This window comes from Crassostrea angulata, chromosome 10, assembly GCF_025612915.1.
Source record: "Crassostrea angulata isolate pt1a10 chromosome 10, ASM2561291v2, whole genome shotgun sequence".
Lineage (NCBI taxonomy): Eukaryota > Metazoa > Mollusca > Bivalvia > Ostreida > Ostreidae > Magallana > Magallana angulata.
Window position 1 is genome coordinate 37,061,922 of NC_069120.1, and position 144,179 is coordinate 37,206,100.

General features: G+C 34.2%; 6 protein-coding genes and 2 pseudogenes across 19 annotated transcripts; 4 read left to right on the forward strand and 4 right to left on the reverse strand.

Annotated features, from left to right (window-relative positions):
- LOC128166963 (dehydrogenase/reductase SDR family member 11-like) overlaps positions 1-1,398 on the reverse strand; it is a 4,256-nt pseudogene extending 2,858 nt beyond the window's left edge.
- A 2,885-nt stretch (positions 1,399-4,283) lies between these two features.
- On the reverse strand, positions 4,284-8,168 carry LOC128166960 (dehydrogenase/reductase SDR family member 11-like). 3 transcript variants are annotated; one of them, XM_052832437.1, is made up of 8 exons: positions 8,009-8,168; positions 6,793-6,996; positions 6,380-6,474; positions 6,044-6,173; positions 5,666-5,755; positions 5,540-5,629; positions 4,971-5,036; positions 4,284-4,505 (listed from the first exon to the last, which is right to left on the reverse strand). In XM_052832437.1, exons 1-8 carry the CDS (start codon positions 8,138-8,140, stop codon positions 4,464-4,466), a joined length of 849 nt encoding a protein of 282 aa, XP_052688397.1. In that variant the 5' UTR covers positions 8,141-8,168; the 3' UTR covers positions 4,284-4,463. The 3 variants fall into 3 exon arrangements, with proteins under 3 accessions (XP_052688397.1, XP_052688395.1, XP_052688396.1); XM_052832435.1 differs by lacking the exon at positions 5,666-5,755; XM_052832436.1 differs by lacking the exon at positions 5,540-5,629.
- A 4,574-nt stretch (positions 8,169-12,742) lies between these two features.
- Positions 12,743-44,154, forward strand: LOC128165428 (glutamine-rich protein 2-like). Of its 6 annotated transcripts, XM_052829949.1 has the most exons (22): positions 12,743-13,347; positions 13,505-13,588; positions 15,078-15,128; positions 15,576-15,740; positions 18,025-18,060; positions 18,655-18,690; positions 24,860-25,006; positions 25,496-25,541; positions 25,675-25,751; positions 26,336-27,115; positions 28,532-28,654; positions 30,885-30,959; positions 31,658-31,768; positions 32,351-32,532; positions 33,003-33,065; positions 36,833-36,934; positions 38,248-38,400; positions 39,718-39,828; positions 40,243-40,287; positions 40,453-40,543; positions 41,384-41,416; positions 42,366-44,154. In XM_052829949.1, the coding sequence occupies exons 1-22, from the start codon at positions 12,868-12,870 to the stop codon at positions 42,645-42,647; spliced, it is 3,273 nt and encodes a 1,090-aa protein (XP_052685909.1). In that variant the 5' UTR covers positions 12,743-12,867; the 3' UTR covers positions 42,648-44,154. The 6 variants fall into 6 exon arrangements, with proteins under 6 accessions (XP_052685909.1, XP_052685907.1, XP_052685903.1 ...); XM_052829947.1 differs by lacking the exons at positions 26,336-27,115; positions 38,248-38,400 and adding an exon at positions 37,477-37,509 and having other exon boundaries at positions 12,744-13,347; XM_052829943.1 differs by lacking the exon at positions 26,336-27,115 and having other exon boundaries at positions 12,744-13,347.
- Positions 44,155-49,023: 4,869 nt separating this feature from the next.
- On the reverse strand, positions 49,024-104,116 carry LOC128165141 (WD repeat-containing protein on Y chromosome-like). 7 transcript variants are annotated; one of them, XM_052829379.1, is made up of 24 exons: positions 103,676-104,116; positions 103,293-103,503; positions 81,081-81,142; positions 61,652-61,901; positions 60,704-60,850; positions 60,338-60,400; positions 59,932-60,160; positions 59,618-59,664; positions 58,852-58,989; positions 58,266-58,484; positions 57,752-57,943; positions 57,378-57,641; positions 56,978-57,142; positions 56,691-56,843; positions 56,225-56,409; positions 55,956-56,111; positions 55,534-55,670; positions 55,048-55,193; positions 52,909-53,079; positions 52,263-52,341; positions 51,210-51,388; positions 50,808-50,924; positions 50,266-50,415; positions 49,024-49,995 (listed from the first exon to the last, which is right to left on the reverse strand). In XM_052829379.1, the coding sequence occupies exons 1-24, from the start codon at positions 103,681-103,683 to the stop codon at positions 49,738-49,740; spliced, it is 3,726 nt and encodes a 1,241-aa protein (XP_052685339.1). In that variant the 5' UTR covers positions 103,684-104,116; the 3' UTR covers positions 49,024-49,737. The 7 variants fall into 7 exon arrangements, with proteins under 7 accessions (XP_052685339.1, XP_052685341.1, XP_052685337.1 ...); XM_052829381.1 differs by lacking the exons at positions 103,293-103,503; positions 103,676-104,116 and adding an exon at positions 98,887-99,860; XM_052829377.1 differs by lacking the exons at positions 81,081-81,142; positions 103,293-103,503; positions 103,676-104,116 and adding an exon at positions 77,576-79,168.
- Positions 84,668-95,601, reverse strand: LOC128165158 (uncharacterized). Its single transcript, XM_052829401.1, has 9 exons — positions 95,152-95,601; positions 93,567-93,742; positions 93,196-93,292; positions 92,919-93,099; positions 91,895-91,980; positions 90,391-91,175; positions 89,815-89,954; positions 89,411-89,604; positions 84,668-88,847 (listed from the first exon to the last, which is right to left on the reverse strand). The coding sequence occupies exons 1-9, from the start codon at positions 95,336-95,338 to the stop codon at positions 88,039-88,041; spliced, it is 2,655 nt and encodes an 884-aa protein (XP_052685361.1). The 5' UTR covers positions 95,339-95,601; the 3' UTR covers positions 84,668-88,038.
- A 6,073-nt stretch (positions 104,117-110,189) lies between the features above and the next one.
- LOC128165155 (uncharacterized) lies at positions 110,190-112,227 on the forward strand. Its single transcript, XM_052829399.1, has 2 exons — positions 110,190-110,754; positions 110,893-112,227. The coding sequence occupies exons 1-2, from the start codon at positions 110,205-110,207 to the stop codon at positions 111,321-111,323; spliced, it is 981 nt and encodes a 326-aa protein (XP_052685359.1). The 5' UTR covers positions 110,190-110,204; the 3' UTR covers positions 111,324-112,227.
- A 1,009-nt stretch (positions 112,228-113,236) lies between these two features.
- On the forward strand, positions 113,237-114,410 carry LOC128165149 (uncharacterized; annotated as a pseudogene).
- A 4,883-nt stretch (positions 114,411-119,293) lies between these two features.
- LOC128165154 (uncharacterized) lies at positions 119,294-121,080 on the forward strand. Its single transcript, XM_052829398.1, has 2 exons — positions 119,294-119,870; positions 120,508-121,080. Exons 1-2 carry the CDS (start codon positions 119,321-119,323, stop codon positions 120,942-120,944), a joined length of 987 nt encoding a protein of 328 aa, XP_052685358.1. The 5' UTR covers positions 119,294-119,320; the 3' UTR covers positions 120,945-121,080.
- The last annotated feature ends 23,099 nt before the right edge of the window (positions 121,081-144,179 follow it).

Sequence of the window (144,179 nt, forward strand, 5' to 3'; positions counted from 1 at the left end):
CTCTCTTCCTCTCTCTCTCTCTCTCTCTCTAAAAAGGAAACAAATCCTGATAAAATTTAACACCCAAGAGCTAATTACTTTAAATAAATTTAAACAGAAGCAGAAAAATCATAAAAAATTTAAAAATTGAAATTTACATCTAACATGTTTTTCCAGTCAGCAGTGCTGCCAGACAGTAAGGGTGCACAGTGTGCTAGTCCAGCGTTGTTAATGCACACATCTACACCCCCTAGATCTTTCTGGATCTGCTTAAACATTGCCAGGATCTCCTCTTCTTTGGTGAGATCACATTTGATTGGAATCAGTTGACCCTTTTCAGCCTTCAGTTCATCACGTATTGACTGAAAATTAAGTAATATACATTAATTGATTGTTTCATTGATTGTGTGAAATACATGTCGTTTAGATTCATTTTTTTTAAACTTTAAAACAATTCTTCAATAGATTTGCAGGCCCTTAAATCACATTATATGCAGCAAATATAAACCAGAAGCCTGAGTATTACCATAGGGTCTAAACCTGAATACCTCATTTTTTAAATAAATTTTAGATGTGATCTTAATGGAAAATGTATGAGTTCAATTTACATGTACATCACGTACTTCAACTTAGGATAATTAAGAGAAACTATATCCAAGCAGGCACGTAGCATCGTTTTTGAAAGTGGGGGGGGGGGGCAGACTCATCCAAAAATTCTTGACAAGCAAAAAAAAATAAATAAATAAAAAATTAAATTTTCCCAAAATCTTCAAATCCTAAACCGGGGGGGGGGGGGGGGGGGAGGGGGGGGGGGGGTAGTATATAACTTCAATTTCACTACTCATTTCCTTATTTTCATATCAATTTTTTACACAGTCCCAAAAAAGTGGGGGGGGGGGGCAACTCCATGATAATTCAATTTTTTATATGTAATTTTTTTAAAAATTTGAAGTCGAATTTGAAGTCGCAGATATGTTGTCTTTTGTACAATGAAAGCCATTAAATTTGAAATGTCTTCAAGTTTATTCTAATGCATTTATATCAGAAAAAGGCTTCGGGTTGTTGCTGACGATCAGATTCTGTGTTAAAACTGCATCCTTTTCTGCCCCCATGTACATTGTATTTGATATTATATTTGATATTCAATACAAACTGGTTACACCGGGTGCACATTGGTGTACACCCATTTATGGTAAATCAAGCGCGCCCATGGGTCAACATGCCCTTTAGACACATAATTTAATAACAGTGTCGACTCCAGTTTGCATGAAATACTAGATATGTTACCTCAATCTGTTGCACGTTTCTTGCACAGCCCACGACTTTCATTCCATGTTTGACCAGAGCCCTTGTGATGGCCGCTCCTATCCCCACCGAGGCTCCGGTAACAAGCCCAACCCGACCGACCCACCTCTCCATGTTGACAATAATTATTGTTTAATAATTATTAACGTACTTTATCTTAAGGCTCAAAGCTACTTGGTATAGTAATACTATCGCCCTCAAGTTGTCACAGGTCGAGAGAAAATTGAATTTTATTATTAATATGACTAGTGTAATGCAAGCATGCATGCATACTTCCCGAATTCGTGGAAAATATGCACCACCAACAGAACATTTCGTTATACTTGGCAAAATTTATATAACAGTAAATATGTTGTTGTTTTGTTCTTTTTTCAGCTTGTCAGCATATTTTGGGGGAAGTCTCGTCCCTGCACTTTCAAAAACAATAGATATATGCATGTTACGATACATGCATTTTTGTTTTTCATAGTAGTATATAAAAATACATGTTTATCTTGCGTTGCAAACAGATACCCTTTAAATTGGTGGCGCCTTGCTACATTTTTAAATTGCACTGAAAATCGGGAATATGAAGGTTAACTGAGAGCCATATAAATTGAGCTGTAGAGTATAATTGATGATGTTGAAAGAGGATACCATGAAATTAATCATTTCTATCAGTATCTCTTGTATCTGTGACGCCTTACCCTGAGAAAGACGCGATACCAATCGTTTATGTATTTCCAATTGGCGATTTAAAAAAAAATAGCGTTGTCAACCCATATTAATTCTTTGGTAGCTGGAGTTTGCACCCATCATTGGATCTTATATAGTACCAAGGCGGCTTGGAGCGGAAACAGTGGTGCTCGAATTGACGTCAGGAAATTTTGAAACGTATACACTTAGATGTAATCTGGTGAATTTGACGGCGGTATGCAATAAATTGTGGGTATATTATTGAATATCATATATATTTGAGTTGAAATTGAAATCTAGACCTGGGTTTTAAGAAACAATTGATAAAAACTGACACACTGGAGAATTATGCAGGTTTTAATGCTATTCGTGTATTTAAGGTGATGCGATATAAAATGAGTTAAATTGACAGTTTCCTATGAATTCGCCATTTATACACAACAGAATATTAAAACTGGACTTAATTAAAGTTACAGAAAAAATTTATGTTTGCATGAAAGCTCTGCCTTGTATAAATTTGGCTTTGCTTTTAAAGAAACCAAATTGCACCAGGAATAAATCAATTTCTACCTTTTCTGGTTTGATAGAATCAGTAACTTGGCATCTTTTTTTAAGGTTGAGGGGGGGGGGGGGGCGCTAATCCTAAAAAAACCAAAAAAACCAAAAAAACTACAAGTTATATCTGAAGCTAATTTCGATCTATTGATCTGCTCTTTAAAAGTGGGGAGGTGAGGGGGAAGTCTTCCAAAGCTTATTTTTCTGTATTTAAATTGGTTGTTGCGAGTAAAAGTTAACTTTGAACTTGAATAGACATAAGAACATATGCATTTTTTTCCTCACATACAACACCTGTACGCGAAGATTTCTCTTGATGCGTCACAAATGCATTTTTTTTTGGGGGGGGGGGGGTTCGGTTATTTTAAATTCGTTCATGTGTACAAGCAATGCAATTATGAATGCTTTAGTGACATTTTTTAGACAATTGACGGTGTATCCATTATCATTATAGTGCATTGAATTATCGTTTGTAATTTTCGTTAATATTCCCATTAAAAATAAACCGAAAGTATCTTGTTCCTCGTAGAATATAGACACACTTATATTCGATTGAAATACAATGATTAAGAGACACAACTCCTTCTTACTTATAAGGGTTTTAAATTGTGGTTGAAATTATTTATGGTTTAATTATATGAAAACTGTTGACAAAAACTTTAGACTTGGCCACATCAACTTTAAATGTCGATTTTATGAATATTCTTGCATTGTCATTTTGTTTGATAATTTGCATACTTGCTGAGAAATGTCACTGCAACTCCAGATTTCTCCCCACTTTGATACTGAGAGAAAGAGAGAGAGAGAGAGAGAGAGAGAGAGAGAGAGAGAGAGAGAGAGAGAGAGGGGGAGAGAGAGAGAGAGTTCATCTAGTATGTTCAACAACTGAAGTACATCAACTATTTATTACATAAATTTATTTTTGGTATTATATTATAACTGAACACAAAGATCTTCCGCCAGACTGATATAAAGATTTTATCCCTTCGAGAATTTCAAACAAAGGATGATGCTAAATACGGTCCTAAGTAAATTGGCCAAAAAAAAATTTACGAATTACACTATTTTAAATTTGACAAGTTTACATACAATCTCCATAGACTTTTACCTCCGCTTCACATTTGAAAGCCTCGCTGTACTAGTACCTCACTGTGATCATTATATGTCAATTCTGAAATAAATGACTCGTCTGTGACACGCGTGTTACGTGACATAGATTTTGATAGGCGTACTCGACGTGACTTTACATACTATCTACCTTCATTTATGAGAATACGTTATTTATGAGTTGTATTGTTAACGGATGTCGTCTCTGGCTGCTAGGTTTCCCACTGGTTGGTAAGAATTTGGGGACAAATTAAGTCACGTGATATGTACACGTGTTGGGCCCGATCAGCTTAATTTATTCATGTACACATTGCCTATTGTACCAAGGCCCACCCCTATTCTGTTCATTTTTATTCATTTAAACTAAAACAAAAATTACTGTTACATGGTGTATAAAATCATCGATAATACGTCAATCATTACAATAGAAAAACGGTCTAAAGCTAACAACCGTAATCAGGATGTGTCATGTTTATTCACTCTTGTTTTATCAAAAGCATGGTACATTTTCCACAGTTCTTTGCATAAAAAGGGGCTGTTTTCATATGTTTATGGATATCATCTTTCACTTCTCTGAGATTCAGAATCGGGGAATAAGAAAATACTACTGACAGAGGATACTATTAAAACACTCCTCTCAGCAATGGGGAATAACAAAACAGTTACTGCTCTATTATTTATTAGTTCATACATGTACTATACTAAATAAATATGCGTATTCAGTAAGTAAAGCTGATGCTCATGTATATTCAAAAATATTCAAAACCAACAATTTATTAATGAAATTGACAGTATATTGTTAACAATCAAATAATTGTTCGTCGCTTTTTTTCAGTTTTGATTTATGATTTCTGTTCAGTTGGTCTCATCAAGATGTCATGCACCTGTAAATAGAAATTTACATAACATTTTACATGGAATATGCCATGCGTATTCATATTTTTTTGTTGTACACAAGCCATGAGAAAATGTGCCATTATTCATTTTGATCACATCTTAAAAATATGACAAAATATTGAAGTCAGTTTTCTTCTTTAGTAACAGGATATATGTGTATAACTTTATACAGCTGCTATACACAGGCATGTTCAAGATACTATCTGTGTATTTTCATGTGAATTAAACAACATTTAAACTGTAGGACATACATTGACATAAGCTGTACCTTCTTCCGTTACATAATACACATGCAAAAATGTATATCTAATGTTTTTAAACAGTAATATCATTCGAATATTAATATTATGCATATTTTGCACGATATATATGCAAAAACTGATATAAATTCATTAGTTATGTGGTTCTTGAAATAAAAGAATATACTTGAATGTCGAAATTACGACACTAACCTGTACATGTGCTGGTGCACTTAATGCATATATGACAGCATCAGCCAAATCTTCTGCTTCCAAGCACTGTAAAAAAATTACTTTAACCTGGGATTTATAAATTTTCACACTTACATTTCACATTTACATTTACAAGGGAGGGAGGGAGGGAAGGAGGTAGGTTGTGAAAATTGTGTTGAAAAGGGGATGCATGTGTAATATGTTTACAATTCATTCAAAAGCAGATTAAGACATCTAAGATAATTTATATCAGCCAAATCTTCTGCTTCCAAGCACTGTAAAAAAATTACTTTAACCTGGGATTTATAAATTTTCACACTTACACTTCACATTTTCATTTACAAGGGAGGGAGGGAGGGAGGGAGGTGGTAGGTAGGTAGTGAAAATTGTGTTGAAAAGGGGATGCATGTGTAATATGTTTACAATTCATTCAAAAGCAGATTAAGACATCTAAGATAATTTATCTTCTTCTTTTTTTTTTACATAAATGTAAAATGGGAGATTCTTACATTTCATTTAAACCTGTAAATGCCATTACATCAGACACTGTTTATTTTACTAGTACTTACCTTAAAGTGACTACAAATTTTCTTCCCAATTTCTGGACTTTTATGCATTCTTTGCTGGAATTCTGTAGCCACTAACCCTGGACTGACAGACTGTTAAAAAAATCAAGGAGAAATTGATTTATCTACCTTATATTCTGCATAGATTCTCTCCCCTTCTTCTTTACTTTTCATATTGCGTATTTCAAATTCTGTTTTTGCCATCCCTGGGCTTATAGCCTGCATGTGCAGAAATATACTCAATATGATTGATTAAATGATAACGCAGCTAATAAACAGATGAGAATTTCTTAAATCCTTGTGAATTAAAATTCAAAATTTAAACAAACGGAAACGTATTTGAGAGTTCAGTCTTTCATTAGTTTTAGAATCCATGGAATGTATATGCATACTAATTTACATTTTATCATAAAGAGAACAAAATGTGTATATTTCTCTGTATATGCAGATGTAGATACACATGTAATCTCAATTCGAATGTATATAATTCAAATGTTAATATCTCACCGTAACCCGTATGTGAGAATTCAGCTCTTGAAGTTCATTCCTAATGCCCTCCAAAATTCCAGATACAGCAAACTTTGTAGCAGAGTAGAAATGACCCGCTGCATTTGGAATTACACGGTGCCCCGACATGCTAAAAATAAATATCATTCATATACATATTAACCTAACAACAAAGTCACTTTTTACGTGTTTTAAATGGTTAGAGCAAAATGTTAACTTTCCCCCCTGTGATTAAAGTGCAGTGGTGTAGTGTAGTTTTATCTAATATTTTATGTACAATACAACGCAAAATTAATCTTCACCCTCTCCATATTGGATGAATATAAAATCAATTACCTGTTTATGAGAATTATGTGACCATCATCAACTTTGTTTTTCTGCATTTGTTGGAAGGCTTCCCTGGTACATATGCAAAGACCCAGAACATTGACCTACAATAATGGATTGTTTAAATTCTTGATACTTGAATAGAGTCATGCATTTCTGTGAAAAAAATTCTTCTATCAAACACTTTTTAATTTGATACATATCACACAAGACTAACATGATATCATCATCCATTTTTTGTTGAGGAGATCTTGATAACTTATTTAGTTATATTTTTTAGAAATGATCTCTCTCTCTCTCTCTCTCTCTCTCTCTCTCTCTCTCTCTCTCTCAAGGAAACAAATCCTGATAAAATTCAACACCCAAGAGCTAATTACTTTTCATAAATTTAAATAGAAGCAGAAAAATAAGTTGTACTTTACATCTAACATGTTTTTCCAGTCAGCAGTGCTACCAGACAGCAAGGGCGCACAGTGTGATAGTCCAGCGTTGTTAATGCACACATCTACACCCCCTAGATCTTTCTGGATCTGCTTAAACATTGCCAGGATCTCCTCTTCTTTGGTGAGATCACATTTGATTGGAATCAGTTGACCCTTTTCAGCCTTCAGTTCATCACGTATTGACTGAAAATTAATTAATATACTATTGATTTTTTCATTGACTGTATGAAATACGTGTCGTTTAGATTCGGTTTTTTTAACTTAAAAACAATTCTTAAATAGATTTGCAGGCCCTTACATCACATTATATGCAGCAAATATAAAACACAAGCCTGTGCATTACCATAGGGGTCTAAACTTGAATACCTCATTTTTAAAATAAATTTTAGATGTGATCTTAATGGAAAATGTATGAGTTCAATTTACATGTACATCACGTACTTCAACTTAGGATAACTAAGAGAAACTATCTCCAAGGTTTCCTAATCCAAGTGAGCGTAATGGCCCATGGGCATGGTCCTTCTAATGGTACTGCATGAGCAGTTGACTTGTAGTGCTCAGCCGATAGGCAATACATGTATTATTGTTCGTATGTCCGGAATTTCTCTACACGTATTCACTGATATTACTAAAACCCTACAGTGGTGCAGGTGCAATTAATAAAAAAAATTAGAGCTTATCTGTCCAGGCGTGCTTGATTTTCCATTAAGGTGTACACCGTGTTGTTCTGCATTGATGTAGCGTTTCTAAAGGTGTACATCGGAAGAACACTTTTCTACACCGAGCCAGGGGCATGTGTGTTTGGGTGTAGCACTTAACACCAAAATGGCGGACGAATGTTATGATTGTAAACTTGACAAATGATTTAAATTATATAACGAATTAAAAGTCGCGTATGTTGTCTTTTGTACAGTGAAAGCCGTTAAATTTGAAATGTCTTCATTCCAATGCATTTATATCAGAAAAAGGCATCGGATTGTCGCTGATGAGCAGATTCTCTGTTAAAACTCCATCCTTTTCTGCCACCATGTACATTGCACCTGATATACAATACAAAATGTTTACACCGGGTGCACACTGGTGTACACCTAGTTAAGCTAAATCAAGCGCGCCCATGGGTCAACATGCCCTTTAATAGCCACAGGATTTAATAACATTGCCGACTCCAGCTTGCATGAAATACTCGATATGTTACCTCAATCTGTTGCACGTTTCTTGCACAGCCCACGACTTTCATTCCATGTTTGACCAGAGCCCTTGTGATGGCCGCTCCTATCCCCACTGAGGCTCCGGTAACAAGCGCAACCCGACCGACCCACCTCTCCATGTTGACAATAATTAACGTACTTTATCTTAAACTCAAAGTTACCTGGTAGTAACACTATCGCCCTCAAGTTGTCACAGGTCGAGAGAATTGATTTTTGTTACTAAATTTCAAATTTATTTACAATGTAAAAATATAAACTATAACCTATACCATTTTACTAATAAATTTAAAATCGATCTATTTAGACTAGTGTAATGCAAGCATGCATGCATGCTTCCCGAATTCGTGAAAAATAATTCACCACCAACAGAATATCTCGTTATGCTTGGCAAAATTTATATTACAGACGTCGCGCATGGTGTTGGTGTTAAAATATACTTTTAGAGTGCGCGCACAGTATTAGACTATTTTTTTTAAACAGGAAATCGGGAAATATGTAATTTTATATACCGATCTGTTCGAATGTATGCGGACTTCAACAAAACATGTAATAAAATGTAGGAATTTTTTTATATTTCATAAATCGGTGTTAAAAACTGAAATTTTACTAGAAATGGCATGTAGATAGGTTACACTTTTTAGGTACATATCTCCAATAAACTACATGATCTCGGTGAACTTTCATTTTTGGAGGGAAAATTTGGTGGGCAAATTATTTTGATAATGTAACAGATATACGTCATAACGTTTTTGACGTATTTAATGCCAGGAATCAACGCGGGATCAAAGAGTTCTCAGAAAGAAGTTGTCGATGCGTAAAAAATCCTCGAAAATGGCCAGAGCAAGATGATTTAATTACCAAAATATAAATTGTGATTCAGGAACTTGCAATGATCTATTGAAGTTTTTTTTTAAATACATGACTTTTTAAGAAAAAAATTTGATGAAGAGAAATTGACTCTGTGTAAAATTTTCGTAGTATATATTTTATAATAATTTAATTTTCTATGATAAAAAAAAATCGTTATGCTGAAGTTTATTCAAGACACGTACGTGTCACAAGAGATATATTTCACAGTCGAACGTTATGCGTAGCATGGCGATCACAAGTATATCATGCCCATTAAAAAAAATGTTGGCTATATTTCATAATAATAGATATCATTTTAGAATGTGCATTTTCATAGGTTGTATAGCCATTAAACAGAAGCAAATATGCCCGCAAATTTTCTTATTAGAAACATTTTAAAATGTCAACATGAAATGTCACACTTTCTTAAAAACACATTAAACTACATAAACAATGAAAAGAGAAAGCAACTTAGACACTTCTTCAAAAAAGTCGCGCAATAAATTCACAAAAATGAATCGCAGTTACAAATGTGCTTTTTCTCCCAAACAATTTGATGCCAAATAAACAAGCATTGCGAATAAAAATAATTGATTTTTAGAAATAAAATGATGTCAACAATATATGTCACGAGTACGTAGTAAATTTGTTGTTGTTTTGTTCCTTTTTTCAGCTTGTCAACATATTTTGGGGTGTCTCGTCCCTGCACTTTCAAAAACAATAGATACATGTATGTTACGATACATGCATTTTTGGTTTTCATAGTAGTATATAAAAATACATGTTAAAATTTATCCTGCGTTGCAAACAGATACCCTTTAAACTGGTGGCGCCTTGCTACATTTTTGCACTGAAAATCGGGAATATGCAGGTGAACTGAGAGCCATATAAATTGAGCTGTAGAGTATATAATTGATGATGTTGAAAGAGGAAGCCATGAAATTAATCATAAAAGTATTTCTATCAGTATCTTTTGTATCTGTGACACCTTCTCCTGAGAAAGACGCGATACCAATCGTTTAGGTATTTCCAATCGGCGATTAAAAAAAATAGCGTTGTCAACCCATATTAATTCTTTGGTAGCTGGAGTTTGCACCCATTATTGGATCTTATATAGTACCAAGCTGGGAGCGGAAACAATGGTGCTCGAATTGACGTCAGGAAATTTTGAAACGTATACACTTAGATGTAATCTGGTGAATTTGACGGCCGTATGCAATAAATTGTGGGTATATAATTGAATATCATATATATATTTGAGTTGAAATTGAAATCCAGATCTGGGTTTTAAGAAACAATTGATAAAAATTGACACACAGGAGAATAATGTAGGTTTTAATGCTGTTCATGTATTTAAGGTGATGAGTTGGCAGTTTCCTATGAATTCGTCATTTATACACAACAGAAAATTTGGACTAAATTAAAGTTACAGAAACATTTAATGTTTGCATGAAAGCTCTGCCTTTATGTATAAATTTGGCTTTTTAAAGAAACCAAATTGTACCAGGAATAAATCAATTTCTACCTTTTCTGGCTTGATAGAATCAGAAACTTGACATCTTTTTTTTTTTTTTTAAGTTGAGGTTGGGGGGGGGGGGCTAATCCTAAAAATCTTAACAAACAAAAAAACCTACAAGTTTTATCTGAAGCTTATTTCGATCAATTGATCTGCTCTATAAAAGTTGGGAGGTTAGGGGCAAGTCCCCCAAACCTTAATTCTCTGTATTTAAATTGGTTGTTGTGAGTAAAAGTTAACTTTGAACTTGAATAGACATAAGAACATATGCAATTTGTTTTTCTCACATACAACACCTGTACGCGAAGATTTCTCTTGATGTGTCACAAATGCATTTTTTGGGGGGTGGGGTTTGTTTTGTTTCGGTTATTTTAAATTCGTTCATGTGTACAAGCAATGCGAGTGTAATTTGTATTTGTAACTTTCAAGTTAAACTGGGTTTTTCCTAACTTTTACGATTGATTTTTTGTTTGGGGGGGGGGGGGCTTTTATATATTCGGTTAAAATAAATCCGAATTCTTTCTATTTTACAAAGTATCTTGAAATTTAACCTAAAATTAAAACGAAATTGTATATCGTATGAATGACCTATTTTCAATCAATTATTTTAATTCTGGTTATATATTTAAGAGTGCGTGGAAAAAAATGTATTGGTGTAGAAATATTTATAAAGGTCACTTTTAATACTTGATTAAAAAATAAAGTTAAACTTCAATGATGGAGCATTTCAACTGTAGTTTTTAGAAATAAGGGTAAAATCAAATGTAACGAAAAATGGTTTATTGGCAATGACGTATTAGAATTAATCGTGGAACAATTTACTTATTTGGGAATAATATTCCAATACAATACTAAATTTACAAAAGCTGAAAAGCAATTATCTGACCGGGTAGAAAGGCAATGTTTGCACTTAGAAAAAATATTAGAGGCATGATACTTAATCATGAAACATTATTATCGCCTTTTGATTGTTATGTTGGTGGTATATTATTAATAATGCATCAGAAATTTGAGGCTCTCATAAAGGTAACAATGTTGAAAAACTGCATCTTGATTTTTGTAAGCAAACCCTGGGTGTGAAAAGATCTGCATTTAATGCTGCTGTGTATGCAGAGTTAGGTACAATGTAGATTACCTCTTATTACAAGAAGGTTTTTTTTTTTCAATTTTAAAATTTTGGAAGTATGTGTTATGGGTATATCGATGTTCAAGCTGTTGCAATTGTTTAATAACGAAAATTTTAAAGATATGTGTAACCTCGGCAAATACATTTACTATAGTATGAAATTAAGAAACGATATATGTAATTAACTTTAGATGTTGTTCTTTTGATTCTTTTCCCCTTTACTTATGTCATTTTTCATATTTATGTATGTAATAGAGTCTCCTGTAAAATACCCACTTCTGTACTTTACTATGTTTAATTTATTTAATCTGATGAGCTGCAAAGCTTAAAGAAATAAAGAATGAACTCAACGAGTTTTCATATTATTCTATAAACAAAAATTGTAATTAAGAATGCTTTAGTGACATCTTTTTGAACAATAGACGGTGTATCCAATATCATTATAGTGCATTAAATTATAATTTGTATTTTTCGTTGATATTCCCATTAAAATCAAATTGAAAGAAACTTGTTCCTCTTAGAATATAGAGTAGACACACGTATATGCTATTGAAATACAATGATTAAGAGACACAACTCCTTCTTACTTAATTATAAGGATTTTAAATTGTGGTTGAAATAATTAGTTATGGGTTAGTTATACAGTTAGATCACATCAGCTTTAAATGCCGATTTTATGAATATTCTTGCATTGTCATTTTGTTTGATAATTTGCATACTTGCTGAGAAATATCACCGCAACTCCCGATTTTCCCCCACTTTAACATGTTTATTATTGATACTATAATATCAAGCAGAGAGAGAGAGAGAGAGGAGAGAGAGAGAGAGAGAGAGAGAGAGAGAGAGAGAGAGAGAGAGAGAGAGAGAGAGAGAGAGAGAGAGAGAGAGAATTTTTTTGCATTCGTTTGATGTCTCTTATTTGTCTCATTGTAAAAAAAAATCGATTATCAGGGAGTAGCAACTAATCGTCTTCACCGTGGTTGCTCGTATCAGGGTTTGAAAGTATTTTGTCGCTTCTTGTTGTCAAGAGCGACCAAATTACAATGTTGTGGAAAATATGGCGCAAACAATATAGTTCAATTGATCTAAAAGGAAGAATTAATCAGTTGGTGATATATCATCGATTTTAGCTTTCTTGTTTTTAAGAATTAAAAATATTGAATGATTTTATTTCATATTGATTTTTCAACGGTACAAAAACTGCATTTTCTTGTAGATACCGGAAGTTTACGCGTATGAATATTCGCCAAATCTCCAGTTAACATCATGGTCATGGGGTTCATGAGTGAATATAATTTGTAGTGTAATTTTTCTAATTTCAAGTTTGTCAGTCGGGAATTAACAAAAAATTCAAAATGCCGACTCAAGTGAAACTGGCCCAGATGGTTGATCTGGCTCTAGGGACCCCAGAAGTTGGTGCTGTCAATTTCAATGTTTTGCATAGTTTGTTGCATGCTATGTTAAAAAGGTTAAATATTCTGGATGTACAAGCAGAAATAGATGAATTTGATCGCGATTTCCTTTCATCCTCAAAGCAAAGGCAGATTTCAAGCTTGAGTGATATAGATAGTGGTAGGGGCGAGGATTCTGAAGATGCTCTTAGTGAAAAATCAGCATCCATCAAAACTCGTCACAAAACGCCGTATCATAATTTGGAAGTTAAAGTTGCAAAAATGTCAGAACAGTTGGAGAAATTTGGCAATGAATTACCAACATACAAGGAGTTATTTGAAAGGGGAAATATGGATCCATCAGCAAATACTCCAGTTGCTGATGTTTGGAAATATATTAAAATTCAAAAGAAAGTTGATGCTAATTCTGATGGACTTGATGAGGTAATAAGATAAAAGTTCATCACTTTTCTTTTGAAATCTTACAATGATAATTATTATTGTGTTTGTCAACAAATTCTATCAGTGTGATTGTGATTATATGTAAATTATTGTAATTCTGTGAAAAGAATAATTTATATTTGTTTGCATATATTTCTAGTTGCATAATCTTGTTGATGGATTAATGAAAAATATCAAGAAACTGGAACAGGAAAATAAAAGACTGAATGAGAAAATTGGAGGGGTAAGTAAAATTATCATGAACGTAAGATATCAAGTGTCACAATTGTGTCTCTACAATTAATATTCTGTGAATAAGGTTTATAATTGATTGGCATTAATTTACAGCTAAATTACTTTTATATTTTTTTCATATCATACATCATACTTGCATTACGAATCATTCTATATATCTAAAATTTTGATAAAAATAATTTGCATATATTTGGTCTTTCGGCATGTTGAATAGTGAATACATGTAGGAAAAGTCAGTTTGGAGTCCTTATAGGGGATACCTTTAATATTAACAGATGAATTTAATGAGTATAACTACAACTGTCTACAAGTCAAAAATTAAAGTTTATTAAGTGGTCTTACAAATTGTACATGATAAACCTGGTAAATATAAGTAAGTTATACAAGTGTGTATATAAATATAAAGAGGAAGAAAAAAAAATTAAATTCAAAGAATACTGTATATCGGGTAATTTTCGCAATGATCTAATTTTAGCTTTTTCGCAATCTCTATTAAATCGCAAATAATTTAATATGCAGAAGTTATATCCTGTATCACTTTCTTTAAGAAACTTTTGAAATCGCAAAAAATGACGCAAATAAAGAATGTTAAGAAAAGAATATTTTCCCCATTTTCACAAATTTTGTGACACACGAAAAAAACCTGGATATATACAGTAACTTGCTCTCTCTCTCCTCCTAACTCTCCCCTCTCTTCATCCCAAGCTTTTTCTATCTCCCACACATCCATCTTGGATTTCCACAAAGTGGCATAATCTTCTTCCATAGTGTTTTCTTTTCTCTGAAACTATATATCTTTGTTAAGATTACAAAATTTAGATGAAATTAGATATCTGATATTGGGATCTTAGGAATCATGCTTGAGAGATCTCTCTCTCACTTTGAAATACAATATGTAGTATATGTACAGACATCTCGCATAGTTCCTCAAAGAGTTTCTGGCGTATCAAATTAGTTTTTGTCGAATCATGGATCAATTATTCAAGAATCAAGACCAAGTAAATATTGACTTGTAATGCTGATCAAAGTCTGAAGCAGCCAGAATTTTAAATCCACTTTCTAAAAGTACTTGTACAGTTTAAATTAGCTGGCTTTAATGTTACAATCCTAGATCTACACTAACAGCTAGGACACCAAGGTTATACACATATAATCCCTCAAATTCTGGTCAGCATTATATGTACTATAATTAGGCACAGACTGCACAGGGCTTAATTGTATAATTCTTTATCAAATCCTAATATTCATATAACTCATAGGCTACATAAAACGCAACTCCATAAAGATAATCATTGAACTAAATTAAAATTTATTCATTTATATGTTCCACGTACTTAATATGCACGTGAAGAGATCTTTAATTTGAACAAGTTCAAACATTATGACTTGTATATATGGAAAAAAATACATACATTCTATAAATATATCCTTACCTGTAATGAATTAAAATTGAATATTTATTGAATATTGTGTTTCAGCTTAACATCGATGACCTCTTGAAAAGACTGGCGGAGTTGGAGAAGAAAACAGTAAGTTAAACAAGATGCATTCAGAATACACACAGCTAGCGTTGTTTTAAAACAAAAAACACCATTGCATATAAACCTAATTAATTGATTAAAGAATTTTTGCCATCATATAAAGCACACTGATATTAATAACTTGATCAACATATACAAAACCTTTAAATATTTAAGGAATTTCATCACAAAGTACAAAACAGGTACTATAATAATTTTCTCCCTTTTTCTGACATTAATTCAGCATCAATTTTTTTTTACCATGCAGTGATTAGTTTTTGAAATAGAAATGAAACCTGCTTAGGTGTAGCAAATGCACTAATTAATATCCAATGCAGTCATCAATGGTTTTTACACACAATTTATTCCTATTTTTAATTTTTTGTAATTTGGCTGTCATTGGTTTTTCATATTAATTGATATACCTAAAAAATATTTCTTATTAATTTTTCACAGGATGAAATGAATGAGAAGTTCTCCCTGCTCCCCACCCCTGAGGAGCTGGCGCAGTTTGTGACCTGGCCCGCCCTAGAGGACGCCCTCCTGGGCATCAAGAGGGACTGGGAGAACATGCAGCCAGCAGAGAGGGTTGTGGTCGAAATTTCCAGCCAGACAGACCCTGTAAGTATCTTAAATACTTAAAACTCTTCTCTAGAGTAATAAGTTAAATTTAAGTGTATTATTGTTTAAGTTTTCCCTGCTATTATGAATTTTGCTCTACCTGTTGTGTAACTTTTTGAATTATCTATGGGTACTTGTCATTGTGGAATGGATGTGTGTGTGTGTTGGGTGGGGGGGGGGGGGGAGGGGTAAGTTAAAGGATGACAGATCAGTATTGAATTTTCATCGAAAATTGCTGGCATGGTAAAGGAAATTGGGTGATTTATCATATATATTTACACAGACCATTAGCGAATAATTCAGGCGAGTTCACTGTTTGATTTCTTGAACGAAGTCTATGCACAATACTTGTCAAAGTGTTAAGGGCAGACAGATTTAAAATATTGAAATCGCAGACAATGTTGGCTATGTATCTGGTTCTGGTCATTTAAGTATTCATTGTCTATTAAGACCGCGACTGAAAGATTAGTGCCAGATACAAGGCTCAAGTTTACAGGGCTAATGAATATAGATCATCGACGGGGCCAATCAATACATATCTGACTTACTCGAGTCACTCAATGCAGATAAGATTAAGCAGCTCGAAATATTTGCCTAGTGTCTCTATTTGAAAAGCTCAAGTATCAGAGGAGTATCCTATGGCGAGCTACCCAGGACCTCGTATGATGAATGTTGAATTGCTGTGATAAAGTTTTTTCTAGACTCGCTCGGACAATAAGGGTTTCAGATAATACTTTCAAGTGTTTTTGAGAATCAATTGTCCATAGTTCCTATGTTTGTTTTCATGGCATTCATAAGTACGTTAACAAAAAGACTTTTTTCCTCCAAACACATTGTGATGCATTAATTCCATGTTCGCTGTTAGAGCATTTTATTATTTGTCAAACATAAACCTATGTAAATTATGTGAAAAATACACCTTTTGAAACATTACACTGCATTAAAGGAATGAAATTTTAGCCCTTAAATAGAAATGATATAACGCATTAAATCTCTCTTGTAAGTTTTATTAAAAAACATTACATTTCCAATTTGTTCTCTGATTCCAAGTAGTATATAAGACTATTTTTACATGGATTCATTTCACTACTGCTTGAAATATTTTTCTCACTTTTATTTTTTCATTTAGTTTTTGTATTATCATTGTAAATTATTTTTTCCTTTCAAGAATAGATTAAAGGTATTGTATTCTGTGCTCTGTGTGAACGTTAAGCTTCAATTGTGTCGAGCTGCGCTATGTCTTCGCTGTGAATTTTATAGTGTTCCGTCCAGTGCATTGTGGGTCTTTGACGATTGTACCCTTACTGAGGTACATTCCTGGGTTCATCTTTTGTGTAGGGGATGTGAATATAATTAACAAAGGAACTCTAATTTGTGTATCAAACATTGGGGGAAAAAAATCAATATTGTTGTTTGTGCACAATATTTAAAAAAAGTAAAGTTCTCAATGGAAAAATTAAGCTTTGGGATAATAAAAAAAACATCAAAAACCTATTCAGACCTTTGAAATCCTTTAAATGCAATTATAATACACTTGCATATATGTACAACGTAGATAATAGGGTAATCATTAGGTATCACCAATAGTTACCAGAAGTCTTTGATAACAGATCCCCTAAGGTTGTCGTGCACATAATTCAGCGAAAAATGTTGTTTCTGCACTGTCGGATTTTGATGTTGAGATCTATATGTAGAGAAGGTTTCTTGATGAAGCTGTACTCAGATTTTATCTGAATTGTAGATATGAGTTTTAAAGCTTTTATAAAATGTTTGTACAGGACTTGAAGTGTGCGATCATGTTTGTGCCTATTATTGATACTGTTGCTACTTCAATTTGAATGACGATCAATATGTGTAATAGTTTTTTGGCTGCCAAATTTTTTTATGACAATCAATATATCTATGTATTAATTTTTTGGCTGCCTAATTTTTTTTTTATGTCCTAAAGTCTTTTAATAACTATACTGTTCCCTGATTTAAAAAAAAAATTCATTGAAATTTGTTCATCCCAACATTCATTATGTAGCAGTGTATTATACAGTATAGTGATATTTATAGTAGATTAAAAATTTTAGAGTACAAAGTCACAATATCAATTAATGTTAAAAAAAAGATGAAAAATAAAACTTCAAGGTTGCAAGTAAACTACTGAAAAAAGTATGCCCATGCATTCATTTTAAGTGCTATATAGATTTATAACATTTACTTGTCAATGAAATCATATAAACCGAATACACTTCGCTGGTACATCTGTTTTATAGTGTGATATATTTTTGCTCTGTAGTTCTCAGATTCTGTTTTGAAGCCAGATTCGCTGCCAGTAAGTAAAAATGGAGTTTGATTAAATGAGTTCAGATTCAATATCAACAAAACCAAAAACACCCCCCCAAAAAACCTTCGAAACCAAACTCATAAATTTCCTGTGATTCATTAATCTTGGTATTAAACTATTAATTGAATTTATGAATTAATTATAATTATTATATCTATTTGGTGAGCCAAATGTTTTACTCTCTGTGAAAACAATGTTTGTCAATTTAGCCCTCTTCCTATGTTGGTTTGAAGAAAATTAACCATGTATATAAGTCCAATTTAGTTACCATGTGTATCTCAGCCCCTTTGTGTTTTTTTTCTCAAAATTCAGAATCAAATGTTGAAAATAGCAAACGTTTTCTTTGCATGTATTGGAATTTTTAATTTGATGATTTCATGTTTTCAGTTGATTAAACACACAAACATCTCGAATTAAGAAATAAAAGACAATCAAGTAAAGTTCCTTTGAAAAACAAACTGTCTTCAAAGTTTTCCAGCAATTAACCCAATTGTTTTTTAGTATTTGCCTAATTCTTTTCCCCATCAAATTATTGTTTGATTCTTATTGCTATCTGGTAAATTTGTAATTCTTGCTCTGTAGTTCTCAGACTTGCATCTTAAACCAGAGTCTGCACCAGTAAGTACCGATGTTTGAACCAGTTTCGGAATCCTCATTTACCCCTCACAACTCCCAAAATTCAAATGATTGATTAATTAATACTTAAAATAATTTTTTTTTAATTATTCACTCAAAGTCGTGCATATTTATGTACCATTATATGTGTAAATGGTCATAAATGTATCTTTGAATCACAGATTTTATTTTATGTCAATTCCTTTAATTTTATGTTTAACATGTTTAATGTCAGCTTTATATGTCAGTGTTGAAACATAATTTTACCCACATAAAGTCTTGCATTGATCCACTTACCGTAATACTTAGTAAATTTTCTGGATTTCATGAATACAAATTTCAGTCCCAAACAATATCTCATGCAATTGGTAAAATTTCTACTGTAAACTTATGATGAAGCCAATTCCCATACCAAAAAATGTTACAAAAAAGTCATGACTTGAGAAGGCTTAAATAGTTACAAAAAAGTCATAACTAAGTCATGCAACTTTGGAACCACTACTTCTAATCGGTTCCAAAGTTGCATCATTTAGTTATGACTTTTTTGTAACTCTGTAGTTAGGTACAAAAAAGTCATGACTAAAATATAACTATCAACAATTTATTTCATAAAAGAAATCAAGATCAGGCACAAAATAGTTATAAAAAAAGTTACAAAATAGTTATGGTTTTAAATAAGAACATATACAGGTATACTTAAGTTATACATTTAGGCACATATTAGTTATATTTTTAGGTACATCAGAGTTATACAATGAGTTACATTTAAGTTATAGATATAGGCACATTTGAGTTACATTTTTAGGTACATCAAAGTTATACTTTGAGTTACATTTAAGTTATAGATTTAGGCACATTTGAGTTACATTTTAAGGTACATCAGAGTTATACTTTGAGTTACATTTAAGTTATAGATATAGGCACATTTGAGTTACATTTTAAGGTACATTAGAGTTATACTTTGAGTTACATTATAGTTATAGATTTAGGCACATTTGAGTTACATTTTTAGGTACATCATAGTTATACTTTGAGTTACATTATAGTTACAGTTTTATATATTTTTAAGGTAAACTAAAAATACCATTATACTACATCTATAGGTAAAAAATGCATTATTTCAGGTATAAATAAGGTATCACTTTTATTTAAGCATTGAAGTTTTTCATTTACATATTTTAATCTTATAATTATTGCAAATTGATTGATTTTTTATGAAAAATATAGATTTTTAGATAAGAATTAATAGCCATCAAAATATAATAATCCCTTCTTATGCTTTTTGTATTTTGTAACAGCTTATTTAACACTTTTCGAAGGTACATATTTACCAAATTAAGAATTAAAATCAACTGAAAAATAGTGGTTTATGAAAGAAACCCCTTTGAACACTTGTTTGGTTTTAGATAAAATGAAACATAATTTTATCAAATTCTTAATTTTAAAAACATTATCTAAGTGCTGACAGCTAGTTCTATATATCATTTCACCAAGACTGAAAAAAATCTACCATCAATGAATAAAATTCCAGCTAGCTAGGTTCATTCGTTAATCATGGTAGTTAACATGGCTTTGTCTACTATACATCATGTATAAAAATTCAGTTTGTGAAAGAAAAACTACAAAATGCAAAACTAGTGTGATATTGATACATGAATTTAAAAAAAAAAAAATGGTATAAGATAAGTCATTGTTCCCAGCTCTGGTCCTGAATTGGTGCTAAAGTTTGTGGGATAATCTATGGATAAGTTGGGTGTTGATTGTTCTGTGCATGCATGGCTTCATCACAAAACAACGGAAAGGTAATAAAGTAAACTATCAGAATGCTTATTGCACAAAAGTGTTTCTCCATGGAAAACAATATATCCTTTGGATAGTGTAGGGATCATCACACATGGACTGAGTATATGACTATATATTGAATATGCCCTGGTGTTGCTATGCCCTGGTGTTGCTGGTAGAAATGAGTCCAGAGATTTTTTTCCAGGGATGGGGCCAGGGTGGTATCAGTAGATCAAAGCAGGTGATGACGAGAAGTTAACAGGATGTGTAGTCAAGTTGCTGCATATGCCACTGCATGTCTTTCTTGTCTTCTTTGAAAAATGGACAGTCTGTAATTATATCAAAAATATATAACAGTCATCACAGCAGTTTATATTTTGTTATAAAGATCATTAAGTTCTGAATTTTTAATCTGTGTAAAACAAAATGATCTAATTACTTTAGTTAAACTGATAGCTGCATGAGCAGTGCTTCACCTTTATCATTGATGTATATTTATAATCTTGTCAGTATAAATAGTTTACATACAAAAAAAGAAGACAGTCTTGAGACATTGAACATTCTCCTAACACTTATCACACTATGCCCAGTAAGTTCCGCCATTTTGTTTGTTGTCATCTTGGGCAATTTAAATTTACTGGTAAAAATCCTTGTGTTACAGTTGATTTACTAAAATATTTATATCAGCTGATAGCAATCCAATTAAATAATCTTGTTCCTATAGTTATATATTCTGTAAATTATCGAAATCTTACCATGGTATTCCTCACAATGATTTCCTCCTTTCCTCCAGCAAATCTGGGCAGCCATCATTTAAAAATACGAACATATATCCAATCTGATCACTCAGGAATTTCTCTGTATATAATTATCATTGATGCAGATCATTCTTAACATGGAAATCTAACTAAACTTTACACAAAACTCAGATAATCCAGGAATGAAGACCCTCAGTGTTGTTGTCCTTCTTCATGTTTAAAATGAGTGAAAATGATATCAACCAATCAAATTGGGCTATTGATCAAGTTTGAAATCTGACCAATCATATCACAGCTACCAAGTAGAGTGAAAAATACTTTAAAATCTGTATTCAGTAAATACAGGATGAATTTACTAGTGTTTTATCTTGTAAAATACCAATTAAATTAAATAAAGGATATTACTTCACAGATCTTGCAGTATGTAATTAAATATTAGTACTAATAATGATACGAAACTATCACTTTAGGTCGCCATTTTGAATCATGGTGGATTCAAAAACAAGCGGGAATATACATAGTTTCCCTATTAATATCAATTATTTAGCACCATATGCTTTGTACTAAAAACAATGTGATAACTCAAAAGACAAACCAATTACCCTAGTAAATTAAGTTTTATTTATGAAGATTGAATCAACCCAGCCCATCACATTTACTGAGAGGAAATGCATATCACTTATTTTCTTCAATTGAATGTTTATCATGTTTAATTATTAACTGTTCTTAAAATGAAAAAGCAAGCATTTAATCAAGTCCATTGTTTAATTGCATAATAGTAAAAGAGCTTGCTGGACTTTACGCATGATTAAATAGAGACAATTACACAGGTGTGAATTAAGGCTTACACAGCCTGAGGGCTTGGTGGGGTATATACACACCTGATATCACACCAGTCTTTTTATAAATAAGGTCTGCAATTAACTTCACTGATAACTAAACAACATATGAATGGACATACACTTTCCTCAGAGTGTACTACATGTAGCTGGTAAAGAATTAGCTAAAAATTATCAGAAAAACAATAGTTTTTGTTGCTGTAATGTGAATTATAAAAGAAGAGGAGATGAACACAAACTTGCAGGAAACTTCAATAGTTTTCAAAAAGAAGTTATTATTAAAGAAGGGTATTAATAATAGCATTGAAATTCAGGCAGTAAAATTTATAATTACCCGTCAAGTGTGTGAGAGTGTGTCAGACAGACTCACTGTGTGTGCATATATGCATGTTGGCTTTTTTTAAATCTTTAATGTACTCATGTACAAAAAAAGTTTAAATCTGTTGTATTTAAAGTGAAACAAACATTTAAAAATGACAAAGTCCAAATTAGTTACAAAAAAGTTATACTGAAAAATTATAAGTCTGAATTAGGCACAGTTTAGTTATACTAAGAAATGACAAAGTCCAAATAGGTACAAAAAAGTTATAGTGAAAATTTTCTAAGTGTGATATAGGTACATTTTAGTTATACTTTAAATTGACTAAGTTCAAATTAGGCACAGAAAAGTTATAGTGAAAATTGTCTAAGTGTGATATAGGTACATTTTAGTTATACTTCAAAATGACAAAGACAAATATAGTTACAAATCAGTCATAACTTTTTTGTACCTCAAATTTGAGGCACTAAAAAGTTACCAGTTTAGTTACAAAATAGTTATGACTCTGTATAACTTTTTTTGGTATGGGAATCAACTTTGGGAATGAAATATTCATAAAACCAAGAAAAATTCATTGAATTGGTCTACAGTCAGTACTTTCAGCTTATGTGAGGCTGGCTATGGGTTAATTTCCAGTGATGATTTTTTTTATGAATTGTTCAGATGTTTTTGTCATGTTCCTGTTCTTATTTTTTTTTCACTCTGTCATTATTTGATGTTTCTATTCAGTAATACTAATACATGTACATGTGTGGCGATTAACAGTTAAATAATTCATCATGTGATATCAGTCAATTTAAGTGTCAATTTCTGCATATGATGTAGCTTTATATTCAAGTGTCAGACATATATATGTACCCTTATGTTAATTCATGTTTGAATTACTGTACGCCTATGGCCATGCAATTACATTTAATCAGTAAATAAGGAAAAAAACGTTGCATGCAGACATGTCTCATCATGATAATCAAATACTGTAAACCAATTTTTATTTGCTTGCGATAAATCTTCATGAGATTTGCAAGAGCCTCTTTGTCACAAATATATATAAATTGTTGCCGCGAACTTGTCTTTACTGTATAGATGTTATATCAAAACAAGTGTGGGTAAAGTGTGGTCGCGAAAAATAGTTGTTGTAAACCAGTTTATCTCCAGTAAATCATTGAATAAAGTTGTCGCGAATAAAAATTATGATGTTAATTAAAATCTGGTGGATTAAAAACTTCCCATAGTACATGTACAATAATTTTATTCATAATGGTTTCCATCATGGATAATTTCGTACAAAATTATACACCATTCACATGAATGGCTTTATCAATAATGTGTCAATTTTATTAGTTTTTGAGATTCTTTACTATAGGTATTTATTATTTCTATGCAATTTGTAGATCAGATACAGGGTTTGTATGCAAATCTCTTAAATGCACTGTTAAAGCATGAAAGAAAAAATATGTGATCAATGAATCAATGAAAAAAACCCATATATGTGCGTTATTTATAAGGTCTCATGCATGATTCAATACATCTCTTTCATTTGTATACATATGTGTACAAGTACTTATTCCCCTCACTCTCTCATTCTCCATTTTATATATTGCTTCAAAATGTCAAGGGGGACTAGCTTATTGTTGACTTGTATTGATCACTTTAATATATAAATTTGCTGATTGTGTAGCTACATTATTCATTTGTGCAAAGATCGAATATTGCTATATATCCAATAATGACGTTGATGCATGACTTTAATATTACAGACCCAAGAGCCTTCATTAAAGCACATGACAAATATGAACACAATATTCTGTTCTATCTACCCACACACAAAGAGCATGCAGCTGTGTGGGTTTTTTTTTAATTAAATAAAATTTATTTGAGCCAACAATGTGAAATTAATTTTTTCAAGATTTTTGCAGGTGTTTTTTTTTTTTTTACATAGTTACCATATAATTATGAAATATTCTTTTGTTATAAATCAAAATCAACCTTAAAAGATTAATCGGAGGCTTTTTTAGTAGTCATTTAATTTTGAATTGTTCACGTTTTTAATAAATTTTGTGACACATATCATTCAATATACACTCTAAAAATATTGATATATATTGTCAGAATATTTTCTTGGCCCAAACCCATCATCACCAGGGCAGTTAGTTTATATATATGCGTTAATAATTTTCAAAGTACTGTATTTCATAATACTGTACCTTTTTATCTTGGGTTTTAGGTATGATTTCTTTTTTTTTAATTTCAAGTCATTATTTCCACATTCCCCCCCCCCCCCAAAAGAAAATCAACACAAATTTATTGAGTGCATATTATGACTTTTGTATACAGAAAAAAATTGCAGATTTACTCAATATTTGCAGAACACATAAAAGTACACTATTTTTTAAAAGTAAAACCCACAAATAAGCATTTTTTATATGTTAATATTACTTGTCTGTGTCTGATATTAAATGTTTACGTTTTTACAGCCGTCTCGTCCTGTGTCGTCCCGTCCCTTGTCACGTGTCAGCACTGCCAGCTCTGGCCCCTCCGCAGAAGTGCTAGATGTTTTGGAGAAACTCGGAAAGTTGAGTGAAAGCCATGACGCATTGACCAAGAGGGTTGAGGCTTTGGAGGTAGGGAAGAAGTTTATCCCTATTTCATGTTCCACACTTTATACATGCACTGTGTACTTTGTGGGTTTGCAGGTAACAAGCTGATGGCCATAATTTGATAAAACTGATCCAAACAAAATTATTTCAAATTAATGTGTTTGCATTTTAATTAGTATGTATATAAAAAATATTTTAGAAATAAAAATATCTAAGCCACAGTATAATATACAAGGAAGGCCTTCAGAGCTTTCTGTACAGAGTGTTTAAAATTGATTGTAGAAGAGTAATTTTGCAAAAGTTTTTGGGTTTTAATCGCAAGGTTTGAATTACATCACAGTAATGGTAACATTCAATTATGTAAAAGTGTCCAATTAGTGATAATTGCTATTTAAATGCAATTGAATTATTCACATAATTGTGCAATTTCATCGTAATCATAACTAGACATGACTAGTTCCCTACTGATCTTTGAATATGTTCTTTTATCACCTTTAAATTACTAATTTTTAGGAGGAAATAAAGAACAAGCTGGACAAGAGTGCTTTGGAAAATCTGAGTAAGTTAAACTCATCAAGCCTATATTCTTCGCATTATTCTTTTTAATTACAACATTTTAAACATTTCAACTTGATGAAGAATAAGATCTTTTACTTTAAAATTCTTAAATTTGCTCATTTTCTCCTTTGTAGATTTGTCTGGAGATCTTCTGGAGCAGCTATCGAAACTAAAGGAAGAACTCGATGCTTTAGCTCAAGCAAGAGAGAAGGTAATATTTCCACAGTCCACCTTGTCTGTAAAACCTACATTGTCTAATCCACCGTATATATTAATAGTAATCCGTTTGTAATCCTCTTTGCTCGTGGAGTGATATTAATCCAATAACATTTAGCTTGTAATATACAGTCTACAGAGTTTTTATATAATATATACTGCTTAGTACATGCTAGCTAGAACTTTCACCTGCCTAATGTAATTAAATGCTGGTTTTGAATGATCATGGCTGTGCATTATTTGCCCAGCAGGTGCCTGATACCTTAGTCAGTCACCTCTGGTTACCTCTAGACGGATCTTTATGGATCACAAGTAGAAAAAATACAATTTAAACTACCATCATTTCTGTATTTCTTGCATTTATAACTTTTTAACATTTTAACATATAGATTGTTTGAATTCTAATCTTTGTAGTAATGTAACCTGTATTGTGTGTTTTAACATATATATATTGTGACTAATCATTTTGTTCTCTAAATTCTCCATAATTTCTTTTCATCTTTCTTTGTATTCTTCTATCTTTTTCTCTCTCTTTCTCTATCTTGTGAACCTCTGTACCTCTGTTCCTGGCGATAAAAGAGATCAATTGGGAGTCTTGAATTAGGAAAAGGAAGTCTTGAGGGATCCCTAACAAAACTCCATGCTCATGAGCTACAGGCCATCGCCATTGATTGCCTGACTCAAAAAGTGTCCAATCTTGAGGATAAACTGAAAGTTTTCCAAGACATGGTGATGGATGACAGTGCCTACCAAAGCCAGGTGTCAGATCTGAACAGCTGGCTGGAGCAACAGAAGAATCGGCCAGATCCACTCGCCGATCTCTACGACACTTCAGACAGTGTCCAGAACATTCACAGTGGTAGCGAATCCAAAGCCGACCAAAGAGACACTAAGATGGAGAAGAAAGAAAGCAAAGCAGAGGTCAAGAAGAAGGAGAGCAAAGTAGAGCAACCAGCCACAACCAAATCCGCAGATGGTAGTGAGAAAGCGAAAAAGAAAGACATCTCTGTAAAAGAAAAGCCAAAGAGAGATGAAGTAGCAAAGCCCGATTCACCTCCCAAGAAGGAAAGGTCTGAAGACAGCAAGGAGAGAAACCATGACTATGAACAAGAGATCATGACCATCTTTGAAGAGGAATACACTGAGATTGTGTCTATCGCAGAAAGTCCTGAACGTCCGTTCTCAAGCGCTGAGCTACAACAGGCCAACAACAAGCTGAAGAACTTGGCATTTGTGCTGAATGATCAATTGGTTTCCGTCAGAGATAAAATTTTCTGCTTGGATCACGAGTTAAAGAGAATGGCCAAAGGTGTAGAATTTGCTCTGATGAGAGCCAAAGTAGCAGGCATGAATGAATTGGTTAGTAAAACTTCCTTCCTTTCTACCCCTATCAAACTGTAATTAAATATGAATTAAATTATTGTTTTAAGGGTTTGAGTACAAAGAGTCACCTGGATGACCAGGAGAGCTTAGTGCATAACACTCGTGTCACAGTGCTCAAGTCAAAATCAGATGTAATTGTACCCACAAGGTCAGATAGTACTGCTCCTGTAGCTGCAAAATTGAGTTCAACTTCTCAGATCTCGCAGAGCACTTCCAGTGTTAGCTTACCAGAGTTAAATAACAGTGTAAGGTTTTAAATTCAAGTTTTCAATTTTTTTTCTTCCTTCACAATTACAGTCTTTGTGGCATGCCCCATTTCTAAGTTATTTAGTCAAATAGACTTCAGTGGAGATTCTGCATGAATTTTGCATGAGGGCATGATTCTTATGTTACCCATGTTGCAATTTGATCCAATCAATATTTCAATACATCATACGATAGATAACATTGTTATATTTTAACTTTTTAAAGGTTGGCGTAAAAGAGGTACATGAATCATTTTACGTTAAAAAAAAATCAATACTTCAAAACAATTTAAAAGTTCAATTGTGTTCTTATTTTCTTCTCTTTGTATTTCATTCTGCCATTAGCGTTGCCAAGAGAAGTGCATTAGATCCTGAAATTTAATTGCATTATGTATGTATGAATACTTTGTTGCTTTCAGTGCAATCCCTGAAACGTACCGCAAAAGAAGTAATAAAAAAATGTAAAGCCCGTTTTTGTAGGCGGTGTTTGCCAAGCATATACAATGTCTCCTACGGGACCAGCCCTAAATATGTCTCATTGTTTACTTTTCATAACACACATAGATGTATTCTTCATGTCAAAATGGTTGCTTAAACCTCTTTTTCATTCCTCTTTTTTTTTAACGCTTTGAATGTGGCTATATGCACCTTTAGCTCAATGCTGTATTTGTTTGTTCTTTAACATAGCACTACTAACATGAATTAACAATTTGTTGATTTCGCCCTTGCATTCTTTTATCAGTGAAGTGTTTCACATAAATCAATCTGTAGTGTGCACTCTGTTGCCCAGCAAATCAGAATAACAAACGAACATTGAAACAGAAAATTAGTTATTCATAGTCAACTGTATTTGTCTTTGTTGTTATTTAAGCTTGAAAACAACATTCTTATGAAAACAATGAATATATTTTGAGAAGAAAATATTTATACCAATAAACAAATTTCATATTTAAAAATTTTTAAAAATCAATTACGGTATGTTCTGATTAAAAACAATATTCACAAGCCAAATTTTATACCGTTGATGAAAAATATCCAGTTGTAACTGTTGTCATAATGAGAATAAAATATAAAATAATTAGGTATTCTTTTATTTGTTAAAATCATCCAATTTTTAAATCATCTAATTTTTAATGTGTGTCCATAGGACAGCGATGCCCTCAGCAGAGCCCAGCAGGCTATTTTACAGCTCCAGGCCGAGGTGGAGAAACTCCATAGCACCACTAAGGACATCATTGAGGAAAACAGCAACAGGGCTCAGCAAATCGAGGTAAGGGTCTGGGATCTTGTTGTTGCTTCAATTTGATTTTGGCTGCATGGTGAAAGAAAGATACAAAAGGCCAAAGTGAGTCTTATTCTGGATACATTTGTTCCCATGCATCTGGACTTATTAGTGGGGGTGGAAGTGTGTTAATATTACAAGTTCGAAAAATTGCACTGAAATGTTTAATAAAGTTATTGAATATCGGTAAGTGATACATGAGGAACATAAAGCTACATCAAGACATGAGTACAATATTATTATCCTCATAACACGTATAAAGAAATAAATTGACAACACTTTACAATGAGGGTTTTCTTTCCACCCAGAAGGCTCTGTAATGGAAAGCAGTAGGAATCATAGATTTAAATGTTCTTTTATTCAATAAACTTTTCAAGAGATGATTAAGCTGTCAAAAATTTTCAAATTTTTTTTTTTTTTTGCCTTCATAAAAAAGCAGACATTAAATTTTTTTCTACATAATACTCTGTCAAATTTCCTAATATCTTTATTCACATTTTATATCATCTGCCAAATGGATCAAGTCTATAAAATTGATCGGGTAGAACATTAGGTGACCTTTCAAGAGAAATCAGCCGTAACCCAGTCACACAAAAACAAAATTTTCAATATAATGTTATTTAATGCTCCCTTGCTTGCAATTTTGATATGAAATGCAATGCGTCAATGGAGTAATAAATACCATTGACAACTATTGAACGGTCACTCTCCCAGTGCTCAGCACTTATTCACAGGTGCCATTTAAGACTGGGTCCATCGCGGAGATTATAGGGTGTTGTTATTAAAGACGCCTTTCATTTTAAAAAACAGTGTAAGCTGATATTAAATAGTTGTCTGGAAAAAAGACACATGCGATTGGTATTACAGATTAAAACTGATCACCTGTGTACCTTAATTATTGGAAGGATAAGTGCATGGTGGAGAAATAGTTGCCAAAAACTACTGTTAGATTGTATGAATTCTTCACCAGAACCTTTTACCCGGCATTACTCCACTTCACCTAAAAGTGAACACATGTTGTTTCACATTATATGACACCTCTCACCTATATGTGGATAAATGTTGTTTTGGCCTCCAATTTAATCCCTTTATTTTGGAATGGACCCCAAAAATAAACGCTGTTATTTAGATAGGTTTTTGAAAAGTTACGCGATAAGCAATATAAAGCCATTAAGATTTTTAAAAGGGAGTAATTTAGATTTTCAATTAAACGTAATTGTAAGTTTGGCTTGGTGTATGCATGATTAATGGATGCCAACGTGAAAAGTTTTGGCCCACGCATTTAAAAGGCTCAGAGAGTGACTGCTGTTTACACAATAGATATATTCTGGTCGAGAAGCATTTAATAGAGGGATTTAGGGAGTATGTATATGTGTATTCCAACCACTTCAATTCCGTCTGTGTATTAATTTCTCCAAATTTCCGTACTGACATGACGAACACAAAATTCCTCTTTATTGATCAACAGTTTAAATATGTAAAAGTTACACCCAAATATTTGATAAGTAAATTTTGCAGACTCGGTTTTTTTTAAAGCAAGCTAATAAAAACAGTTCATGCACCACTATATATAAAACGGTATGAAAAACAATTCTACTATTTAAAATTAGTTTCAATGAAGTGTTGAACTTAGCTAGGTCACCAAGAAGAACGATTAAGTTTTTTTTTTTTAATGAAATGAATACTTCAGCTTTCCTCCAGCTTTTGAACATATGTACAATCATATAATTGTGCGTATTGTTTGACTTCACACTTGTTAAATTTAAAGGTTTAAGGTCATGCAAACCTTATTGAAGGGTAAAGTTCAAGGTCATTTACTCACTTGTCATTGGATGTAAAATTTATCTTTGAATACTACTTGGATAGTAAGTATTTTAAAGTGTTGCCATATTAGCATTATAAGGCAGGCACTGTTACACAAGCATATTTTCCAACAGGAATCATATGTTATAGTCTTACAGATGATTTTTTTTGTGATTTTTGCTTTGCTCAACAAGTATACAGATTTTTTCAATCTTTGTTTGCAGCATAGAAATAAATGTACATGTATATTCCTTTGTTTAGAGTTCATATATCAAAATTAAACTGCAAATCAATGCAGCTTGATAAATAAATGAAAAGTTAAGATAGATATTTACTTATAGTAGAAAAAATATAACTGGGCTTTGAACTTATTTATAGATATATCTAATCAAATGTATTTGATCTTGTTGTTTAGAGTCTGATCCAGCACTGTGACAAGCTCCAGGAAACTAAGGCAGACAAAGAATATGTACAGATGGAGGTTGATGTTGTAAGTATATTTATATATATTCAGGGGCCAGAGGTCATCACCTATATATTATAATGTTAAATAGAAAACTACAAATGAATTCTCTGGCACTAAATTGACTTTGATGTATTACATACAGAGTAATTTTGGCATGGTGTTATTGCAAGTTTGCTATTGTTTTGGTTATTTTGGTATGATTTAATTCTCTTTTTCTTTTGATTAGATGTTTAAAGTTATTTTATCAAGTCTCCTACCATGAATTCACTATACACATGTAGCTATATAAATTGCTTGTTACATATGTAACAAATTAAATTTTAGTTAATTTTTATAGCATGTTTCAACCAAATGACAGTGAAAATCATTGCCTAGTAAGGAGAATATTGACAGTTATGGCAATTTTTCTAGATAAAGGTCGTAATGGTTTTAAAATGAGAATGATCATATATATCAATATCTATCCCTAGCATTCATGTATATTGACCTGAGCTGCTCTGAAATATTAATTGAATGTAAAACCAAATTTGCTTTGACTTGTATAAACAATTTCCCTGATTGTTTCTATCAGTTACCTGAATTGAATACAAATAAAGAATCAATGGTGGGCAAATAACGGGTATATCATTACCACCACCAAGCCTTAAAAATTATAGATCCTAAAGTTTATGCGAATAAATTTTTCTTCAGTCTCTTATTAATTAATTTGTTTCCCGTTATAGAAAGCAGACAAGAAGTCCTTGGACAACAAAGTCAACCATAGCCTGTTCGATTCTACGACCAACGAAATCAACAAAATGATTAAAGATATCCTAGACAAGCTGGCAGGTCATGTAAGTGCTTGCTGTTAATTACACCTACCTTGATATCCGAGGCAATTTGCACAATTGATATAATTGAGGACATAAAAAAAATAACCAAACCTTTGGATAAGGCGATCGAAGCAAGGTTTTTTATGGCAAATTGGGTTCGGGTTTTTGGTTAATATTGTTGATAAGATCTCTTAATTGTCAAGATGCGGATGTGATTTGTAATTGGAAAGTGTATGATGAATTTTTGATTTACTGTTAACAAGCCAGTAGCTTTAACTGAATGTAAGATGTGATTTTCACAAACCATTGGAATGGTTATATAGACATTTAAATTTAAAAGATGTCATTTGATGTTTATCACAGATTACTTGTCTTTTTTCACACAAAATCTGGGTCAGATCGTAGTCTTGTGGACCATAGAACTTTTAATGAATACACATAATGAAAGTGAAATGTCAAAATCATGATAAGGAAAACATATGATATTCACCCATTTAAAGAAGAGAGTTAAATCTGAATAAGTACCATGCATTCCTGAACCCTTAACAAATCAACAGTGGGGATTTCACTATATGTATAGAAATATTTTGTTGTTTTTACCAGGAAGCATCATGGAATAGCACAATTAAGAAGTTTGCTGATGACATCGATGGCAAACTTGATCGGCTAGAGTTAGATCCCCTGAAGGAGTGGCTGGAGAGCCGCCTTAAAGCATTGAACGACAAACTCCGTCGGCAACAGGCACAAGTGGAATGGACCGAAGATGACGCTGCCGGCATCAGAAAGTATGCAGACGAAACAATTTCAATTAATCTTTATTCAAATACACCAGCTGCTCTTCTATATATTACAAATGTTTTTCTTTTCTTTTCTTTTTTTTGGTCTTTTTAAATGCCAAACATTTATGGTAACATGATGTTTACCTACGTTAAACAAACATCTTGCCATGAGGGGGTGAAAACAAACATTTTTGTTGAAGAGTGTAATGATAAAAGTTTCATAAATTGGTTGTTTAAAACATACCCTATAACTTCTTTTTTGAAAATACTGCTTGGGCCTTTTAAAGTGAAATATGGAAATTAATTGTTTTTCTGGCTAATTCATAAAACTTCAATGGCATTCCTTTTTGATGAATATGACATGACACTTTAAAGTTGTTGTTTTTTTTTAAATTTGGTAAATACCTTAAAAACTAATCTTTTTTTTTCTTTTTTAAAAATTACTTAGATTTTAATTTTGATTTTTTTTCTTATAGGCAACTGATTCAGAAGTTCCATTGCATAAGCTGTGATCGTCCGGTTGATCTTGTACCAACTGGGTAGGTTTCTATGGTAATAGATAAATAGAAAGCATGTCAAGGTTGGAATAACTTAACAACAAACCAACAACTAATCCTAGTAAACATTGCAAGTTTGGAAAATATGTCGGAGGTTAAGTTGGATAACAATTAACTGTGTATTTAATGATGATAGTCATGAAAATATGTTCTAACCTCATCTCTTATCGGTATCTTTTCTCCATTTTGTTTCGCAATGCTAGAATAAAAACAAAGTAATCATGGTATCTTTAAGTGATTTTCATGGAACATTTGCTGGTTGGCCAATGTTATGACTGAATATTGAATTTCCATTGTAATTTTATGTTTTTGGGTTGAGGATTGGAATATGGAGGTGTTGCGCCACTTTATATTAATTCTGTTGTTGTTTTTGACTACAGGTATAAACTAGTTGATAACCAATACTTCCTACAATTAATGGTTTAATGAGCGTTTAGGTGTACGGCAATTATTGCACTGTCAATATTACGCTAAGTAGGTGATTTTATTGATAATTTCTATCAGTTTCTTGCCTCTACATTGTACTAACTCTAAATGCCTATAGTTTCAAATCATTTCAAGCAGAACATAGCTCAATAATTTCACATCAGTTTAATTTGGAACATGGCCCAATTATTTCAACATCGCTGCAAATCGTATTGTTCATAACCAACTGCTGCGAGATCTTAGAAGAACCCTGCAGCATATTACACTATAAAAAACCTGCTGCAACCTTTTATGGTAAACTAATTTGCAAGGCTCATGCAGATCAAAGTGCATATATGTACTTAAAATGTACAAGAATAGGGATCATAGATTTGCACATATCTGCTGATAGACATTGAAATTCCAATTTCAGTCAATATCTTTGATGATTCGTCTCGCATAACAATGTTATAAAATTTTAATGGTTTTAGCTGCTTTTGTCAATGTAGCTAAAATATGAGAGAGAGAGAGAGAGAGAGAGAGAGAGAGAGAGAGAGAGAGAGAGAGAGAGAGAGAGAGAGAGAGAGAGCACTAAAATTTGATTTAAATCTTATTTCTAAATACTTGTGTAATAACTCAAAAGTAATACATGTACTTCATGGTAAGCCTTTACCTTTGACTGATAGCTCTGCTAAATATACATCAAACATATTTTAAATCTATCTTTGAATATAAATTTTTACAATGAGAATGAAAGATAATATGTTCACATGTAATTTTCATGGCAAACAATTTTTAGAGATACTGAAGACGACAAAGTAAAATTTCCAAATATAAAGTTCGACACTGAGCTAAGGTAAAATTTGGTTGTCATAGAAACATCAGGTGTAGGTTGTCTGTCCTAGGCTGCCATGACAATAATCAATATTAGAACCAGTAGTCAGAGTATGTGAGTACTCTAATTGGTAGATATACATGTTGTGTTTATAGGTTTTGCTACACTTTGCATATTTGACAGATAGATATGTTTCACTGCTTTTAAATCAATGTTTGCATCTGCATATATAATGTTTGGTAAATTAAAGTAGGATGTCTGTTAAATATATAATAATTGTTTACAGGCATATTTTGGATACAAATTAATGGATACATACATGTGTATAGCTGAAGGAACATACATACTATATTGTCCAGATGTATTGTTTGAATGTTATGATATGTTTGTGCAAGATTTAGCTGTTTTAGATGACAATATTTGGTGAAAGACGCATTCAATTAATCACACTGCTGATTTTGTATATTTTGAACTGCATGATTGCATTTATGGTTACTGATACATGTACAGACCCTGAAACGTACTACTACACCAAAAAAGCGTGCGACTTTCGTGCGAGAAACGTTTCGTGTAAACCGTTTAGCGTTTCGTGTAAACCGTTTAGCGTTTCGTGTGAATCGTGAAGCGTTTCGTGTAAACCGTTTAGCGTTTCGGGCAAAGCGTGCAGCGTTTCGGGCAAAGCGTGTAAATCGTTTCGGGCAAAGCGTGCGAGAACCGTGTGAAACGTTCATCAGATTTCATTCGGAACTCTCTGACAATTTAATTGTTTCAAAATAGCGCTCGTGTTAAACATTACTTTAAACTGATTGGCAAAACTCCTTTGAGATATTCTCATGAAAGAAATCTATAAGAAATGATATACTTATCTTTTTACAAAATTGAATTAATTTTTAACAAACAAAAGAAAAGCACGCGTATTGAAAGAAGACTAGTTACTGAGACTATTCCGCTGTGTACAACCAGTACACATAACATCGGACATCGGGTAAGACCTGCACCTGGCTGTCAATCAAACTCTGTGTATTCGTTTTCATTGGATGGTCACGCGTCTCTTTTTTTGTTAATAGCCAATAGAAATTTAATGACTTCAAGGTAGTCGGAATCAGTATTTGATGATGCACACAATTTCAATGATAGATTATTTAACATTAATTTGAACAAAATTAAACGTAAACATAGAAAGAAAATATTCTGTTCATTTCTATGAAATGCGGGAAGTAACTTCCTTCTGAATCCCGATTAAAAATATTTCTACATGTTATTATTTTAATTATTTAAACACTGATAACGGAAAACAACAAGTAACTAACACACTGAAATTTTCCTAAAATGTACACATGCAATTAATTATTATGGGAATCTATATGCATGGTACTTAATTGAAATAGATTATGATAGATATATTGTACGCCGTTATGCGGGGCGCCGGTTATGTATACGAATATTGAGACAAAAATCTAAATCATTTATTTTTTGTTCTTTCCGAAATCCAAAATAGTAATGACAACTTTCTTTATTGTTTAATCCATTGATTTTTCTCTGTGATGTTATGTACGGAACATTTATTTACGCGAATGATTAGACATAAAAAAAATTAATCGGTTGTTTTATAGCATTTTTCTAACCTATGTGACTAATTTTATTTTACATAACTTTCAAAATTATCAATGTAAATAATTACAGGTTTATTTACAGTTAGTATTTTCACATCGTATTCTCTGAAACCAATAAAAATATTAATGTGAGAACAAAAAACAAATCCCGCCGAATACTGAAAAACCAAATTATCAATGTAAATAATTACAGGTTTATTTACAGTTAGTATTTTTACATCGTATTCTCTGAAACCAATAAAAATATTAATGTGAGAAGAAAAAACAAATCCCGCCAAATACTGAAAAACCGATTTCAGTTTGTAATCATACGGATTTTATTTTTGGTATTGAATATTGTGTTACGGTAACTTTTTTCTCTGGAATTTTTATTATTTACGGGACTAATAATTATAAGAATCATGGATATTTCTTTTGAGCAATAAATATATTTATAGAAGTAATATTTTTGGCTAATTCTGTGAATAAATAATTTTTTGCTTTAAATATAAGTACCAAATTAATCTAATTAATTAATTCAATACTTATGTACATATATGTTTCTAATATCAGTATTTCTATGATATCGTGTTTTCTTAAAATTAATTGTTACTAACAGAGTCAGGGTAAAACTCCGAGAGGACCCGAATCGATCGAATAAAAGCGTGTCCAAAGCGTGTGAAAAGCGAGCAAATCGTTTCGTGCGAGAATCGTTTCGTGTAAACCGTTCAGCGTTTCGTGTAAATCGTTTAGCGTTTCGGGCAAAGCGTGCAGCGTTTCGTGTAAACCGTTCAGCGTTTCGTGTGAACCGTTTAGCGAGCGTGTAGCGAGCGTGCAGCGAGCGTGTGGTGTAGTAGTACGTTTCAGGGTCTGTATTTTCGCAAAATACTTTTGAAATCATTTTTCATCATTTACAGCCCAGTGCCATCTCTTCCCACCACCAATGGATTGCCCCCCACAAGGTCACCGCGACCATACACCACTTTCGAACTGGACCAGATCAGACAGCATGCAAAGAGGTATTTTCTCCTTTCTATAACTAGGCTAGGTTGTGGACAAATCTCATTATACTGTTAATAAAATTAACCGACAGCTTGGCTTCTTGTTGAAAACAAATGTCTCTCGCAATCTCTAGAATTTTGTGGTAGAATTAGCAAGTGTGTTGTAAATTTAGTACCTGGTATGAGTAATTTTGTTTTCATTATTTTTTTTATAAAAGACAGCTAGTAGTCATAGTCAAATTTATTTGTTTTAAAAATTTTGAAAATCACAGCACTTTTGTTTTTTTTTATGAAAAGTTTTCTTTTATTATCGCTATCAGTAAAATAGTGCTTAAATTAAAATAATCTTTGGGTTTTTTTCAATTATAGATATGCTTTTAGAGATAGAAAAATTCTTTATCTCATGAAGTATTTTGATTTCACAAAGATTCAATTAATACATGAGTCTTTGAGAAGAGAGGGTAACCATGTTTCAACAACATGAGAATGATTTTAAAGTAACTCGATCCGTCTATGCATAAAAATTTGAATTTTAACAAGAGTGTAATATTTGAAAACAGAATGTATGTTGGAATAGACAAGCCTGGTGTTCGGTAACTACGTTTTTTTTTTGTTATTTTTGACCAGTCTGCATCTAACGTCACTCTTTTCGTTTGTTGTGTCCCCAATGAACTGATTACCCCATATCGTTTCCCTTTCCTCTTCTTTTATTCCCTGCAATTAATTTCCTCCTGACTGCTTGCTAATTGAAAATGTATATACCCAATGCAGTATGTATAGTCTTGTCGCAGTCTATTCAGTCGTATTTACTTTGTTATCAATTTAAAATGCACTGGAATGGAACAGGTTTTTTTCATTAGGAAATATTTGTTATTTACTCATGCTTGTTAACCAAAAAGGCATCAAGTTTAATGCTCCGTAAGTTTTCACATAACTCAATCAAGTAAAATTTTTTCTCATGGGGAGATGTTAATAGTTGCATTCAAAGCTAAGTCTGAATGTATGTGCTAGATTTATATTGTTATGCCAATCCAAACATTAGCCATTTTCTTGTTTTTTGTTTTTTGGGGGGGAGGGGGGGAGGGCAGATTGTATTGTAAAGTGAAAGCACTTAATTGATGCATCAAATGGGGACCTAAAAATGAAAGAGATTGCTTGCTAATTAAGAAATGTGGCAGCTCATAGTAGCCACTGACTGCATTATTTCAGATTTGAAAGGGGTCATCATTTTCATGTAGTGTACTAACCATATAGCTGTAGAAACTTGCACTAACTTTTCATTTCTTCTAATTTCTCACTCTCTTCACTTTTTCCTTCATCACACACAAAAGGGGACCCAGAAACAACGTCAATTTCGAGCGAGCAATAGCCGAAAAGCAGTTGGCTCGCATGCGCAAGTCCGATCTGAAAGCGTTTCTCGTTCACTTTGGTCGAGACCTAGAGGCGTATCGAGAGCAGCGAGAAGAAGCAGCGCAGGCTGCCTCGTAAGTCCCTTGCCGATTCCAAACTTTTATTACAGTTCTGTGTTGTCAGAAAGTACGGTATATGCATGGGTATTTCATCTGCAGTTCATGATATGAATGAATGTCAGTATTTGACTTCATTTCTCTTTTAATCTTACTGTTGGTGATTCTTCAATAACTGTTATTCCAAAATTAATTCTAATTCATACAGTATATATCATTTTGAAAATCTTCATAAGCTATATCTACATTGTATTCTTCTGTTGGTGGGTATAATTTCTCATTTTACTAGACATGAAAATATTTTAAATCTTTTTATTATGTTTGTTTAGTGTATTTTTATTGATCATTTATTTTAATGTTAACATTTTAACATGTGACTTTGATTTAAGAGAAAAAACTATTATATGGATGTCTTATTTATTATCATACAAGTTGATGCCTCATGTTGAAGAGAAAAAATAGGATAAACACTGCAGGGCAAAGTAAATTTGAGAAAAATTAGACACATCAAAGAAAAACTAATTAAAAAGTTTAAACTTTGAAATCCAAAGCTACATAGCAGATAGAAAATTTGTACTGTAATCTCAGTGCCAGACGCGTGATGTAATTTTCAGTATTTATTCGCCCCACAACCTAGACACAATGGAGTATCGGAAGAATATTTGAATCCACTGTTCTCATAGATTTCCTTTAAGCTCAACGATCGTTGCTTGATTAACTACAGGTTTTATTTGTCATCATTCACGCCTTCAAACATTGATTTGTTTTCTCAAAAATTTGCACGAAAGTGTTCATTTGCATGCATGTTCACAAAGTCCTTTGAGACAGATTTTTTTTACGGCACTTTTTGGCATGATTTTAATTCACAGCCTTATAGAAGTATACTTTTATTATGTGTATGTACAAATTGTAGTCAGACTTGGCATGTTTTGCACAAAGAGGCGATATGAGACTTATTTACAGTACTTAAACTTAAAAACTTAGAATATATTGCAATAGAATAGTTGCTGTCCAAAAATTCAATACACGTGTACACTAGTATATTGATAGTGTCAGTTATATATTGGTAGTTCCAGAACGGCTAGCTTTGTACTGTAAGCTTTAAAGTCATAATAATTTATATATTAATTGTAATGAAATATGATAGAAAATTATTGTTTAAGATGCCAATTATAATCATAACTGTTAAGCATCAATATCATTATCATTAGTCCAAGAGGTGATGCAAAGTATCAGATTATCATTTACAAGTTAATTAAAGTATTAATAATCAAGTATACGACATTACATATAATTTATGTTGTAATGATCTATAATTATTTCCTGTTCACACAGTTTCGCTAACAGCGGGGAGGTGACGGACTACTACGCCACCAGCAGAGCTTGTGGAGGCAGCCACACCACGACCTACCCCAACAAGAGGATCACCCGCCTCTCACATCTCAGGTAAGCTTAGCATCTCAGATATCTCGAGATAATCATTGCACATCTCATGTAATCTCAGGATAACTATTGTACATCTCAGTGCTGACAGATTGTGATTTAAGAGAACTGCAGACCTTTAGGGTATAAAAAACACTTTATTTTAAGGTATCTCAGGATAATTATTGTACATTTCATTGCTGACAGAGGTCAAGTTTAAATACTCACATGTCAGGTAATCACAGCATCTCAAGTAAATTAGGATAATTTTTTATCTTCTGGATTCTGATTTTAACAGAGATCAGTTTAAAGTACTCACTTCTCAGGTGTATGAACACGTACAGCATTTCAGCTGAGACTTTATAGTATATCTAGCTACTTGCATGTCTGATAATTAAAGTGTATGTGGATATTAATATTCAGTACCTTTTGTTTCAGCCACTTGTTCAGAGAGGAAGATGGAAATGTTTACCCTATCTACAAGTAAGTGATACGTACAGCATTCTTCATAGCAAGGAATTTTTTCAAAATGTTCCATATGAACACCAATGGTAGTTCCCAAAATGAATTGTTTTTCTTTCCTTTTTCAGGAAGGTTGAAACCAAAAAGAACTTTATAAAATGATTTTAATTCCTTTCCTTTTTGCAGGGAGGAAGTAGATGTGCAAGGAGCAGATGGACACATCTATAAAGGCAGGATGGGGACCAAGTTAGAGGCTAGGCTGCCATCTGTGACACAGGTAACTGAAGGGGAGACCACTCGGTTTTGGTTTCGGGTTTTCTTGGGTTTTTTCTTGTGCTTATGATTTCAAAGAGGGTTCACATCAATTTCCAAAACATTGTTCCCAGAGCTTCGAAAAAATGCAGGCTGCCTTATGAAAAGCTCAGAATATTTATTTTATAGTGCATGTCAAACTGAAGTCATTTTCTGTTATGTTTTCATTTGCGTTCATTAATCCAGCCACGTCAAGTTAGCTGGGGATACAAGATAGAATATGGACAGGTACACGATTGCAAAAGAACATATTATACAGTATATCAATAACAAAACATGTCAGTTGATAGCCATCATTCACCCTTATAAAATTGCATGACTATAAGTTAGGTAGTCTTAGTGTTGTAGGAAGCAGTAAAGCATAATTTTTCATTCTTTACAAAAACATTTATAGAAAACCCATTGATATACGTTATATGTAATGTACTTTGCAAGGTCTGATATGGAGGAGGAGGAGGAGTATATATGCATGCAATATTTTGCTTGCCCACTGTGCATTTTTACAGATTTTGTACTATTAAAATGCATTATTTCAGTGATCCTTTTAATTTGTATATAAAACTTGTATACAAACTAACAAATTCATAAGCAAAGAAAATTAAACTTAGAGAATTTTTTTTTATATATAACTTAGTACATCTTGTGTTGTAGTAGTGACACATATAATCTTTGCCATCCTTTGAATTTAATGAATTTTTTTTTAAATGTTTAAATCTGACAATTCAATCTGAAATGTGTATAGCTGCATGACTTCTATGATATACCCGGTACATGTACAAGATATATATGATTGTTTATTCCATAGGATTATAAGGACATGCCCCAGGCCTATATGTTGGTAGGTGGTATACCTAGCAGGCATGACCCACAAAATTATACCAAGATTACACATGTGTTAAGAACTTATTAGTTTGCGTGTGTGTGTGTGTGATAGTGAAAGTGTGTGCACTCAAATCACTGTCTTGTGTGTCATTTCTGCATCTGAGCTTGAACTCTTCATACTTGCCCTTTGAACAGGAACATATGAGCTAGATTCTCAAAAATAGAATGTATGCATTGATTGAGTAGTAAAGATGATAAAGAGAGCTTCAGCAGTAATATGCATAGGGGTGTATGGTACAATTAGTACATTGTAGATCTTTTAAAATATGTAAAGTTTTATTATATGTGTATTTCTTTAATTTGCATGGATTAGAATGTGTTAGATAGAATAGCTAGTTCTTGGTTACTGGTACTGGTATTATTGCTCAAACGTGATTGAGAGGTAAAATGAGATCGTGAGTGAGATGCAGAGAGAGAGAGAGAGAGAGAGAGAGAGAGAGAAAGAGAGAGAGAGAGAGAGAGAGAGAGAGAGAGAGAGAGTACCTGTAATCTGTATTCCTTGACAATGTTATTTCATCCTCAAACATTAATTCACAATGCTCTGAACTCAGATTGGAGTGTTCACAGTGTTCATATACTTACTAAAACCATGCAGACACCCCAATATCAGATTGACATTGAACTTGTCTAATACTTAAAAATGTATTGATACACAAATGCATATACACATGTTTTATCATGGCAGGAATACTTAGTACATTATGTGTGATATATTTTACAGCAGCTTTAGATATTTTTGTACTGATTTTATAAAATTTGTGAAAAAATAACAAAATAATCTTGATCAGGCAGGCTGAAAGAGAGTTGCCATTTTTATGGCAGCTGATGAATTAAAATGGCTGTGGTATATCTTAGATGAATAAGTCGAGTACGCTTTGTAAATTCCTTTTTCTATCCTTTACTAGGAGCGATCCCGCTCACCAGTTCCGGTGGCTGTCTCCCACAGGAAAACAACTGTATCCCCACCCCCAGGGCACAGGGTGGTGCACCCTCAAAGGCCAACCTCGGCCAGGGCATCTCCCAGGAGATCGACCAGTCGCTCAGACTCCCGTCCCCAGTCGGCCCACCCTCAGAACTCCAGGGTAGATAATACTGAGGACTCAACCCACACGACCCCCGCCCCTGATGATTCTGTCCAACCAACAGACCAGCAACCCATTGAGGTCCCGATCCCAGGAGATGCTTAAATATTTACAGGCTTCTGGATAGCACAATGAATATTTTTTAATATCAGAGAACAACTATTTCTGTTTAAAAAACAAAGTGCTCCTTACCTTGCACCATTAGTTTACATTGTAATCTTCTTCCTAGAGGTATTTTATGTTGTCGATGAAAAAAAATTCGCCAAGTTTTATTTTTGATTAATTTTGAAATGAAAATGCTGGGATAAATAAAATCAGCTACCGCAAGTGAAATTTTGTTTTTTCAAACCAAAGCCACATATAAACCATGTAATTGATCAAGACACAGAAAAGTTAGCACAGTTGTACATTAAGTGGCCATTTTTATTGTTAGAGAACTGGGGTTTTTTTTATCTATGTGAAATATGTGTATTGGCACCACTTTTTCACAATGTGCAATTTGAACGTGTATGTATATATACTGTTTATTTTAATTTATTGCATGCATGTGTAACAGCATATTGAAAAATCTGGATTCTGCAAGTCTTGACGAATATTATTATAAGGACCAATATATAACATGTACTTAATGTTCATGTGCAGGGTTGATAACTGCAATAAAATATAAACTTATTATTACAGTATTTTTATAACATATATAGATTACATTTGATGTTCACGATAGGTATGTGTTAAATAAGTATTGTTAACTTGCACCATGTAGGTCTATGTGTATGTCATAATATGAAATCCATCTAGTGATTATTACTTTATTTATATTTTATTATGCATGATAAAATTCTTTGATTTTTTTCGTTGTTGATGCAATACATGAAAGTTAATTCAAGTCTTATGATTTTTTTTTTTTCGAGTCAGTAGCATTGTTTTGTATACACACTTTCCAAGGTTGAGAAAAATGACTGTGATATCGTTGTTCGTTATATATTTACACCTAGTTAGATATTTTTGGAGAAATTCTTCTTTTATTGTTTTATGATTTAACTAATTCGTTGTTTTAATTAAGAAATATATATCTTTATAAGCATTCCATATGATTTTGTTCAAGGAAGAATTGTTCTTTTTTTTTCCGCTCAATATTTCATTGGTGCTGTAGATATGAAATATTACTGATGAATTTCTCTGTCAGATGCAAAATCAGCAAGCTCAAAAAAAATTTCTTTTGTTTGAAAACATCTACATGTATAGTGCCAATTTGGAAAAATTGTACATGTTCTATATTAATGTGTCCCTATTTGTTAAAGCAAAATTATTTTCTGAATTTACACATATGATTAATGATAATGCATTATGAAAAACACATGTACTTAATTTTTATAGCAGGAATTGGATATATGAATTTATAAATCAAAATAATAATTCATATTGAATCAAATGATGTAATATGCACCATAGATGTGTGTGTCCCTCTCTTTCAAGCATTGATGTACAATAACATTCCGTCCCACATGTAGACTCATGCACATGCAGTATTGACCAGTATTTATATATAATTATATACATCTTCAGTCTTTGTTGATCTATATTCTGCTATAAATAAAAATCATTTTTCTAAGTCATGATCTTTCATTTTGTTGATATTTTTATTCAATGTAAATAATATTATGTGAAAAAATGGCAAGCTGGTTTTATAGAGAAAGAAAGGGCATATGATATTTAATCTAATTAAATGTATTACATTTTGATTTGAATGTCCAAACAGCAAACAAGAATGTGGACAAACTGGCCTGATCATCTATACTCTTGCTGCAGTATGAGAGACATAATGATCATGTTGACTTTTATTCCAAAATCAACTACATTCCCACTATATCATCCATCAGTATAGTTACCATCTCCAGAGTTATTCCCCTTGTAGTGAAAAAAAATAGAGACGATTGAATCCTTCACCTTGCTATGAGGTGCATAGGGCCCAATGCTCATCCCCAGTTTCCATGATGTACGTAGGTGAATGAGACTCATCCACTCCCTAGGAGGGACACCTTTCCATCACAGGTTAACCCCCCCCCCCCCAAAGCATAAGCTGCTACCCATTTCCGCTATATAGATGGACTAAGATGATTAAGTGTCTGAAAAGTGTATGGACACAACACACCCACCACAATATGACCTTAGAAGGGCTCAAAACAGCAACTGTTGGGGTTACTGAAATTTTAAATTCACATTATTATTGTTTATCAATAAGGTAAATGTATAGTATCAAACCAGAGTCAAAGTTTTGAAAAAATCGAAGTTTATGGAGTGAGAGTAAAATCATGAATTTTTGTTATTAAAGTGACTAATTAATGTTTGATACAGCCATTCTTCAATCATGATTAAATCTGCTCAGAGCTCAGATTTCCCTTCAAACTGATCATATATGACCCCAAGCATGACTTTACCTGTACAGACACAGGGAAATAGGTGAGCACTTCTCGGACACTCTTTGGGTGTACCAACATGTCACAGAGTTCTAATCATCACAGCAAAGCACTCTGCTGAGAAGACCGTAGTTAGCTGTTGGACATTGAGGATGGTCCAGTAACAAATGCCATTCCAGATACATGTACCAGTATATTACCAGTGGGAAGTTCTGCAAAAAGCTAAGTCCTTTAGATTTTATTTTAATTCTGATTAGTTTTAGCCTTAAGATTCCCTAACTTTGTGTAACCCTCAATCCCAATACTCACATAAATTGTGTAAATGTGTTAAATTGTTGCAATACAACTTCATATAACAACTCGTTAGTGTGCTGCATGTTACATAAAATGCTGTTGCCTTGTGCATCCTCACACAACTTGGGGCACTGTGCTAAAATAACCTCGCACAACACACCATCTTGCTCACCCAACCACACAACATATATACCACTATTAACGCATTTAAATACATATACCATGCATTAATTGTTGTGCAAACTTTTTTCCAAATTTTCATGTTGCCTTAATGTTGAATTATCACATGCACATTATACACCATTGTGCTTACACATCGAAATTCTGAATGTGATTATAAAAGCTGTGTGAAGTTATGTTTGCATGGCAGCGTGTTGAGTGACATCGCAACAGGATGTTGTACTAAGTTGTATCAGTGCAACTGTGAATTTGGACAGTACTTTTTTTTCTGAATATGCTGTTGGGTTTTTGCAATGGTCCTGATCAAGACACAATATTTTCCCAATGAAATAAGCTTGCTGTCTAAAAACAAATATTTTTTAAGGAGAATTAACCCAACCGAATACACATGAAACTGTCTTTTGCCAGTCCATCAAAGGGTTCAATGTCTTATCAAATAGCTAAGTCTGTCCGTGAAGTGGCTTGTACCTTACATGCAAACCCTCAGAAATCAAGGTCTACAAGCTTAATTAATTTATAGTTTTTGTAGTCTTCATGGCTTAAATTGCTATATATTCATGCAAAATGAAAACTTTTCAGGTCACCAGAGTCAATCAGGTGACCTATTGCAATTGTTTTTCGTCTGTCATCATCATGAAGCATGTGTTAACAAATGAACGTTTTTAACTTCTTGAAACTACATGCCATTGGCCAATTCTTTGCAAATTTGGTTTGATGCATCTTTGGGGTAAGGGGAACATAAATTGTAAATTTCATGACTTTTGCTCCTCAAAATTGTCAATATTTGACCATTTTTAACCGGGTTTTCCAAAGGAAAAATAGGCATATTGAAATGGTGAAAATGGTAGGTGAGCGGCTGCCAAATTGGTATCCCTATTGTACGGATAACTCCTCCTGCAGTTTTCAAGATAGTAAATTGTTGTTTTGCAGATCAATTGTGCATTTATGAGAGATGTGCAAATTACTTAGATTTTGATTTTTTTTTATTTATAAAAAAACCCCAAAAAACAGTTGTTGAACTTTTGTCCTTTTTGGGGGGCATAATATTGCATATTGGAAACCCTTATTGCATGGATAACTTCTCCTACAATTTTTAAGATTAAAGGAAGTTGTTGTTTTGCAAATCAATTATACATATATCAGAGATGAACTATATAATTATGTATATTACTTAAATTTTGATTTTGATAATGTATGAAAAAATACCTGCTGTTGAACTAAGTCATTTTTTGGCAAAATAATTTGCAAATAGAGTACCCCATTTCTCTGGATAGGTAGTGTTTTTAATTCAGTGTTGAAAAATTCCACAAAAGAAAACCCGGTTTACTGTCATGCACATCAACAGCTTTTCTCTTAATTGTTCAAAAATCTTAAATTCTCTACTTATACATACATCTGAAAGTTAAAACTTGATTCAGTTATATAGACCTTTAGACTCCAGGATGGGGCCAAAATGGTCAAATAGTCCTAAATTAAATGAGCATCTAAACTACTATATCAAAATAATAGACTCTAATTGTCTTTAATACCGATAAATCGAAATAATACTGTCTTTTGTTTTATATATTTTAAACATCATTGGTACTTGAAGATTACCAATTTGTTTTTATTTTTTCTCAGTTAAGCTTCGCTTATTAATAATCAACGAAAATACCTAAAAAATTTTGTTCATATATAATATGTACTAATGATTTCTTATGAGAGAAAGTATAAAATAACAAATATACATTTCAACTAAGTACAAGTACTTACTTTTGTTATCGTGATGACAAAAAAATATTTGATAACATGCAAAAAAACTCGCATTATATTTCTTAGGAGAGTGAAGATAGAATATGTTTTATTGTAAAAATGAATTTTGTCCTACGGACCCAGTTTTATGAAAGAATGCGTTCCGTGTATTGTCTCTGTAGCAAAGAAAATATGTGTACATTGGTGAAAAAGTGTTGAATTCTTCTATTATATAGATTAAAATGTTTAGATGAAAGGTATTTACAGTCTCATAAAAGGTTTATTATGATGAATTGACTATTTTTCTTTTTCAAGGCAACTTAATAAATTTTCTCCAAAATCGTTTCGTAGCGATTTTGCAATTTTCTGCTACATACAGGTATAAGGGAGGCATTCTAACTGTGGTGAGGGCTTTTCCCGAGACACAGATTATTCAAACTAAGGAAAGTATAGGGAAATTAATAGCATTATTTTAGGCTTATAGCTTTGTTATGGAAATGTCAATAATACAGTGTGTCGATGTACCTATTACCTTAATGTCCAATATGCAATATCAACCCGTGCACGGTCGGGTCAAAGTCTAGTAATGTTTAAAAATCTTCTTTACTTTAACTGTTATTTGACAGAAACTGATTATTTATAAAGAAAGATCATAAAGCCCTCTACCAAAATTTGTAAATTTCCCTCTAGGTAAGGGTTCTGATTCTAGGTTGGGGCAAAAATGGTCAAATAGTGTAAATTTTTATGTTTAAAAATCTTCTTAATCTTATTATTTTTACTGCCACTGAATAGAAACTAGCTGCTAATTTAGAAAGACTATAAAGCTCTCTCCTAAATTATAAATTTCATGGCCCCCAGGGTAAGGGTTTTAACTCTAGGGGAGCTGGCATGTAAATCAATTTGTTCTTTTAATATGCTAAGCAATTCTTAAAATATGGTGGCATAAGAATTCAGAGATTTATTTGGAATTATATCCCATTTGTAAACATTTTTAGGATCTTTTTGAGAATGCAATGCTCAACATGTTATTGACTATAAAAGCATCCTGTTGGAAATGGGACTTGATTATAAACATGCGAATATCCAAGGGGGGAAATGGATTTTTCTTTAAACAGGATCTACATGTATTATACTTCATTGTACAGATATTTCATATTATGACTCCATTTGTTAAGATGAGCAATGTGGCCCATGGGCCTCTTGTTGTTATTTTTAAATTATTATTAATAAAAACATACTTTCACTAATTTAAGTTGTACACATGTAAAAAAAAAAAATAACTATTTTAATTATTTAAGAAAACTAAGTTGAAGTAATGAAATGATTGCATGACTTTTAAAACATTTTTCTAGATTATTGTTTACAATCTTAGTTTGACTCCCATTACATAACTAATTTTGAAAGACCTAGAAGGTTGCAAACACTGTATTCAAATGCAGATACTTGTACACTTGTATAAGTATTTTCACTAGAATTTATATTACTAAATGCTTGACTAGTACGACTTGTTCTAGTTGTGAAAAAAGTTTTTATTAACTAAAGGAGTAATGGGATACTTCTATTATTACCGGTCTAGTATTTCCTTAATATGGAACACAACAAATATAATGAAATTCTTTTCTTTCAAACCCCTTTTGATGTTGTTTCCCTGAGATTAAATCATAATAAATGTTTTGACACCTCCGTTTTGACTGCAATTTTAACTTTCAACAGATATTTCAACTACCAAATTGTGGAAGTGACTTCATTGTAGGAATTAAAGGAATCATTCTTTGAGTATTATAAATTTCAAAAAATTCAAGTAAAGTTTAATTAATCTGTATAGTCCAAGATAAATCAAAATAAAACAGTCACACATAACAATTTATAACAATTTTTATTATTTTTAAAAATTTCTAGAGTAGATAATATACTGCAATGCTCAGCAAGTAAAAATTGCTGAAAAGCAGAACAAAAAAAAAATATCACAATATCGTTCTCAATAAAATATTTAAAATGTAACTAATAAATTATAACATCACAATGTGCTACATGAAAGACAATGGGCATTTAAAAAAAATAAAAAATTCTTTTATACCTTACGCACCAGTTTAGTTGGATTTTTAAAAAAAATCTCAGTCATTATCAGCATCATCATTCCCCTAATTGTTTGATTGAAATAAAAAAATTTTTGTCTTGGCTGTCAAAAACCCCCAAAATTTACACGTTTGTATTCAAAATTATTTTTTATCCATATATCAATATGATAAGTTCAATACAATTTTATCAACTAAAATGTAGATGGATTAATGGGAACTGGCAGTGACTAGCACTTAAAACTAACAACAATTCAACCAATGTCAGAAACCACAAGATTGTTGTAGGTAGATATGACAAACTTGTATCCAGCAGTACTTGAAAATTGTCCATCCCTGTTTTTGCAAGTACACGTTACATAAATTCATGCGTAGATTGTGCAGGTATTAAATGTACATGTATATTCACAAACATAGGCGTGTAGCTGGTCAAAAATCTTTCATTGTAATCTAGTAGTCAGCTAGCTTTCTCTCTTATTTGAACTCTCTCTCTCTCTCTCACATGACAGTATTAGTCTTCTTCAGAGGTGCCAGTCTGGCCGGTTTCCTGTGCGTGCCCGCTGTTTGAGACTTAATGGGAGTTCTGTCCTTGCTTCTCTCCCCTGTCTGGTCACCACTAGGGGGCGAGTCAGGGCTACCGTAAGAAAAGTCCATGCTTTTTAGTGTGTCTGTGTTCATGTTCTCTGGATCATAGCCCTTATTCATCATCCTCTGGCTCATTGGTAAAATGGTTGGGATTTTGATTTCTTCAACATCCTAGCAACCAGAATATGTGATTTTAAATAAGTCATTAAAACTGCAGGTTCTACAAATGACGTGATTGTATGTCCATTGATAAACAACGGTGTCTTTGTACAAATTAAGAATTTTAAAACAGTGCTAAGTATGATCAACTGAAATTAAGTTTTGTGTCATATAAAGGATTTAACTTCAGTCAGAAAAGATGTCCATTAAGTTACAATAAACAGACAGTGAAGACAATTAAAGATTACTCGGATGTTATCTCTGTATGAACCTGAAGCTTACTTTTGTATTAAGGGCTCGGTAGGGAGAACAGATCTTGCCAAACTTGTGTATGTCCTTGAAGTTGACATCTTTGCTGAGTCGGATTCTGCGATCTATCCGCGATTCTTTAATGGTCTGCAACTGTTGAGCAACCTTAGCACCAAGGAATGTCTGTAATTGTCAAATGAAATCAATTAATGAACGTCAATGAGAATTTTATCATCATGAGTTTCCAGTTATACGGGTCTGATAAGTACTGTTTGCTATGAAAATCAGAGCATTCTTTCTGCATATATATTCATCTCAAAAGTTTACTAAACAAAAATGGCCTTTTGTTTCTTTCCTTCTTTCCAACATCTATGCATTATATCTCATCAAAACACAGTCAAACCTTAATATAATGAACTCAACAGGACCTAGAAATATTGGTTATGACATATTACTCACTTCCCACATATATCCATGGTAATTGTGATATTGAGTGATGCTCTAGTTGCTGGTACTTACGTTTGACTGTATTGACAAATGTTCACTTACATTAGATTCAGACATAAACAGTGTACCTGAGATCTTTCAACTTTTGGCGGGCCTGTAGCAAAGGACTGGGACCTAATACCCAGACTGAAATCTGAGTCTATTGTATCCTCTCCCTCACCATTTAAACCCTCCTCCTCCTCATCCTGTCAAAATCAACCCAACCAATCACACACTACATACCATCACCATCAAACAATATACACCAATCATAAACAAAGTAACCCATAACCATACATTTGAAAAGTTCCTAAAGGTACAGTGTATTGAAATGATGTATAAGTCAAAGTAAAAGTGCAATTCATATCTTTTTTTTGTATCTCATTACCAGTCAAGTTTCAAAACAGGGTCTAATATATCTCTCAATCACCAAGAGTACCGGTATACAAAACAACAAAATACCCTGATAAATTGTTCAGACTAATACATACATGCAGGCCCTTCCCCTTTTCCCTGCTGGATTTTTCCATTTCCCCATTCTGTGTGGTTTCCCGGGAGATCCCATTGACCACTGGTCCTGAGACTTCCTTTCCTGGCTCGCCGTTGCTCGAGGTTTTCACACTGGACGTGGAGTCTGATTTACTGTGGTTCCTGTTTTTCCTGCTGTCGGCTGTTAAATGACGAGCGCAAAAAGTTCATTAATTCATCAATCTTTTAACTATGCAATTCATTATTGAAAGTTGTTTATTTTGTACGATGTACGATTATTTTATATTTATGTAACTCTATCACAGCCATTTATCTATTTCAACTGATTACAAAAACAAATGGCATGAATCAATCTTTTTGTATATTTTCACTATAATAGCTGGCATAAGGGTTTCCATAGGAAATTCAATAAAACAACTAGTAAGTGTTTACTATAGTTATGAGAATTCAAATTGTATTTCACTATAAAAATTTTATATCAATGTCATCAATCAATATTTCAATATCACAACATATTGAGCAGACTGTAATTTTTGCCTACTGTTGAACCAGAGTAACATTTGCTTTAGGCTCCGAGTTTGGCAGAAAAAAAGACAGCATTTGACTAATGCATGTATCAGAGCAAACATACCCCATAGAGAAAAACTATTTTTCATTGTGTGCAAAAATTTCTAAATCCACGACACTTTAACAACAAGTCAACATGGCGCTAATTTATCAACAGAAATCCAATTCACCTCCCAGCGTCGATAAAACGCTTTCTTCTTGATATTTTTTCTTTATTACTTTTTATGGCATGTGCAATAAATTTAGCCCGCTATCACTTTAATTGTAATTACACATGCCAATCAATAATTCCAATATATGAACAACAATGCAAATACCAATCTTGGCAAATTATGCAACTGGAGTGGGCCTAAAGAGAGACTGCTTCAATATTTACTTTTCATCGCATAACAATAGCAAGGATTGTGGGAAGTGTTTTATTGCCCAAGTTATCTCCCTTTCAATATGATTTATTTTCACTCTCCCGCATATTTAAAAACACGAAATACCTGAGGAGGTAGACTTTGTGGACCAAGGAGTCTTTGGATGAGCCCAAGTTAATTTGTTCTTCAAGTTCCATGATTTTTTCTGTGAGGAAAAAAAAAAAAAAATGATAAGAGAAAACATCATAATGCATCTGTGTCACTTTTCATATTGCTCTCTGAAATCAACTTTCAAATTGACAAACAGCAGATTATTCAAATTTTATCCTTTTTGAATATTCATGTACCGTAACATTATTATTTATGTTCATATAAGGATCACAGACAAAATTTTAACATAAAGTTGTAAGCTTGAAAGCAATAATTAGATTTTTAATGGGATTTAACATTATTGGTGATCAAAATGCTTCTTATGATTAATAATTATAAGAAATTTGGGTTACGGTACATTTAAAGTGTAATAAATACAAAGTATGTGATAATCCAAATGGATCGACATTCCCAACATTCAGTCTTGAGGGGTGTATAATTGAGTCTTCATATTAAACATTATGTCAATTTAGCTAAGTTGTTTGTTAGTGTTTATAGTGAATTTAGTTATAAATTACTGTTAACTGTGAATTTAGCTAAGTTGTTTGTTAGTGTTTATTGTGAATTTAGCTAAGTTGTTTTTTAGACAATGAACTTTTGCTATGCCCCTACAGATACTCACTTGGCCAAATGTTCCCACATAGTGTCCCTCTGTGGACCAGAGTCTGGCTGTTTGGTCGGTGGAGGCACTCACAATGTAGTTTCCATCCTCATGCTCTACAAACTCAAGGCTCACGATACTCGAGTCATGAGCTCGCCAGCTTCTGATTAACTCAGGACTGGTCTTGATTCTCTGTAAAAAAAAAAACTTTCATATTGTAATTTGTAAGTACATTTATTATTTTGATAAGATGTATTAAGCTTGATCTTCACCTATGATGTATTTAGCTTGAACTTCACCTATGATTTCATTTATTTTGACATTTTTCAATTTGACACAATGTAAATTTAAAGGACATATCGCATGTTTCTAAAGTATACGACATTTTACATTTTTTGGCTTCCTTGTGTATCTAATAATTACTCCTAACAGTTTGTTAACGGTATAAAAGCGGTAATTAGCCATAATATCAATTTAAATTATAGCTCCAATCGTTTAAAAACTCGTTAATTAGATAGCGTGTCACGTGGTACAGTGACGTCACATGCGACCTTCTTCGAACAGCTGTTTGTAAACAAATTGTAGGATTAGCATTATCTTCTTTAAATTTTGACATTCATTCACCATGTAAGTTGTTTTTTTTTAACATGCTGACTAAATTCAAAGAATCTTATTATTCAGTCGTACATGTTTGAGCCACTAGTACGGATAAAAAACGATGAAATTGCCGAAAAAGCGACGATGAAGTCGGCAATGACGATCAAACTGATTGACGTGTGAACATTGTAAACACAACTTAGTAAGGATTGTAGCTCAAATAAATCTGTTTAAGGTGTTTATTTATTAAAATCTACAACAGTCTTGGTTTTTGGCGTTCCTAACGAATCAGAATGTTCATTATTGTAAAACTGTGGTGCACAAGAAGTTTGTTTCTTCGGCTGTAACTGATCACAACTTTCTAAGGTTGTTTGCTCTATATTACACTGGGTTAAAAAAGCAGGCAAGAACGTTTTCCTTAATTATTGTTTATTTCTGTAAGATCCCATCTCCGTATTTTTTTTTTATCCATTTAAGTATAAATGTATATCAACAAACTTTGTCTATTTCTCGTGTAAACAATCAATATCGACAACTCTATCCATGACTTCTCCCACAAAAAATCTCACCTACCGTACTAAAATTATGATTTCTGCAGAGGTGAGCTACATGTTTGAATGAAGAAATCATGTATACAAAACCGATGCATACATGAACGTATAGTTTAACAATAAGAAAAAGAAAACAGCTAATGAAGCGAGGCGGTATCCAAAATGGCGTCCTCTCTCGTTATTTTTCTCCGATGAACTTGCGTTTTGTACACAGGCCCCTATGCATAAACTTCTATTTTTCTTTTTGAGAAATGATTACGATTTATTTATGAAACTATAATTACAAAAATGTACCATATAATTAATAATATATGAATTAAGTGTTTATTTATAAATCCTCTCGTCAACAGATAGACCCCTATTTGTCACAAGATTTCTGCATACTTTCGTAAGGGAAACTTAAAAAAACAACAGTCCAAATCCCCATTTTTGGTGGCTAAATCACCCGCAGGAGGCACAGAACACCATCATGTCCCGTTATTGGCAATTTAATAGGTGATAATTAGTTTAATTGTCGTTAAAATCTAATCCAATTACAAAGATGGCTAACAGCACCTTCTCGCTCGAGGTCGCATATGACGTCACACATCATGGCGGGTAGATCGAGAGAGAAAATATGCATATCGCGACATTTGAATTTCATCGCTTTCAAACTCACGAATTAGGCAGAATATTTTATGAAAACGTTAATAAACTTGATTTTTAATGAGTATAGAATGATTTTATTTAAAAAATTCCGAAAATTGAAAAACATGCGATATGTCCTTTAAGAGTTCCTTCCCAGATCAAGTCAGTCCTGATAGACTTTACTGAAATTGGTCTATGAATATTCACTCATTACAACATGGCAGTGATTGTAGATTAATATCTAGTTGGTGACTATTCAAGAAGTCATAGACAATCAGAATTAGACATGACATTACGATATTGTATTGTTCCTAGAATTTCATGACACTATAAATAAAGTTTATGCTTCAAGTAATTTCTTTAAGAGTAGTTATATATGAATTACCCTCTCCTCAGCATGCCTACAGTAGCCACTGATGTCCCAGACCTTGATGTTACCGGTCGTGTCCCCTGAGTACAGATTATCATTGGAAGGGTCCGTACACAGTCCTAGCACCGACTCATCCTTGTTGTCAGGAGCATAGAAATAGCCTGTAATGGAGAAGATTCACAAGATAAATATTAGAGATCTGGTAAAAAATGCAATAGGCACATGTATACTTCAAAATACTGTTACAATGAATTTGCTTATTGCAATCCTACTTATAGCAAAGTCAGTTTCATTCTCCTAATGCCCCCCCCCCCCCCCCATCTATTCTTAAATTTGTCAAATATAACAATCTTTAAAATGAATCAAAATCACTTGTCCCTGGGGTTTTGATATAACCTAGGTTTTTTGTATGGAGAAAATATCGTCATGAATGAATCCAGTTGCTGAAATCGTATTTTTCTTTCCAAGCTTCAGACAGACAAGAATGACTAAGCGACTCACCAACTTCATGTTTAGCACCAAACAAAGCCCACCAATGGAGGTAGCCAGCCTCGCTGGAAATGAGCATGGCAGCGTCGGAGGTTTTGGAGGTGAGGCGGGAGGGAAGGAACAGAAGTTTGTCTACTGGAGAGGGTTGTCTGAAAAAGGAAACATCACAGACTACATTACATGTTCCATGGGTAAGTCTGACTTCAATCCTTGTAAACGAATGGATGGGTTTTCATAGTGACTTTGGAGTGTCCAAAGTACATGGGTAAAGAATGTGTGAAGAAGGTTCATGGTTATACTCTAATCATTTTAAGAGCAAGGAACAAAATATGCCCGATTCATATACTAAATAGGTTGCAATTTCAATGGCCATCAATGATTTTCAGTTATAGACCAAAGTAGTCAATTCAGATATCTGATAAATATGTCCTTACCCTCTGGGGACTCTGTGAGATTTTCTGTGCCGTGAGTTGGGGCGGGGGATTTTGAGGGGAGACAGGGGGTGATCATCAGCACTCATCTGGGACTCGGTGGTAGTACTGTTCTTACTGAGTACACTCATCTCCTTCATGGCTTCAATCTTCTTTAGTCTTTAATGAGAAACCGAGATATCAACAAAATTATCAAACTTGCCTAAAAATACTAAACTTTGAGAAAATAATTCTATATTTTAATGGCTTCAATCTTGGATCCCATTCCTTACATGTCTGCCTGCTGTCCTTTGCGTAGCCTTATTAACATTTTCTCTGTCTCTGTGTCCCACACAGCAATCTCTCCGTCATACCCCCCTGTGGCCAGGTAGTTGGGAGAGGCATAGTCCATGGACAGAATATCATCTTGGTGAATTTGTCCTCCCTTCCACCCTAGATTTGCAGGAATATACATGTTCTGGAGAGAAAAAGATTATAAACATTATTACAAACTTCAGTGTCATATTTTGTAAACTTTGTGTTAAAAAGGTATGCATGACAGAATTTACCCTAAATAATCAAGAAGACAGTCTTTGTTTACACATTCACCAATTATCTAACATAAGGTACATATTGATTGTAAAACAGGTACATTGTATAAACAACACAAAATATGGATTTGCACCAATCCATAAACAGTTTTTGATATATTTCAAGCAGACTAGGTGTTAGTAATTTAATATCCTATTGAAGACTTACATCAGGATCTGAGTCATCATACTCCGCTATCTTCCGGCTCCATCCCACTGAGATGATGATCTTCCTGTCGGCACAAGGGAAGATCCCTGTAACCTCAGCCTCCGACACAGATTCCAGTTTATGAAGATTGTGGCCATTCTGGAAGTTCCATACCTGAAACAAGAGTGAAGCTTCAAGAGACACTGTTTTCTCTCTTTAACAACTTCTAACAGTCATTCTGAATTATATTTTCACAGTTAAGTTTCAAGAGTCAAGGGTAACAAATCATCTTTTGATCCTTTCAGTACCTTGATTGTTCCATTCCTAGCTCCAGTGAGCAGCCTTCTGTAGCTCTCATCAAAGGCCATACAAGTGATTTCTTCATCACCGTGAGCATTGGAGAACACAATGGCCTTGTTCCCACTCTCCAACTCCCAGACTGCAACATTTGAGGAGTCGCATCCTGTTACCACCTTAATGAGAGAAGGATTCCAGAAATCAAAACAATAAAATTGAAATGAGAAACATTTAGATGCAGAGTAAGTGAGAAAACTTGGAATATTGAAGTCACAAAGCTTTCTACTTCCTTCCATTGTATTCCTCCCTACTGAAGATTTTTAAGAGGCTAGCATGAAAAATTGCAAATTCTATACAAGACAAAATAAAACTATTTGTTACAGCCATACTGTAGCCAAACCAAAGATCTACCTGTTTAAAAGTTTTGTTGTAAATTGCCCCACAAAGCTGGGAATCATGGGTAACTGCGTCCAGGTTTTTTGGTTGTGAAGTGTGTCCAAGTTTGAGCATGCCTATGTAGTCATTACAGGTCACCAGCAATGCATTGTGGGGAGCTGGCTGCATGTGCATGGGGAAGGTGCCGTGTTCAGGCATTCTGCCATGGATACTGCTGGGAAATTTGAGCACCACTGTTTGAAGGCAAGAGTGTTCCTTGATGTCCCACACTTTGATCACCTGTTGGATAAAAATATTCATTGTTAAATTCTTTGCAACTTTGTGTCCATAGACTAACAGTGTAGTAATTCTGAATTCTAAAACATGAAACATACATGTAAATTACTTACAGCATCTTTGGAATAACTGAAAACTTGGACCAGTCCCTCATGGATTTTGACCCCCATGACCCCTGTGGCATGACCCTGGAGCACTGCCATTGGTTTGGCTGGAACATATGGATTCCAGATCCGAACCACATGATCCAGACTGCCAGTCACCAGGATATTCAAGTTCTTATTGTGATCGAAAGACTCGATGCCCTTTTGAAAAATGCAAAGGATTTTCTTTACTTAATCAGATATTCAGGAATGTTCACCTTTTGGATGTTATATTTTGGTTCTATTACCAATATAAGTACCAGCTTTGACATCCCAAGACAAATCAGATCGATTTACCAATTAATTACAGCTCAGATTTTGTACCAATATATACCCAGATACACATAGGGTTTACAAGTTATAATCAATATCTCAATCAAGACTTCTCAAAACTGTAAATGCTGATACCTAATGATATCTGAAAAAAGAGGCCCTATTTGCAATATGCACATCGGACCCAAATCTGAGTTTCTGTGGGGCGTACCTTGTCAATGTTGAAGACGTAGGATTTCTTGAAGTCCTTCCTGTCAGCAGGGGAGATAACCAGTGACTGTTGGGCGCTGCTGGTGGAGGAGATGATGTAATCGTTGTCGGGGAGGTACATGACCTGTTTGACAATGTCGGGGAGAACCTGCAGGGTGGGGTCCCCGTGGGAAATCTTCTCGTGGGACACAAACTGGGACTGTTGTCCTTTTTCTATTTCCTGTTACAAATATTTTCATGTCAGTTTCCTGGGTTTTTTTCCTTCTTTAAAGGTGCTAGTGGTATTCAATGTTTTAAAAGCTCTCTTTGTTCCAGCAAGCATTATTTCTTACTTTTACAGACATCGAGTGCAAATCTTCCTCTATGTTAACGTTAGGTAAAATGATTATTGATATTGAAAAAAATTGCAGAATTTTAGTCAGTCCAATAAATGAACACATAATTTCATTTGTTCCAACAGCTACACCCCATTTTTTGTATGTTAATGACAAAAGTGGACCAAAAACATTTTTCTACAGAAATGATTTAGGGCTTAGAACTGATATCTGGAAATATATCTAGAGACCTGAATAAATCTATATACTTACACTCCAGAAAATTTTCTGTACCCCTTCATCATTCTTGAATGGTGTTTCAAACAGCTGAGAAACCGGCTTCTTAAAAGTCATTGTGTGAATATAGCCAGTATCAACCCCAAATATAAGTTTGGACGGGTTACTAGGGTTCTGGAAAATTAAAAGCAAAATGGAATGAATTTGTTATATAACATAAATTGTAAAGATCTGATGCGTCATAGTCCTTATTTTGACAAACACAGTATACATTCTATTAGATGAACTTAATCTGAAATTTTCCAATTCAGTTGAAATATAATGTTGATAATACAAACAAATATCTGTCAATTAACTCTATATTCTATCATCTTGAAAACTTTTGCATGCTTATTTTTTCAATATTGATAAATGAGCCTAAATTTAATTCCAAATCTGGGTTACCCACTTTAAATATAGTTGAAATATGTATGTATTTTACACTTCAGCTAAACAAATATTGGAAGATTTTTTTTAAGTACCTGGTGCTTTAAACCTTTGGTTACCTAGCTGATTTTATAAATCTCCAATATTTTCATATTGAGATAGCAATATGTATTCAAGAATTTGGTACTGAGATACAGCTTATTTTATGGATAAAACCTACATGCTTTATTCTTGTACCCCTATAATAATGTTCCTAATTTAGACTTTGAAAATCTTGTCCAAAAATAGTTTCACTGAATTTTAACAACTTTGAGACCAGATTTGATTTAGATATCAAAGCCTGATTTATGGATATCTCCTTGAGTGTACATATTACCTTTGTATCGTACCAGTAGTCGAAACAGTAGGGGACATCTGACATAGCTGAAAAGACAACAGACAAAGATGTATACACCTCTGAAGTGATGGCTGATGAATTTAACACACAATATCGCAGCTCGACAAACACACAGCACTACCAATAAATCTAGCCATATTTAGCTTAAATCATCCAACAGATTAAAAACTGCTTTTATTCTCTAACAAGAACCCTAAATTTCTACATGGCAGTTTATAAATCAGTCTGATGGGTTGATGTGTCTTTTTAAAAAGTTCATTTGAGGATATGCATATAGAGATGGAAATTCTCACCAAACAGTTGAAACTCCTCGAAATGTTGATTTGTGGAACAGTCGTAGAATCGAATATCTCGACTCGTGGAGCCGATAACCAGTTTATTACAGTTGGGCAAGAAGATGGCGTCTGTTACCCAGGTCTTGAAGCGCCTCTTTTGACCAGACGAGTCACTCTCGTCATTACTGATGGAGTAATATTTCTCTACGTAGTTTAGACTGGGTTGCCATACATTCACCACTCCCTCCTGTTGTATCAAAAGAGGTTAATATATATACTTTTAATTAAGAATTGCATTTAAGACTTCTATTTACCAAAAGCATCAGTAATAAACTATGAATATACTCAATAAAAAAAGAAATCAAAAGAAAAAAAGTCATTAAGCATTTACGGATAATAATTACAGTTAATATTTAAAGCTTACTTTGCTAATGGTGATATATCGTACTGTCCCTGTTGTGGCCACCATCTTTGTTGTTTGTTCTTGCTGAAAAAGAAATAAAATACCTGTATTTCAAATATATACACCCAAGGATTCAGAGGCATTCACCAAATATCAAAACTTTTACATTCAACATCTTATTATCAATAAATTGGGTGGTTTTTTTTTTCAATATACTGTTAGTATCATAGGATTTTGAATTTTGATGTTTTTTTTTTAATAGTTTAGTGGGCTTCTAGTCAACATTTGAGTCACAAAAAAAAGGTTTATTGACTAGTATACACAGATGTTAGTCATTTTAGCAAGTTTCTGTGCAGAAATATACTCTGTAGCCATACAATCCCTCACCCTATTGTGCACTATGTGTCTGAGTTTGGGTTCCACAAGGAAAGGGATTTCTCTCTTGGTCCTCATGTAGTCGTTTTCCCTGTACAACAGAAGCATGTAGGTACAGAACTCATTCCAATCCACATAGCCATCTAGAGAGGTGTCAAGCTGGAAAATATAGCCCAAAAATCATACATAAAGCCACCTGCACTTAAAGTGAAATATAAAATGCCTCGAAGAACATAAGTAGGCTGCAAGATGCAAACTTAAATGATATTTAGTCAATATTTGAGGTTGCAGTTCAACTTGAGAAATAATTTGTTATTTTAATGCACAAATTGCTTTCTTTTATTGCACACCAAATCTGTATATGATTGGTAATGTGTTGCAACATTCAATAAATTCTTTTTGAGGCAACCATTTATCTTTGGGAGATTATTCCAAAATCCCTAAAGGTGAGTTTCTGATACACCCAGGTGCAATTTTGTGGCACCTGCATGTACCTGCTCACACACAAATACTTGAACCGATATTTTTTACCATTAGCAGTAAAGCTTACCTTGAACAAACAGAGAATTTTTATTTGATAATAAATTCTTCAAGAAAATACACTTTTACTTCAAACTCCTACACACACTCAAGGGAACTTATTGGGTGGGGTTTAGGGTTTACCTAGGTTGAACATTTAAATGCTAGAATTTCATACAATGCATCTTACATGAATCAATTGAAGAGCAGAAACTTGTACTGTGTTAATGTTTTTTAGAGGTCATATTTATGACTTACAAAAATCATCACACAAGCTTTACTGCAGGTTTCAATTTGGTTGCAATATATTATTACAAACATTAAATACTCTTATATGTTTAATTCTAATTGATTTAATTTCCTCATATGTTAATATAACATATAACTTAAATGTACATTAAAAAGACTACAGTCAGGTATATGCATGACCCCTGTTGGTACCTTAGTGAATAATTTTTCCAGGTATTCTTCATACTCATTAGTTTTGAGCACTTGAGCCACAGTGGCCTTGAACTCCTCGAGGTTCATGGCCCCTGGTGTCCTCTTCTCAACCTTGGCCGGGAAGTAGGCCGACCCCGCCTGCTTGATGATGTCACCTGGTCTGTGTTCCTGGAAAGCTTTCATCAACAGATGGAGGTGATGAAGTTTGATCTGTTCCTCCAACCTCTGGGTCTTGTCTTTGTCGCTGAAGCTACAACACAGAGTACAAACGATTCAATGGGATGCTGACAGCTATTAATGATACAGTACTGGTAAATAACTCTCCGGTAAAAACATGGAGCCTTGTTGCCGGGCCTGCATGAAAGCTTGATTTTTATACATTATTGCATTCTAATGTATGATCAAATTAAAGACTGTATATGATATATTTCACTTTAATGTTCTTTGTTGCATATCATAGACATGCACATTAACCATAAAACTTCAAAGTTTTCAAATTTCTTACATCCTTTTTTAGAATTTCAGGCAAATGAAACAGAAAAAGAAGATGCATTGATCTAAGCAAGGAATTTAACCAATATATTTGTTTGACAATAGTCAACTCAACATTTACAGACACGTACAGTTTGTTTTCAATAAAGGTGAATCCATATATTCAACAAATTAAACTATCTGCACCACGACCATGCAGAGAGTTTACCCTCTTAATTGGAAATTTGAATCTTATTTAGTAAATTGTTTTGGAAAAATTATTTTTGAGAAATACTTTTTCATGCAGATGTTTTGCTGATTCGTAAATGTACTGTAAGTCGTTTTAATTCCACGCTGTTAAAATTTCATGATTTCCAATAAAGTATCAATCGCAATGGTTTTAATTTCATGCTGCTTGAAAATCAATTGATCAGAAGCATTGAAACGTTTTTGAAAACTAATGATAGTATTCACGATGGGTTTAATTTCGCGGGAAAGTATTAAATATCGAACAAAGTGAAATTAAAACTAATGTGATTATTTGCCAATCTACAGTATGTAGCGTGTACTAATATAGCATTTCTTCCAATCTATAGCGATTACAGAATGAAGGCTTGGTATCACCTGCTCAGGTGCTATATGAATTATGCTTAAGTGTCCTGACCGGATGTCAGATTAAAGTGAAAGAAATACACATGAAACCTGAGCACTCTACAAAATCAGTGTTCTAGCAATCAGGGTGTTAAAAAAATCTTTAATTTTGAAAAGGTCTCAGAAGGGCAAACATTTTTTTCATATTAGGTGACCTGGACGTTGAAATTAATTTCTCCTTTTACAAACATTTCAAAAACTGTTGTTTCAGTTATATAAATACTTGAGCAAGAATATATGTATTTGAATCAGAGCTGAAATGGAAACAACTGAGGTCTGATCCATGAAAGTGAATAGATTTTAAGATTTGCACAATACTAAATTACATTTTAATCACATGTTTAAGTGGAAAACAAACAAGAAGCTCTCATTATATTCATATTTCAAAACAAATTAACTTTGTGGAAGAAAAGGCAATTTTTGATAAACTAATATTAATACAAGAGAAATTGTTAAATGGCATGTTTGTATACTGAGTACGGTATGTATTTCAAAATGGTATGTTAATATGTCATGTTTGTAACACTCTAATCATTGACACGGTGTATTACCCTGAAATATTTGAATTCACCCTTTGATCATTAAAAATCAGACTGTAATTGAAAATGTTGCATTATTGAGTATGCATGCTTATTACTTGTTCTTGAAAAGATGCAAACGTGTGGTGATTAATATTTTCATGTGCATATAACATTTCGAATGTAATATACCAGGTACATGACCCTAATTATTCTATACACCTCAAGCACTCTGTATATCCAGAAAGATTGACACATTTTTGCCCATGGTTTTTGCTTACACCAACTATTTGGTTTGATCCTTGTTTATCTATTTCCGATATTAAAATAATCATCCACCTAAAGCCTTGAACAGGTAGATAAACTCTGAAACTGACCAATACTAATATTGTTTGTCGTACACAAGTGCATTAGGGAGGATACAAATTTCAGCCATTGGACTAGATTAGCCCGATTTGATTCCCCGTGTTTGCAATGTCAATGGTGACCACAAAGCCACATAAATTGTCTCGAGTGCCCTGTGTATATTCGTGTTTATACTGTTTCAATTCTTGATCATACAGCAAACAAAACTCTTCATGTGCTAAAATAGCAGTTTGGCACTAACAACAAGAGTTTCTGTTTGATTATATTTCTGGCCAGATTCCTTAGTCCACTTTATTTTAGGATGTCTGCAAATTCACCAAAAATTTAGAATATCATATTGTACACATTACATTATTTTAATTATGTCAAAGATATTTGTATTGGTTTTCAGGGTACACAATCACAGCTTATGGATAGAATTCTAAAACGCTGCACACGTACTTCATATCCCTCTTGTGATCTGAAGGATAAGTCCTGAAAAATCATTACCATACAAAGTCAACATTACAAAGAGTATAACAGGCCTCTATTTTTGAAAATAATTGGGTATATAAAACTTCACATAAAGAATAAGTTCAAGCATATTTGTAACCAAACTATTAATCTCCCATTTTTGTCCAATCACACGTGTTAGAAAGGTATGTTCTTGCAGGAGTTGACATACATTTCCAAAAATGATGCTAGTTGATTGAACGGTTATAAATATGATATTGTGAGACTAAATCGATCAATCTTTGTGAATCTACCCTTTATCCTTGATTCCAATTCTTCTGGTAATTGGGTATGGATGTATGACAAAATTAATTACATATCATCGATTGAGCAGGCGTGCAATGGCACAAAAATTCTTCACCATTTACAATGTTGACAAAAATATATCCATAATGCTTTATACTAGGTGAATTGAGCATCCAACCATTTGTCATTCAAAATTCCCCTAAAAATTCTTTTAATGACTTTCCCTTAGTTATAGTTAGGTCAACACTCAACTAATTTTCATGTGATATTCATCCATAAAGTCTTGAACACTGGTGCATCTGCATCAATCAAAGTTATATTTCTTCAATGACAGCTATCCAATATTAACCAATTTTTCTGCTTGTGTGACGAACATTAAAACACATAGTTTCAATTTTGGCACAAAAGCAGCTTTAGAAACAAAGAACAATGCATGCATACAGGAGTAGAGAGATACATGTCATGTCCCAGTCCTGCAGAATATAATAAAATCATGCATTGATTTTCCTCTAATATCATGCATTAGTTAATTTGCTTCAAATTACATATGAAAATATACATTTGGTAAAAATAAAGTGCATTGAAAGAACAGATTTTTTTTTTTAAATTTTAATAACACAAGAACAGAATTCCATGCAGGGTCCCCGCCGGTCAAGCAGTATACTAGTATCGAGTCTATCGACCAAGGCTGATTTAGGAACTTGACCAAGGTATTAGTGGTATAAACATTTGGTATAAATTTAAAGGAAAATCTGTCAAAATTTGTAGGCATGAGAGCGCTTACAAGATCAATTTTTGGAAAAAAACGGAGTCATGATTGTGGTCAAAGTCCCAATATCTCCAACAACAAGAGGCCCAGGGGCCACATCGCTCACCTGAGCAACAATTGCCTTAATTCTGATCAAATTAGCATTACAGTATCAAAATATCTTGACAACTGAGTACAGTAGATCTTGCTAAAAAAATTGAAAATCTGCCAATTTTTATCAACCTCTTATTTTTTGGTAAATACCAAGCCCCTTTTGTTGTTGTACCTGTAAGAAGATTTGTCTCTATTCCTATATACCCCCCCCCCCCCTATTTCATGGCCCCATTTTTCTCTAGGGAATCATGGTTTCATCAGACTTAAATCTACATAACCTTTGCTTTCACACTAAGTACTGAGTTTTGAACCGAACACTTTCCCAGAATAGTTTTAAAGATTTTCTCTTTATATTCTTATGTAAAAATTCAAACCGCCATCACGGTCCCGTCCTACCACTAGGGACTGTGATTTTGCAAACTTGAATTTACACTACCCGAGGATGCCTCTACACAAGTTTAAACCCTTTCTGGCCAAAATTCTTTAAAAAGAAGATTTTTAAAGATTTTCTCTATAGATTCCTAAGTAAAAATTCATCCCCCATTGTGGCCTCACCCTACCCCTGGACTATTATTTAAACAAACTTGAATCTATATGATCTGGGGATGCTTCCACTCAAATTTTGGCTTTCCTGGCCTAATAATTTTGAGAAGAAGACTTTTAAAGATTTTCTCTATCTATAAAAATTCATCCCCCATTGTGACCCCGCCCTACCCCCAGGGACCATGATTTGAACAAACTTGAATCTACACTTCCTAAGGATGGTTACATGCCAGTTTGAGATTTCTTGGCAAAATATTTTTGAGAAGAAGATTTTTAAAAGATTTTCTCAATATATTCCTATGTAAAACTTGATCTCCCAATTGTGGCCCCACCCTACCCCCGGGGATCATGATTTGAACAAACTTGAATCTACACTACCTGAGGATGCTTCCATTTCAATTTGAGCTTTTCTGGCCTAATAGTTTTTGAGAAGATTTTTAAAGATTTTCTCTATATATTCTTATGTAAAACATGATCCCCCTATTGTGGCCCCACCCTACCCCCGGGGACCATGATTTGAACAAACTTGAATCTACACTATCTGAGGATGCTTCCACTGAAATTTGAGCTTTCCTGGCCTAATAGTTTTTGAGAAGACTTTGGCTCAGGTGAGCTAAAAAAGGTTAAGTTTACAATACAATAAGTTGTTAAAGTTGGTTTCTGGAAGAAGAGACTTTGAAAATTTTCTTAATAAATATTGAATTTTTTTTTGGTGTTTTTTAATTTTTAGTTTTTAAGATCTGTGTACAAACATAGAATCGTGAGCAAATCTCTGTATCTTGCTTATAATTCGAAGCTTAACACTCAAATATGGTTAGTAAATAGAAATTGTAAACAATTAAAACACAAGAAACATGCACTATAACAAATAAAGAACACAATTTATTTTTTCGAAATGAATCATATATATACATGTATATACCTACATATTTCCGACAGCGATATCAAACTTTATTTAAACTGAATAAACTCGAGAAAATGCCGAGCATCTCAACAAAACCTATTGCATTAATATACCATTACGCAAAATATAATGCCGAATTACCGATAGAATGAATTGTATTTCAGTACTTTTTTGATACATCAGATTTTGCTTAATTTGCGCAGGTAAACAGTTAACTGTTTGATTTACCGAAGTCTCTGTTTGATTTGATACGTAAAAATCACGAAATACAGACGATAGTTCCCAGGTTACAAAGCATAAATAATGAAAACGAAACGAAAATCAGAACAACCTAACACCAACGTCATGTGTGAAAACTGTCAACGCATTGAAATATTTAGCCTCAATTTACTTCACAAAATCGGCACCAATATATTTTGCATGTTTCAAAAATTTCCCTTCATTCGCGAACTGTTCCACAACAAGCAAATTCATCATAGTCAGATCGACTCTTTTTCGTATAATGTCATGGCTGCTTTAAACAAAGAACCTCGTTTTAGATGTATGGAATACGAGTCTTGGTAAAATGGGTACGCAAACCCGGGCCGTGGCAAAATAAAAGCCGGGGCAGATCGGCAATCGTCAATTCCAAATACGCATTATTTTGCAGCAATATTTACAGCAAATATAAATATACTGGTCCATCAAATATCCTGAAATTTTAATGAGATTGGCAGATTAATAACTGCCAATCTTTTGTTTTGCCCAGGCAAAGTCTTGTCTACCCATTTTACCGGATGCCGAATCCGAAGCTATTAAACTGATTGAAACACGCCTTTCCTTTATTATTATTTTCGTAATAACTCAGATTTGAAACAGAATTAGACCTTAATTTTTGCAATTTATATTTTCCTTCCCATAAGGATAATTTATGCTAAACTACGTTGAATTGGAATCAGTAGTTCTTGAGAAGAAGATTTTTTAAAATGCACCCCCCTTTTTCTACAGTTTCAAGGTTTTCTCCGCTTTGAATACAGATCGGACTTTTATTTCTGCAATTTATATTCGCCCTCCCATAAGGATGCTTTGTGCCAAATTTGGTTGAAATTGGATAAGCGGTTTTAGAGAAGAAGTTCAAAATGTAAAAAGTTTACAGACGGACAGACAGACGGACGGACAGACGGACGGACGGACGGACGGACAAAAAGTGATCAGAATAGCTCACTTGAGCTTTCAGCTCAGGTGAGCTAAAAAGTAACGACTAACGTTGATTTTCGAACTTGACCAAGGTAATAGTGGTATAAACATTTGGTGTAAAGTTAATGAAAATCTGTCAAAATTTGTAGGCATGAGAGCGCTTACAAAAAAGTGGGACGGACGGACGCACGGAAGCACGGACACATGGACGCCCAGCATTTCTATGTCCCCGCTCCGCGTTGCGGCGGGGGACAAAAATGTATTCTAAATGCTGCTTGTAAGATAATTAAGCACAGTTGTAATCTACTATTACATTTAAGTAAAGGTGTTGAGATCATTGAAATACTGTATAAAGCAAATCACTTTACATTACAAAATTTCTATTGATGGCTTTTATTTAAAATTGCTTAAAACTTAAATAATTACCTTGTCAAAACCTTAAGTAAACTTCTATAATTTCAAGTCTTACAACAATACTGATAAGGTATTTTGACAATCCTATATATGCTTTTATAATTGTCAGATCAACTTACCTACAGTTCTTTTTCAACATCCTTCAAACTTAAAAGCGAAGATTTATCAATGAAATCCAAATCAAGTCTCTGCAGTTATTCAACCATTTAGGGTATCTATAATTTCCAGGATTAATGTCACCAATCGTAGAGTTTCGCTATCTTTATCATACCGAATAACTTTTTCACAGCATAACGTGAAAATTGCTTCAATATTACGGCAATACAAGTAGCGATGGTCGAAGCAATCAGAAGCGCTTTAATAGGACATCCCTTGAAATTGATTATTTGATCCAAAAATTTATACAACACTTCTGGAGTCAGAACAAAAGTGGTTTTTCTCCAACCTTGTTCAGATTCTTTCAACTTGAACTGTTATGGAGATATGTTCCACAATAATGGGCTTTTATGAAAATTCACTAGATGCTGTCATTAATATCCCATTTAAATCTTCTATTGCAAACGTGTTCACTGGCCGATGATTGGAAATTATTTTATTTTTCTGTGGAGCATCCACTAAGAGATCTCATTATATTTGCAGACTAAATCGTTCACTATTATTTGACAAAAAACAAATCAACAATGAATTTTTTTTATTTTTTTAACCTGCAAAAATTCGAGTTTGCATTGAAAAAATGTCAATTGGAAGCTACTTTATAAATCCGCCCAAAAATGTCAAACCTTGGACTCATTTCTCACCTCATTTTTATTTTAACGTTTTAAATTGTTCAAAAAAGTCATCATTCCTTCAAGTGTACATCTTTCTTCCAGCTGTTTGTCAAGCAAATATAATCTGCATTGAAATGTCAACAGAGCTGTCATAATTTGGTCTCTCCTAATTATTTAAGTCAATCAGCCAGCAAATTACCCGGGAGGTGTCTCGAAAACAAACTTTTATAGTAATCTTGTGATCATGTCTATCAAAAAAACTCTCATCCCGCTAATAACTTTTGCACTTTTTTCTTTACTGTGTATGTATTGCTTGGGAAATTGGATGGAAAGCAATCAACTTGTGTATGAAAAATATTTTGTACCCTTACATATTTACTTTTCTTAACACATATTATATGCGCCAGAAATAGCTGAAGTACATATTTGATTCTCCAAGCTTTTGATTTCAAACAAGAATTTTTAGCAATATCATAAAATTCCTTCTTTGTAGAACAGAAAATTTCAGCACAAAATCTGACTTGACTTTAATTTTATTTTTGTAAGTAATGGTTTTATTGTTCTGGGAGTAATCAAGCTCTGTTAGCTTAAAATTTATGGTACAAAAGTTACATCTGTGAACAAAATCTCTAAAATTAATTTCAAAATTTAACAAGATATCTGTGAGCCAATGCTCACTAGTGATACCCCCGCTCTGATGTGAATATGCAAAATAAGCAAAATCAACATTTAACAGAAAGCTGGCATCTGATTGGTACAGAAATATATCCCATAATATGGCATGCCTAAACAAATAGTGTGTTAAAATTTCAAGCATCTGCGATAAATAGCTCTAAGAAATCTTTGAGGAAAATTTGTTTGAAAATTTTGGCTAAAATAAACAAAGTACTCATTTAACAGGAAGTTGACATCCGATTGATACAAAAATATATCCTATGATATGGCATGCCTTAACAAACACTGTGTAAAAAATTCAAGCATCTGCGATAAACAGTTGCTGAGAAATCTTTGACTGAAATTTGTTTGAAAATTTTGGCTAAAATAAACAAAGTCATCATTTAACAGGAAGTTGACTCCCGATTGGTACAAAAATATATCCCACGATATGGCATGCCTATACAAATATTGTGTAAAAATTTCAAGCATCTGCGATAAATAGTTGCTGAGAAATCTTTGACGAAAATTTGTTTGAAAATTTTGGTTAAAAAAAAAGCAAAGTCGTCATTTAACAGGAAGTTGACGTCAGATTGATACAAAAATATATCCCACGATATAGCATGCCTAAACAAATAGTGTGTTAAAATTTCAAGCATCTGCAATAAATAGTTGCTCAGATAAATGCGACAGAAATTTTTGTTACAGACGGACAGACAGACAGACGGACGACAGACAGACACACAAGGGTAAAACAGTATACCCCCTCTCCTTCGGAGCGGGAGTATAATTATTTCATAGATAATTTTATTTTATTTTTCAGAAAGGAGACTCGATCCATGAAGCAAAATGTGATTCAGGGTTCCCAATCCAATTTAATTTCAAAATATAATTATTTCATAGATAATTTTATTTTATTTTTCAGAAAGGAGACTCGATCCATGAAGCAAAATGTGATTCAGGGTTCCCAATCCAATTTCCAAAGAGTAATTTCAGAAAATACAGTATTACTTTTTTCATTTGTGTAATTATATTGAAATTGAAAACCCAGTTCCAAAAAACACCAAGTATGAATAAGGAGAAATTATTCTGTCAGAGGACCTCAATAATGTTCCTTATAGTGTCAATTGTGAAGTTTAAATAGATAACAAAAGCTGTTTCAACAAACGCGATCCATTTTTTGTTCTGATATGAAATTTGATCATTGATGATCTCTCACTAACACATAATCCACGTGCTCCAAAACCAGATAGGCCAGGTCCCTTTGAATACACATTTTAATATGCAGGACACACATTTGGCAAATATGACCCACATTTTACACTTTATGAATTTATATTGAGAGACCTGATAGCCTTGATCATCTGAACATCAGAATTTTTTACTTTCAAATTAAAAGAAAAAAAATCGTGAAATAAGAACTCATGGCTGAATCATTTCTGTACATTATGAAATATTGATGAACATATTATTATGAATACTGAGATTTCAGATGACAAAATAAACATTATTTCAAAGTTGTGAAAAAAGGCCTCCATATAATTATTGTTGTAATTAAGTCCTTGAGGATATAAAGTGGGGATGTGAATCGATAAATTCAGATATACAAGTACCCGTAAAATATACATTTTTACAGTAAAACTCATTTAGTACGAACACGGATATTGCGAATTCACGGATATAGCGAAGTCATCTTGGATCCCCAGCTATGTAAATTAAATGAATTTCTTATACGGTTATAACGAATTACGGATATAAAGAAGTAATTTCTTAGGTCCCAGTGACTTCGTTATAACCGAGTTTTGCTGTACTGCATAAGTAAATGAGTGGTCCCCGAATTCAAACCCGGGATCTCTTTTATTATGGGATAAACCGATTCACCAATTAAAACTAGTATGGTTCATGAGATGAATATACAGAATTGATTGGCTACACTTTTACCCAAAATACATGTTGCAACTCAAATAACCTTAGACATTATAGCTCAAATCTATATATCACTTTCAACATAAATTAAACTTATAATTATTACAAGCAGAACATGCATGGATAAAGCACTAATTTTTTTGGTTAAATTTTATTCTTTTTAAAACAATTGTGTGTCAATTAATAAAATACTTAATGTAACAAATTCCTCTGAATTTAGGATTTAGATGCATGGACAGGACAATGAGTGAATGAGTTTGAATCAACAGTCTGGACAGGGATTGTCCCCACAACATGCTGGTCAATATTGATACAAGTACTAAGCCCTGATTGATAGTCTATACTTTAACATTACATAATGATCACCGGGTAGAAATACCTCGCCATTGCCCAATATTACTATATTACTGAATCTTTGATTGATTTTACCATCCCCTTAAAGAATGTCAAAATAAAACTCAAAGACAAATCCCCCCCCCCCCAGCAATATAAAATAATTCCCCAAAAAAATCTTTCTTGGGTTTAAGACTCTTAGGTTGTGTCAACATCAAAATTTAGTATTTTACCAAGAAGAGTTAAATTACTAGTCCCTGAATTATTGAAATCAATTGAATGGCTTTAAAAATGAAAGGTTTCTGAACTCAACCAAATTTTCATTCTCATCGTTGTAAAGATTTTCTGGTATCAATGCCATTCTAATCATATAATTCATAGGTTTAGAGCAATTGTCAATAAGAAAACTCTTAATAGGAATTCACACTTGGAAACTTTTTTTTTAAATATGTGCTCAGTTTAAGGTACACAGTCATATATTATACATATTTCAAATATATAAGGACAATCTGTAATGGATAATGTAATGTCACTAAAAATAATTGCCATCTAAATTTCTTGCAACTGGAAACATGGCAAAGGAACATTATTTTTAATGCATTTCTTTCTTGTATATATAAAATGTATTATTTTTCAAAAGTTTTTGGTCATCCACAAAAATTAAAACACGTTATTAGGAATTTCAATAAATAATTACATATACCGGGTATGATTTCCTCTATTTCTTGCGGAAACTTATAATTTATTTATAGCTAATTCACAGCGACCTAAGAAAAATCACGGACTGCATAAAATAGTCATGATGATGTCGGCCTCAAACTCCCATAGGAGATGATTTGGCTGGGATTTTAGCTAACGTACTGATGTACATCAACAGTAATTTAGTGAATTTTACTTACTTTTTATGATAAATTTATTAATCTGTTAAAAGAAAGATGTAAATATAAACAATAAAATGCTTTCTTTGATTATTCATGCAGGTTATGAAGGTAGCGATCATTGCAGGAAAATAAATGATTTTTATGCAATGTCGTCACCATCATATCCCGCATGAATTACCAAAGAAAGCATTTTATTGTTTAAATAACACCCCTCTTCTCTCGGAGTTGTGATTATGACTAGACTGATATAATGATCATATATTGAGAAATGATTAAAAGAAATTGTATAAATCAGAAAAATCATAAAACTCACACACTGCTGTCAAATGAAACTGATTTTGATCCCAAATCTGTTGGAGCTGACATTTTGGTTGGAGCTGACATTTTCATTTCAACTGCCATGCTGTTCAACTAATGTGAAATTCACAGTTTTTCAAGAATTTGGAAAAAAAAATCTTGTTTAAATTTTGAACATTTACATCACATCACACTTTCCATCTGAAGAGCTATTACCAACATCCAGATATTTAAAAGACCCACAGAAAAATCTTCTCTGTATAGACAAACAACAAATTTCTTTTTTGAAGGGCCGACACCAGGGGACAAACACTGATTAAAATGACAATTAAACAGTTAAACAGGGTATTGCCTATAGTCAATCAGATTGGGTTAATGGATTTTAAAGGGCAAATTTTCCAACTCTAGTTACCACCCAGAGAAAGCTGTTCATTGGAGCCCTATATGCATGTATGGTGTCAGCTTACGGGGCCCAATATACAACTCTCTAAATGCCTAATGCGCAACCAAGAGGGAATCCAATGCTTCACAAAGGCTCAATGTTGTTTGAAATTTAAAAAATCTATCTTAGCACGGAAAAAATGAAAAGGACATAAACAAACTTGTGCGGTTTTAAAATTATAACATAATTGAATTATTTGTAGTCGGAAAGCGTGATATTAAAATTCCATACAATGGACAATGACGGATCTGTGGAGAAGTTGTATAGACAATTTAATTTAGAATACCTGTTCTGAATATCTGTATTGAAAGATATGCAGGGGGTTGTTGATTTTAAATGGAGACTTATGAAAATAATGCAAGGTGTCGCAGACCGAGACTTTCTTTACACTATTGTTGCCAAAACAAACATCTCTATGAGTAGATAAATTGGCTTATCGCAAAAAGCTGACTATCAATTAGTGAGGCATATATGTTTAACTAATTGATAGTCAACTTTCTGGGATAATTAGTAAAGATTATATGCCTCACCAATTAACAATCACTTTTTTTAAAAATGCAAATTGTTCTTCACATGTACTAATATTGTGATATTACACAACAAATAATACATGTATTAGTATACTGCACACAGGGTAATATTCGCCCTCCCTCTCTTTTCGCCCTCATTGTCAGCAGGCAAATTTAAGACAAGGGGAATTCCAACATCACATATTATCTTTTTTAAAACACAATTGTGTCTTGGCCTATTTGAGACGGGCCGAAACCATGTGCAAGTGAAGGGCGAAAATAACACAAGGCAAAAATAACTTCCATGTACACAGTATAGGTATGTTAATCAACTTTTTGATGCGTGTTTAAAGTTAAAACATCCGTATAAAAAGTATATAATCCAAGACCGGTATATAAAAAGTATAGTCCTAAAAGGGAGGAATTCCTGAAGAAAAAAAATGATTTTTTTTTTGAGAGGGGATGGGGGTGGTAATGCCTTAATGCCTTAAACAGGCCAAATAAAATAATTTCACAAAACAGTGCATCATTTAGACAGCTATATTGGCAGGTGTCAAAACGGTAACAAACTAGATGAAGCCTGTTGATCACAGCATTTGTACTTAAATGCAGGCTATTAAAACACAATCTGCATGCAACACTCTAAACTGTTACCACAGACTCTTTAGGCCTTCGCTGATCAGGTCCGTTATTGATTCTCAATACCAATTCAGATTAATCTTTTCCTCTCTAGAAATGAGCTTATTGATGGGATGATTATTATAATGCATATTGACATATCATCTTACTCATATTTCTAAATGAGCATCCATTTTGAATGACACAATATGCATTGATGATTGAGAACAACAAAATTTTTTATGAAAACTTGAAATAATTGAAGAACACTACTGGTTTAAATGCAATATTTTGTTGTTAAAATTGTTTTTTATATTAAATACATATCTGCAAGCCAGTTTTAATATTCACTATATATCTGGATCATATCATACCAAATTCAATCTACAGATTTGCAGGAACCAAATTTCATAGAATGTTTGAACAAGTTATCTGCAAAATTTAGCAAATATTAGTTTGTCAATGGGCATTTATGAAAGGATACCCAAGAAACCCACACATATTGCTTCTTCACAACAAATACATGTATATCTATAATGATTCACAGTATGCTATGTAAAGTGCTGATCCAGTGCTTACGTCTCATATCAGAAAATAAAGAAATTTGCCCTGGGTTTGAATCGAACGACAAAGATTTTCAAGCAACTGACCCAGCATGGGTATCCTACACCCTAACCTCAATTGGGATCATACGATGTCATGGTCAACATGACTTTACAACTTTTACATGACTCTTGAGAGGAGGGGTTCTCAAGTTAATTCTTATACAGCATCCCGTTACCAATAAACATAGGTACACAAAATCAACAAATTTATCTAGCAGTGCAATTTCTTTGTTTTAAAATTAATCCATATTAAAGTTATGTCTACTGTAAGTTTTAAGGAGTGGAAGGAGAGCTGATATTTATAGAACAGGACTAAAAGACAGTAGTCATCCTTTGTTTCCAAATGGGACACAATCGATTAAGTCAGACAGGACTAGGAAGTACTTATAGTACTTTTATATACTGGATGACTTTATATGTCAAGCTTATCATTGGCCTTGTACATTTTATTTTTGCATTGAACCTGTCTCTGGGTATCGTACAATCAATCTCAAGGGCCCTCCATACCCTCTGTCCACTCAAGTTTCCATAAATATTATCACAACAGTATAAGTGGCCATAAATATCAGCCTGGCATCAAGTGGAGAAGTCATTTAGACTATGCATGCATTGTACATAATGACTACCTAAACACTTCTCCAATGGACTACTGGTCCAACTGATTTACTGCTGCAGTTTGTAGAGGCTTCAAGCAGGAAGGAATTGAACATGCACCCCTTAATTTAGGGTCCTAACTTGCATCATTCAATCTGCCAAATTGCCAAATCCTACTCAGGACACTATGCAGTAGATATCACAGTATGACAACAGCAAAAATGATTTGAAGGATTAAAGATATCACCTATATCAATAAAGATTAAAGAAAAACTCAATCAATGCAACACAGATATGTCACTTGCACTAGTACTGCACTTTGTTCAGGAAATTCATTATTACATGCATGCAAGTATATAATGCATTTGTCATGTAAGAACTACCAAGCCTATTATTTTGAATATTTTGGTAAAAAAAAACTTTCTTTACATGTTCACAAAATTAACCTATCACAGCAAAATTAACCTTAACAGCAAAATTCAAATGAAAAGAAAAAAAATTACATCATAACAAATCATTTATACAATAATCCAGCTTAATGCATTATGTAAAATGATAACATATTTTTACCTGTCGTCTGCCATGCTGTACGTATTCCCTACAGGGTTATATAGATATAATCTGTTTGCAGAACAATTATCACTGGATGCCTCACACACCACTCTCAAAAAACCTGTGCGATCTAGTCCCCGAGCTTATATATTCCTCGCATCGATCAATTACTGAAAACCTCAAGCATTCTCATACTGAAAAGTCCATCTCATCAGAGCAGAGAGAGGAAAAATTAAAACCTGACTAAAACTCATTTTTTAAGTCGATCCACTCAACATGAGACATCCCAAGGCAGTCTTCCTACTGATGTCTAAACTAAATATTGTTCTGGGTGACACATTATTTTCATACAATTGCTGGCCTGGGTTGAACTCAACTGAAAATAGTTCCTTTGGATCTACTGCAAATAGCACTCTCTCAATATGCATCCACAAACATTTCACACACTGCCTCAAATGTTTGACAGGCTCCAATGGCAAGAACTCTATTCAGAGATAAAGCGTTCTCTGCTAATTCATGAAAAATACTATTCATACAAGTATTATATGATAAAATTGATCTCCAAATCCATTAACCTGTTTTGATATTCAAAGCACTCAAAAGCTATTTATTAAACTGATCTGCAAATGCTACATTTGAATTCCCCCCTTTTCATGTTTACTCAATGAAAATTACATCTACAAAGCCAGTAAAAAATTTGCACCCATTTGAATGGGCATCCTGCTTTTGATGTCAAAAGCATTAAATCACATTAAATATGTCTTAACATATCTAATAAATGTAAATGTTTAATTTTCACCTCTGCCTCAACAATTCATTGGATTTTTATGGCTGTTTTGGTGAAATTAAATCTTTTTTATGTTCAGCTTTCACTGGCAATTCTTATTCCTTTATATCCAATAAATCCTTTCGTCAATGTATGAACATTTTTAACATTAAACCATGAAAAAGGGGAGGACCTTTAAAATTGTACCGATAAACAAAATTTTTTGAAAACTTCCTCTGTAAAGATATATTCAAAGAACAATTTGAGAAGCACCTGCAAGATTAAATGGCAAGAATAAGGGCAATAACTCTTACAATAACTTTTTTAAAGATCTTACCTGCTCTCCTCATCTGAATCGGAATTATGTTTCCGTTCTTTTTCCTTTAAAATCTTAGTATACAGTTCAAATGGAATCATATTGCCAATTTCCTCCATCAAGTCTTCCTCATCCAACTCTCCCTCTATCCAAGATCCGACATCCGAGAACTCCTCATCATCCGAGTCGTAGATCAATTCTGCAGGTAGATGTTCATCATTGAACCCTGGAGCAGAGTGCAGCTCGCGTAATCCGTTAAATGACATGAACTCTTGAGGGGGTGGGAGGGACAGCGGGGAGCTAATCATCCTCTCACTGGAGTTGTCCCTCAGCAGGCTGCTATAAACAGGCTGGGAGGTGGTCCGATTTGGAACTATCTTAGGCAGTTTGTCCATGGTTAGAGAATATATTTCAAGTCCTTTGTGTTAGAGAATTAGAAAGATGGGGAGTTTATTTGCATCGAAGTTCAGTGTTGTTTCATCAACTTTTAAGAACTGTTGCACTGAGGATAATCCAACATTACACATTACAATTTTTTTCTCTTCCTTTTGATGTCTGCTCTAAAACTTAAAACTTCTTTAGCTGTTTGACAAAAATCCCCACTTGATCAAATTTCTGATAACAAACTTCACTTGACAGAAACTATCAAATGTTTAAATAAGAGGCCTCTTAAAAACATAAGAAGAACGAAAAATTCACACAAACTTTTACAGCACATTCAATTTCATAATGTATGAGTTTCCAATCAATAATTGATTCAATTAAACATTCCGAAGTAGCCGGCCTTCCTTATTTAATGCTATTAAGTTTGCACAGACTAATGATCTAGAAGAACAATTATCATGAAGAAGCGAATTCAAATAAAATGCATTTTAATACTTCTCATTATATTGATTCGTTTCCTTGTTAAAAGTTTAAGTCAACTTGGTACTTGCCGACTACAATAGTAGTAAATAATCACTATTGTAAAAATTCTCCGTATCTTACCAAATCTTGAGAGAATTTAAATGGAATATAAATTAAATACACAAATGTAATCAATCTCCGATTATCAGTGTGAAAAAAAAAGAGAAAGAGAATACTTCCAATTCAAGTCTAGCCAACGTGTCACAAGGTACAGATTCTCGCACACCAGGTTTAGCAGAAGTAGTTTACATCCAAAATCCGTTAGGTCAGAGAACAATTGAGAAAAGGTGTTTGAAAATATCCTTTTTATAAAAGAAAAAAATCCACCAAAAATGATTGATCATTCACTGAATAAAACAGCACACACCAAAAAAAAAAAGTCGAAAAAGGAACTTCAAACATCAACTGTGAAATATATCCCCAAGTTCTTTCCGCAAGCAAAAAGTCCAAAAAGTCAGGCACAGGGCCTTTTCACCCAATCAATCCACCAATATAGATAAGTGAGAACTCCACCAAAACCCGGGTGTTTGACAGTAAATCCCTTTTTATCTGGCCCTGACTTTAGGAGACAGTCATTATTCTTCGTTTGTCAATATATCCGCGATTCTTATATATATAGTCATTGTTTCGCAGATAATGTCAAGTGTGGTGAGAAAACTATGAGACTCCATGAAGGAGCCCTCTTAGGTGGAACGACAAACTTTTTATTAGAATTTTTTTCTTTCTTTCTTCTTAATATGGAAAATGTCAGTTTATTTATCCGATCGTTCAGTACATATGCAAAGAGGGTACGTAGCTCCTTTTCAAATCCATAGCCTTCCAACTAATTCATTGTTCTGCTCCATACATCAGTTCAATTATGTCAAATCTTATTAAAAGTCATTTGAATTTAAACTGAACTAGGTAAATATGTATACCATAGTGGTCTAATGTTTCCTTTAGAGTTCATTAAAAAGTTAGTCTACTGGAGAATTCAAAAGAGAAACATGTACAAATCATTTTTCTTTGGAAATTTAATTTTGTAATTCTTTATCCAAACATTGGATAAGAGGGTCACATTATGGAAAACATTATATGAGAACAATTTACTTCTTGGTGACAATTAGCCACAAACTATACAACACGTAAAGTGAGGTTTAAATTCATTAAATTTGGAAGCTAGATTTAAACTCGCAGAATACATATTTGCAATCATGCCCGGCAACCAATTTTTGGTATCAACAGAATTGACATTCCAGTAGGATCTATGTAATGAAGATTTTGTTACAACCAAAGTGTAATCTTCCAACATTCAAGGCTTTACGCTTTATTAAAAATTTAATTAGGAGCAAAGTAAAGTATATCTCAATTATATCCTGCCAATTAAGTTACACCGTCTATTCCTCAGCAATTTTCGATAACGGCCTTAAATCTGGAAATTGTTATTTTGTGGTACTTACATTATAGAATTTAGTTTTTATGTTAGAATAATCGTAGTGTTTCTATTGCCTCATGGTAAATATCAGACTTATTTGTCTTTGCAGTAAATCAAAGAAAATCAATTCAACATGTTTGAAGTTCGTGAGTTCAACCTTCCATTCTTCTGTTCTTAACTTTAATTAACACAAATCTCCACTTTTTCTGTATTTTTTGTTTACAACTCAACTTGGCATACTTTAACTTTAGTTTGTAAAAAAAAAACCCTGTTCATTATAGTAAATTTTCTTTTGTTTTGAATTTATACATATAAAGTATGAAGACAATTAACTTCTTTTCAAGAATTAGAATAATTTAAAAGTTTGAAATTTTGTTGGATGAGGAGCATATTTCCATACATTCAAACATGTAAAACACTAAATAGTTCCAATACCTATAATTATGTGCTCTGATTTTATATCAATATACAGTATTTACATTTTTCAGTGTCTTTGCCTGTGATAACACTACGTATTGATTTTGTACTAAACAGTCCAATAACTTCAAACGAAGTATAATTGGGGCGCCAGCAGGGTTTGCTTATATTTCTAATTTAACATTTAATGGTACAATGGCTGAAAATTATATAAATATAAGTAATAAGGAATCATTCTTTGAATATTATGAGGTGATAATTTCGGTCAGGGCATGATCAAATCTATCAAAAAGCCCTTCAGGCTTTATTGGATTTGATCACGCCCCGACTGAAATTATCACCTCATAATACTCAAAGAATGATTCCTTATTCCTTAAATAACTCTCCATTCTAACTTAGATATTTACTCATATAAAAAAAATCAGGTTCAATTGTTAACCATGGTTTGCATATCATTATATAAGAGTCACTTGATCATTTGTCAGAATTCTCTTCTCTGTTAATTTTTTTTTTAAATGCCCCCAAAAGGATAATATTTGGTAATGCCACCAATATATAAATCCTATCTAAACTTTAAAACTTAAAGTTTTATATTAATATTTGCTGCCAATCTAATTAAAATTAGATCTTAGATCCATTCACTTATGACCCCTACACTAAGTCCACATGTAAAGTGTATCATAGAGGACTAATTTTAATTAGATTGTATTTGCTCCATATCCAATAATAAAAGGCAAAGAGGTTTCACAAAGCACCTGCATATCAAGAAAGACAACTCTTTCTACTTACTTTTCAATGTTTTCAGGGTTGTTGAAACTCTTTCTCCGCTTTCTTTCACTTGCTTGTTTGAGCTGAAAAGATAAAGGGGAACATGTGCAATATGGAAAGCAATGAAAATATGAAAGGTTCATAATAATGTCAAAATTTATTCATTACAAGATATTTTTGGTAAACTGCTTCATAGATTCAGTTTTAAGTAAAACTTTTCTATTATGGTGGTTTAAAATGTGGATAAAATCATTGAATACTTTTATGTCTCATTATATAGACCTAAGCTGAAAATAAAGGCATATTAGCACATCAATAAAGGAATTCCATTGACCATCCAATGAATTCTGTTACAGTTGAAAAACAAAACAGTTACTAGCTCATATTAAAAATATGACAACAGCTAGGGCTCAATTTAGGAATGGAGATTTTTTGTATGGTTACATTAATGATGCACCACATATCTGATCATCCAATGGAATTAAACAGCACATTCCATTCATCAATCATCCCATGCTGAATATGACAGGTTTTTTTATTGTTAAACCAGCACACCATAGCTAAATGTATTCAAACATGTGCAGCTCTGATCCTTAACACACACCACTCTATGGATGATGAAGTTTAAGCCAAATAGGCCAAAGGGAGAGGAAATATGATCTAGACAAAGTTTTAACCCCCCCCCCCATAATTTAACCTTGACCTTTGATTCAGAAAATTGGATCAAGGTCATTGCTTACCTCTACCTATCCACATTGGAGATGTTTAAGCTTGGTTGGATTGAAAATGGAGAAAAGATCAACTATGGACAATGATTTCACTTCACACACAGATTTTTTTTTACCTTGACTTTTGATCCAGAAATTTGGTTAAAGGTCAATAAACACTTTTTACCCACACACACTCAATGAGTTAATTTTACCGGAGCCCAACTTAATCAAAGGGAGGGAGAAAAAAATCTGCTTCAGACAAAGATTTTCTAAAGTTTAGTAGTTAACAAATATTAGCCTCAACATTACAATCATGAAACAATTATGATATCCTTATAACATTTGCATAAGAGTAAACTTGCGCAAGTGTTATGCTTGGGTTGAAATATGAAAACAGAGCTGCTCCCTATAACCTTAGAGACTTCATTCAAAGTCATTGCTAACGTATTTACTCTCTTCAAAATAGTTCAAATAAGTTGTTAGATACATGCATATCTTACCAACACATATGCGGCACACACATGAAAGTAATATACATGCACGTAGGTACCTATGAAGTATTGAGTCAGCGCATTTCTGTAGATGGTAAAATAACCATATTATTTAGAGCTTGCCAAGGTACTTAATCCTAAATGAAGTTTTATAAACAAGACCAAATGCTATCAACACTGAAAACCTAGCATGTTCAATTTCTACATATTGAATATTTGACCATGCATATTATTACCAGTCACTTAATGATCTCTTTTTAACCACATGTATTTGGAACTTCAATCACCAATTTCAAATTCATGTTAAAAGGTAAAGTTGTTCTTGACAAGCACCTTTGAACATGATCGCTGGAAACCAAGGTAAATATTCCACCATCTTATTTATATGACATCTTGTCTTTTTAAACAAATAGAGTAGCCAATTCTCTGAGCCATTCCAAATGCATTTGACACCTTTAGAACACATAAACCACAGACTGAAGGACTACAGGTGTTGCTAGTTCAATATTTTTACGTTAATCATGCATACACTCTATTCATATTCTTGTGCCCTAGCTAGCTCCTCTGAATGAAAAACTGCTTCAACTATCTGACAGATTCTGCAGAAAGTCTTTCAAAAATTCATTATTCTTTTCATTTTCCTTGAAGACTAAAATTAAAGTTTAAAGCAAGAAAAGGGGTACAACTCTAGCATGAATATGTAATATCTTAAAATTCCTATTCCTAATGAATACATACTTTAAAATTTATAAGTAGAATGTGTTTACCTCTTGCCAATCCTATTGATCTAGCAAATTTTTCCTGTGGGAGTTGAATACTTTTGCAATAAAAAAATTTAACCAAAAAATGTATATACTAGTTTTGATGTATAAAACATCATTCGATCAGAATATTCACCATTCAAGCAATTACATTTCAATGATTACAGGGTTTTTTTCGATTAACTAATATATTGATTCAATATATATTATCATATTTAAGGTGTATCTATGATCCAACCGAACACATTTTCAATTTGCTTTAATTTAAGGGAGTATGGGACTCACATGAAAGTAATTAAAAAATTTTAAAACTTGGTTCAACGGATAGCACTGTATTTCCTCTAACAGAATATAAAAAAAAATTAATAGGTCAATATGTTTGTTTCCATGGTAACGGTACCCAAACATACCCTTGTTGGAAATGCTCCAGCTCATTAAAATACACCGCTTACAACAGAAATGAAGCAATGCTACAGTGTTTGCAATTATTTGATTTCATTTTTCTTATATGCTATTTATAACACATTAACAGAGGAATGATTTTTTACAAAAATATTTTGTCAACGCCTTCTCAGTATTTTACAAACTGCAACCGAATTTCCTCTGCATAGTTTTAATTTGTCGCTTTTTGTGTTGACCTTCAATGCAAAATGGTCAAAAAATATTATTTAATATAATTGAAAGTCTTATTTTTTAACTGAAATTAAAAGTTCAAACGTTATGCTTTCACTGGAAAAGGAGAAACTCATATGTCAATGACTTAGATAAAAAGATATTGCAGTCTGAATTTCCTCTGGTCTGTTTTTACAATTTCGCGCCATTTTCACTTAAACACTATTCTAATGTAGATAAAATAATCAATACCAACTTTTTGTTCAATAAACACTCAGTCAATTAATAATATCTTTATTACAATGCTAGTACTTTATAAAATTCACCAAAAAAGTACAAAAATATTCATTTAAATCCCAAATTTCCTCTGTTTAACTTGAAATTCCTCTGTTAAAGTACACATTTTAAAACTATTTGCACCTTATAACAAGATACCAGGTAGGAACAAAATAATTCCAATAGGTATAAACATATAAATATTTAATATATGATTTGCTACATGTATCTCATAATTATTTTTTCAACTCTGAAACATATAAAAGGATCGAAATCAGCATTACGTTATGTACAATATGCAAAGTACAAAGGGTGAATTTAATTTTAAGCCATTCGGTAATGCTACAGTGTTTGCAATTATTTGATTTCATTTTTCTTATACGCTATTCCTAACACACTAAAAGAAAATGATTTTTTCCCCCCAAAAAAATTGTCAACACCTCCTCAGTATTTTACAAACTGCAACCCAATTTCCTCTGTATGGTGCTAATTTGTTGCTTTTTGTGTTGACCTTAAATGCAAAATGGTCAAATAATATATTTTGATATAATTCAAAGTCTTATTTTTTAACTGAAATTAAATGTTCAAATATTATGCTTTCACTGGAAAATGAGAGACTCATATGTCAATGAATCAGAAAAAAAGATATGGTAGTCTGAATTTCCTCTGGTCTGTTTTTCAATATCGCGCCATTTTTACTTGAACACTATTCTAGCGTAGATAAAAATATCAAAACCCACTATTCTAGCGAAGATAAAAATATCAAAACCAACGTATTTGTTTATCAAACATTTATTCTCACAAATTTCTCACTATTACAATGCTAGACCTTTACGAAAATTTCACAGAAAGGTCACTCCCAACAAAATTACATAATCAAAATTTCAAATGCAACACAGATTTTGGAGCGGACAATTACTGCCCCCGAATGAACACTCCCATCAAAATACCATGATTACAATTTCAAATGTTACACAAATTTTGGAGCGGACAATTACCACCCCCGAATCAACAATCCCAACAAAATTACATATAATCACAATTTCAAATGTAAAACAGATTTTGGAGCGGACAATTACCGCCCCCGAATGAACACTCCCATCAAAATACACATAATTACAATTTCAAATGTTACACAAATTTTGGAGCGGACAATTACCACCCCCGAATCAACACTCCCAACAAAATTACATATAATCACAGTTTCAAATGTAACACAGATTTTGGAGCGGACAATTACCGCCCCCGAATGAACACTCCCATCAAAATACACATAATTACCATTTCAAATGTTACATAAATTTTGGAGCGGACAATTACCAACCCCGAATCAACACTCCCAACCAAATTACGCATAATCACAGTTTCAAATGTAACACAGATTTTGGAGCGGACAATTACCGCCCCCGAATGAACACTCCCAACAAAATTACATAATCACAATTTCAAATGTAAAACAGATTTTGGAGCGGACAATTACCGCCCCCGAATGAACACTCCCATCAAAATACACATAATTACAATTTCAAACCATAAACCATACACAAATTTTTTGAATGGACAATTTCCGCCCCCGAATGAACACTTCCATCAAAATTCACATAATTACAATTTCAAACGTTACACAAATTTTGGAGCGGACAATTACCGTCCCCGAATCAACACTCCCAACAAAATTACATATAATCACAATTTCAAATGTAACACAGATTTTGGAGCGGACAATTACCGCCCCCGAATGAACACTCCCAACAAAATTACATAATCACAATTTCAAATGTAAAACAGATTTTGGAGCGGACAATTACCGCCCCCGAATGAACACTTCCATCAAAATTCACATAATTACAATTTCAAACGTTACACAAATTTTGGAGCGGACAATTACCGTCCCCGAATCAACACTCCCAACAAAATTACATATAATCACAATTTCAAATGTAACACAGATTTTGGAGCGGACAATTACCGCCCCCGAATGAACACTCCCAACAAAATTACATAATCACAATTTCAAATGTAAAACAGATTTTGGAGCGGACAATTACCGCCCCCGAATGAACACTCCCATCAAAATACACATAATTACAATTTCAAACCATAAACCATACACAAATTTTTTGAGCGGACAATTTCCGCCCCTGAAAGAACACTTCCATCAAAATTCACATAATTACAATTTCAAACGTTACACAAATTTTGGAGCGGACAATTACCACCCCCGAATCAACACTCCCAACAAAATTACATATAATCACAATTTCAAATGTAACACAGATTTTGGAGCGGACAATTACCGCCCCCGAAAAAAACTCCCATCAAAATTTACATAATTACATTTTCAAACGTTACACAAATTTTGGAGCGGACAATTACAACCCCCAATCAACACTCCCAACAAAATTACATATAATCACAATTTCAAATGTAACACAGATTTTGGAGCGGACAATTACCGCCCCCGAATGAACACTCCCAACAAAATTACATAATCACAATTTCAAATGTAAAACAGATTTTAGAGCGGACAATTACCGCCCCCGAATGAAAACTCCCATCAAAATACACATAATTACAATTTCAAATGATACACAAATTTTTTGAGCGGACAATTTCCACCCCCGAATCAACACTTCCAACAAAATTACACCTAATTACAATTTCAAACGTTACACAAATTTTTTGAGCGGACAATTTCCGCCCCCGAATCAACACTCCCAACAAAATTACATATAATCACAATTTCAAATGTAACACAGATTTTGGAGCGGACAATTACCGCCCCCGAAAAAAACTCCCATCAAAATTTACATAATTACATTTTCAAACGTTACACAAATTTTGGAGCGGACAATTACAACCCCCAATCAACACTCCCAACAAAATTACATATAATTACAATTTCAAATGTAACACAGATTTTGGAGCGGACAATTACCACCCCCGAATGAACACTCCCAACAAAATTACATAATCACAATTTCAAATGTAAAACAGATTTTGGAGCGGACAATTACCGCCCCCGAATGAACACTCCCATCAAAATACACATAATTACAATTTCAAACCATAAACCATACACAAATTTTTTGAATGGACAATTTCCGCCCCCGAATGAACACTTCCATCAAAATTCACAGAATTACAATTTCAAACGTTACACAAATTTTGGAGCGGACAATTACCACCCCCGAATCAACACTCCCAACAAAATAACATATAATCACAATTTCAAATGTAACACAGATTTTGGAGCGGACAATTACCGCCCCCGAATGAACACTCCCAACAAAATTACATAATCACAATTTCAAATGTAAAACAGATTTTAGAGCGGACAATTACCGCCCCAGAATGAAAACTCCCATCAAAATACACATAATTACAATTTCAAATGATACACAAATTTTTTGAGCGGACAATTTCCGCCCCCGAATCAACACTCCCAACAAAATTACACCTAATTACAATTTCAAATGATACACAAATTTTTTGAGCTGACAATTACCACCCCCGAATCAACACTCGCAACAAAATTACACATAATTACAATTTCAAACGTTACACAAATTTTTTGAGCGGACAATTTCCGCCCCCGAATGAACACTTCCATCAAAATACACATAATTACAATTTCAAATGTTACACAAATTTTTGAGCGGACAATTACCACCCCCGAATCAACACTCGCAACAAAATTACATATAATCACAATTTCAAATGTAACACAGATTTTGGAGCGGACAATTACCGCCCCCGAATGAACACTCCCATCAAAATACACATAATTACAATTTCAAATGTTACACAAATTTTGGAGCGGACAATTACCACCCCCGAATCAACACTCCCAACAAAATTACATATAATCACAATTTCAAATGTAACACAGATTACCGCCCCCGAATGAACACTCACTCCCATCAAAATACACATAATTACAATTTCAAATGTTACACAAATTTTGGAGCGGACAGTTACCGCCCCCGAATCAACACTCCCATTAAAATTACAATTTCAAATCTTATATATACAATTGCAAAAACAGCAATAATTGTAGAAACATATGTATGACCACAGCAAAAAGTTGTAAATCAAGAGTTATCTGTGCGAAAGACACTTTGTGACTTTAAATTTCTGAAGCTTTGCACTGAAAGTAATCAGAGATGGAATCCACCACTTTTTTGGAACGCGTCACTCGCGCCTTTCCATTTACTTCTTCCGTCAATACATCCATAACTCCCTGTCGCCCATTTCTATTAAAAGCAAGCTTGAGATGTTCAAAAGCTAAACCACTGTAAGCAATTGTATGACACATTCCTTTTGAGACCGCTTTCGAATCTGTTAGAGGAGAAAGAGACAATATTTTGATTTTGGCCTCTTCATTAAAATTCAATCTCTTAATAAAGGACTCAAAGGAGTATGTCAACTTCTGCTTCATCTCAGGATTTGGATTCACATGATTTATCAGCCTATTAAGTGCTACAACATCCTGTAAAGCGTCATGGGCTGCGTATTCCTCTTCCAAAAAATGCTGATAAAGATTAACCTGTGAGTATGATTTCAATCCAGGATGGGCAGCTTTGAAAAGCTGAAGAGTGTCACATAATCCAATAACTGCATCAGAAAATGAGTTGGCTATTTCACAGTTATTAAGTGCGTTCAGCAATACTGGGATATCATATGATAAAATATTGTGTCCAGTGATGACAGATTTCTTACACGAATCTTTGTTTAGAAAGTCAATAAAGCGGGATAGTCCAACTCTGATTGACACGGGAAAAACCTCTTTGTTGTTATGGTACATCTTCACACCATTCATTGTTATACCCGTTATTTCCTCTGCTTTCTTACTGATTGGTCGTTTAGGGAGAATGTATTCGTTGAATTGTTTACCCTGTTGAATCGCAGATATCTGCAGGATGTGTGAATTTCTTGCTGAAATATGAAACAGAGCTGTGTTAGCATACCGTAAATAAAGAAAGAAAATTATCGGCAACTATACATCACTTGGTGATGACCAAACTGAAAGTGCCCTGCTTATGTAAAGAACATTATGATGTAAAGCATTCAGATATGATTATTCATAAATAAGATCTTAGCCACCTATGACTTATAGTCTTGAATACGGGGTCAGTGCAAATCCATTAACTATTATAGGCATTCTATTGATTTAATCTGAGTGAGCCATTGGGAGATAACTTATAGTCTTAAGATCTGCTATGACCTTTACATTTTGCCTGGAAATGTGGTTCAAGGTCACTGCACAACATTTACCTAAAAGCATTATCTAAGTACATGTATAAAGTATGAGAGTATGAGCTGAAAAGGACCGAGAGAAGAGAATATGTGTTCGGAACAAGTGATTTCAGATGGATTATAAGGCTGATCATTTAAGAAAGGCAACAGAGCGAGCCCTCATATTGATTGGCATGACCTGCATCCAAACAATGTCCCTTATGAGTGTCTGTTTTGAAAAAGTAAAATCAAATTGCAATTACCTAGACCTGTTGCTTCAATATCAAATATAACTTCATCCTGAGATTCATGTTCTTTCACTGGAAGTGCTTCCAAAGATGGCTGAGAAGTTGGGGGAGGTATTTCCTGCACATCAGTGGGTTGTATAACTTCAAAGTTTACTCCCTCTGCATAAGTTATACCCTCTCTGACTTCCTGTGTTGCATTGCCTTGTTGTCTGTAAGATTTTTATTGTCAAAGGTCAGACAAAAATACAAATACAGTATATGTTGTTCATGGAAATAATTCATAATGCATTTTATCAATATTGCAGTTATTCTTTACCTCAATTGTAAGGAAAAAGCTTTAATTTAAGAACAAGATACACATTTTTTGACACACTGATAGGAAAAGAAAGAAATGTAGAGAAAAACATTATATAATCCACCTTTTAGATTTCAGTAGTCGTCTTTTTTGTTTGGCCTTGAAGGAAGTGGCAATAGCTTTCCTCTTTTTGTGCTGAAGATCTCTAATTTTAGCTAATCTCTCAGTAAAGTAGCCTGGTGATAGTCCTAGGCGACGGTTGACCTGAAAAACATATCAAATATTCAAAACACTTAAAATTGAAAGCTGTCCAAAAACTCTTAATATTGTAACAGGGACTTAGCATCAGGTGAGAGGGGGGGGGGGCAGGCCTGGCCCCCCCCCCCCCCTCCACTTTTTCTTGTAACAAGGATTTTTGTAAATTTACATATAAAAAAATGAATTATCATGGAGATGCACCCCCCCCCCCCCTTTTTTGGGAGTATGTATGATTTTATATGAAATAACGAAATAAAGAAAAAGAAGTTATAGGTAAGACTACCCTACCACCCCCCCCCCCCTTCCCATATATGTTCAAGGATATTTGTGCAATATTTTAAATATCATGATGGTTAATTTCGCTTGATTAAATTACACCGGGTCAAATGAGTAGGAAAAAATAAAATCATTAAAGTTATTATGCATTTATGAAATCACTTACATGCATTACATATCTGTGTCCTTCGTTCTTCTGCAAAACACTTGCAGCTACTCTGTATTTCAAACTACATGAGGAGCTATAGTGGTTTGCCTTTGGAGCTTTGGATGCCACTAATCGATTGAAGCTTTCATTTCCTTGGGTGCTTCCTAGGGTTGCCAACTTTTCAGAATTTGCTGCATATGTTTCCATCATGTTATGGATGGTACCCTGTAACTGTATGTCAGATAAGGCTTTACCATGGGGCAGGGAGTGATACTTTTCCTTTGGATTTGCCAAGAATCGACACCAGCTAGACATACACTGACTGTGATCTCCAAAAGGATGATGGGAAAGAGCTTTGAGTCCTTGGCTTATCTTGGCAGCATCTCCTTTTCCTTGGGCAAGGATGAAGTTAAAACATCGTTTGAGATATTGAATAACTTTGAAAGTTAAAGTTTTGTGTTGTTTTTTCACTGAGTACAGATGGTTCCCAAAGATTTTTTTCACATGATTGGCATCTGATATTTTGCCAATATTTGTGTCAATATTTGTCCGAAGTCTGGAAATTGTAGTGCTGTCCTCATCACCAACTATTGCTTTCACATGGACAGACCCCTCATTCACATCCTTCACCATCTCCTCTATCATGTCACTCTCCATGCCTTTTGCGCTTCCGTGCCAGTTGATACTGCAATCGTGTGGTGGGGGAGTTGAATTGGTATACAGACTACATATGTGACAGGATTTGGACCTTGTTGAAAAGTTGACTATTTTTCCTGATAGTGTCCCAATCATAGATGAATGACCTGAAATAGCATCATTTGATATTACTCAATATGATTATTTTATGCAACACGACATCTGATTGGTTCTATACAATAATGTGCCAGGGAAATTAAACTTCATATTTCCCTGTCATCATCATATTTTTCATTATGAGGGTTTTTCATTATTTTTGAGGATGCTTCAACTCCAATTTGAGCTTTTAATTGGCCAAATAGTTTTTGAGAAGAAAACTTTTAAAGATTTTCTCTATATATTCCTATCTAATAATTTGGGGAACATGATTTAAACAAACTTGAATCTACACTACCTGAGGATGCCTCCACAAAAGTTTGAGCTTTTCTATCATTATAATAACCTTTAAGAAGATGATTTTTAAAAGATTTTCTATATACATTCTTATATAAAAATTCATTCCCCCATTGTGGCCCCACCCTACCCTTGGGGACCTTGATTTGAACAAACTTGAATCTGCACTACCTGAGGATGAATAAACACGAGGCATGATTTTTACTGCGAAACTGAAAGGGTCAAATAAAATCATGTGGTCTAAAATTTAAATGACAATAACATTCGCAGGGGTGTTGTGGAGAGGAATTTTATCTAAGATTGAATACATTTTCACTTTATTTTCATATTGGTCCAACCCTAGGACTTGAACCCCTGACCCAGGGGTGATGACGTTCACAAACTGAACCAATCACAGTATTACCAATGTAGTTTATATATATTTATCAAATACCTGACAAACTGTCATATGACCTCCCACTCCCTCTCTTCTGCCAACCAGCATCAACACTAACAATCAATCCATCTTTTTCCCTGTTCCTAGTAATTAAAAAAGGCAATTAATAGTACTAGTCAGCATGTAACATTACTAAATGAAACTATTTTAAAAATTTGCATCAGTAATTACAAAAATTATGAAATATGAAAGTAACATGTATGATTTCAATGAGTATGCACACATTAATTGCTGCAGTTATGAGACTGTATCTTTCAAAAAATCATGATTTAATGCTTATATTTACATTTTTTAAACTTCTTGTCTTGTCTGCACATGTGATTTATACCTTAAAATTCCTATCTTGTCCTAAGAGTAAGTTCATATTAATGGAAGAGCCACTCTAACAGCCACAAGCGTGAACTTTGATTTTCGCTTGTGATGTTGCAGTTTATAGCATTCGATCATGCAACCTTTGTGACGTCATAATAAAACTTGTCATTTAACCTTCGAGTACCCTGTGTGCATTACACTGTTATAACTGCCGTAGCTTTCAACACACTTTACAAGCCAAGATTATGTGGAATGAAAATATAACAGGATGTTTCCACATACTGCCATGATTCCAACAATTATTCGCTACTTATCAACTATATAGATATATTGAGGTCAGTCACCTGATGCGTTTCCATCCATTACATTTTGACATTTTAGTTTAAGATAAAACAAGATAAATTTTGAGGCACATGCAGACTGATATCATTACATTTTTTTTAACAAAGTGTACGTGTGATCTGACCAGAGGATCGAGTATCATGTCATTCATTTATCAAATAGAAGTGTTCAGTAAAGTGATGGTGGGTGTTAAACTGTGGTATATGAGATATGCCTTATTCTATGCCTTATAAAAATTAAATCCCTTTTTTGCAGATGCTACACAAAATCTTTGTTACTTCATAAATGAAATAACAAAGGAATTTAAAATGGAACGCTAGCTGATTGACTCTGTGAACTAAAAATGTATTTGAAAATTTGATCATACTTCTCTGTTAGATCTATTTCTTCTTTCAAAGCCCTCTCTGTTGAATCTTGGGCAACAAAATTAACAGCAGCACCAATCTCCTTCTGACGACGAGAGAGTGTTTTGTGACAGACTGCTGGTATATTCAATGTTGAAAGGAGACTGTTGACTTGCCTTTCTCCTACTCCTGAGTGAACCATTGCTGAAAAAGGAGATGATTGAAAAAGGATATAAATAATAAAACAAAATTTTGTAGAGTGAAAATTCCATTTAGAAATTTCATTTGCATTTTATATACCAGCTGCTAGTTTTGTGTTCGCATCCCACACACGGCCATGCTTTTTTCCTGTAGGTACATGGTTCATTTGTCCACAGTTTGTATTGGAGCAAGGTATCTAATGGAAAAATAATATACCATGACTAAATATATCAAATCACAAAAGTATTTTCTCAGTGTCCGGTAAAAATATAATAAATGAAAAAAAGCAACACTAACTGCAAAAAATAAGCGCTTTCATTGTTAAAAATCATATATATATATATATATATACACACACACACACACACACACACCCACTGTACTAGATATACCTTTATTAACTTGAAATTGGCAAAAACATGTGGTCAGGAATAAAAACAAAAGTTGGCATCTTGACGAATACAATTTACCTTTAGTATTGCTGAAAGTCCATAAGTCTGGATATTTACAGCATGTGAAAGTTGCAAAGGCAAGCCACATTCCATGCATGCCTTCAATGCATCTGCTAACACCCCCAATTCCACCACTCTCCTCCCCTGTCTCCAACCACAATCAGACGTTTTAACAACCTCTTCATGGTCAACATCTGTAATATTAAGCATTATAAATAAACAGATCTGTGCTTATTATCTTGAAGTTTTCCCATTCAAATATTTTTGGCACCATGAAAAAATATTAATAAGAAGTTGTTCCGTATAACAATAGGCAAATTACATGTATAATAAATATTTCAATCAATATAGAAAACATCATTTATTCAATAGTCTGATTACAATATATATATGCTCGATCTTGACAAGCTTTTTATTTTCATTTCAAAATTAGTAATCTCCCTTCTCTCTCTCTCTCTCTCTCTCTCTCTCTCTCTCTCTCTCTCTCTCTCTCTCTCAACATCATAATCCCCATCTTTTTCTCATTCTTCAACTTATATATCCTTTCATATTTTGGGAATTATTGATATATTTTTGTAAACTTTTATGTGATGTTTATATAATGTAAATGTGATGAACTATTAAAAAAACCACCACACAAAAAAACAAAGTTTATCAATATGTACATATACCTGGTATTACAATGCATAAAAATGCGGACTTTAAATCAGATATAACATTGAACATCAGTCTTGAGTTGACAGACATTTATATTTTCTGGGCAAGGGATATAGTATTACTGTTAATATTAGATAAGGGCAGTAAATAATTATTCTTTACTTCTAGTTGTCCAATAACATATACCAATAACAAATATCTAAGGAATACGGAATCATTTTTTAAGTATTTTGAGTTGTCAATTTTAGTCTGGACATAATATAACAATTATTTAAATCAATTTTTATTCCTGATAGATTTGATCAGGCCCGACTCAAAATTAACAATTTGTAATAGGCTATTCAAAGATATAATTATGTAATTTTCAGCAGTTGTACTATTAAATATATAAATATTGATGTATTTTTAAATGGATTTCATTTCTTTTGATTAAATATGCAAACCCTGCTTGCCCCTAACAATACCTATTGGTCTGTACATTATAAAATCGATTTGTAGTGTTAATATAACAGACAAAGACACTGGAATATGTAAATATAATTATCTAAGGTGTTCAATATGTGGAATATGTAAATATAATTATCTAAGGTGTTCAATCTGTCTTTTTTTCATTGATACATATACAAAATCCGATTTATACTTCAGATTAATTTTTATGAATGTTTATAATTATTTTTTTTTATTTATGGCATTAGGCACCACAGATGCTTGAGCCTTTGCTCATACGTAAATATCCATGAGCCAAATACCCAATAAACCGCATGATTAAACACATGTGCATTACGCCGGTATACTACATGTATACATAGAACAAAACAAATCAATGTTCGATGCAATGCACATATCAATTTAGATAAAAATGTTAATTTCTTAGCTTCACTTGCTTTTATTCTAAAATCACAATTTCTTTTACTCAATTTACAAGTCTCAAGAATGTAGGACATACCCAGACAGATCGCTTTCGCTGGCGTCGTGTCATCTTCATCTTCCTGCAACTGCAGATCAACGTAACTGTGATCAGTCTGTTCTATAGCGTCTGTTTGGGCACTAGACCATCGTTTCCTCTGGGCATTAGCAACATTTACGTACTTTGTAATCTTCTTAGTTGACTCAAACCCACGTTTCCTCCGCATTGTGGCAAAATGATAGTGGCAGACGAGCTGTCACTACCCATCTGTTTACATTGCCGAAAACCGATTTTTATGTCGTAAAATAAGACTTTTGCGTTAGATTAAACTTTTTAATCATTTATTTTTGTTTATATTGTAAATAGAGGCTATAAAATCATTTCTACGATAAAATCTGTAATTTAATAGCTTAGTAGTGAACCAACAGATTTAACGACTGCGAATTGGTTTACGTCATTCGGAGTTGCGCGGTAGATTCAAAATCGTGAGTCCCATACTTCCTTAATAGATCTGAGACATAAATGGATTTTGTCCTGTGATGCACATTTATCTGAAAATACTATCATTTCAATATAATCTGTCACAAGACTTAGATCTGAGGATCTTTTTTATTTGGTATCATTTTGTGAATCATAAACAAAACCCTCCCCCTAGGATGTTTAACTAAGCAACTCTGAAGTGCTGGTGCTTGTAGCAGCCGGTTGCTGTCTCTCTCTTGTTGCTAGGGCAGGAAGACCATGAGTTGTACATAACGATTTATGATCTTGTCACAAGAGCTTTCAAGTCCTAATGATCTCCTGCTTTGAATTATTTCCTTTGGGTATGGTTGATGGAATTAACAAATCTGGTCTCTTAGCAAAACAACTTCAAAAGTACAGTTTACATGTGTGTAAATCCCTCATCGGCCAGTCCTTAGGTTTTTTCAAATCTAGCAACCACAGAAAAGAAACAATTTAACATTTATAGATGCAAGTGTGGGCTGAATTAAAACTCTGTTCTTCATTCATGCAGTCTCTTTTATTTATGATCACACATTCAATTTAGTTCAAGGTTTTGTTTCCAAGACAGTGATTAAGGTTTTTATATTTAGTTAATTACCTACCTCACTTACACCAAAATGCAATAACATCACTGAAGGTTGTTTTGGGTTTTATGTTGCTGGAGGGGAGCTAGAGGTGGGATTGTGGGGGTGGTGAATTAAAGTTGGGAGAGAGGAAGAAGTATTACATATATAACGTGCATTAAAGTCTGTGGGAAAGTAAATTGAGAAGTTCGTGCAAGTAAGATACATTAGCACCTATTTCCATAGCTAGATTCTGACACTGATACCAAAAATGTAAATTTAAATAGCAGATTTCTAATTAAACAAACCTTTCACTCCATATTAAATCCTTATTTCAAATCTATCTTAATATAAATCATATTACAGATCTTGTTAATCAATTATCTTGTTTGACATGATTCTTAATATACATATATATACTGGTAATAAGCAAATATATATCAATATGATACATGCAATCAAATATCACGACAATCCCTTTAAAATTGCCTTTAGTTTGTTTCCACCTCATTACCTGGCATACAGCGCAGTACAAATAAATGGAACCACCTCTGAATTCATTGAGATGCAGACAGAAATTTGACATTCATTGCTCACCCGGCCCCCCTTTTAACTAGGGTACACAATCTCTGATACATGAAACCTCATGCAGGGATGGAAACTTCAAGTGTAAGCCAACAGAAAAAAAAGGAAAGAGAATTTAAAACTCTCTAGTCAAATACACCCTTGTTTAAAGATGTGACATCTAACAAGGGGAAATTCCATTAAGAGTCACGGCAGATTCCTCAAGTAATCGAAAGATTTAATCTCCGATGGACATTTCATTATCCTTAATCAATCAAAGGTGCGATGTCAAAATCCAGGTTTTTCTCTTGTTTGACACCACTTCAATTTGAGTACTTTGTACTTTCAGGAGTTGAATTTCATTCTCTTTCTGAAATTCTCAATCTTAAACACTTAATACAAGAATCATGCAACCATAATTCCTAGACAATTTGTTGCCATGATGAAAAATTCAATATATTCCCTATAAGCTATCATAATTCTAAAAGTTTTTTATTTAAACAATATTTTATTCAATATAGGATATTGGATGAGATTTATAAGGCAGCAGACACAGCTTATTTTAGCCCTTTTAGCCTTCATTCAAAAAGTTGAATTTCTTGCTAAAAGAATACTTTTTAGTTTTTAATAAAAGTCTTTGTTCATTTTCAATTCTTTTATAGTAAAAAATCATAGGATATTAAAATTTTTTACAGGTCTACATTTTTAAACAAATTTACCCATTAACCAATCTAATTGATAAATTTGTTGTAAAACGGAGTATAAATCTTTCAATAGTACATGTGAACTAAAAACACATTTGGGGAGGCCCGCCCCGGGGATTAAAGTCTCACTTTCAAAGTTTAATCAGTTTTAAGTCTAATCAATAAACAGGTTGATTAATGATACTTCATAGCACACAGCTTGTGCCATTGACATTTTACTTCAAAGGGTGAAGGATATATTTTTACCTTATAGACCAATGATGAATCTGGTTTCTCTTAAAAAAGCTCACAAAGTAGATTATCATAAAAAGTAAATGTTTTGAACTGCATAACATCACCTTCCAGATTCTCTTTGTTCCAATTTTCAAAGTCTGAAGTACTAAGGTTATCAACAAATTAACACTTAGTACAATGTAGTAGGAAATGTCATTACAAATTAATGCAGCACGAAACGATTGAGGTTGCATCTTTCAAATGACAAGAGATAACACTTCATCATCCCAGACAAAATGATTGAGATTTACTGTTTATTGTCCCTCAATCTGTAGACTAATGTAAAATTTTGTTTAGTGATGATGATTTTCCAAAGGATTCCAAATTCAGCAGACCTTGTGATTCATGCAGAAAAAAATTCGATCGAAAATATTAAGTATCAATGCCTAAAAAATACAATTTTTCATTAATTGCAGTACAGGTAGACAGGGTTATCCATCTTATTATAAGGTTATTGACCCTTAAAATGAAGACCCCACCTGACCCCTACCCCCTCCCCTTTTCTTTTTTTTAAATTGAGTATCCAATATATATGTTTAAAAATCTTGAGTATCCAATATATATGTTGTATAAGACTATGCTGATTAATAAAATTTCACTCCTTTTTATATTTTTAAATTAAGCAAAAGAGTTCCAGTTTATCTAATCTGTTTTCCTCTAAAATTACTACATGTAGTATTTTATATATGGTATGAAAATACATGAACTTATTGTATGTATATAAATAATTTAATCCTGGTTGTAACACGCTTCCTGATTGCTTGATAAAAATATCTTATTTTGCATAAATAATGTAGCTTACATTACAGTAAGACCAGTGTTAAAAATATATCAATCCGTTCAATATTCAATTCAATATTAACAAAAAATTTCAAATTTCAACCCTCAAAAATTTGTTCCTTAACTTTTCATTAAAAATTCATTAGAATTATTAATGAATTTCTTAATTTATATTAATCACTTTATACATAAAATCTTCGGAGAATCAATTCATGGAATTGCTTGTAAACATTCTGCAAGTTACTTCTGCAATACTTGTATTTTCAATGATATTTTCCCTAGGCCTACACCCTAATATTGAACTGAAAAAATTATCTACACTCTGGTGAATCAGTTAAATGACAATAAAATGAAAATAAATATTAACTCAGAATTTCAGAAATATTTACCCTTTGCCTGGCATGTAAAATCGTACCCGTGCCAATATGGGTCTGAGAGCGTTTATTTCTCCATCCGTGGATATTAACATCCTCATTGGGATTATCATCCGGATGGGATGAAATCCCAGCAACAGTAATAGGTCTCATCGCACTCATAGCCAAAAAATCCTTTTAAAATCCGGATTCATCCACAAAACAACTCAACAAATCTTCATTTCTGTGTTTAAAATCCGTAAACGGTTAAAAAGTCTTAAAGAGAAAGTAATCTTCCTTGTGCATCCATAAAAACTTCAAGAGTCAATTTAAAAGGGGGTGTGTTTAAAGCCCCCTCTTTAATGTTAAGGTCTTTGGTACCTGTGCACCATCAAAATGGGCACACAAATGGCTTGTAGATAAATGGGAAAAGAAAAATGGGGGCAAAAACCATGAAAGTCTGTAGAACTTTTCTGTAAATCTTTAGGTAAAGCCATGCACTTACAATTAATAGCGTATTTTCTGAGAGCTTATACCCTAATACATATACATGTATATAGTGTATCCTATCAAAAGTGCAAATCAAAATCATTCAATAGCTACTCCGCAAGACTCCCAGATAAGAAATGTCAACCCTCATACAGTATGTAATGTGATAAAATAGCAAGAAAAAAAAATACACAGCAGTTCAAATCAGGGGAAATCTAATAAATTAATATGAACTCCTGGGGCTTGCTTAAGGACCTGGATTAGTTCTGCTGTTTTCTTTTTTAATTAAAAAACTGGTAACGAGGGGTAGCACAGGTAGAACCAGAAACAGCAGGTGCCATGACTGGACCTAAATGCCAGGTTACTGTGGCTTTATTCAAACTGAGCTGTCAATAAGCTGATTGTGCTAGTCCAATAACACATGACATGCTGGGATGAAAAAATGCCCGTCTTCTACGATAATCTTTTAGTAGTTTTGTTCGATGCCATTAAAGCCTCGCGCTCTTGTATGGAGGAATTTCGTCATTTGCTCTGTTTCTCTTGTGTCAATTATTTTTGGTTAAAGATCCTTGTTATGTAATTCTTTTCTTCCACATTTAGATACAAAAATACCACACTTTCAGAAGACAAAGAACAAAACATTGAGGTAACTAAATCAAAAGCTCTTGGCGACAATGAAGGGATTTGAGGTAACTTTTTAAAAAACATATTTCAGATTCTCTTTTTGAAAAGATTAACTATCAGCTGTCAAATTTACCATATTAATCACTTTGATCACCAACATCATTTTAAGACTTTCAAGCTAATGAGCGTACCCTACAGAGAGTTGAGAGTGTAAAACTCTACTGCAGTTGCCGGGTACGAGGCATTTACGAATGTTAACTGGTACCCTCACCCAGAAACCTCAGTTTTTGACGTGCCATCCAGGTATCACTTGAATGGGTTGTATATATTTATTCAGAATGATAAATGGAACATAAAGAGGTGCTAAATTGGTGAATTTGCGAGCGGTAAGTATTGACCGAGCCCACCATACCAAGCTTGTAAATCAAACACACTTCTGGAAAATGCTTTTACGGCAAAACTTACGATCACTAGAAAAATAATAAATCAGGAACGGACTGTCCTATTACCTAATGTAAAGTTATGTGATATTGCATTGACAAAAAAAAGGGACCAATAAATATTGATTTTTAATTTAAATGACACCTGTATCCACATAGTCATAAAATAAATACGGGCTATTGTATATGTATAATATAAATATATGACCTAAAATGGAGATTTGGAGGATGTCATTGTGTATATACACCCAATTTGCTGATAATAATTTGACAGGTGCACGGACCTTTGTGCTTTAAATATGATTATTCATCTGTTAAACTCATATTTTTAAAATGGCAAGGATATTTAATGTACATATTTATAAAAGAAACCTAGCAGATGTTTAATCAACTGATTACTGATGTTGGATTTTATCTTATATCATTAAATAATTCTGCTCTAAAATTAGAATACTTTGTATAATTCAATGGAAAATGACACTAGTCTTCTATTTCATTTGATGCACAAAAATTACATATTCTTTCATCAAGAGGTTCTTCCTTATACCGCCCCATTTTAATTTTAATTGGGAGTATCCCACATCTAAATTGTGAAATAATAGATTCAATCTTTTAAATAAATTCAAACTTAATCAACGTTTGAAGGCAAGCAGATCATTGAAACCTATAAACTCTAGATTGATTCAAATTTAACCCAAAATTTATTTTTTTAAGAGTTTATACTGTGCAACTTTTCATGATGATATCATGCTAGTATCTAAAAAGCAAGATATAACTATAAGGATTTAAATCTAATGTTTTATAATTCTAATAAAACTGTAATTCAGAATTTTCATGTGAATTAAAAGTCTAAGTTGCCTCCCTTTAAATAAAAAAAAAGACTTTCCTTTTATAGTCAAAATACATGCTTTGTTAATTTTTGAACTGGAAAAAAAAAGAGGAATCAAGTCATACCCAATTAGCTGTCTGCGTTAAATAGTTATCCTTGAACATGATGCAATCAGCACAACACACTTTAATGAGACCAACAATTTATCTTTGATTTGTCAGCCAAGGCATCCGTTTGTTTGAAAAACCTAATTCTGAATTGAAATCCAATACATTTATGACCTGTAAAATTTGGCCAAATTAAATAAATGTCTGTGAAATTAAAGATAACAGAAACCTGTCTATGTAAAGATAAAAAAATAAATATAAATTTGAATGTCAACCGAACTTGTGTCGATATCTAGGAAATAAAAATATTGCCATTGTGTTTTATTATGAGATTTATCTTAAACTGCGAACATGAAGACACTGTTGATAATGGACATTTGTAACACATGTCCATCTGGACAGTCTAATACAAAATTAAAAAGATAAGACACGATAAATTGATGGAATCAGTTCCTGTTTAGAACCAGAATATCGGCAAAATTAGAAAACTTGTCACCTGATTAGAAATAATTCTACTGAAAAAACTTTATTTTTACTTGAATTATAAAACTGTCAATATTTGGTAAATTTATAGGATTATCCTATTGAAATGATGTTTCTATAAATTGATTTCATATAAAATATGTTTTTCTTACATTCAAATATGTAACCATACACTTAAAATCAGTTGTAAACCTATAATAATTGATCAGATATGAACATTGATCAGATATAGCTTTGAGCCAGCTGACATAACTTTTGCAATTAACCTCCATCTCTTAAACTACAATTATCGCATACACTGGACCCCTAATGAACATTAACTGGTATTCCGGTAATCATTACTATTTGGGTAATGATCTTTTAATCCCCGAATCATTAGTCCATCTATTTGTTTTTTGTTTATCAAAATAAAGCCTACAAAATAGGGACTAAACAATTTCCGTGAGTCAATATTTGACATAGCTCTTAATTCGATCATCGAATGCCATTTATTCTTTCAAAAAGGCTAAATATTGACTTATTTCCAGTCTTTGAGAATTACCCTGACCTAGGTCAACATAAATAAATGTTCTTTTGAACATTTATGGTCAGTAATGTAAAGTGATCACATTTAGTAATTGACTTTAAAATTACCATTAATCACTCCCTGAAATATTTTACACTTTAAACCATTCATTGGATGCGTCTATTACCTGTTTACTTAGCTTATTAGTAATAACAAACACATGGTCACAGTACACAAACTAAAGAGCCAACAGTACATTTTTCTGTTTCAGATCAAAGTTACGGTATGTCAAAATTCTTACTTTTTTTCTAATTCGTTTTGTTTATAGTTATGGCAGTTTTTGATCCATACAAAAGGCCTGTTCTATAACAGTATATAAATAGTGCCTGTTTGGGAGGGTAACAGTTGAAATTGACACCCCGAGAAAACCATTGTCAACCGACGCAAAGCGGAGGTTGACAATGGTTTTCGAGGGGTGTCAATTTCAACTGTTATCCTCCCAAACAGGCACTATTTATTTTGTTATACTGAATGTCTTTTTTAAAATTTTTAAGAAAATTTTACTGCTTTTATATAGGAATAACGTGAATTCTACAGCGAACCGTACGCGCATAATTTTCTAATGTTTTTTTAATGTTACCCGTTGCCAAGTGCGTTGCTAACGCTGAGGGTAATAGTAAATATTATTAACTGCGTTTTAACCAATCAGATTTCAGTATTTAACATGAAAGTATAACAATATATTTTGCAACACTTTTTCTTCATAATAAATTTAAAAATCCATCTATGGTCAAATTTTTGCACAAATTCAAATTTTCAAGCCTGAATTACATTTTAAACATGACTGTCCATTATAAGCCCGTAAATTTTAACTAAACTATGACATAACCTTTGTTCACTACAGCCTGTATTAAAATCTTGATCAACCACATAATGTAATAAAAGATATGTATAATCATACATACTGCACCAATGGTCTGAGCCACAGGAATGATGAGCTGGGCCGCTCTTCTCCAGGACTGGATTGCGCGATTTTTCCGAGCCTTCCTTCCGAACATTCTTCTTGGAATGCTCCGCTTAGGTGGAGCGGATGCCGGTGAGATTGCAGGCACACTTGATCTAACCACTTCATCTTCATCTGGTGCGCTATTATTATCGTCGGAATCTGCTTGAAACCTGTAATGTTATTTATAGATCAATTAAAAGGTCCTTGGTCCTACCTTGGTGTGAAATAAGAAACAGTTGGGATACGAGTCCTTTATGATGACTTTATAATTCTAATTTAATTAGATACATCATTGAGATAGGGAGAGAATATGTTCCTGTGACCATAACTAGAAGTACTTACTCAGACATTGCTCCTCAGTTTTAAAATGAAGTACCCTCTAAAAAACTTCATTCATTCACAGAAAATGATGGAGAATCAGAAAACAAATGCAAGAAGATTCCATGTTCGCATTGAATATAGGTTCAATCACTGATCACACACAAATTGTCCCAGAATGTATCAATAATTCAGAGACTAATGGCAACAATTCACCCAGCCAATAAAATCCTGAAAGCTTTAATGCTCTTCCTTAAAGATCCCAATCAAAAGCTCCCCAATAAGAGCTACCCATGCAGTCTCCACTAACACACATATAACTTACACTGATATTATACAACTCCTTCACAGTGAAATCAATTGACACAAACGGTTTAATTGGTCATGACTTTTAAAGTAAATCTAATTTCTTTTTAAATTCCACTTTCAACTGAAAACACATTCTCACATGTTTTTAAATACATGTAATAAAGATAATTATAAAAAAAAAATTGCGGTAAAAGCGGTAGGTAGGTATAGATTAAAATTGATTCTCAATTATGACAAAAAAATAGAGTTCAGAGTAGACGTACTAGTAAACAGCAAAGTCTAAAATTTAAAATATTGTTTGTTCGTTTCTTCAAGTTTTCCTTTGAGGGCTGAAAAGCAAACAGCTTCTGTTGAAAAAGTCTTGATACAGAACAGTACACTGTTGATACACGTATTTGTTTTTCAGTTTAGATACGAATGTTTTAATTGTTCACTTATCTTACTTGCGAACTTAAAATATTAGCTTCCCCAACATTTATCTGACAAGGACTATTTAACATTCTGATAATCGCAGACCATTCTGAAATGCCAATTAAGCACCCCTTGGATAAAAATAGCTCTATTTTAAAACAGTCTGAATTTTATTTATATTGACCATGTTACTTACCGTAGTCTAAAATATTTCCTTTAATTTTATTTAATGTTTAGAAATTAACCCAATGTCTACCCAAGTTATTTAATTTTCTGTTATTTATGTCTAACTTGTCTGAAAATCTGTCGTGGAGGTTTTCAATGACATTCTGAACGCCTGGTCATGAAATGAGGTTAGGTCTTCAGTCCTCCCTTGACACCATATCCTTAAACTCCTCCAGTACTTGGGGTAGGGTCTTCATATGCTGTCTATAACTTGCCAGGAGTCTGGTCAAGGTCAACTGGGGTGGTGTACACTATAGTGAAGTCAACTTCCATTTTCTGTGAGCTACCGGTAACATTATTTCATCTGAATTTTGTTATTCAAAAAAGTTTCATGTTACACTCAGTACATATTCAAGTTAAATTACCTTATTACTGAAGATTCCTCATTTTATGTGAGTACCTAATTCCGCAATTAAATCGCTTTGCATCAATCACAAGAATATAAAATTGCAAATGCCAACCTTTTACCGGTATCATAGTTTCAATTAGTTTACAGTTTTCTGCAAAGATAGAGTGAGATTTTAAAACTGTGCGATGTGCTTCTCTCATTTTTAAGCAGATATTTATTCCTCGCATTTAATTAGTAATCTATAGTATACATCTGTTTAAAAGTTTGTACCTCAAAAGACTATGAAAGTCTTGATAGGTTGGGTAGAACATCTGACATTATGTAGTTGGAACATATATATATGAAGTAGAAATGGTGCAAATTAAGGAGAGCAGCATGCTTCATTAATATTGGGAATAGTAGAACAATCAGCAGTGTAACAAAGATGCATGAGGATCTATAATGGTCAACCCTACAATAGCACAAACAAAAGATTCAGGGTCATCAACTAAAGGCAGATCCAGCATTTGAAGTTAGAGGGGGTGCCAGTTGTAGGCAGAGGGTCTGGGGGTGCCTTGAGGCCCTGGTGGGGGCCCATGGGACAGAGCACCCAGAGGCTTCTGGGCTGCATTTTACAAAGGAACTTACGACGAAGTCATACATATTTACAGCCTCGTAAAATGATATTTAAAGATCAAAATTGACATAAAACAATTTGTTTACAAATATTTCAACTCCCATAATTGTATTTTCTAGCCATAAGAATAAATCATTGATAAGTTGGTGATTATTTTGCATTTATTAATTTGGTCATAAGTCGTAAGTTCTTTTGTAAAACGCAGCCCTGGATTCTATAAATTTTGTAGGGTAAAAATGAAGTCTTTATTTTTAGACTTTTGTGATATTTCTTCTTATGATTATACTTAACAAGAGGCCCAGGGGCCACATCGCTCACCCGAACAACAATTGCCTTAATTCTGATCAAATTAGCATTACAGTATCAAAATATCTTGACAACTAAGTACAGTAGATCCTGCTAAATAAAAATTGAAAATCTGCCAATTTTTATCCATCTCTATTATTTTGGTAAATACCAAGCCCCTTTTGTTGTTGTACCTGTAAGAAGATTTTTCTCTATTCCTATATACCCCCCCCCCCCCCCCCCCCCATTTCGTGACCCCACTCTTCACTGGGGAATTATGGTTTTGATTTTTAAAGATTTTCTCTATATATTCCTATATAAAACTTGATCCCCCTCTTGTGGCCCCACCCTACCCCCGGGGACTATGATTTGAACAAACTTGAATCTACACTATCTGAGGATGCTTCCATTTTAATTTGAGCTTTCCTGGCCTAATAGTTTTTGAGAAGAAGATTTTTAAAGATTTTCTCTATATATTCCTATGTAAAACTTGATCCCCCATATTGTGGCCCTACCCTACCCCCAGGGACTATGATTTGAACAAACTTGAATCTACACTACCTGAGGATGCTTCCATTTTAATTTGAGCTTTTCTGGCCTAATAGTTTTTGAGAAGAAGATGTTTAAAGATTTTCTCTATATATTCCTATATAAAAATCCATTCCCCCATTGTGGCCCAACCCTACCCCCAGGGACTATGATTTGAACAAACTTGAATCTACACTACCTGAGGATGCCTCCAAACAAGTTTAAGCTTTTCAGGCCGAATATTTTTTGAGAAGAAGATTTTTGAAAATACCAACATATTTTCAATAATTCTCAATTATCTCCCCTTTAAAGAGGCTGTGGCCCTTCATTTGAACAAACTTGAATCCCCTTCACCTAGTGGTGCTTTGTGCCAAATTTGATTGAAATCTGCCCAGTGGTTCTTGAGAAGAAGATGAAAATGTGAAAAGTTTACAACAACGACAGACAACGGACAAATTGTGATCAGAAAAGCTAACTTGAGCCTTTGGCTCACGTGAGCTAAAAAGTAATGAAATTACAATTTTTTTATTGTCTGTAGATTTAAGACCTGCAGTTATCCCATCAAAAGCTTCTGCCTTGCAGAAATATAGGAATCATTTCCTTTTATTTCTGCCCCCCCCCCCCCTCCACTGTCAGCAGTCCAAATTTCCTTTGGCAATAAGACTATGGAACAATTTACAATCTAATGCTAACAACACCTTGTCTGATTTGCAATTATATATAGGTTTACATTTTTCAGTGTTTTTGTGTGTGATAACACTACGAATTAATTTTGTTTGTTGAAAATTATATAAATATAAATATTTAAATAATACGGAATAATCAATTCTTTGAATATTGTGGCGATCAAGCACAGTTGGGCGTGATCAAATCTATCATAAAGCCCTCAAGGCTCCAGGCAATGATTGATTAATCACCTCCAACCATATTTGATCACTTCATAAATCATTAGGGCTGGGACGATACTGTACTTAGCCGATTTGGTACATATCACGATACATATCACGATACATTGCAACTAAATGAGAATATGAATAAGGGTTAAAAATTTATTCAATCTGTTGATGTATTACCACATGTCCAAAGTTATTTTGATATATTTAAAATGAGCATTGCACAATTTACAAATTTCTTTAGTCTCATATACGCTACTTTTTCATAAACAAGTATTTTAAATCCAAAAGTTGTCCACACTCCAGATTTAGCTTCCTAACAGTTTTGACAACTTTACGAGGTTTTCCGCCATCTTTGTACTTTCATATTAGGCGCGCGGACTAAAAATAGCCGATATATAAAGCTCGGATATTTTTGGAAAATAAAAAAAAGTTTGCTTAGGTATCGTTGTATTAATGTATCGATCCAAATATCGTCAAAATAAATACCGTAATGCACCGGTGGATCGTCCCATCCCTATAAATCATAATACTAAAAGAATGATTCCATATTCCTTCAAATAATTCTATCTAGAAATAAGAGAGTGGTTTAAAAAATATCCCAGAGACCAGAGTCATTTAATCAGGTCCAGCACAATCTCGTAATTTAGCTATATATAGCTTGAAAAAGCTATATATAGCTTAATAAAGCTATTCAGAATTGCTTAATTTCGCTATTTTTTTTTTTAATTTTCATAAAATTAATGTGTATTTTTTCAGCATGTAATCAAAATCGCACTTTGCAATTTTTCGTATACTTCATAATTAACATTTTTGTGAATAACTCCATATAAATAACTTTATCAAGCTATTCTGAATAGCTTTATTAAACTATATAACTTTTTAAATCTATATAGCTAAATCAGGAGATTGTGCTGGACCTGATAATGTCTCTGCATGCAGAGACTTCTCATTTTTTCAGATAATTGTGACTTTTAATTATAACGTTACAGCAGAAGAACTGTACTGGTACTGTACCAGTTATCGGCTAAGACCAGTTATCGGCTAAACTGAGAGTTCGGGTTTTTAGCACGCGACAATCCAAGATTTTTTAATTCAGTCGTCCTTTTCGAATAGAGAAAAGTAATTTTGCCTGAAAATTTTCTTGAATATGTTTTATACATGACCTTAAACGATCATTGTTTACCGCTGATTTTACATCAGTGGGGAAAGTGACGTAATAAGTTAAAAATAAAATATTACCTCTTTGTGTTACGTTATTATATCCCTTCTTTGATTTGACATATAATATCAATACATATAACATGTATAAACAAAAGAAATTCACTAATTTCCGAGAAATTCGTTGCGCAGTTGAACGCCTGATTGCACAATTATGTCTTGAATAGTCTACGATTTGGTGTATTTCCGTATGATAATAAACGAACAATTTTATGAGTTTTGTTTATAATGTATCATAACCCCGACGACTTTAGTCCGATCCCTCAAGGGGCATAATTTAAATTACATTTAGCAGAGTATAAAATCAACATGTACAGGGATTTTACTATTGTTATCACGAAGCCGATAACTGGTACAGTAAATCATAAAACTCGGCAAATTCGGGGCGCGCTAAAAAGCACAAAACAATATATTTTTGGGTTCTAAATAATGATATAAACTAACAAATTGATATATGAGGAGTTCACTATTTAAAGTATGTCAAGTTTTATCCAAAAATATCAAGAAATAAGGAAATACGAAAAGAAAGCGTTAAATTGTAGCCGATAACTGGTACAGTGCCAGTACATGTATACTAAACGGTAACGTCGTTTCGAGTGACTCGAGTTAATGCTGTCATTGCAACTTACCTTTCCCTGAAGTCATGCTATATAATTATAAATATTCAAGTTGGCTCAACTATGTCAACAAGTCGATTTCGCGGGTTTCTTTCAACCGGAAACATAATATCTAACTCTAGAACGGTGAGTTCCGATTTGCCCGCAATCAGACAAATCTGTTGCATACTCAGATTTAAATATTCGAAAAAGAATTTTCAAACAGGACTTTAATCATTTTTTGAAACCTTTCTAATGCGTAAAATCTAATGACAACTCTTTGTAGTATTGTACACAATTTTGTAATTTTTACTGACAATTTAAGATGACCCACTGAGAAAGAGTGTTCTGCTCAGCAATACTCTCTCTCTCTCTCTCTCTCTCTCTCTCTCTGACTTCACAAGCTGAAACATTTCCTACAGAATTAAATAAATATAGTACTTTTATGTGCCTGTATAAGTTATATTAAGTTTAAAAAGTATAGCTGTTTAACAATCAATTTAAGTTTCATTTATGGCGAAGAAATCGTTTATCAAATGTTTGATTCAATTATCTGCACTTTTAAAGTCGATAATGGTTCACACGTCTCCTAAAACAACTCTAGTTACAATTTAGTAACACCTCGTCACTGGGATTAATTTCACATATCAAGCCAAAAAAGTGAAATGGTATATATATATGGCAGTGAAATGGTGTGTGTGTGTGTGTGTGTATGTGTATATATATATATATATATATATATATATATATATATATATATATATATATATATATATATATATATATATATATATATATATATATATATAGCAATAAAAAGCAACAACAAAAAAAAGATCTTTGGTTATGTACAACTTTGCAAAAAAATGGGGGGGGGGGGGGGGTCAAGCCCCCACCTGTTCCGGCGCCTATGTTTGGTGTCAGTATTCAAATTACAACAATCAATTTTCAAACAGGTATAATAATCTGTGTTATACCGACAATTTACAAAAAATTGGTGTCGTTCCATATACTGTGTTCTTATCATATAAACGAACCTAGGTTAAGTTCCTGAATGCTTATCAAAAGGAATCGATCCTCACACCAGCTGCACACAGTGAGCAACTAGTGCAAAGAAAAAATGGCGACACTAAAGACGACAGCTCTTGTAGTTGTTCTCTTTCACTTTGTTCTGGATATCTATGGCTTGTCGTCAGACGACACTTGCAGAGAGAGGCTTGATAATCTGGAGAAACTATTGGCAAACCTAAACGAAAAAATCGAAAACCATCAAACGGACAACACCAAAGTAGACGCGATGTTCAAAATTATTCAAGACGAAAATAGTTATCTGAAAAGTAGACTGAAATCTTTAGAAGAAATTGTTCTTACCTCGAACCGCCGGACGGAGAAACTTGAGGCTAAGATTGCAGATTTAGAATCTTCAAACTGGTTTCTAAAATCCAGATTGGCAACAGCAAACACTAACTATAGGTTCGCTAATAAATATTCGAGCACTTTACTTGGAAATCTGAAAACGGATGATTCACAGAAAGAAAACACGACTATCGGGTCATCAACAGCTCATGGCAATGAGATGAAGATACAACGCCAAACGGCAATGGTAAAACGCAAAATAAACCAGTTGGAGAATAAACCGAGTGCATCGAAAGAAAAACGTCCCCCGACAGGTAAATCTTATGTTAAATACAATCATGTATTTGTACTCGACAATATTGTATTTTACATGAGAAAACATTGAGAACAGTATGAGTTTAACTTTCCACACCGTAGGACAGTACTGATTCTGAACCATTGATGTATTTCAGGAATACGGTCAACCTCATTCCCAGATGGTGCTGCATTTTCTGCATACGTGTCTGTCTATGAAACGGACATATCCAAGGATTTCACCATTCACTTTGACACAATTGTAACAAACATTGGCAACCATTACAACAAACATACAGGAGCATTCACCGCGCCACAACACGGTGTTTACGTATTTACATGGAATCTCTACTGTAACAAGGGAGGGTACTTTCATTCTCAGCTTGTTGTGAACTCTAATGTAGTTGGGGCTATGTTTACAAGCGTGGCGGGTGCTACTGGAGTGAGAAGTAATACAGGTATTGTGGTTGTTGAGGTTAACCAGGGCGATGTGGTATTTGTTCGTACTCACCCTACACATGGTCACATCGGAAATCTCTACAGTTACATAGACTGGCGATCATCCTTTAATGGATGGAAACTGTACTGAGTATCAATAAAATGGATTCTTTACAGCTAAAATAAAACGGTATCGCAGTATATGGAGATGTCGGTCATTTCAGATGCATGTATTTATAAGCGACATCATATCAAATTTAGAAAAAGAGATCACGATTCAAATATTATCAATTATTATATGATTAATCAATTCCTGGCTATCGCTTAGAATCAAGAAAATAGAGGCGAATCAAAATGATGTTTAAAATACCGGTATATAAACCAAAAGACAGTACTCCGACGATTTCGAGTCTATTATTTTAATATAGTAGTATAGATTCGACTAAAATAAAGATACATTATGTAATTTTGGTCGTTATTTGAAGGGGTTTAAACAAAATGTTCAACTTAATCCAATAAAAGAATTAAAATAAATGTTTTACATAAGGAAGCTGCGAGGTCAACAAATTTTAAATACCATATCAGATCTACCTTAAACTTTAAATATAATATATTTGGCCATAAACTATTAAAATTCAACTTTTAGCATTATGACATATCCTATAATTGTATACAGAGCTTTTCTTTTAAAAGAGTCAACTGAAGCCTTAAAATTGTCACGACCATCGAGCTCTCTTAAAAGCACCGAAATTAAACAGAAAATTCGAAAACCCTCTCAATCGAGAGAAATTGACTACAACCCCCGCCTATCACACTGAGCTACGCTGACACATTAGACGGGCTGCGAATAACTTTAATGTTCCTTATAATGATGCACAGTTAGGGTTTCTAACACTACATGTGCCAACATTTTAAGTCTTTATGAAAGTGCAATAAATACTTTCATTAAAAGTTGTCACCTATTAATAAATGAATGAAAATTAAATAAAAAGTTGACTTACACCAACAATAAAGTTTTCTATTATACTTCACTTCGTCAAAATTGAAAAGTCTTCAGGCCACGCCATCACCAACTAACCTCAAGTCAATACTCCGCGTCATATCTGAATTTTGACCACATTTTCTACTTTACGATGAGGTTCCAATTTCCTTTCAAATTATATATTGAATTTGTTTTTTGACAGATCAATGGATAACTGCATATCACACATTTTGAAATTTTGTTGAAAAACATCAATATGTATAGTTTACACCTTAAATTAATGGCCTTTGGAGGATGAAAGGGGCAAAGGTTTTGACAATATCTAATCACGGCCTTTCTTCATAAGATACTCTCAAAAAGATAGTCAAGATTTGTCGACTGAGGATATAATATTATACGTTATTATGAGCAAACAAAGTTACAAATTCAGATATTGCGAAATATTGACACGAATAATCCACCATAACCGGAATGGAAGAAAGGCGGTAGTCCATTGTACATAACACCCTCGTGGGGGTAACCTTGCTACAAAAAGAGGAAAATGCCACTATATAGCCCGATTTCCTTCGACGTAACACTACTATATAGCAATTTTCCGGGGGTAATGGTAATTCTGCTGTATAGTCATTTTACTGGGGGAAAGATGACTAGAGGGAAATGGCACAATGCAACAACAGTTTCTTCATCAAAATTCCACTGCGTAACTCAATTTTCATTGGACTGTGATCTTTTTTCAACATCTTAGGCAGTTACGTCGGAAGGAAATTGATAGTAGGGGGGGGGGGGGCAAACTGATCAAAAATCTTGACAAGCAAAAAAAAAGAAAAAAAGAACAAATAGGTCTAATGTTTTGGTTATGTATAACTTTAAAAAAAAAGGTCTTTGGTTATTGTTATGTACAACTTTGCAAAAAAAAGGGCAAGCCCCCTCCCCCCGTTCCGATGCCTTTGTTTGATGTCAGTATTCAAATTACAAGAACCAATATCAAACAGGGATAATATTCTGCGTTATACCGACAATTTACAAAAATTAGTGTCGTTCCATATAGTGTTCATATCATATAAAGGAACCTAGGCAAGTTAATGAATGCTTATCAAAAAGAACCAACCCTCACACCAGCTGCACACAGTACGCAACTAGTGCAAAGAAAAATGGCGACAATAGCTCTTGTAGTAGTCCTCATCCACTTTGTTCTTGGTGTCTATGGCTCATCGTCAGACGACACTTGCAGAGAGAGGTTTTATAATCTGGAGAAACTATTGCCAAACCTAAACGAAAAATTAAAAAACCCATCAAACGGACAACACCAAAGTAGACGCGATGTTCAAAATTATTCAAGACGAAAATAGTTACCTGAAAAGTAGACTGAAATCTTTAGAAGAAATTGTTCTTACCTCGAACCGCCGGACGGAGAAACTTGAAGCTAAAATTGCAGATTTACAATCTTCGAACTGGTTTTTGAAATCCAGATTGAAAACAGCAAACACTGACTATAGGTTCGATAAAAAATATTCAAATGCTTTACTTGGTAATCTGAAAACGAATGATTCACGGAAAGAAAACACGACTACCGGACCATATACAACTAACGGCAATGAGATGAAGATACAACGCCAAACGGCAATGGTAAAACGCAAAATTAGTCAGTTGGAGAATAAACCGAGTATATCAAAAGAAAGACGTCTCCCGACAGGTAAATCTTATGTTAAATACAATCATATACTTGTACTCGACAATATTATATTTTAAATGAGATAACATTGAGAACAGTAGGAGTTTAACTTTCCACACCGTAGGATAGTACTGATTCTGAACCATTGATGTGTTATCCGGTCAACCTCATTCCCAGACGGTGCTGCATTTTCTGCATACGTGTCGGTCTATGAAACGGACATATCTAAGGATTTCACAATTCACTTTGATACCGTCGTAACAAACATTGGCAACCATTATAACAAACATACAGGGGCATTCATCGCGCCACAACACGGTGTTAACGTATTTACATGGAATCTATACTGTCACACTGGAGGATACATTTATTCTCAGCTTGTTGTGAACTCTAATGAAGTTGGGACTATGTATACAAGCGCGGAGGGTGCTACTGATATCAGAAGTCATACAGGTATTGTGGTTGTCGAGGTGAACCAGGGCGATGTTGTTTTTTTTCGTACTCACCCTACAATTGCTCACTCTGGAAATCTCTGGAGTCACTCAGACTGGCGATCATCCTTTAATGGCTGGAAACTGTACTGAGTAACAATAAAATGGATTGTTTACAGCTAAAATGAAATGGTATCGCAGTATATGGAGATGTTGGTCTTTTCAGATGCATGCATTTATAAGCGACATCATATCAAAACTCAAACGAGATCAGTAATACATGTAGTTTTCAAATATTTATCAATTATCATATGATTGACCAATTCCTAGCTCTCTGATTGGCTCATATCCATCTATCTAGGAAACCCCCCCCAGAACGTTATTAATTCACCTGCACATGGCCTAGGGAGGTCAAGATAACATTCGATTTTCTCTACACTTGACTTAAAATATAAAGTATTGCGTTTCCAATTTTCGCTTGATAGCTCTCAATTTGATATATATGTATTAATTTGTCGCTGAGTTGTATAATAAAATAATTATTGCTGGGTTTTTTTTCAAGCAAAACGATGATTAAGATAACCTCGTAGTAAAAAAGTAACCTCGCCTTCGGCTCGGTGAATATTGTGTTCCTCAGGTAGTTAAATCATTGTATTGATCGAAGAAAAAAACCAGCAGTAATTTTATATTATTCACCGGCACGTTGCCAGAGAGGTCAATATACCATTTTATTTTTTTTCTACATTGGGCTAAATAATTTGAAATCTTAGAAAATCTTCTTCTCTACTCTTATATAAATAAATTCCTAATAGTTTTGTAATTTTCAAATTGTTACGATTGGTACATACGTAAGATGAACATATTTAAAAAACTTTATATTTGAAAGTTTGCACCACATAATTTATAATATAGATCTGCATTCTCTGACACATTAACAAATTTGCATTTGTACTTGGTACTTATATTCTTTGTTTAATTTGTTTATTTTCTAAACATTGCAAAATAATCTCATATCTGTGCTTAATTTGTATGCACACACCGTTGCAGTTTTATAGAAACTATATCTTTCAAAAAATAATGATCCAATGCTTAAATGATAACATGAAGCTTTGTAAGAGTACGTTATGAAAATTGACATGATATATCGTATTATGTATAAAAAGATTTTGTATTCTGTAATTATGACTTTGTTTCATGAAATGATATTGTACAATATTACATGATACTGTATCTTGTAATACGAGATTGTATCATGTGTTGTGATACGATATTGTATTATGTGATACAATATTGTATCACGTGATACGAAATTGTATCACATGACACGATATTAATTGTAACTATGATACTATATTGTATTATAAGATATGAGATATATGGATTCATGGTAAGACATTTTATTATATGATATGATAATGTATCATATGATATGTAACAGTGGTGTTTTATTTAATATGATAAAATTGCGTTATATGTCATATAATATTGCATCGTATTTGTTGTATCATGATATTACATTATGCAATTATTATACAATTTTATATGATACAAGATCATATGATGCGATATTATACGACATGACACAATATCAGTTGATAGAATACCATATGATACAATATCGTATGATTCAATATCATATATATAATTTACAATGATGTATTACATTATATGAGAGAATATTATTTAGATGATAAGCTATATCATATGATTTAATATTATAGGAATCGTATGATATATCATATATCAACAATCACATCTATCGAGCACGTTTGAGTGACGTACGACATGGCTTTCTTATCACCCTTGATACATGTAATGGAGATCAAGCTCTATATCTTTAAGGAACATTTTTGGTCAAAATTGTTTTTCCGTTTTTAATGCTTACAATGCTTCAGTAATTATATAAGATATTTGTAATGGTCAACCAAAATTTAGTTATCAGTGGTTTTCTTGTAAGTGAGATGCAGATCTCACAACTCTAAGCTTTGTTTACGTTTTGATCGTAGAGAAGGAAATTCCAGTTTTGGACCCCCAAAAGAAAGTGATAAACGCTAGCTATTATTTATGCTTAGAACGAACTAGAACAGAGAAAAATTAACTTGAAACAAACTTTTACCGGTATTTTAAACTAAATGAATGTAAACAAGACACATCTTCGCTAGCCAAGGGTTTATGGGGAGCAAAGTGGATCGAAAACCCATGGCTAGCGAAGATGACAGCCTTGTCTGCATGACAAGGAATTGTAAGCTCTGTATATTGCTAATAACTCTACAACTGACACTCAAATTTTGGTTGATCATTCGACAGGCATTTCTAAACATTATAAACTGAAATAGAAAAATAAAAAAATTAAAAGGGGCATAGTCACGATTTTGGTCAAATTTTATTTTTCTGTTTTTATTATTTACAATGCTTTAAGAATACATTTCTAATGATCAAATGGAATTTGAGAGTCAGAAGTTGAGTTGCAAGCAAAATTTGCAGAGCTAACAATTCTTTGTCATGTAAACAAGGATTGTGCCCTGTTTTTGTTTACATAGATTCAATATACATGTAAAAAGTCTTTTTTGAGCGGATTTGTCTATCGTCTTATTCATTTTAATCATAAATATACAGTTCCTAACGTTTAACACATTCATTTCAGGTCTAAAATTTTATTTTTCATTTTTATATTCAAAATGTAAGCAAAAGCTTTGTTTACATAGCAAAGAATTGTAAGCTCTGTAACTCGCTTATGATTAAAAATGCCTTACTGAAACATTTTAAAAATTGAAATCGGAGAAGTAATTTTTGATCAAAATCGTGACCATACCCCTTTAAGCTAGCCTTATCTCTCAAATCCGAAGTAACAGGAACCATGGAAGTTAGTCAGGACAGCATTTTCTTCATCGTTCAAACCTGCATCAAACTACTCAAAAAACTTACACCTGCGCCAGCATCAAGATAATCAAGATCAAGTCTGTATCTGAAATTATCTCTCTTACCACATCTATAGTTATATCAACTGTTTAAGTCGCACTTGGTAAGAAGAGAATTTATTTCATTTTGTAACCAGCAAAAAGACCTCAACACAATTTGAGTTGTTCTAAAGTCATTTACTAATGCCTTAGCTAAACTGCACTGAACCCTGAATTTTAATTTTAAATGCAAATAGAAGTAAGTTTGGTATAACATACCGATACATGTACTGTATGATTTGCAAAGAAAACGATATTTTATTTCAATAAGGAATAAATTTGCCTAAGCATCTAGATAACCAAGATCATTCTGTATCCAAAGCTACCTCTGTGATTTACATAGTTTGAATAAGTAAATACATAAACGTGACCTGCTATAAAAACCTTAAACCTCCACCAGGGTCTTAAACATTTAACTCAGATCTGTCAAGTGAATAAGAATCATAAGAATCATAAGAAGCAACATCCACGCAAAGTGAAGATTGGACCAGTAGTAACTTAGATATGGTCATAAAAAGGCACCTGCTCCAAAAATGTTAACCTCCTCCAGCATCTAAAAAAAGTAATAACTTATATACGGGGCCTGCTCTATAAACTTAAAGGCCAGAGGTATAGCATAAGCTCCCCCTGACTTTGTCTCAGTGAGCAAAAAACATGGAGACTTGACCAGGTCTTATTATAAGACTCATATACTGGATACCGGTAAATACGGATAGATATTTGCAAATTAGTGAAAATACATGAACAATCTGATAGTTCATTGGGCAGTATAAATAATTTCTAAGCACTTGTTGAACAAAATGTGTTTAAAATCAAAAGACCTATTTGATATTAAGAAAAAAGGGGCTGACCTCTCAACTTAAGGGACCAGACGGCTCTTAAGACTTTTTATAGTCCTTTACTGAGAGGATATTTTGTGAAATGTCATTAAAGCAGATATGTTATGTTACAGTTATGTATCCAAGAAATGTAATGATTTTATCGTGTGTCACCTAATTAGGTGTTTTTAAAGGTCAAATGTCTGTAAAATTAATCACCCATATATCAGAAATAAAAATCTTTTGAAATGCAGTATGGAAGAAAAATTCGTTAAACAGCCCCTGTATAGGGATAATGGATCTGCCCCTAAAACATTTTTTCACATATACGTCGTGAACAGCAAGGAATTTCCAAACACTTGTTGAACAAAATCCGTTTAAAATTTAAAGACCTTTCATTTGATATCAAGAAAAAGGGAGTGACTCCTCAAATTAGGGATCAAGATGATCCTAAAGTCTTTTAGCTATATAGTCGTTTACTGAGAGATGTTTTGTAATAGGATATAAAAGCAAAATTAAGTATAATACGTTTATATATCCTATTCTCATGCGTTACCTAACTAGGGTTTTTAGGGGCCAGAGGTAAAAAAGTTTAATCTTTTCAATCTTAATTGGAAGATATGCAAGTATTTAAAAAAGCAACGTAAGAGAACTTATAAAACGCATTACAGGAAATCATTAGTACTCAACTCCTATTTCCAGATCATGTTTTGTTGTCGAAAGTTAAAGTCGATGACGTCATATCACCTTCTGAAAATCGGACGGAAGACCTCCTCGTTGCTCGCAACGAGATCGTGTCTAGTTTGGTTTACTTTTTCTTTTTTTACAATCAACAACAAACACAAATCAGCAAGCTGAGTAAATTGTTTTAAAATATTCATCACGTTATCCCACAAAAATATTAGCAAATTGAATTCATATTCAATAAGTACATGTACCCCATTTACACAGATCTTCTGACTTTAAAAGTGACCAAAAGTACCTGTAATGGACAATATTTTTATGTACATGAGATAACATTGAGAACACTAGGAGCTTATTTTACCACCCCTCCACCCCCCCCCCCCCCCGGGTTCAAAGTCCTATGTTTGGTGTCAGTATTCTAATTACAACATTCAATTTCTAACAAGGATAATATTCTGCGTTACACCGACAATTTAAAAAATCGGTGTCGTTCCATATAGTGTTCTTATCATATAAACGAACCTAGGTTAAGTTCATCAATGCTTATCAAAAAGAACCAACCCTCACACCAGCTGCACACAGTACGCAACAAGTGCAAAGAAAAATGGCGACACTAAAGACAATAGCTATTGTAGTAGTCCTCGTCCACTTTGTTCTGGATGTCTATGGCTTGTCGTCAGACGACACTTGCAGAGAGAGGCTTGATAAACTGGAGAAACTATTGGCGAACCTAAACGACAAATTCGAAAACCATCAAACGGACAACACCAAAGTAGACGCGATGTTCAAAGTAATTCAAGACGAAAATAGTTACCTGAAAAGTAGACTGAAATCTTTAGAAGAAATTGTTCTCACCTCCAACCGCCGGACGGAGAAACTTGAAGCTAAGATTGCAGATTTAGAATCTTTAAACTGGTTTCTGAAATCCAGATTGACAACAACAAACACTAACTATAGTTTCGATGAGAAATATTCGAGTACCTTATTTGGAAATCTGAAAACATATGATTCACATAAAGAAAACACGACTACCGGGCCATCAACAACTCACGGCAATAAGACGAAGATACAACGCCAAACTACAATGCTTAAACGCAAAACTAACCAGCAAGAGAAAAAACCGAGAGCATCTAACGAAAAACGTCTCCTGACAGGTAAATTACTCAGTATATATATTAACTAAAGAGTGTCCCTGGTTATTGCTTCCATCACTTTTTAATGATTTTTAATAATAATAGACATACATATTAAAGAAATACAGTTGAAATCGATAAAAGGGAAATATTTCAAGATATCCTCATTGACAAACTGCCATTTTCAATCAAAAAAGTCCACAGGAACGAAAGCAAATTTCTTTATAAGATTTATAATTGGAAATGTCTATATCTTTTTTCCATTCGGAACTCACTCGGAATACCTCGCACAATATTTCAACGATATCATCAGGCCTATTTGATGTTTAATGCAATAAATAAAATCCACGTAGACTTTCTGTTTTGGGATGTATATTGAAACCTGAAGCGGTAGAGGGGACGTTTCAAAACAGATAATCTTGACATTATTCATATTCGTGGGTGAACGTAGTTTGAGCACAAAGGTATTTATGATTATCGAAATATGTATATCAAACAAAAAAAGTGGAGCAAAAACTCGGGACAGAGTATACGGTATACCATGATATATTTGTACTAGACCATATTTTATTTTGCATGAGATAACATTGAGAACACTAGGAGCTTATTTGACAACACCGAAGGACAATATAGGTTCTGTACCATTGGTGTATTTCAGGAATCCAGTCAACCTCCACCCCATTCCCGGATGAAGCTGCATTTTCTGCATACGTGTCTGTCTATGAAACAGACATATCTAAGGATTTCACCATTCACTTTGACACCATCGTAACAAACATCGGCAACCATTATAACAAACATACAGGAATATTCACCGCGCCACAACACGGTGTTTACGTATTTACGTGGAATCTCTACTGTAACACAGGAGGGTACATACAATCTCAGCTTGTTGTGAATTCTAATGTAGTTGGGGCTATGTTAACAAACGCACAGGGTGCTTCAAATATCCGAAGCCATACAGGTATTGTGGTTGTTGAGGTGAACCAGGGCGATGTGGTATTTGTTCGTACTCACCCTACACATAGTCACATCGGAAATCTCTACAGTTACATAGACTGGCGATCATCCTTTAATGGCTGGAAACTGTACTGAGTATCAATAAAATGGATTCTTTACAGCTAAAATGAAATGGTATCGCAGTATATGGAGATGTCGGTCATTTCAGATGCATGTATTTATAAGCAACATCATATGAAATTTAGAAAAAGAGATCATGATTCAAATATTATCAATTATTATATGATTAATCAATTCCTAGCTCTCGCTTAAAATCAAGAAAAAGGAGGCGAGTCAAAATGATGTTTAAAATAACGGTATATAAACCAAAAGACAGTACTCCGACGATTTATCGGTATTAAAGCCCAAAACTTCGAGTCTATTATTTTAATATAGTAGTATAGATTCGACTAAAATATAGATACATTATCATGTAATTTTGGTCGTTATTTGAAGGGTTTTAAACAAAATGTCCAAATTAATCCAATAAAAGAATAAAATAAATGTTTTACATAAGGAAGCTGAGAGGTCAACAAATTAATACCATATCAGATCTACCTTAAACTTTAAATGTGATATATTTGGCCATAAACATTCAAAATTCAACTTTTAGCTTTAAAAAATATTCTATGATTGTATACAGAGCTTTTCTTTTAAAAGAGTCAAATGAAGCCTTAAAATTGTCATGACCATCGAGCTCTCTTAAAAGCACAGAAATTAAACAGAAAAACAAAGGCTATAGTTCGAACACTCTCTCAATTGAAAGAAATTGACTACGAACCTCCGCCAAGCACACTGAGCTACGTTGACACATTCGACGGACGGCGAATAACTTTAATGTTCGTAAAAATGATGCACAGTTAGAGTTTCTAACACTACATGTTCCAGGATTTAAAGTTTTTATGAAAGTGCAATAAATACTTTCATTAAAAGTTGTCACCTATTAATAATAAGATTTATTAATTAAAAAATAAATCAATTTATTTTAGTTTTTTAATCATTCCGGAATTTTTTATTCCGGACATTTGTACAGTTTTGGTTTACGTTTAACAAACTTCCTATTTGAAAAAGGCAGCAACCGGGATGAAATAGTTGTGAGAAAAATATTTTCAAATAAGTGAATCTTTTGTACAAAATATTGTGCGAGATTATTGAAACTGGTTCGAGTAACAATTTACAGTGGCAATATTTACGTCGATAGTCGAAAAACTAAAGGATTAAGTCGATGTTGGTGGATTTGTAAGCCTTCTGTCTTACAGGATCCTATTGAGGGTCAGCTCAAGCTTATGGATGACAAGTCCAGTATTTCTTTCTCAAGCGGTTTTATTAAGCGTGATCGTATAGTTAAGATTACAACAATCTAAAGCAGCCCAAATCAGGAGTCTGCACAATCTCATTTCATATGGGTATATATAAGGTTTTACTTATGATGGACAGTTTTGACTAGTTCGGCCCATATACGACGATCATGAGTGAACATTTAGTGTTCAAAATTAAGATTAATATTTTATTTCTAAATAAAGTAACAAAACCGTCAAAACTGCCAATCAAAGAGTCTGGATGCAGGATGTGGGTCTCCGAGTCCTGGGTCTCGGAGCCCCCCCCCCCCCCCCCCACCTAGTATGAGGCATCACTTACTCACAATACGTTCATTCATACACGGCATAAAAGGTTACAAAGGTTAATATATAGAATACACAATACATGACTCAATATAGAATACTAGAGCATTCGTTGCAGACACAGAATCGCCAAATAGGTCACATGTTGTTAAACTCTCAATTTGGATATTATTCTGCCCGTATTATGACCTGGTTTCATAACATCATTTAGGAATACTACGCATTGCTACAAGAGTCACAGAGTTCATTCTGTCAATTATCATTAACAGCATTCAGTGCGCAGCATCTAGGTACACATAAATATCATAGTGACCATTATGTAATACTAGCAATTCAAGGTCATAGCATGGCTATCTGTTTACATACGTCCCCCAAACAAAAGAAATATCCCGAAGGGAGATTTCTCATGCCTGGCGCCCGGAATAGGAAAGCGTCCTTGATCTACCCTTGATCAGACGAACTTCCTAGTGACATACCAGTCAGAACATCTATGTTAAGAGATAGTAACAAGTGACATGTTTCCACCTCCGGCTTGGAACACCATTCATCTATAAAAACAAATCTATACCCAGGATGTATACATGTTCATAAAATCATATAGCTTGATTATATCGCATTACAATCATGAAAACAATAATGAATAAAGTATGATAATAATGACCAAGATGAAATAACCATTGTTGAATATAATCGTAATTCATCATCAAAGTAATACTAAGTATGGTTAAGCTTGATGTCACATATATATACAAAGTCAGTGCATGCTTATAAGTTCACAAAAATATCTCTTCCTTCCTAGGGGCGAGGTTCGCGTCATAAGTTCGGAGTCCATCGGTTTCTTCCTGAATTTCTCCAGAGTGAATCAACAAATACAAGATTTACATTAGCACAAGATAACGCACATTTCTACTTTAACACATTTCACATTTTTTTTTAATTTTCGCTAAATTTCACAATCCTTTCATAAGGAATACACAACTTCTTCGCGGCTGTAGCTCAATTATTCATCCATCATCGGCACCCGTGGATAGAGGGTCGTCGCGGATGGCGAGGCGACTTCTCGCGGAGCGTCTCCTGCGTTCCTCTGTTGCGTAGACATCGCGGCCTTCTCTTCCAGGTATTTACGTGCCAGCTCTGGGTCCGGTCGATAGTATTTGGTCCATGGATAGTCTTCATTTTCCTCCTCTCCACGAAATTGTTGTGCTAGTTTAGTCGAAATGGTCCCCGTGTTACTGGCCAATTTGTGAGTTCCGATTCCTCCGCTTCGTCGGGGTTTCTCTTGGATCCTAGTGACTTTCGGGATTGGTTCAAGTTCAATAATGTCGCTAGAGGTCCTTTTCTCTGGATTCTCACAACAAAGTACAGTGTCTTTGGAAGAACCTTTCTTATCTCCGTCACTACCCCTTTTTCGACAACCTGTCCAGCAACCACTACAGCATATACCACCCCACTTTTTAATAGTTTTACGTTTCTTAATACAAAGTCCTATCGTTATTGTTACTGCCAAAGTTAAACACACATAAAACCAGGGGCTTCCCACCCAAGACGAGGATTTCATGGGTTGTAAATTAATTACTGGCAATTCCGCCATTAGTGCATTCATAGGGAAAATTTTAATATCTTTTGTCTTAATACTTTAAACCATGAAAATCCGAGCAACCTTGTCCCATACTCAAGATGTCGATTATAATATATGATTGTTTTTACCAATAATCTTAATTCACTTACAAAAATTAGTCTTACAGTTTCTTTACTTAGTCGCTGTTTCGAGTATTTCGAGCATATGTTAAATCTCTTAAACTCCGCATATACATAAAAATAACCGAGGTGCTGAGTCCGCGTTTACTAGTCGGCGTATCTCAATACATGTTTTATGCCACAGGGGGTCATCCTGTCATACCTTTTTAAAAGCGTGCAATATATACAAAGCTAAGCTTATTCAAGATTATTTACATCTACATTATACAATAATATTACTTATTAGTTTATTAATTTGGTTAGTTCCTTCATAATAGCCAACACATACTCTTGTTTGCTATTTTCTCTACAGGGCTTAGGGATTGATTTTCGCGGTTTAGGGATTGGTTCGAAGCCTCGACCTACTTTAAGGACTATTTCATCTATTTCCATATTTTCATCTAAGGGTACATTTGGGTTATCTAAGGGCATTTCATAGTCTTGACCACTATTTTCATCACCTTGTTCTGACTCATGGGTCTCATCCGATTCTGAATCTACGGTCTGATCGTTCTCGTGTTTATACTGCTGATCATCCATGATCTTCTTAGCTCTTATACGTCTTTGAAGTTCTGCTAGGGGAATATCCTCTTCGTCTGAAGATCCTTCTCTTTCCCATTGTTTGGACTGTATAGCTCTTTCAAGTGGTTCTGGTTGCATGTCTTCATTTTCTGACGACGATTCATCTTCCGGTGGCACTACATAGTTAGTTTTTCTTAGAGTTCTTCCACCATCTTCAGTAGTTTGTGAAAGGGGCCAGTGCGAAATATCTGCCAGTCTTAATTGTCGTGCATGGCATTTGGTGGTTAATCCAGTCAATTGATCTCTCACCACGAAACTAACTGGTCCTTTCTGCTCTATGATTCGATAATATGGTAGCCACTTTTTATCTAACTTATTTTGTCTTCTGTTGTTCTTAAGGTAGACAGGGTCACCTACCTGAAAATTTTCATCTTTGCTTCTCTTATCGGCCTGAGCTTTCTGTTTCTTCTTGGCTTCCTTCATATTACGATGTACTAGCAGGAAAGCTTTATGCTGTTCTTGAAGGGCGATCTTGTGTTGATCTTCTCCCGCGTATCTCCTTCGAGGTTTCATCAACGTATCAAGAGGTAATACGACATCTCTGTTGTACATAAGGTAATATGGAGAAAACTTTGACGAGTCGTTAGGATGGAAACGAATGGCTGCCAACGTCTGATTGAGATGAATATCCCATGTTTGAGCGTTGTCTGTTGTTTTCTTAGCCATCACGTCATGTAGAGTTCTATGAAATCGTTCTACTTTACCATTACCTTGAGGGCTGTAATAAGATGTTTTGATATGGTTGATATTCAATTCTTTTAAAGTTTCTTCCACTTTCTTATTCACATTTTCTGTTCCGTTGTCTGTGAGGATTTGAAGAGGACAGCCATATCTTGGATATATTTCTTCTAAGATAAGATGTACTATGTTGTCAGCTGACTTATCAGGAACGGGAAAAGCTTCTGGCCAACCAGAGTAGATGTCAATAAAAGAAACTATGTACTTGTTTCCCGACAAGGATGTTGGATATATCTGCCTCTTGAAGTGGAGGCTGATTTTTCTTATTGCTCCTCGTTTGGCATACTACACATCCTTCTATATAAGAGTATAACCTTTTGTACAAATTTGGTATGTAGTACTTTTGTCTGATTACGTCATATGTTTTGTCCACTCCCATATGTCCAAGTCCGTCATGATATTGCTGCACTACTAAAAGTTCTAACTCACGTGGTACATACAGGCGGAGTTTTGGGCCTTCTGAGTCTCCATCTGAAAGATAGTACATTAAACCATCAATTTCCAAAAACTTCCTTTCTTCGGTTGCCGTTGCTGTTCCTTTATTTAACCGATTTTTCAGTTTCTTGATCTGCTCATCGTGTTGTTGACTTTCTTTGATGTTGATTTCTTCTGGTAGATCAATAAAGGGTTTGACCAATTCGTCGTGTTGTTTAACATCACATCTGGCTAATCTCTTAGGCGAAAAGGCATTGGAGTTAAGTACGTTCACTTCAAAGAAATTGTCCTTAACATCTGGTTCATCATGCTCTGATTGTTCTTCCTCTTCACACTCGAGGTTGACTGTCGGTAATCGGGATAAGAGATCTGCACAGCAGTTAAATCTTCCTTCTATGTACTCTACCTTACAGTTATATCCTGCAATACTTAATGCCCATAGTTGAATTTTCTTATTTTGCATTGGAGATTCTAAGATATACTTGAGCGGCTTATGGTCTGTTCTTATAGTAAACTGAGCACCGTGTAAATAATGGTCTAACTTCTGAAGGGCGTAATGGATTGCAAATGCCTCCTTTTCTATGGTTGACCACTTTTCTTGAGTTTTACTCAGCTTGTGGGATAAGTAATATATTGGCTTATCTTCTCCCTCATCTGTCTTTTGAGTAAGGCACGCTCCAATACAATTGTCGCTGGCATCGGTGTACAGGATGTAAGGCTTATTAGTATCTGGATATGCTAGTAAAGGCACTACCGTTAAACTTTCTTTAATAAAGTCAAACGCTTTTTGACAACATGGTGTCCATTTGAACCTTGCATATTTTCTGGTTAAGTCAATCAAGGGTTCTGCAATCTTAGAGAAGTTCGGTATAAATCTCCTGTAATAACTACACATACCTATAAAGCCACGAACTTCTCGGACTGTAGTGGGCGCTGGTAACTTTCTTATAGCTTCGACTTTCTTTGGATCAGGTGTAACGCCATGTTCATCAATGATGAAACCAAGATATTCTGTCTGTTCCTTGAAGAAACTACATTTCTTTAGCTTCATTTTAAGTCCATGCTTCCTTAGGTGGTTGAAAACGTCTTGAATATGCCGAAGATGATCTTCCGGTGTCTCTGAGAATATAAGAATGTCATCCAGGTATGCGATGGCAAACTCCTCTTGTCCTTGAAGAACTATGTTCATCAGCTCTTGAAAGACTGCTGGTGCATTACTCAACCCAAATGGCATCCGGTTGAATTGGAATAGTCCTTTGTGACATGCAAAGGCCGTTTTTTCTTTACTTGAATCTTCTAATTTCACTTGCCAATATCCACTCTTTAAGTCTAGTGCAGTGAAATATTTTGCCTTACCTAGTAAACATAGGATGTCATCAATCAACGGTAGCGGGAATGATACGGGTTTCACTATCTTATTCAAGCTTCTAAAGTCAACGCACATTCGGTCTGATCCGTCCTTTTTCTTCACCACTACTAAGGGAAATGACCAAGGCGATTGTGATCTCTCAATTATCTTTGCGTCCATCATTTCCAGTATGGCCTTGTCAATTATCTGTCTTTTATTTAAGGGTACACGGTAGGGTCTGTTCTTTATTGGGTGGTGATCTCCAGTTTCTATCTTCATTTTAACAGTATCAGTCACTCCAAGGTCACTGTCTTTCTTTGCAAATAAATCATTGTTTTTGCTCACAAGTCTTTTGATTGAGTGTTCAAATCTTCTAGGTACATCAATTTCTTCTTTTGTGTCTTGAGTAGTCTGTATTTCTGAGATTTCCTTCTGTTTTAATGCGGTAATTCGTCCTACTATGTAGCCTCTTGGAATTTTATAATTTTTGTTAGTTTGGTTAACGAAGATCATTGGAACTTTCTTATCCTTCCGAACTATACAAACGGCGTCTTTTAAATATAGTCCTGGGTCTTCCATAATGCAGTTATTGTCTATGCTGTTCACTTCAACCAAGTCATTTTTTTCCAGAGGAAAATTGTTATTTATTTTTCCATAGAATACAGTCACCGTGTTTGGTCTCATAATAAGTTTCTTAGGAGTTCTTACAATAGTTGAGATATGTAAATCTTCTTTAAGTTCTGCGTATACTTTGCCATCAATACGCATGAGTCCAAGATCAAAGTATAAACGAACATTGTTTTTCTTGAGCCAATCACGACCGAGAATCATGTTTCGGTTGAGTCCCTTTGTCACATAAAGTTTGTGGTCTAAAGTTAACCCTGAAATCTTAAAGGAAATATTTACATACCCTATCGCAATTAAAGAATTGCCATTTGCTGCTTGTAAAGAGGGGATGTCATTATTAAACAACTTGGGGCGGGGAAATAGATTATCATACATTTTCTTACTAATTAGAGATACGGCTGCGCCTGTATCTACCAAAGCTCTAAATTTATTTTTACCTACTTTTAATAAACAGCTACTGGGGTTGTTAGTAAAATTAATTTCATATGTAGGTCTTTGTTTAAAGTTCTTTCTTCGGGCTTCAACGAAGGAAGAACGTCTTAGTTTTCCTGTTTTTGTTTGTCAAAATAAGAGCGCGATTTGAAATTTTGAGACGATCCCCTATTTACTTGGTCGCTAGATTTATATGTTCGGCCTTGACGATTTGATGGTCTGCCCTGATTTTGCTGCGTTCTTTGATACATATGCGAGCCCCAACAATCTGCACGCACATGACCTACTTTACCACAATTCCAACATTCCACAGGCGAACGGGGTCTCTGCTCTATATTATGGACGGGTTTGTTTTGACTGGGTCGTTTATCTATTTGAGGACGGAACCTGACTTGGGATTTATTTTGAGTACAAAATCGAGCCCTATGACCCGTCTGTTTACATTTAAAACACCTACTATTACGCGCATGGTCAATTTCCATTGGTTCTACATGCCTTGTCTCTACTGAGGTAAGATTATCTGCTCTATCCTTTAATAAGGGAAGAGTAGTATCAAAATTTGAAAGAGTTCGTCTGTTGTCATTACTTTGTACAATTTCTGTCATATTTGACCCTCTTATCGCTAGCCTCTGTCTCAGATTTTGTTCTCGCATTGCTATTTGAATTGCGGATTCTAAATCTTTAGGGTTTTCTCGCAAAATTTTCATTCTGAGGTAGTCGAATGTCAACCCGTCACAAAAGATATCTACTAACTGTTGTTGTATCAAAGGGTCTTTTAGTCTGTCATTACTGTAGGCGTCTTCCGCGATTTGCAATAGTCTCTCGGCGAACAACTGAACACTTTCATTTGAATGTTGTCGAGTCTTACGCATTACTGCTAACGCGTGTTGGGGGTCTGTTATTTCTGCAAATCTATTTTTAAGGGATTCCTTAAGATCGTTCCAAGATGGGATTTCTTCAGACGCATCTGTTTCATCTAAATACCTTTTAATATAATCCCCAACTGAACCCTTACTCGTTATGTATGCAAGCATGGGGATCTCATGACCTTGTTTCCCAGACATAACACTGTACTTTTCAACTTCCTTTATCCACTGTTTAAATTTTTGAGCATCTCCCTCAAAAGGAGTTATCACAGAAGATAGGGGCACTGAGAGTGCAGCTGTTATAGCTTTAACTTGACCAATAAAAAAATCTTTTTCATCATCCTGATCTGGGACTCGGTGTCGAGTTTCACGAGTTTCATACGGCCTAGCATCATGATATGTTTCAAAAGTATTTTGTTTAATCTGCTCTTTTTCTGGGGATTTTTGACCTGTTTCTTGCCCTTTATTTTCTTTGTTCTGACCCAACCCCGCGAATTGTTTTTCTAATTGCTCCATTTGATTTTTAAATTCTTTTTTATCAAACCCATCACCTGTCGCCATATTGGTTGCTTAGACAAAGTTGTTTACTTCGAGATAGCTATAAGAGACATATAGAAATGGTTCTTACCTTACTCTGTATTGAACTTCGCTCAGTCCTGGTCACTGGCACCAAGAAAGTTCATGTAAGCCTTCTGTCTTACAGGATCCTATTGAGGGTCAGCTCAAGCTTATGGATGACAAGTCCAGTATTTCTTTCTCAAGCGGTTTTATTAAGCGTGATCGTATAGTTAAGATTACAACAATCTAAAGCAGCCCAAATCAGGAGTCTGCACAATCTCATTTCATATGGGTATATATAAGGTTTTACTTATGATGGACAGTTTTGACTAGTTCGGCCCATATACGACGATCATGAGTGAACATTTAGTGTTCAAAATTAAGATTAATATTTTATTTCTAAATAAAGTAACAAAACCGTCAAAACTGCCAATCAAAGAGTCTGGATGCAGGATGTGGGTCTCCGAGTCCTGGGTCTCGGAGCCCCCCCCCCCCCCCCCCACCTAGTATGAGGCATCACTTACTCACAATACGTTCATTCATACACGGCATAAAAGGTTACAAAGGTTAATATATAGAATACACAATACATGACTCAATATAGAATACTAGAGCATTCGTTGCAGACACAGAATCGCCAAATAGGTCACATGTTGTTAAACTCTCAATTTGGATATTATTCTGCCCGTATTATGACCTGGTTTCATAACATCATTTAGGAATACTACGCATTGCTACAAGAGTCACAGAGTTCATTCTGTCAATTATCATTAACAGCATTCAGTGCGCAGCATCTAGGTACACATAAATATCATAGTGACCATTATGTAATACTAGCAATTCAAGGTCATAGCATGGCTATCTGTTTACATACGTCCCCCAAACAAAAGAAATATCCCGAAGGGAGATTTCTCATGCCTGGCGCCCGGAATAGGAAAGCGTCCTTGATCTACCCTTGATCAGACGAACTTCCTAGTGACATACCAGTCAGAACATCTATGTTAAGAGATAGTAACAAGTGACATGTTTCCACCTCCGGCTTGGAACACCATTCATCTATAAAAACAAATCTATACCCAGGATGTATACATGTTCATAAAATCATATAGCTTGATTATATCGCATTACAATCATGAAAACAATAATGAATAAAGTATGATAATAATGACCAAGATGAAATAACCATTGTTGAATATAATCGTAATTCATCATCAAAGTAATACTAAGTATGGTTAAGCTTGATGTCACATATATATACAAAGTCAGTGCATGCTTATAAGTTCACAAAAATATCTCTTCCTTCCTAGGGGCGAGGTTCGCGTCATAAGTTCGGAGTCCATCGGTTTCTTCCTGAATTTCTCCAGAGTGAATCAACAAATACAAGATTTACATTAGCACAAGATAACGCACATTTCTACTTTAACACATTTCACATTTTTTTTTAATTTTCGCTAAATTTCACAATCCTTTCATAAGGAATACACAACTTCTTCGCGGCTGTAGCTCAATTATTCATCCATCATTGGCACCCGTGGATAGAGGGTCGTCGCGGATGGCGAGGCGACTTCTCGCGGAGCGTCTCCTGCGTTCCTCTGTTGCGTAGACATCGCGGCCTTCTCTTCCAGGTATTTACGTGCCAGCTCTGGGTCCGGTCGATAGTATTTGGTCCATGGATAGTCTTCATTTTCCTCCTCTCCACGAAATTGTTGTGCTAGTTTAGTCGAAATGGTCCCCGTGTTACTGGCCAATTTGTGAGTTCCGATTCCTCCGCTTCGTCGGGGTTTCTCTTGGATCCTAGTGACTTTCGGGATTGGTTCAAGTTCAATAATGTCGCTAGAGGTCCTTTTCTCTGGATTCTCACAACAAAGTACAGTGTCTTTGGAAGAACCTTTCTTATCTCCGTCACTACCCCTTTTTCGACAACCTGTCCAGCAACCACTACAGCATATACCACCCCACTTTTTAATAGTTTTACGTTTCTTAATACAAAGTCCTATCGTTATTGTTACTGCCAAAGTTAAACACACATAAAACCAGGGGCTTCCCACCCAAGACGAGGATTTCATGGGTTGTAAATTAATTACTGGCAATTCCGCCATTAGTGCATTCATAGGGAAAATTTTAATATCTTTTGTCTTAATACTTTAAACCATGAAAATCCGAGCAACCTTGTCCCATACTCAAGATGTCGATTATAATATATGATTGTTTTTACCAATAATCTTAATTCACTTACAAAAATTAGTCTTACAGTTTCTTTACTTAGTCGCTGTTTCGAGTATTTCGAGCATATGTTAAATCTCTTAAACTCCGCATATACATAAAAATAACCGAGGTGCTGAGTCCGCGTTTACTAGTCGGCGTATCTCAATACATGTTTTATGCCACAGGGGGTCATCCTGTCATACCTTTTTAAAAGCGTGCAATATATACAAAGCTAAGCTTATTCAAGATTATTTACATCTACATTATACAATAATATTACTTATTAGTTTATTAATTTGGTTAGTTCCTTCATAATAGCCAACACATACTCTTGTTTGCTATTTTCTCTACAGGGCTTAGGGATTGATTTTCGCGGTTTAGGGATTGGTTCGAAGCCTCGACCTACTTTAAGGACTATTTCATCTATTTCCATATTTTCATCTAAGGGTACATTTGGGTTATCTAAGGGCATTTCATAGTCTTGACCACTATTTTCATCACCTTGTTCTGACTCATGGGTCTCATCCGATTCTGAATCTACGGTCTGATCGTTCTCGTGTTTATACTGCTGATCATCCATGATCTTCTTAGCTCTTATACGTCTTTGAAGTTCTGCTAGGGGAATATCCTCTTCGTCTGAAGATCCTTCTCTTTCCCATTGTTTGGACTGTATAGCTCTTTCAAGTGGTTCTGGTTGCATGTCTTCATTTTCTGACGACGATTCATCTTCCGGTGGCACTACATAGTTAGTTTTTCTTAGAGTTCTTCCACCATCTTCAGTAGTTTGTGAAAGGGGCCAGTGCGAAATATCTGCCAGTCTTAATTGTCGTGCATGGCATTTGGTGGTTAATCCAGTCAATTGATCTCTCACCACGAAACTAACTGGTCCTTTCTGCTCTATGATTCGATAATATGGTAGCCACTTTTTATCTAACTTATTTTGTCTTCTGTTGTTCTTAAGGTAGACAGGGTCACCTACCTGAAAATTTTCATCTTTGCTTCTCTTATCGGCCTGAGCTTTCTGTTTCTTCTTGGCTTCCTTCATATTACGATGTACTAGCAGGAAAGCTTTATGCTGTTCTTGAAGGGCGATCTTGTGTTGATCTTCTCCCGCGTATCTCCTTCGAGGTTTCATCAACGTATCAAGAGGTAATACGACATCTCTGTTGTACATAAGGTAATATGGAGAAAACTTTGACGAGTCGTTAGGATGGAAACGAATGGCTGCCAACGTCTGATTGAGATGAATATCCCATGTTTGAGCGTTGTCTGTTGTTTTCTTAGCCATCACGTCATGTAGAGTTCTATGAAATCGTTCTACTTTACCATTACCTTGAGGGCTGTAATAAGATGTTTTGATATGGTTGATATTCAATTCTTTTAAAGTTTCTTCCACTTTCTTATTCACATTTTCTGTTCCGTTGTCTGTGAGGATTTGAAGAGGACAGCCATATCTTGGATATATTTCTTCTAAGATAAGATGTACTATGTTGTCAGCTGACTTATCAGGAACGGGAAAAGCTTCTGGCCAACCAGAGTAGATGTCAATAAAAGAAACTATGTACTTGTTTCCCGACAAGGATGTTGGATATATCTGCCTCTTGAAGTGGAGGCTGATTTTTCTTATTGCTCCTCGTTTGGCATACTACACATCCTTCTCTATAAGAGTATAACCTTTTGTACAAATTTGGTATGTAGTACTTTTGTCTGATTACGTCATATGTTTTGTCCACTCCCATATGTCCAAGTCCGTCATGATATTGCTGCACTACTAAAAGTTCTAACTCACGTGGTACATACAGGCGGAGTTTTGGGCCTTCTGAGTCTCCATCTGAAAGATAGTACATTAAACCATCAATTTCCAAAAACTTCCTTTCTTCGGTTGCCGTTGCTGTTCCTTTATTTAACCGATTTTTCAGTTTCTTGATCTGCTCATCGTGTTGTTGACTTTCTTTGATGTTGATTTCTTCTGGTAGATCAATAAAGGGTTTGACCAATTCGTCGTGTTGTTTAACATCACATCTGGCTAATCTCTTAGGCGAAAAGGCATTGGAGTTAAGTACGTTCACTTCAAAGAAATTGTCCTTAACATCTGGTTCATCATGCTCTGATTGTTCTTCCTCTTCACACTCGAGGTTGACTGTCGGTAATCGGGATAAGAGATCTGCACAGCAGTTAAATCTTCCTTCTATGTACTCTACCTTACAGTTATATCCTGCAATACTTAATGCCCATAGTTGAATTTTCTTATTTTGCATTGGAGATTCTAAGATATACTTGAGCGGCTTATGGTCTGTTCTTATAGTAAACTGAGCACCGTGTAAATAATGGTCTAACTTCTGAAGGGCGTAATGGATTGCAAATGCCTCCTTTTCTATGGTTGACCACTTTTCTTGAGTTTTACTCAGCTTGTGGGATAAGTAATATATTGGCTTATCTTCTCCCTCATCTGTCTTTTGAGTAAGGCACGCTCCAATACAATTGTCGCTGGCATCGGTGTACAGGATGTAAGGCTTATTAGTATCTGGATATGCTAGTAAAGGCACTACCGTTAAACTTTCTTTAATAAAGTCAAACGCTTTTTGACAACATGGTGTCCATTTGAACCTTGCATATTTTCTGGTTAAGTCAATCAAGGGTTCTGCAATCTTAGAGAAGTTCGGTATAAATCTCCTGTAATAACTACACATACCTATAAAGCCACGAACTTCTCGGACTGTAGTGGGCGCTGGTAACTTTCTTATAGCTTCGACTTTCTTTGGATCAGGTGTAACGCCATGTTCATCAATGATGAAACCAAGATATTCTGTCTGTTCCTTGAAGAAACTACATTTCTTTAGCTTCATTTTAAGTCCATGCTTCCTTAGGTGGTTGAAAACGTCTTGAATATGCCGAAGATGATCTTCCGGTGTCTCTGAGAATATAAGAATGTCATCCAGGTATGCGATGGCAAACTCCTCTTGTCCTTGAAGAACTATGTTCATCAGCTCTTGAAAGACTGCTGGTGCATTACTCAACCCAAATGGCATCCGGTTGAATTGGAATAGTCCTTTGTGACATGCAAAGGCCGTTTTTTCTTTACTTGAATCTTCTAATTTCACTTGCCAATATCCACTCTTTAAGTCTAGTGCAGTGAAATATTTTGCCTTACCTAGTAAACATAGGATGTCATCAATCAACGGTAGCGGGAATGATACGGGTTTCACTATCTTATTCAAGCTTCTAAAGTCAACGCACATTCGGTCTGATCCGTCCTTTTTCTTCACCACTACTAAGGGAAATGACCAAGGCGATTGTGATCTCTCAATTATCTTTGCGTCCATCATTTCCAGTATGGCCTTGTCAATTATCTGTCTTTTATTTAAGGGTACACGGTAGGGTCTGTTCTTTATTGGGTGGTGATCTCCAGTTTCTATCTTCATTTTAACAGTATCAGTCACTCCAAGGTCACTGTCTTTCTTTGCAAATAAATCATTGTTTTTGCTCACAAGTCTTTTGATTGAGTGTTCAAATCTTCTAGGTACATCAATTTCTTCTTTTGTGTCTTGAGTAGTCTGTATTTCTGAGATTTCCTTCTGTTTTAATGCGGTAATTCGTCCTACTATGTAGCCTCTTGGAATTTTATAATTTTTGTTAGTTTGGTTAACGAAGATCATTGGAACTTTCTTATCCTTCCGAACTATACAAACGGCGTCTTTTAAATATAGTCCTGGGTCTTCCATAATGCAGTTATTGTCTATGCTGTTCACTTCAACCAAGTCATTTTTTTCCAGAGGAAAATTGTTATTTATTTTTCCATAGAATACAGTCACCGTGTTTGGTCTCATAATAAGTTTCTTAGGAGTTCTTACAATAGTTGAGATATGTAAATCTTCTTTAAGTTCTGCGTATACTTTGCCATCAATACGCATGAGTCCAAGATCAAAGTATAAACGAACATTGTTTTTCTTGAGCCAATCACGACCGAGAATCATGTTTCGGTTGAGTCCCTTTGTCACATAAAGTTTGTGGTCTAAAGTTAACCCTGAAATCTTAAAGGAAATATTTACATACCCTATCGCAATTAAAGAATTGCCATTTGCTGCTTGTAAAGAGGGGATGTCATTATTAAACAACTTGGGGCGGGGAAATAGATTATCATACATTTTCTTACTAATTAGAGATACGGCTGCGCCTGTATCTACCAAAGCTCTAAATTTATTTTTACCTACTTTTAATAAACAGCTACTGGGGTTGTTAGTAAAATTAATTTCATATGTAGGTCTTTGTTTAAAGTTCTTTCTTCGGGCTTCAACGAAGGAAGAACGTCTTAGTTTTCCTGTTTTTGTTTGTCAAAATAAGAGCGCGATTTGAAATTTTGAGACGATCCCCTATTTACTTGGTCGCTAGATTTATATGTTCGGCCTTGACGATTTGATGGTCTGCCCTGATTTTGCTGCGTTCTTTGATACATATGCGAGCCCCAACAATCTGCACGCACATGACCTACTTTACCACAATTCCAACATTCCACAGGCGAACGGGGTCTCTGCTCTATATTATGGACGGGTTTGTTTTGACTGGGTCGTTTATCTATTTGAGGACGGAACCTGACTTGGGATTTATTTTGAGTACAAAATCGAGCCCTATGACCCGTCTGTTTACATTTAAAACACCTACTATTACGCGCATGGTCAATTTCCATTGGTTCTACATGCCTTGTCTCTACTGAGGTAAGATTATCTGCTCTATCCTTTAATAAGGGAAGAGTAGTATCAAAATTTGAAAGAGTTCGTCTGTTGTCATTACTTTGTACAATTTCTGTCATATTTGACCCTCTTATCGCTAGCCTCTGTCTCAGATTTTGTTCTCGCATTGCTATTTGAATTGCGGATTCTAAATCTTTAGGGTTTTCTCGCAAAATTTTCATTCTGAGGTAGTCGAATGTCAACCCGTCACAAAAGATATCTACTAACTGTTGTTGTATCAAAGGGTCTTTTAGTCTGTCATTACTGTAGGCGTCTTCCGCGATTTGCAATAGTCTCTCGGCGAACAACTGAACACTTTCATTTGAATGTTGTCGAGTCTTACGCATTACTGCTAACGCGTGTTGGGGGTCTGTTATTTCTGCAAATCTATTTTTAAGGGATTCCTTAAGATCGTTCCAAGATGGGATTTCTTCAGACGCATCTGTTTCATCTAAATACCTTTTAATATAATCCCCAACTGAACCCTTACTCGTTATGTATGCAAGCATGGGGATCTCATGACCTTGTTTCCCAGACATAACACTGTACTTTTCAACTTCCTTTATCCACTGTTTAAATTTTTGAGCATCTCCCTCAAAAGGAGTTATCACAGAAGATAGGGGCACTGAGAGTGCAGCTGTTATAGCTTTAACTTGACCAATAAAAAAATCTTTTTCATCATCCTGATCTGGGACTCGGTGTCGAGTTTCACGAGTTTCATACGGCCTAGCATCATGATATGTTTCAAAAGTATTTTGTTTAATCTGCTCTTTTTCTGGGGATTTTTGACCTGTTTCTTGCCCTTTATTTTCTTTGTTCTGACCCAACCCCGCGAATTGTTTTTCTAATTGCTCCATTTGATTTTTAAATTCTTTTTTATCAAACCCATCACCTGTCGCCATATTGGTTGCTTAGACAAAGTTGTTTACTTCGAGATAGCTATAAGAGACATATAGAAATGGTTCTTACCTTACTCTGTATTGAACTTCGCTCAGTCCTGGTCACTGGCACCAAGAAAGTTCATGTAAGCCTTCTGTCTTACAGGATCCTATTGAGGGTCAGCTCAAGCTTATGGATGACAAGTCCAGTATTTCTTTCTCAAGCGGTTTTATTAAGCGTGATCGTATAGTTAAGATTACAACAATCTAAAGCAGCCCAAATCAGGAGTCTGCACAATCTCATTTCATATGGGTATATATAAGGTTTTACTTATGATGGACAGTTTTGACTAGTTCGGCCCATATACGACGATCATGAGTGAACATTTAGTGTTCAAAATTAAGATTAATATTTTATTTCTAAATAAAGTAACAAAACCGTCAAAACTGCCAATCAAAGAGTCTGGATGCAGGATGTGGGTCTCCGAGTCCTGGGTCTCGGAGCCCCCCCCCCCACCTAGTATGAGGCATCACTTACTCACAATACGTTCATTCATACACGGCATAAAAGGTTACAAAGGTTAATATATAGAATACACAATACATGACTCAATATAGAATACTAGAGCATTCGTTGCAGACACAGAATCGCCAAATAGGTCACATGTTGTTAAACTCTCAATTTGGATATTATTCTGCCCGTATTATGACCTGGTTTCATAACATCATTTAGGAATACTACGCATTGCTACAAGAGTCACAGAGTTCATTCTGTCAATTATCATTAACAGCATTCAGTGCGCAGCATCTAGGTACACATAAATATCATAGTGACCATTATGTAATACTAGCAATTCAAGGTCATAGCATGGCTATCTGTTTACAGATTTCTGTTGGCCTGACGTTAGCGTGCGCACATCATGCCGAAAGTAAAGCAGAGTAACCGGATTGCAGAGCGGAGAGAAGGTCCGACAAAAAATCAACAGCAGTCAAAAGCAAAGAGGGGGCAATCTGTAAACAGGGACACTTCGGAGACAGTTGAGAAATCCCCGGAGATTGACCATGTGGTTGGAAACACAAAACCTTGCCCGGAATCAGGTACAGTTCAAAATTTTACTGAACACAATGATATTCCTCAAATAATTGTTAGCTATAACAACGTTTTAGGTTTAAATGTTTCTCAAGAGTTGAAGAACAAAATAATTAACGGTCAGTACGTAGACTTAGCAAAAATGTTTGTTAGTTCCAATGAGCCTCAAAAACAATCGCTTGTTATGGTTGACGGCGAGATTCAAGCTACCGAAAAAAAATGCAAAAATATTAATATTCAACAATGGACAGATGATTTTATCATATTTGCAAGCATTTATTTGGAGGCTCATCCTACTAAAGCCTTAGATCTCTTGAAATTTATGAATGACGTTAGGTTAGCAGCAGCTAGGTCATCCGGTTTAGGATTTAAAGTGTATGACCAGCAATTTCGATTAAAGCTTGCAAAAAACCAATCGGGAGCATGGGGGACAGTTGACCCGGAGTTGTGGTTAATTTACATTACACCTATAAGTAGGTCATTTCTGGCTGCTGATACACAAAACCAGAGTCAGAATAGGAAGCGTTATACATATAATTTTCAGGGGTATTGTTTCAAGGCACCTTGCTGTTATTTGCATCAATGTATAAAATGTAATGCCCAACATCCGCTAGCAATTTGCCCAAAGAAAGAGCAGATGCAGTCATCCAGGGGGGGACCAGCCATTTCGTAGTCAGGGCTCCAATAGAGGAAATAGGGGACAGTACCAAAATACAGGGAGTAGAGGAGCATTCCATTCTGAGGGGGGGGGGGGGGGGGTAGGGGCAATCACTACTAGGCTCAATGTCTGGAAGTTGGGATATACCCCAATCAAAATTCAGAATTTAAAACCACTACCACAAAATTATTCTAATAAGGCTATAGGAACTGAATTATTACAAGGTTTTCAGTTTGGTTTTAGAATTGGCTAAAAGGGTCCAAGGCTAGGGGGTGAATCAAAAAATTTAAAATCTGTTTGCAATTTCCAGAAGCAGCAAGGGAAAAAATAAATAGCAGGTCCCTTTTCAACCAAACCAATATCTAACTTAACGAGGCCGGGTCTAATTTGTTCTGCCCTAGATTTTTTAATTAAATTTTTTACACGAATTTCTACTGATATAAATATTATTTTAAGATAAAAAAATAAGACATTTACCACACCTTTTGTTTAAGGGGTCATCTCAAAGTTTGTTAATTTTTAACATAGGACCCTATGGGATTTTGCTTGAAATGTATCAATTTTGCACATTTTTTACATTTTTTTTTAAACTTCTGCCCTAGGAATTTCTTTTTCTGTTCTATATATTAAAGTTTTTGCTAAAAGGCATCAAATGGTCAAATAAAAAAAACCTTTTACCTCCTGGTTTGTTCCAGGGGTCTTATCAAAGTTGTTTTTTGTATGCCCAATTTCCCAGATTTGTCAGATAATGGCTATTTTTTATTTGACAACGGCGGAAATAGTGATCTTTATAGTATTGTAAAAACATTAAAACATATTTAAGTAATAAATGAATATATAACATCACATATTAAGGTTCATTGATATAAAATACATTGTTACTGTCTTGAAATATATGAATTAAGCTATATTTAGGCGGGTTAAAAAAAACGTGAAAGAGGGCTAGGCTTGCTGACCCGAGCCCAAATATAGCTTATACTTCGAGACATCTATGTTTATTCCACAATATAATATAAATATTACGCATCAAACGAGCTATTTTCAACAAATTTTGCTGAATATCTGCAGTTGAAACTATCACGCCATGGCGTCAACAAAGCCAAAAGATGACGTCACAATGCAAATGAAACGCTGCGCGAAAGCGTGCGTACTCGTTCTGTACTCGGCCTCGCTAAGAGTTTCGCCAATAGGTATAGTCCCCAAGTCTGGAGGTAGCTTGAGATTAATAACACATCTTTCTTATCCAGAAATGAATAGTGTTAATCATTTCATAGACCCGGAGGACTGTTCGGTTGCATACACATCTCTAGATCAGGTATTACAAGAAGTTGCACGGTTAGGTAAAGGCACTGTTTTGGCAAAAATTGATATAAAGTCTGCATTTAGACTAATTATTATAAACCCAGGAGATTTTGACCTTCTAGGTTTCAAGATTGAGGGAAATTATTACATTGATAAGTGCCTGCCAATGGGCTGTGCAATTTCTTGTAATCTATTCGAAAAATTTTCAACATTTTTGCAATGGGAATTAAAAAGACGAATTGAAACGGGTAAAATTTTTCATTATTTAGATGATTTTTTATTTTTGGGTGCCTCTGGTTCAGATGAGTGTGTTTAACTAATCATTTACTAATGTACTGTGTATATATATATTTCAGGTATCAGTCATCCTTATTATTAAAGATATAAACCTAGGAAGATGTTGACTCTCATTTATGACTGATACTCAACTAACAGCTTAACTACAGTTAATTTACAATGCCAGTTCTACAGTGCCCTATAGACGGCTGTAATTGGAAATCTCAGGATCTGGATGAAGCATTTGCCGCTGCTCTAACCACTGCTCTACAGATTCATGACAGAACCGTCCACCCATCTCTGGCTCAACCGTCAACGCACAAGTTAAAATTAGACCCACCTTCTATAGCCACAGGATGTGATCCAGATCAATGGTCAGCTTAAGACAATCACTATGTCCATGGTGGCTGATACAGGATGCCAGAGTTCAATCATACCTTTACAATCTGCAAACAATCTTGGAATAACAGAAAAGTATCTCCTTCCAGTCAAACTTGTAATGCGTGGAGCTATAAAGGAAGACCTTGGTGTAATTGGAGCAGTCGCAGTAAGCGTCACAATTGGGTTATGTCTCTGATACCATGGAAAAAGCTTTCATTTGCAGAGAAGCACTCATATCTCAGGAAATTATTCACACTAACTTTCCTAATGTATCAACAGTCACATCTCCAAACATTGCTGCATCTATGGAAAACTCTGAAGATGTAACTTGCTCTTGTCCTAGACGTCGACCTTCACCACCACCTGTTCCCACATCTTTACCACCCGGTCTGAAGGCCACAGAGGAACATGTAGAGTCACTAAAAGAGTGGCTTCTTGATTACTATGGTGCTACAACATTTAATGTATTTGAACATCAACCTCTACCGCTTATGAATTGTGAGCCTCTCCAACTCCATGTTGATCCTAATGCCACACCGGTAGCCGTCCACAAACCAGCATTTGTTCCTATCCATTGGCAGGATAAAGTTTATGCTGATCTTGAGAGGGATGTTCGCATTGGTGTACTGGAACAAGTAAGTCAAAACACACCTACAACTTGGTGCTCAAGAATGGTGATAACCAGCAAGGCTAATGGCACTCCAAGGCGGACAGTAGACCTACAACCACATAATCGACATTCTGTTCGGCAAACACATCATGTCCCAAGTCCTTTTCATCTGGCTGACCGTATCCCTCAAGGTATGAAAAAAACAGTGACAGACGCTTGGAATGGGTACCACTCAGTGCCTATTCGTGAAGAAGATCGCCATTTTACAACATTCATCACACCATGGGGGCGCTACAGGTACAAAGTTGCTCCACAGTGATTCATGGCCAGCGGTGACGCTTACAATCAACGATTTGATGCTATTATATCAAATTTCAACGACAAGGTTAAATGTGTGGATGACACATGTATGTGGGCGAACTCCATTGAAGCAGATTTTTTTCAGGCATGTGAATGGCTCGACCTGTGTGCTCGTAATGGCATTACATTAAACCCAAAGAAGTTTCAATTTGCTCAAGACACTGTCAATTTTGCAGGACTTACAATCACCCTAACAAACATACGACCAAGTACTAAGTTCCTAGATGCAATTAGCAACTTCCCAACACCAACTGACATTACTGGTGCAAGAGCTTGGTTTGGGCTTATAAACCAAGGAGCATATGCATTTGCCATGGCAAGACAAATGAAACCTTTTCGTGCTCTTTTGAAACCATCCACAACATTCTGCTGGACAAATGAATTAGATGAAGTATTTCACAAATCCAAAGAGATCATTATTCAGGAGATGAAGGAAGGTGTTCGTCTTTTTGACCCTGCTCGTATGACATGCCTAGCTACCGACTGGTCTGTTGACGGCATTGGATTCTTTTTGATGCAGAAGTACTGTCAGTGCTCAAGTAAAACCCCTACCTGCTGTAATGACGGTTGGAAACTATGTCTAGTTGGCAGCAGATTCACACATCCAGCAGAAAGCAGATATGCTCCTATTGAAGGTGAGGCCTTGGCTGTTGTGTATGCACTTCACCAAACACGATACTATGTTCTTGGTTGCAAAGACCTTCTTGTTGCAACTGACCACAAGCCACTACTCCAGATTCTGAACGATCGATCACTCACAGACATCGACAACAGACGACTTCTCAACCTCAAAGAGAAAACTTTAGGGTACAGGTTCACGATTCTTTATGTACCAGGCAGAAAGAACCTTGGGCCAGATGCAGCGTCACGGTATCCTGTTGGACCACCAGATCGTCTGAACTTACCTGGTGAAGCACCTGAACTTGATTCCCTAGTTAACATGACTGCTCATTATCATGATACAATTACCAGTCTATGTCTATATACAGAGGATAATGATACAGCTAATGACACCTCCACAGTTGCTGCTGCCACTTGTGCCTTGAATGGTGTTATCACAGTTGTTACTTGGAGCATGGTTCGTGAGGCCACTGCATCAGACCCTACATTTGTAAATCTCATCAGGCAGATGGAAGCAGGGTTCCCAGAAGACTACAAGGAGCTACCAACAAACTTGCGACCTTTCCACCGCTTTGCATCCAGTTTATGCACCGTGGATGGTGTAGTTCTTATGGGCCAACGAATTGTTATACCTCCAGCTCATCGCAAACCAGTACTCGATGCTTTACACGCAGCCCACCAAGGAGTCAGCGCTATGCGTGCAAGGGCTATGGACTCTGTAAATTGGCCTGAGATCACAGTAGATATTGCCAGGGTGAGAGACCAGTGTGTTCACTGCCATCAGATGGCCAAGTCAAACCCTCTGCAGCCACCATCTGACATAACACCTCCAGCTTATCTATTCCAGATGATTTGGAGTGACTCCTTCACATATAACAGTAAGACTATGTAGTTATTGTTGACAGGTATTCAAACTGGCCAATGGCATACAAGTCTGACTCAGGTGCAGAAGGACTTGTCAAGAGACTTCGTGAGACTTTCGTGACATTTGGCATCCCCGAGGAGTTGACGTCTGATGGAGGTCCACAGTTCACAGCAGGGAAGACTCAAGAGTTTTTAAAAGCCTGGGGAGTTCGTCATAGACTTTCATCAGTTGCAAACCCACACGCTAACTGCAGGGCTGAGATAGCGGTAAAGACAGTAAAACGCTTGCTGGCTGACAACATTTCTGCTGTTGGATCTCTGGATGTTGACAAATTCCAGAGAGCTTTACTGATGTACAGAAATTCGATTGACCCAGAGACAAAAGCATCACCAGCATTGATCCTGTTTGGACGA

Bases quoted from the DNA above. Each gene is read 5' to 3' on its own strand.
- LOC128166960 (XM_052832437.1), bottom strand. From the start codon at position 8,140: ATGGAGAGGTGGGTCGGTCGGGTTGCGCTTGTTACCGGAGCCTCAGTG. The intron at 6,174-6,379 runs GTAATTGATTTT...ATTTATTTTTAG, and splicing joins CACATAATTCTCATAAACAG to CATGTCGGGGCACCGTGTAA. The intron at 4,506-4,970 runs GTTAGTGTCGTA...TTCTATTTACAG, and splicing joins GTGCACCAGCACATGTACAG to GTGCATGACATCTTGATGAG.
- LOC128165428 (XM_052829949.1), top strand. From the start codon at position 12,868: ATGCCGACTCAAGTGAAACTGGCCCAGATGGTTGATCTGGCTCTAGGG. The intron at 15,129-15,575 runs GTAAGTTAAACA...AATTTTTCACAG, and splicing joins CGGAGTTGGAGAAGAAAACA to GATGAAATGAATGAGAAGTT. The intron at 25,007-25,495 runs GTAGGGAAGAAG...ACTAATTTTTAG, and splicing joins AGAGGGTTGAGGCTTTGGAG to GAGGAAATAAAGAACAAGCT.
- LOC128165141 (XM_052829377.1), bottom strand. From the start codon at position 77,949: ATGGACAAACTGCCTAAGATAGTTCCAAATCGGACCACCTCCCAGCCT. The intron at 60,401-60,703 runs GTGAGGGATTGT...TTTCTTTTTCAG, and splicing joins GACACATAGTGCACAATAGG to CAAGAACAAACAACAAAGAT. The intron at 57,944-58,265 runs GTACGCCCCACA...ATTTTTCAAAAG, and splicing joins ACGTCTTCAACATTGACAAG to GGCATCGAGTCTTTCGATCA.
- LOC128165158 (XM_052829401.1), bottom strand. From the start codon at position 95,338: ATGCGGAGGAAACGTGGGTTTGAGTCAACTAAGAAGATTACAAAGTAC. The intron at 93,293-93,566 runs GTAAATTGTATT...TTTTTCCATTAG, and splicing joins GACTTTCAGCAATACTAAAG to ATACCTTGCTCCAATACAAA. The intron at 88,848-89,410 runs GTAATTGCAATT...TTCATATTTCAG, and splicing joins TATTGAAGCAACAGGTCTAG to CAAGAAATTCACACATCCTG.
- LOC128165155 (XM_052829399.1), top strand. From the start codon at position 110,205: ATGGCGACACTAAAGACGACAGCTCTTGTAGTTGTTCTCTTTCACTTT. The intron at 110,755-110,892 runs GTAAATCTTATG...GATGTATTTCAG, and splicing joins AGAAAAACGTCCCCCGACAG to GAATACGGTCAACCTCATTC.
- LOC128165154 (XM_052829398.1), top strand. From the start codon at position 119,321: ATGGCGACACTAAAGACAATAGCTATTGTAGTAGTCCTCGTCCACTTT. The intron at 119,871-120,507 runs GTAAATTACTCA...GGTGTATTTCAG, and splicing joins CGAAAAACGTCTCCTGACAG to GAATCCAGTCAACCTCCACC.